We start from the raw sequence: 103202 nt of genomic DNA on the forward strand, positions 1-103202 counted from the left end.
TGGGCAAGGCAAAAGAGGTTTGTGGGTTGCTCACTGGCCAGGGATCGAACTCGTACTGCAGTGGCTGTGGATAGACATAGGTTGCATCTTAACCACTTGAGCACCAGGGAGGCCCTCCATCAGTGTTTTCATTTCATTTTTAGCCCTTAAACATTGCGTTCTTTTTTCATATTAAAGCATGTGTTTTTTTGGCTGGAAATTTTTTTAATAAAAATGAATTTCAATTGCTCTTATATTATCTTGATGGTTTTGGAGTAATGTTTTAGACAAGATAGTGTCTAGTATCTCAACTACAACAGAAGCACTTGAGATGCCAGTAAGAAAAATCAGTTTCTTGGTCCCTTACCTAAATTAAAAAATGAAAAGTACTCCACTGGTGGGAACCAGCATTCACATTTTTAATAAATTCTACAAATGTACTGGATGGATTCTCTGGGAAGCAAATGCTAAAATGAGTTAGTCAGGATGCAAAAGGTCTACTGAAGACTGTGTCAGTTTGGATTCTCCAAAAGCAGACTCTGAGATAGATATGCACAAGATTGTACTATGAATAATAAGTTGGGTGAACACAGAGTAGGTAGGGAGAAACTATAAATGAAGACGTAATCCTAACAATTGTGAAAGAGGAGCGCTAAGGAAATTATACATGGAAGGAGTCTCAGGTGGCAGCTCAGGTCTGACTAGGCTGATGGAGATTGCCTGAGAAAAAGTGTTTACTGAGTCAAGCAGGAACGGGCCATCACTAGCATGCCACTGGTTAGTTACCATCTGGGAGCATTTTAGAGAAAACATGGTGGGTTACAGTGGAGGTGGCAGTGGAGTCTGTGAGTCATGCCCTCAAGTGTTATGGGGCAACCCCAATATGAAATGAATTGGCCTGACTGTGGGTCCTCACCCACGCATTTAAAAGGGACTTATAATGTGGGCCTTCCTGGTGGTGCAGTGGGTTCAGCGCAGTGCTGTGACGCTGTCCACAGCCTCTGAAGCGCCAGTTTGATTCCCAGCCAGTCGGGGAGATAACTACATGGCAAGGCAGACCTTTCCTGTCTCGCCCACTGCTCCCCTCAGCAGTGTTTTCAGTCTGTCTGCCTGTTCCACTCCCCACTCTGTCTCTGGTGAATCCTCTCACCCTCCCATGCCTCTGGCCTGTACCCCAGTTTTGTATTAATAAATTTTTAAAAAGGGACTTACAAATGAGACTCAACTGCAGCACACACAAAACGGTTAATAAAGGGTTTATTTACAGAAAGGGGAAATGAAGAAAGGAATAACTCAGGGAGAAAGAGAGATAAATTGGTGAATACATCCTGCCAGTTCCACTGAGCTGGAACCCCAATAGCACTCTGAAAGCGGGCGAAAAACCAAACCCCCCAAAGGCCCACATGTCTGGTTATATATCAAACCTGGCTGCTTAACTCCACCCTCAGTCCCCAGCAATCCTCCCTTCCATAGTGATGACATCATGGGATTTGTAGTCCTTGGTGTTTTGCATCTCTTTGGTCTGGGGTAGGGGTGGGGTCCATAAAACTTATCTGTGGAGTTTGTTCAAGACATCCCTTTCCCACAACAGAAAGAGATCACTTCCATTGTTACCACAATCTACCTCTTGCTCCACATAGATCCTTTACATATTTGGGGAACAGTTCTTCCATGGTTCTAAGGGCCTTTCAATAGGAAACTTAGAAAAAGTTTAGTCAGGTAAACTAGTCTCTGTCTCTGCAGTTAGTCTCACAGTTCAATTGGAATTCATGTTCTTCTTCCTCTATTACCTTTTAAATTCCCTTCATTCTCAGCTGTCATTGTCAACAGGTCTTTGTGATATGATTCAAAACTTGATTCTTGAGGTATCTGTGTTAGGGGGGAAAAGGATGTCCTAAAGCTAATTCCATACAGGCTTTGTGGACTCCATCCCAACCCCAGGCCACAGCCAAAGACACTGGGAACTCCAAATCCCATCACCACCAAAGGGAAGGTGGCTGGGACCTGAGGGTGGGGTTAAGCAGCCAGGTTGGTATAAAGCCAGACAAGTGGGCTTTGGAGGGGTCCCCCATTTTGGCTCTCCGCCAGCTCGCAGTTTCCGGCCAGCTCTGAGAGTGTTTTTTGGATTTCCAGGTCGTCGGCTCGGGTAGGATGCATTAAAGACTTTATTTCCCTATTTTCTCCCTGAGTTGTACATTTTCCTTATTTCCTTTTCCCTTGTAAATAAACTTTTTATTAACCTATTGTGTGTGCCTGTAGTGGAGTCCCTTGTAAGGGCGCGGGTGAGAAACCACAGCCAGGAACCCGTTCAATATCGGGGCTGCCCTATAACATTTGGACCAATAGTAATCATATATTTTATACATTCAAATATTGGAATTGCTGCATATGCTTGATCATAGTTAAGTGGGACAGAGTGCAACAGGGTGGTCCCCAGAAAAGGGGGAGGTTCCCTGCCCCACCCAAGGAAGGGTGGAGCTGAGCAGGAAGAGAAGAAGCTGCAGGAGGAGACGGAGGAAGGAAGCAGGATGGAGCAAGGAGACCTGGAGGAGGCGCATGGAGCCTAGAGACACGTGAAGAAACTGCGCTTGTCTTTTGGTCGTGGACTGGGTGACACAGATGTGGGTGAGACCCGTGGGGAGGTGACAATGGCAGCTTTTATCTTGATGTTGATTTTGCTCTTTTCCTTCCGGGCTTGTCTGGTTGTTTCTGACCCTTTTCTGTGGGTCCCCACTGGAAGATGCTTTAGACTTGTGGCAGGCTTTGGAGCTTTGCTCTGGGCCAATCCCATTTGGATGGACTTTTACCCACGAGGGGACGGGTAACTTTGGATGCTTGATTTAGAAACTAAATTATTTGCCTTATCTGTATTGTTTCCTAGTTTTATTAAAGTTCCTTCCCATTAAAGTCTCATATGTTTTGTGTTGATGCGGCGGATGGCAGAACCCATTTAGAATAGGCAGGTTTGCGGGGTTTTGGGCTGCCCCTCTCCCTGTCCTATAACAAGAGGACCAAGACACAGCCAGGTCATTCACCTGTTTACACAGGTATTCCTTCCTATGTGTAAAAACAGCCCTACCACCTCCTGTTCATCAAGATAAAGGCTCTTTTCATCTGCCACTCTCTAGGTGCAAGAAGTCAAAGACTCCTGATAGTAGCCTTTGTGTGCAGTTTAAAGGGTATATGCTGAGTCCCTTGGCATGAGTGAACCACTTTGGAGGCCAGAATCTCAAGCCCTGCAGGGCCAAGAGCTGTGATAATATGAAGCACAACATCTCCTAATAGGTCATTGGGAATGGTAGTACTTGGGGCTATACCTGCTTCTATCTCAATTCTCAGTATCTCTCTCTTCCCTTCTGGCTATAGATGTTAATTAGAATATTCATTAGCTGTTGATGTATTTTGCCTCTGCACATGGTGTCCTATTTACCTTCTTCACAACTCCTTAAGAGACAAATGCCCTTGGCCAGCCACTCCAGCTTTGCCTGTTATCAGAGTAATTGTGACCCTTTGTGAACACCTCTTCTACTATGAGCTCTGCAGAGTAATCTCATTTCCTAGGTTACCACTGATGATGTATCTTCACCAACTGAGTCATAACCACTGTGTGCCAGGGACTGCTCTGTACTTGAAATTTCACTTGCAATGTGTTCCTTCTTGCCACCTGGAGAGTAAGTGACTCAATCCCCAAGCCCCATCTAACTTTTTCTTGGTCCATTCTTAGCATTACTTGAATCAGTACTGGTTCATTTCTCTATTTAAAGATGTATTTTATTTACTTATGCATATAAGAACTGGGGTCTAGGCCAGAAGTGTGGGTGGGCAGGGGTGAGAGGATTCACCAGAAACAGGGTGGGGAGCAGAACAGGGGGATCTACTTAAATACACTGCTGAAGGCTACACTGGGCAAGACAGGAGAGGTCTGCTGCACCTGTTATAGGGCAGCCCCGATATTGAACGGGTTGCCTGGCTGTGGGTCCTCCCCCGCGCGCTTACAAGGGACTTAGTAATACTCCACTACAGGCATACACAATAGGTTAATAAAAGGTTTATTTACAAAGGAAAAGGAAATAAGGAAAATGTACAACTCAGGGAGAAAATAGGGAAATAAAGTCTTTAATGCGTCCTACCCGATCCGACGACCTGGAAACCCAAAAAGCACTCTCAGAGCTGGCCGGACACTGCGAGCTGGCAGAGAGTCAAAACGGGGGACTCCTGCAAAGCCCCCGTGTCTGGCTTTATACCAACCTGGCTGCTTAACCCCACTCTCAGGTCCCAGCCATCTTCCCTTTGGTGGTGATGGGATTTGGAGTTCCCAGTGTCTTTGGCTTTGGCCTGGGGTCAGGGTGGAGTCCACAAAGCCTGTATGGAATTAGCTTTAGGACATCCTTTTCCCCCTAACACACCCATGGCCAGGGATCAAACTCATGCTGTAGTAGCTGGCAGTAACCCTGAGACTTTAACCCCTGTACCACCATGGAGGCCAGTACTGGTTCTTTTACAAAAAGTAGAAATACAGAGATTTATTAGGGGAAATGCATGTGAGGGACAATGAAGGGAGAAATAGGAGTTAGTGGGGAGAGTCATCACATGGTGATGAAGATTTGGTATTTGTGACTAGAAAAGGGGGAGGCAGAATTGGGCACGGGGAGTCTCAGACTACTGCAAATTTCTAAGAAAGCATCAACGAGGCTGATGTAGAACTTGCAAGCGAAGATTTCCTTAAAGGAATCCTGCACTGGACAGGTCTAGCTCAACAGGAGAACCTCCAGTGTGCTCAGGCACTGAATGGGAATAGACTGAGGGAAACAGTCTCAGCATGAATAGTGCAGACAATAAATGGTCCCTCATTTGTTGTCTTAAAAAGTTCTTTATTACTCATTTCTGGAAAAAACTATCAAATCAAGAGTGGCACAAAAGGAACAAAAACCAATATTTGGGGGGAAAGGCAAAATAAAATTGAGTTTTGAATTCAAATGTCACTTATTCTCCTAACTTACTTTTTGAAAGACTGATTTGCTGGATAGATGAAGAGAGCTTGCTTAACATAGAAGAAAGGAGGGAGAGAGAAGGGGCTGTTCTGAATGAAAGGTCAATGTATGAGAGTTCAAGGTGGCTGTGACTTCTCATTGGCTCGGTTGCAGTCACTTTTCCTTGTTAAAACTGTAGCTGCACAGGGCCTCCCTGGTAGTGTTAGGGGTTAAGTTGCAGCAGTATGAAGCTATCCATGAGTTCAACCCCTGGCCAGGGAGGTGACCCACATGGCGCAGCAGACCTCTCCTGACTGGCCCACTGCTCCCCTCAGAGTATATTTCAGTCAGCCTGCCTGTTCTGCTCCCTGCTCTATCTCTGGTGAATCCTCTCAGTCCCTGTCTCCTCCCCTCCCAACAGCCACACCCCAGTTCTTGTATGCATAAATACATAAATCTTTAAAAACAAACAAACAAACAAACAAACCCAAAAAATGTAGCTGTGCAGAATCAGCTTTCTTGGAGCTGTAGATGATTTCCCCGTTTGGTAATGTAAGGGTATTCCTCTTTGGCATGCAATGAAGACAAGTGCACACAAAGGATTGTGAGTTATAACAGATCCCTCTATAGTCCTTCCCGACTCCAATTTTAGTTAAAGTTTCCCTATTCAGTTTTGAACTCAAATGTTACTTATTCACTTAGACATTGTACGTACCTCTTCTGCCCCTCGCCTCCTAAGGCCATCCTCTGACACTTGCAGCTTGTTTTCACAGCACAGTTATGTGCAATTTCCTTTTTGTTCTGGCAATGGTTTGTTACTGTTTGTTATCCACCTCTGTAAGTTATGTACAAAGTCCTTTCCCAGTTCATTCAGGTCTGTAATGCTAGTGCCTAACACAGCATTTAGCTAGAGCAACAGTAAAAGTTAGCATTGGATGAGCAAATCTCTTCACATTCCCATGACACAGCACATGAGCCTGGTTCGTGTCTGTAGTACTTAACATCTCTGATCAGATTAATTCTGCTTGTGGACATCTAGGTGCTCTGCACATAACGCAAAATTGCAGCGTTGTTTTCCCATGAAATTAGCACGCAGGTGATGGTTACATGGATTTAACATTCATTAAAATCACGGGTTTTCGGAAATGTCGCATTTGGGAGTTAAAAAAGAGTGTCATCGCCTTGGGTGCAGGGCCAGAGGCAAGGAAATGCACACTCGCCATACTACAGAGCAAGCCCCTTCTGCACTCGCAAGCCCGTCATGGCGGGGCCTTCCGCGTCAGCCCCTGCGTATTTTCCGTATCCGGCAACGCTTCGGCTTTGGGGGACTTCCGGTCCCCGAGCTGCCGCAAGCGCCGGACTCCGCTGCCCAACGCCGTGGCGTCCTGCGTCATTGCGCCTGCGCAGAAAGGAGCGGAGAGCGCCGCGTGGATTCCCGCTGAAATCCACGCCTGCGCGTCGGCTTCTCCTCTGTGATTGGCTCCTGCCTCCTAGGGGAAGCCACAGTTCCGTTTTCGCTTTCTCTTTTTTTTTTTCCACTCCTCGCTTCCTGCGGTCGCGGGGTTTTACTTCCGGTTTCCAGCGCCCGTCTCTGTGAAAGTCGACATGTTCCTTGCGAGCGCGGGGCATCTCGGGGCGGGTCCTGTCCGACGACGCTCTGAAGAGCAGTAACGCTAGGCCGACGCGCGCGGCGGGTCCTGCGGGCTCCGAGCCTGGACGCCGGGCCCACGTCCCCCCCGCCGGCGCCTCGGTGCCGCCCCTCGAGACCCGGCCGCGCTCCCCGCGCCGCTGACACAAGGGCGGAGAGGAAGGACGGGCTGCGACGTGGAGGGTCCGGCGCGCCTCGGACTAGCCAGTGTCAGCGGGAGGTGGTGGCGCCCACGGGAGACGGGGTGGATAGGGGGGCTCCCCAAAAGAAAAAGCGACCCAGGGGCCCCCTCCCCTGGCTCTGAAGGAGGCGGAGACGAACATCTCGCACTTTTGGCCACGAGGGACAGAGAAGGGAAGAGCAGGTGTTGGAGGAGCGGACAGCGGCGGGAACATGTGGACGGAATTGCACAATTATGTCAAGTCGTCGGGGGCCGCGGCAGCACAAGGGACAGGTAAAACTTCGGTGTGGGCGCCCGGCTGGCACCTTTGTAGACGCCCGGAGGAAGGAAGGAGGAGCCCCAGCCTTCCATGATTTAAGTGCACGACGTTGTTGCTTGGACTTGCTGGATTGCTTTGGGGGCTTCGCTGTTGCAACTTAATTTCTTTTTCCATTCTGGTTGGCTTTGCATGCTCTTCTTGGATGAGGAATGATTAGCACCTTGCCTGTTTGTCCCGCTCAGGGGTGAGCGGGGGTGGGTGGGCTTGGGGGTTTTCAGAATCGTTTTTTGCCTTGCTGCTTTTTATATTGCTTTTTATATTCGCACCGGTTGCCATGCTCAATATTGCGAACACGTGGATCTTGTTTACAAAAAGTTCTTTTACAAATTCAGGTCGAGCTTCTGAATTCATGTCTCTCTTTTGAGGCATAAAATCTCGGCTTAAGCATTTCCTTTGAGTTGCCTGTGGGACAGCTTCATGCTCATGAACATTATATACTTCCCTCAAGGTTTGCTCATTTGGTTTGGGCTGACTAGGAAAGCTTTCTAAGGGTTCTTAATGAAGTCTGCACTTCGTTTCTTTCTGTAGAGACGTCAGACAGTGCGTGATTTTTTTTTTTTAAGTAGATATAAAAGGAAAAGTTCCATCCATAGGGAGGGTTATTTAGCAGAGAACAAGAAATATCATAATAAGTTGCTCTATGCAGCCCAACAATTTGTCTGAAGGTGTCACTGAGCATCATTTTGGCTGAGAAGATGACAGATTAACCCCAGAATTTGAGGACGATACTTTGAAAATCCTCATTTCCTTTAATCACTCCTTGTCTAATTGAAGTCCAAAAATTTTAAGTACACCTCTCACCCCTCTTTTTTCTCTGTAAGGTAGAATTATCATGAGACTTATGAAAATATATTTTAAACATAAGTTATCACTTAGTACAAAATTATGGTGTGTATGTAGTAACATTATGATCATGGGTCCCACTTTGTTCCTCTGAAAATGCATTAGAAAAGGAGATGGTGTGGTTTATAACCAACCATGCGGATATCCCGAAATAGCCTAATACTTTTCTGTTGAAAAACTGCCTTCTAGAACTGGATAGCTCTGTACAATCTATTCAGTACATCATTAATAAGCCAGGCTAGAGAAGAATAAAAAGTGACAGTGTTTGTACATAATTACTTTAAGAAAGACTTGTGTGTAAAATTTTGTTTTCAGGACATCTGCCCAAATGTAATCAATTCTCTAAAAAGATGTATCATGAGCATGTCCTGTATTCCAAACATAGTTGTTCAAATGAATTAAAATCCTCTGAGTATCTGAAAAGCTTGCCTGAGACAATGTTTGTTAAATAAATGCAGTATCATATCTACTTAGTATAAGTAAATCGATATGGCATCTATTTATCAAATGAGTCATTTCTTTGTTGATGGATGTTTGTTATTTTCAAGTTTTGCCCTAGACCTAACAATGCCGTTGTGGTTACCTTTTTTGCCGTTATAAACAATGCTTCCCCGTGCTCACGATAGTATTTCTGTAGAATCATTCCTTATGAGAATGGATAATAATGCTGTTAAATTACTCTCAAATGTTTCTACTCTTTTATAGTCACTCTCTGAAAAAGTGTTTACCTCTCTGCCAGCCAACACTGGATGGTAACAGTATTTTCTTAATATTTTACTAATTTTCTCATAGTTGAAAATGACATTTCATTTCTGTGGTTAATGAGAAATTTTAAACAACTTCAGTCAGGTCTTACATATCCTTTACTTTTTTTTTTTTAATTGACCTCTGAAGCTTAATTTTTTTTTACCCATATAGCTGTTATCACACTGTTTTAACCATTGTAGTTTTGATATATATTCTGGTGCTTTCTTTCGAAAAAAGCTTTGGGCTCTTCTTTTGCATTTTTCTTCCAGATGAAATTTAGAATCATCTTTTCAAGTTCTATAGAAAATCTTGTTGGGATATTGTTTGTGATTGCATTGAATTTATAGATTAATTTGAGAAGATACATTCTTTTGAGTTTTTCCTTCTAGGAGAATAGGTATGTCTCCCTGTTTCTTCTATTAAAATTTTTGTTGTGAAATGAACCATTTATATGCACTGTTTTCTGTTTTAAAAGTTTATTTGTGGACCCAGCTTAATAGAACACCACATAAGTCATTTGTATGTACGCCATTTGTGTGCTTTTGTCCAGAAGCAAACTGTTAGCCACTCCCATCATCATGAATTTTGTTATTTCCTTGCCTTTCTTTACAGTTTTCGTATGTGTCCATAACCAACATATTGTTACTTTTACTTATTTTTGAAGTTTATTTAAATAGACTCATATAGTATATTCTGTGAATTCCTTTTGTTAAGTATTATTTTCTGAGATTCATCCATGTTGAAGCATGTGCCTGTAGTTTAGTAATTCATAAACTTTTCATTCTCAGGATTCCCTTACACTTTTGAAGACTGAGGACTCAGGAGCTCTGTTGTTTATGTGGATTTTGTCAAATTACATATTAAAACCAATTTAAGGAGGCCTTCCTGGTGGCTCGAGGGATTAAGCCTCAGCACTATGAAGCAGTCCGAAGCTACTGCAGCTGCAGCTTGAGTTTGATTCCAGGCCAGGGAGATAACCCACATGGCTCATTAGACCTCTCCAGTCTCGTCCACTGCTCCCCTCAGCAGTGTATTTCAATCAGTCCGCCTCTTCTGCTCCCCACTCTCTATGGTGAATTCTCTCACCCCTCACACCTGTGGCCTGTACCCCAGTTTTTTTTTTGTTTGTTTTTTTCAAAGATTTATTTATTTATACAAGCCCTGGATGCAGTCAGAAGCGCGTGAGGGTGAGAGACTTTACCAGATCCAGAGCGGAGAAGAGAACAGGCAGACTGAGGAAGTACACTGCTGAGGGGAGCAGTGGGCGGCAGGAGAGGTCTGCACGCCATGTGGGACCCTCGCCTGGTGGTTGGGGATCGAACAGGCGCTGCAGAGGCTGCGGGCAGCTTCGCAACCCAGCACTCAACCGCTGCACCACTGGGGAGGCCCTGTACCCCAGTTTTTAAATGCATAAATAAATACATCTTAAAAAAATTAAAACCAATTTAAATATATAGATTTCATATCTTGATGTATTTATATGTATATCAATAAATCAATATAAACTAATATGCTTATTATAACATATACAACATTTATATTATTGGTACCTCTAAAAATAATAGACATATTACATCGTAGCATAAACAACATTTTTTTTTTTTCATTAAACTGACACGAGTGGCACAGTTTTATATTTTTGCAAATATCTTTATGACTGAAGTCTATGCATTCAGTCTGTTGCAACATGTTTTGGTTGAAGTATCTGAACAAAATCCTGCTTCACTCAGCTGTAGTTAGAAAAAGAGGAAATATTTTAATACTCTTTAAGCCTGTATGTTTTTTTGATACTAGTGAGACCTAATAGTTTTTTAAGATTGATTTATTTATTTATGCATACAAGAACTGGGGTGTGGGGGGTGAGAGGATTCACCAGAGACAGAGTGGGGAACAGAACAGCTAGATTGACTGAAATACACTGCTGGGGGAAGCAATGGGTGAGACAGGAAAGGTCTGCTGTGCCATGTGGGTCACCTCCCTGGCTGGGGCTTGAACCCATGAAGCTGTGGCTGGCGAAATAGCTTGATAGTGCTGTCCTTAACCCATGCACCACCAGGGAGGCCCCAGAACCTAATAATTTCTTAAAGGTTAACTGCAGTGTGGAATTTGAAGACCATGTCTTTGAACATCTCATACTCTGTGACATTAAAAATCTTACATTTTGAAGGACACTTTCATCTATGCATGTTGCTCATGTGAAAGATACTTGTTCACTGAAATACTTATCTTAGATCTCTCAAGTGATGAGACATTTCAGTGTTTTTTTTAAAATCACACATTAGAATCATTACCACTTTGAGAACACTGCTATATTTACTTTCATTTACTATAATGGTCTATAAGAACAAATTATGTATATTCTTTACTTTTTTATGAAGGTAAGTTATGGTAGACCCCTGCTGTACAATGGTTCACTTAATGAACAGATAACTTTACAGTGAATTTATCCTATCAAAATATAAATCACTTTACATTTAATATTCACATTAGCATTGCTGGCAGTTATACCATGTCAGTTGGGCATTGGACTAACTATTAGCATATGAGCCAATTATGGCATATTTGTTGGCTTGACAGTCCTTTGTCACAGGAATCCATGTTGTTGTTTTTTTTTTTTTTTTTGAAGCATGGAAATGTTTTGGTTTTTTGTCTTTATGTGTCCTTTCATATAAGTGGTTGATGAATTACATAAAAGATACACTAAACTGTAACTATAGGTCCTAAAGAGCATATAAATAGAATCGAAAATTTCAGTTGGAATGAGATTATAAAAAGTACAATGACAGTATTAAAGTTAGTGAATTGTAGTGAGAATTTGTTTTTTCCCACCCACTCCTTTAACAAATATTAAGTGATTTGAAATAACTTTTTCCAATTTTAAGTTACTTATTTTTAATCTTTTTAATGTCAATAAATGAAATTCACTATTTTTGTTTTATTGTCTCAGTAAATCATTAGTTAATGTGCCAAAATTTTCAAGTTAGGACATTTTAGAATAAATTGCACTATCAGTATATTATTGGGTTCACATTATAATGTGTTCACTATGTGATGGCATTTATAGTGTGAGTTAGTATCGTTAAAGTGGGGGTGTCTAGTGTATTTCCAGCATAGGGCTGTTATAATTAGTGCCTTAAAGGTTCTTGTTCATGTCTCCAAGTGTGTATCTACAATACTTTTGGATCCATTGGAATTATATGTACATGTTGAATTTCATTAGATAATAACTTTTCCCAAATGGTAATTCTGATTTATACTTTACCAGTAGTAAACGGAAACTACCCTCTCTACCTCCTGACAATATGGCATTGTCCAACTCTAATTTTTGCCATTTTGATAATGTGAAATGATACTGGTTTTTTAAACTGCATTTCTCTGATTAAAGAAATTGATACTCTTGAATCTTTTCATATGTTATTTGCCAGTTGACTGTTTCCTGTATAATATTTAGTCTTTTTTTTTTGCACTTTTTCTATTGGGTTAATTAAAGCATATGGGAAGGTGAACATTGAAAAGAATTTTTCCTCTGTACCTATCCAGTTGTTTCCCCACTATGTGATACACTCTTTTGATTAACTCTTCCTATTGCTCAAATTACTAGAATCATTTATTGAAACAATTAAAAATAGAGGTATAACTTGAAAAAATCTCTGTATCCAGTGTGTTCCCCAATACATATTTTTATATTCCTTCTTATTCTAATTTCTTCCGTGCTGGAAATCTTTACAAATCAATATATGGGATGTACTTTCTATAAATTTTCCATTTTGTGAGTGAACTGTTTTTGTTTTTTTTTTAAATTAGTCTGTAGTAGAATTATTTGTAGTCTTGATGTTTAAAAACAATGGTGCTTAGGATAACTATTTGTAGTATCAGAAAAGGTATTTCTGTATGTATACCTTCCAGAACTGTGATTCCTGGATTGAAAGATAAATGCTTTTGAAGTTTTGATAAATACTGCCAAAGTGCTTTTCTTTGAAAAGATTTTGCACTCTTAGGTGCGGTTAGGCTAGGGGGACTGTTTTCCGTCAGAGGGATTTTCATGGTTTCATAGTGAAAAGTGGTATCTCTATTTAAACTTATATTTAACTTTAACTGAACTTGAGCATCTTCACATATGTTTAAAGGCCTCCCTCCCCCCTTTTTGTTTCTATTAACTGTTCATATATTTTGTCTTTTTGTTTTTATTTATTTATGTATATAAGAACTAGGGTCAAGGCCAGAGGTGCAGGGGATGGAGGGTGTGAGAGGATTCACCAGAAATAAGGGGGGAGCAGAACAGGCAGATCTATTTAAATACACTACTGAGGGGAGCAGCGGGTAACACAGGAGAGGTCTACTGCGCCCTTAGGTGGGTTAGCTCCCTAGCCTGGGACGGAACTCCTGTCAACAGTGGTTGGTGATAGCTTGATAGCACTGAGACTGATCCCTGCGCCACCTAGGAAGCCCTGAACTTGTAGATTTTTGATTAACTGAGAAGTGAAAATAAAACTTACTGATGAATATCTTGAACTGGTCTTTCTTGAGAAGGGATAGGACTAGAATGCTTCCATGTGTCATCGTTTGTTCATGTTTCCTCCATTAAACCAATGTTGGTAAATTGTATTTATGACTTTCCAATTTATTGGTATAAATTGTGTATGATGATTCATAACTTTAGGAATCTTTTCTCTATTATTTGTGGTTACACCTTCCTTTTGTTCCCAATAGCTAATTTTTCTTTTCTCCTTAGTTATATTTGCTACAAGATTATCTACGTTGTCTTTTTAAAGAATCTGCTTTTGCTTTTGCTGATAAACTTAGTTGTTCTTTATGTTTTTAAATTTGACGTCTTTTTAATTACTACCTTTATCATAAGAAATGTGCCTGGGATGTATTTTATTTTCTCTTAATAAGATTTTAGTAACGATTAATTGGAGAAACTAAATCCCATGCAAATATAGTCCGTTTTACAACCCTTCTTGGCATGATGAAATAGAACCTTTTTAGAATCTTGCATTTATACCTGTTCCCTCATTAGTTGAAAGATTATTTACGACCTAAACTTGCCTGATCTGACCAGTTGAGGCACCTCTTCACCTTGTGAACAAATCTATTTTTTGCCCAGGCGTTTGGGGTGGCATTTATCTAGGGGTGTTATCAATTAAAAGAAAAAAATCACTTTTGGCCTGGCTTAAGTGTCACTTTTTCTTTGTCATGTAATAATCAAAAGTGGATCTTAAATTGTCCCTTAGAGAAGTTTATTCTTAGGGTTTTCTTGTAAGAAAATCCTACTGACCAATATATTTTTAATAAATATGTATTTTTTAAATAAATAGTTACATGTTTAATGCAGCAGTCTCATTCCAGGCTGACAATTTAATGCTAAAGCACAGAATAGTTAACCCAGTTCAATGAGGAGCCAGAACAAAGGTCATTTACTTTATACAGACATCTAAAGTATAGGGGCAATGATTATGAATAACTTGGGGGTCACTGTAGTGAAGACATGGATTCAGATTACATTTGGGATTGCAAGCCAACATCGTCACAGGTTGCCTGCAGGCAAGTCCCTCTGGAAATTGAAATTATCACTGTAAAATAAAACCGTCCACCTGGCTTCTATTGGCGACTGAAGCCCTTTGCTTGCTTCCCCAGCCAGAGTTCCAGAGTGCCCTTCCCGCGATCCACGGCGCCCTGGTCTGTCTCTCGGGGCAGCGACCCGTGTGCAGCTATCTCGTGGTCGGTGCACTCGTTGAAAAGGCACTGGCGCGTGCCGCTTGGGTTAACGCACTGGCTTTCCCTGACCTAAGGGAGCTGAAGGGGCCTCCTGGGCAGAAACAAACCGCCTTCCCCGTACAGCATGAGGTGAGGAGCAGGGGCCAGCCCCCAGGCCCCTGTCCTCCGGGCTGCTGCCGATGCCTGGGAGACTTGTGTTGGGCTAGACCCACCCGTGCCAGTGAGTTGCTAGGCTGCCAACTGGCGCACTGGATGCAGAGGCGTCTGGGAGAAGGGATGATTAGGTGTTCCATGGGGGATTTAGGGAGTGAAACTTCAGTGGGGTCACTGAGCCAGGTATTGACCCGCAGTTTGTAGGTTAGAGTGCCTTTTGGATTACGTGAGTATGGCTGTGGGAAAGTCCTCTGTGTGTGTGTGTCCCTGTGTGTAGACATTTTGAAATGTCTCCCTAATGGATTTACACTTAGTTTTTATTCCGTTAGTGCATGATTGTCTTGATGAAAACACTTAAACTTTATACATTGAAAAACTTTCATGTATTTTAAATTTTTTAATGAAAGTCATAATTTCTCATTCTGTAGTATTTAATAGGGCTGCTTTGTTTTATGAATCTGTCATTGTTTTGACTTAGGGTGACTGCTGCTTCCATTTGTTTTCTCTACTTTTTCTTCATGTAAAAAAATAACTTGCTGCCACTCAGGACTCTGGGAAATCTGTTTTTTCCAAAATGAAAATGGCTATACTTCCCCTCAGATTACATTTATACTTATTTAAAGTTTCATTTAATACATTGTAGGGGCAGGATGGGCACAGGGCAAGATCTGTATGATTCTATGCAGACGGGGTAAAGGAGGAGTCCTGGAGCCCTCAGTGGCTTTATCCGGCTTTTATTGAGCTTTTACATGTAGCACAGCAACGAGGTACACAGCAGGCAGGGGTGGGGGTGGGGTGGAGGGGCAGGAGGCCTGGGAACCCTGGCAAGTTTTCACTCTGGGCTTCTCTGGCGTTCTTTTTCCCCTTCTTCCTCCTGGTTCTGTCCCGTTGGTCTCCTGCATCTGCTTCTCTACACTAATATCTCAGTACTACAGTCGGGCGCATAGAAGTAAACAACACAACTTATAACAATGTAACAAATGCTGGTGCCCACCATCAGGCATGCACTCCTAATGCTAGGAGGACAGAAAAGCCTGAAAATCATTTACCCTACATACATCAAGCAGTAAAATGTCAAGCAGGAGTATGAGAATTTACTGTGGTGTTGGGAGCTCTGCTGGACACTGGGGGTTTTGGTGTCAAGGACTATGAGGACTTTACATTCTAATGGGGAAAGTAGAAAAAGTAAATTTACAAAATAATGGCAATATTATGAGTGCTTTAAAGAAAGCAGCTCTGCTTTGGGATGGTTAGAAAAGATACCTCTAAGGCAATACATTGATTTCATTAAAGGGAGAGAAGGAGCTAAGCCCTGGGCAGAACTGAGGAAAGCAGTCAGAAATAACAGCATGTGCCAAGGCCAGGGAAGAGAAAAGAACTGGAAACTGAAAGATCAGCTTGACTGGAACTTATTAGTAATTCAGGGGAAGGGAAGAATGAGATGTAAAAGGTAGCAGAGGCCGTATTTTACATGGCCATGGCAGGGAGAGTACAGTGTGTTTTGAGAAGCCATTGAATGTTTATTGAAACTTTAAGTGCTGTTGTGGGCATAGGGGATAGAGCATTGACAAGAAAAATTTCTTTGTATTCATGAAGCTAGTAATTGAGGTGGACAATCAAATAAGAAAAATATCAGGTATTGGTCACTGTTATGCAAAAAAGACTGTTAGGGGGAAAAGGATGTCCTAAAGCTAATTCCATACAGGCTTTGTAGACTCCACCCCCCCACTCCAGACCAAAGCCAAAAAACACTGGGAACTCCAAATCCCATCACCCCCAAAGGGAAGGTGGCTGGGACCTGAGGGTGGGGTTAAGCAGCCAGGTGTGGTATAAAAGGTTGCCCTATAACAAGACCATTTGTTAAATTGTGATTTGGATTCCTTTAAGACTATATGAACATATGCACACAGCATGCCTCTTGTAGAATATTTTTCCTTACTGTTAAATAAACAGCTTTCTTTTATTTGGAAGCATCTTAATTTGTTTTTTAGATTAAACATGGCAAGAACTATAGCATATAAAAGGTAAAAAGCACTGTGCAGTAACAAATTTACATGTTATAAGGCATCTTTTAGGGAAGAACTGTGTAGTGACTTCTTTTGAGTGTTTGACAATATGGCTTTCCTATCTCAACCCCACACCCCAGGAATCTAGCCCCTCTTTGCTTTTTCTTTGATCTATTAATATATTAAGTTCAATTTATTAATTTCTTATTAAATCACTTCTTGCATTCCTAGAAAAAACCTTAATTGATTTTTGTTATTTTAGTATCTTGATGGATTTTCTTTGTTAATGCACATGTAATAGGACCTTAGTGTCTATTAATAAGAGATCTATAGATTCCTTTTTTATATGCATTAGCTCTAAGATTTGGTAAAAAAAGAACTGGCCAACTCTATTTTTCCTTCTGAGTGTTAGAATAGATTAAATGTTATAAATATTTATTCTTTCATTCAGTTGCCAAATACATATTTATGAAACACCCACTATGCCAGTTATTGGTTGGATGGTAGGTAATCAAAGATCAAACAAGCGGAAATGGGCCCTATCTTCATAGGGCATGGTTTATTATGAAATAGAAGTGAAGTAATTATAGATAAGTAATTATAAATCATAAGTTCTCTGAAAGAAAAGAGCAGAGTGCTTTGAGATTGTGAAGATCTATTATACTTTAGTTTGTGCATTTTGTTTTTGAGTAAATGGTTATTGAGTATGTAGCACCAAAAGTTAATTGTTTTAAAATTAATCAAATATATATGGAAGATTTGATTTTTAACTAGGTTTATAGTAAATACCTAAGTAAGTAGCCACCATAGTAGGTGGTAATATTTCACAATTTTTAATTGAAGAATTTAAGACTTCGAGTACACACTTCTAGTTTAACATGTTCAGTCACTCTTCTGGAAATCCCACTATGATTATTCTAAAAGAATAAGAATATAAAGCCACAAAGATCAAGAGAATGAGAGGAGAGGTATAATCAATATTTGGGAAAGTAGAAAGGAGATGGGCAAGTAAGAAATAACTCAATGTATTAGAGAATGCTAAAAGTTGAAGAAAGGTAAAACCAATAAAAACCTGCTGATTTCCATTGCAGAGTTGGAGTTACCAAGTACTTCTCTAGACAGTAGTACAGACTATGGTGGAAATAGAAGGGTTGCTTGATGGTTTTTATGATGAATTTTGTTGCCTGGTTCCCCTTTCCTGCACCATACAACTACTTCAGACAACTGCTTGTCTTCACTCTGACAGACGACTGAGGGTTTACACTCAGAAGACATTAACTAGGCATAGAGGCTCTACGCATCTGAGATAGACAACTAAATGGAAAGGAAGATTAAGTGGAAGTTGACTTACTAAACAGTGAAACCCAGATCTGTCATCTGCATGGCTACCAGAGCTATTACTCAAACTGGTACCTCTTTAAATAAGATAATAAAGGATCCATTTCTGGGACTTGACCAACCCATGACAAAAAACTGATTTCACTTGATTAAATAGCTACATCACCAAATCACCCCTAAAGAGGGCTGCTGATCAAGAAACACTGTTCACATACCAAATTTCCTGCAGCTTTCAAGAGCTTACCATCATAAATGGATAGCCAGGTATCATTCATTTGGTGTGTCAGACCTGTACTTAGATTTTCTGCAGATAACAAGGGAAAATGCCTAAGATCAAACTATAATATCTTTAGAAAAGGAAAGATAATACATCCATGAGAAAAGAAAAGGTAGTTTTTTTTCAAAGAAATTGTTCAGAAAACAAGACAGAGCAGAAAATTTTTAAAAATCAATACAGGAAGGGCCTCCCCTGATGGCGTAGGCGGTTGAGCGAAGCGCTGTTAAGCTCTCTGCAGCCTCTGCAGCACCAGTTTAATCCCTGCTGGCCTTGGACCAACCCACATGGCAAGTAGACCTCTCCTGTTGCGCCCGCTGCTCCCCTCAGCAGTGTATTTCGTCAGTCTGCCTGTTCCGTTCCCCACTGTCTTTGGTGAATCCTCTCGCCCTCCCGCGCATCTGGCATGTACCCTGGTTTTTGTATAAATAAATAAATCTTTAAAAAAAATCAATACAGGAATTTGATAATAAAGATGAAGAAGTCTCCTGGGAGGTTTAGGAGAATAGGTTCACACCTAATCAGATGTCTGTCATCACACCACCCCCACCATTAAAATACTCATAGTCCTTTACTGTAGACCCTTGGGCTCCTTCATTTTTTCCCAACTCTCCCTCCCATATTTTTAGAGTTTGTTTTGGTTTAGTATTTTTCAGTTTCTTTTTTTTTTAATCCTTGTATTCCACATATTTGTGCAGTTGTGTGGTGCTTGTCTTTCTCCTGAGTTACTTAGCATAATCTCCAGTTCTATCCTTGTTGTCATAAAGGGCAAGCTCACCTTTTTATAACCAATTAATATTCTATTGCATATATATACCACATCAACATTTTTCTTTCCTGTTTGCTATCCTTTATTGAAGAATCCCACACCCTCATGGGACCCCAGCCACACCAGAAACCAGACCTGTCCCCCAAATATGGTAGGAGGCCTGAAGGGGGGGGGAATGACTCACGATCCCACCACATTGGAAACAGAAACCCACCATGGACAGACTGGGGCTGGGAGGAGAACTTAACCTCACTCTTGGTTCTCTCCCCTTTGCCCCCACTTTATTTATTTATTTGTTTGTTTGTTTGTTTATTTATTTATTTATGCAAGCACCGGGTTCTCACTTGGTTCTCTCCCCTTTGCCCCCACTTTATTTATTTATTTATTTATTTATTTATTTATTTATTTATTTATGCAAGCACCGGGTACAGCCAGAAGCGCCGGGAGGGTGAGAGAATTCACCAGAGCCAGGGCGGGGTGCAGAGCAGGCAGAAGGACTGAAGTACACTGCTGAGGGGAGCAGCGGGCGGCAGGAGAGGTCTGCGCACCATGTGGGACCCTCCTCCTGTGGCTGGGGAGCAGCCGGGATCGAACAACCCAGCGCTCAACCACTGCACCACCGGGGAGGCCCTGCCCCCACTTTAAAAGAAAGGCAAACACTGGCTATGTAGCACCTGAGCCCTTCACCCCACCCATAGCAGCTTTTGTGGGACCTCCCCCTCTGCAAGGGGTGGCCCCGAGGCAGCTTCTCATCACTCTTCCTTTACTTTGGTTTGCTCCTGGCAATTCCTTGCCCTTTTCCTTCCTTCATTCTGCCTTGCCTCCGCCTCTTGCCTAGTCACCCCCTCTTCTTCTATCACCTACGGACCTTCTCTCTCATCCCAGGTCCTCCCTGCCCCAGGGCTTCTGGGGAAGTGGTTTCTTGGGAGCCTTATTTCCTACCAGCAAGGGGTCCCACCAGGCCTTCTCTGCCTAAGACACAGGATTCACATGGCGGCCACACTCTCCTTGAGGTCAGGGTCTGAGCACTACCGTCTCATTCTTGGGGGAGTACTGTAATTTTTTTTAAGATTTATATATGCATATAAGAGCTGGGGTGTAGGCCAGAGGTATAGGGGTGAGAAGATTGACCAGAGACAACAGATGGATCTACTGAAATACACTGCTGAGGGGAGCAGTGGGCGAGATTGGAGAGGTCTGCTATGCTCTGTGAGTTAGCTCCCTGGCAGGTGATCCAACTCACATTGTAGTGGACAGCTTCATAGTGCTGAGACTTAACCCCTTGCGCCACCAGGGAGGCCTGGTATCTGAATTTTAAATTCAGGGAAAAAAAAAAATTGTGTAAGAAGGAAAATGACTACTCAGTTTGGCTCTCCCATAATTGATGTATAAAATTTAATGTATTGACTATAACAGAAACAGTGATATAACTGAGAGGATGGGAAGGGAAAGTGTGTTTTTAATGTGTGGGAGAAGGAGGGAAGTGTTTTTTATTGAAGGAATACTTTAGGTTTGTGAAAGTATTTAGGAACATGGAGTTATACCAGAAGATGAAACTAAAAGTTTAAAATGTAGTCACCTAAAAGGAATGGAAATAGACATCCTGGCAGGCTAGAAACAGGGGTTGATTAGCTGGTGCTATTTGACTTTCAAGTATCAGTGCTTCTATGAAGCTTTTCTTTGCGTAGAACTGTCTCAGTGAAACTGGTTGTTTATCCATTATGCACCAGCCAAATCCTGTTCTAGATTCTCCTACACATTTATAGTACTGGTTTCCTTTTATAGGTTTTTCTTTACTAGTCTAAGATCTCTTTCAAAGTACAACCTGTCTCATTTGTCTTAATAAATTCCATATTTAGATAAATAATAATCACCATTAAGTTTTGTTTAATGGTTGGATGAGCCATGTACTACTAATTTGGGAGTGGGAGGGAAATTTTATTTAACTGTGTTCTATTTGACTTTATTATTTCCAACCAGCAGAACTTGGATATGATTGTAAAATCTCTACTCTTCATTTTGGAAGATTATTTTTCCAATGAGGCAAAAGTGACTCCCATAATCATAATTCATTTCTATGAACAAAATTTCTAGAACTTAGGGAATATTGGAGGGAAAAGATTTCACATTAAATGTGTTGCTACTTATAGAGCAACACATATAGAGCAACTTGGAGTTAGTCCTCTAAGCCTGACGACCTGTCAAGAGATGTAAACAGTACAGAATTATACCTAATGCAGATTAGATACTGGGTAAACTTTTGTTTTTATAATAGATATGCCATAAAGAGAACTAACTATTGATTTTATGATTTTCTCTTTTTTCATTTTAGCATTTATGACATAAACAGAGAACAGGACTATGTCAAGAATTCTGGGGGTATACTTGGTGAAAATGAATTAAGACCACCCTCCCAGCTACATTCTCTCTTAGAGAAGACCAAGACAGGGTTCATATCAGAAAAGAGTGGGTATTAAACTAAATATTATAAGTTATTACTAATGAATCCAGGATAGAACATATGTAAGCACTTTTTAGAATTTTAATTTACATATGTAAGCACTTTTGAAAATATGTAATTTCCAATAGCTACAATTTTCTTATAGTCACTAGTCCAAAATTGATAGGTGATTAAGTTTTCAGATTGCATCATAAAAGGCATATGTCCAAGGGAAATTATCATTTTCCTCTATTTGCATTTCTTTGAAATTATGGGTCATTTTATTTGTTTTTGAATTGAAATGTGTTAAATAGAAGTAATCCATGCTTGTGTAAGAAAAACTAAATTGTAGTAATATGTATAAGGTAAAAAGTATAAATTCCCCTTTTATCTGCTTCCCAATCTCAGTATCCATTTGTTGGTGAAACACAACAATTTGACTTCCCATCTTTCTAGATCTTTTTCAGTACACTTTCAAACACTTAATTTTTTTTTTTTTGTTTATCACAATGACATTATACATGTTATTTACTCAGTAGTGTATAACATATATCTTTGTCAGTTTATACAAATTTACTTCATTTTTATTTCATAGTTTACAGATTTTTTTCCCCCTTGATGGCATTTTAAGTTGTCTCTAGTGTTTTTGTTGTTATATATAGATACTGGTGAATGCAACACCTTTCTATGTACATCCTGTGGACTTTTGCTAGTGTTTCTGAGATGTAGATTCCCAAAAATTAATAATTATTTGGTAGGCACACTACATTTGTTAGGTACTGCTAAATTTGTTCTCATGAAGTTGTAATTCTTTATCTGAAACTGGCAATTTTTAATCACTTAAAAGTAGAGGTATATTATAATTATAATATAATTATAGTATAATTATTATAAAATAATAATATATTTTATGATTAAATGATTAAGGAATGGTCTCTTCCTTCAACAACTGTCAAATGGCCTACTTAAACTTAAACTCCATAAGGTATACAATCATCAATAGTATTAACAGATGTAGATTGTAATCCATCTCTATATAGGGAACTTTAATGGCAGATACTTTTGGGTTCTGAATGTTTCCATCCTTGATTGGTGCTTTTACTTAATGCATGTGGTCATCAAAATCCTGGGATGATGTGGAAGTGCCTAGTTTTTGTTAGAATTATTGTGACACCTAAGTTGTTGGCATTAGTTCATCATATCTGCTTTCAGACTAGACATTTATAGAATGGAAAGCAGGTGCCTATGGCATAGCACTGGGAGTGGTTTGTAATTTTCTAATCCCTTTTATAAGGAGTTTAAAAGAGAAAGAAGTGCCTAAAACCAGATACTCAGAATGTCTGACAGATTTTTGAGAAAGGCAGGAACTTGATGCAGAGAATACAACTTGTGTCAAGCTTTACTTAACTTTTTTTTAAAAAAAGATTTATTTATGCATATAAGAACTGGGTTACAGGCTGGGGGCGGGGCGAGGTGAGAGGATTCATCAGAGACAGAATGGGTAACAGAATAGGCGGATCTACTGAAATACACTGCTGAGGGGAGCAGCGGGCAAGTCTGGAAAGGCCTGCTGCACCATGTGGGAGGCTCCGTGGCCAGGGATTGAATTTGTGCTGCAGTGGCTACTAATAGCTTCATAGGTTGCTTCTTAACCCCTTGGGCCACCAGGGAGGCCCTTTACTTAACTTTTAAAACTACATTTTAGCAGAGAAATGTGCCCAGAGCTGGTTGTGACAGGAAAGAATGTTAATTCAATTTCTAGAGCCATTTTGTAATTGAACTTAAATTTTCTCTTTAAGTTACTTCTTAGGGATTCTTTTTGGTTTCTTTGTAGAGTAGCCCTATGTTCATTGATAACTATGAATGTCTAAATGGACATTGCTCATCCAAGAAAACCCCAAAACATTCATATTAATTGGTACACTAGTTAGACTCTTAAATAAAAGTATATTACCTAATAACGGATAATTTCCACATAAAATCCTCATCCATCTCCTTATTAATAACTGTTCTGCATTCTAGAGAATATAATTGAGGTCATTTATTATGAAGTCACAAAAGAATAAAGATTTACTATGGTTTTCTATCAACCTCAACATGCTTTTCCTTCTGCTCACTATAAAATAATTGCTCTTATAAGTATATTGTTATTTGGAGAATGGTGACCTAAAGGGGAAGCATTTTTTATTTTATTTTTTATTTTTTTAAGATTTATTTTTATTTATTTATTTATACAAGCACTGGGTACAGTCAGAAGCGTGGGAGGGTGAGAGAATTCACCAGAGCCAGAGCGGGGAGCAGAGCAGGCAGAAGGGCCGAAGTACACTGCTGAGGGGAGCAGCGAGCGGCAGGAGAGGTCTGCGCGCCATGTGGGACCCTCCTCCGATGGCCAGGGAGCAGCCAGGGATTGAACCGGTGCCACAGAGGCTGCGGGCAGCTTCACAACCCAGCGCTCAACCGCTGCGCCACCGGGGAGGCCCAGGGGAAGCATTTTTAACCATAAATGTTTTGAAATACAAATATCACCAAATAGTCATTTCCTACTTCTTCCTCCTCCTCTTTTTTTTAAATTTTTTTTAAAGATTTATTTATTTATTTATACAAGCACTGGGTACAGTCAGAAGCCCGGGAGGATGAGGGAATTCACCAGAGCCAGAGGGGAGAGCAGAACAGGCAGACTGACGAGATACACTGCTGAGGGGAGCAGCGGGCGGCAGTGGAGGCCTGCACTGCATGTGGGACCCTCACCGGTTGGCCGGGGAATCGATTGACCAGGCGCTGCACAGGCTGCGGGCAGCTTCGCAACCCGGCGCTCAACCTCTACGCCACTGGGGAGGCCCCCTCCTCATTTGTTTTAAATCTTTACCTCAATAACAAAGTGTTCTCTAGCCATACGTATTTGGGAAACACTATGTTAAAGAAATTTTGTGGGGTTTTTTTTTGTACTGTTTCTCAGTTTTCGGGTTATTATTCATTGAAACTCAAAAATGGGGCTAAAATATAGTATATAATACTTTTAAAACTTAAAATCTATATTTACCTCTACTACACCTAAGAATTTTAAAAAGGTGATAAACATTCAATAGAATGTTCATTACCAAAAATCTAACACCTTTTATTTTTTTCCCTGTAAGTAACGTGTTCATCAAATTTTGAGCCTCAGAATATACTTAGACTTTTATATTTTCTTTAAAAAAATCTTAAATACAAGGTTTCCAAGTTTATGATTTTTTTTTTTAAGATTTATTTTTATTTATTTATACAAGCACTGGGTACAGTCAGAAGCGCGGGAGGGTGAGAGAATTCACCAGAGCCAGAGCAGGGAGCAGAGCAGGGAGAAGGACCGAAGCACACTGCTGGGGGGAGCAGCGGTTGGCAAGAGAGGTCTGCGCACCATGTGGGACCCTCCTCCGGTGGCCGGGGAGCAGGCGGGGATCGAACCGGCGCTGCAGAGGCAGCAGGCAGCTTTGCAATCCAGCATTCAACCGCTTTGCCACTGGGGAGGCCCCCAAGTTTATGATTTTTAAAGGAATACTAATTTGCAGTTGATATAGCAATGCAGCTTATTTGTAAGCTTAATTTGCATATGCATAGATTTCCCAGTTTGGGGAGGAGTTTAGTATTGAAGCAAAAAAAAAAAAAAAAGCTGCAATATCACTTTTCTTTTGCGTTTTGAATCCTTAGGCTATCCATATTTTTTATAGTACTGGCAGAAGTGATAGTGAAGGAGAAAGTGAAACCAAAAAATGAAAGTAAAACAAAAACATTTCACTTTTTTTCTTTCCTTCTTTGCACTTTATTATCTTTCAGTTTCAATTCGGGGAGTTTTTGTTTATAAAGCATTTAAAAATTATCTTGATAACTGAAGTACTAGGATTGTTTAGTCCAAATAAATTGTACTAGAAAGTTTTCATTTCTGTCATAGTTTCTTTTATATATAGATATATCTGTAAATATAATTTGTAAGTTAATTTTAATTGAAATGCTTTTTTTCTCATACCTTTGAATTTTAATGCAATTGACAGTCCTAATAAAAGTAGGAAGCCATATTAATGTGTTTATTTTATATGACAAGAATTTCTAATGTTATGTAAATTATTCCAGTTTCTTTATTATTTATAAATAACCCATTTGTAGCTCTTAAACTTTGTCAAAAGACCAAAGAGAGGATACAAATAGGAGCGATTAAATAAATCAAATGGTTTACATATTGTGAGAATACATTAAGGTCGCTTATTGCTAAAATGAAGATTTGTAAAAAAACTAAGTGGCACAAAAACTCAATGAAGTAAACTATAGGATGAAGTCAGTAATTCTCAGTTAGGAAACATGCCTCTCATGGGAATGGCAGAATCTCTGGGATAGCACAAGGGTATGGTTTGAAAAAAGCAGTTTACAAAAAAAGTAATAGTTTTATTCTTGTAAAATTTTAAAAAGGGGCCTCCCCAGTGGCGCAGCGGTTGAGCGCTGGGTTGCGAAGCTGCCCGCGGCCTCTGCGGCGCCGGTTTGATCCCTGGCTGCTCCCCGGCCACCGGAGGAGGGTCCCACATGGCGCATAGACCTCTCCTGCCGCCCGCTGCTCCCCTCAGCAGTGTACTTCGGTCCTTCTGCCTGCTCTGCTCCCCGCTCTGGCTCTGGTGAATTCTCGCACCCTCCCGCGCTTCTGACTGTACCCAGTGCATGTATAAACAAAATGAACAAACAAACAAAAAAATAAATAAATAACATGCCTCTATTTAAAAAAAAAAAAAAGTTAAAAAAAAATTTTAAAAAGGGTGATTTTATAATATAGCCCATCAGAGCTCATGCTCAATAGATTTGTCTTGGGCAGAGAGGAAACCTCAACTATAGGATCATTTCTAACCCTATATTTCAAATATAGAATGTGTTTGCTGGGTGTGCAATTGTAGCCCACTTAAAAGAAACCTACCAGACTTGAGCATTTGATGAGAAAATGTAAGGGTAAGTTTATCAAAAGTTTATCAAAATGAGAAACACAGTCTCTGGAATTGCTGACCAGCAATTTGAAACTACAGTTTTTCTGCTTTTGCAGACTGTCAGTACAAACAGCTTTAAACCAAAAGACATAGGGGATGTGGTAGGGTGTATTTTAATCTTGGTTTAATGTAATTCACTCTTGGTTGTTATTATTTTCTTCACATGAAAGGTCTTTTAAGTTAAAATAGTGCAGATATGATAGCCAAAACACATTGTAAGTGTCTTCGTTACAAAGGGAAGAACTGGATGAAACTTTTGACTCCCTCTTTCCATTATCTTAAACAGTTGCATTGTTTTTGTTTGTGTTTTACAGTTTTTGAGACAGTGTCCTTGAGTTCAGACTCTCTCTTCCAGAGGGCAGTTTCAATTCTCCATACTGCTTACTTGGACTCTGCATCTGAGCATGGCTTTCAGTACAGTCAAGTGACTTTGGTGAAAAATGACATTTTCTTAAATGAGGTGAGGTATTTGGTACACACGGTGTGTGCTAATTTTATTTTAGTTTTAAAACAAATAGACCCATTGTATTTGGTGTATAAGCCTGGTTCTCTTTAGTTGTCACTTTTCAGAGGGAATAAAAAAGTTTTGGAAAGTGTCACTTGGAAGGCAGGCAGTAATTATGTATTATAGGGAATCAAAAAATAATTTTATAAGTCTTAGTAGGAAGAATTCAGAATGCATTTTTGAAAATAATACTGCAAGGCAAACTAACATGTTGATCACATTTGGTTATTGTCTCTATACAGTACAAAACTTTTTACCAAGAAAAAAAGGCAAGTAACTATACTCAGGAAGAACTTCAAGAAACTTACGGGTTTCTTCTGTTTGAAACTGAAAATCAGGTAAGGGAATTTCATTGTAGAAAATTAATTTTGTGGTTTCAATGTACAAAATTAATGATAACTTTAATCTTAAATATTAATATTTCATTTCTGAGGGATTTATAAGACTGCCATTTCACCAGTCTCTTTTGTTGTGTAGCTCGTTGGCAGTGGCAGTGGCAGTGACAGTCAACCTAATAAGGGGAGAGATTTGATCTCTACAAATTTTCATTTGGTTGTCTTCAGTCATGCTGAGAATTGTATTAGTGCAGGATTTTAAAATATCAGTAAATGGGCCTCCCTGGTGGCACAAGGGGTTAAGCACTGTACTATGAAGCAATCCACAGCCTCTGCAGCACAAGTTCGATCCCTGCCCAGCCAGGGAGCAACCCACATGGCACAGCAGACCTTTCTTGTCTCACCCGCTGCTCCCCTCAGCAGTGTACTTCCGTCAATCTGCCTGTTCTGTTCCCCACTCTGTCTCTGGTGAATCCTCTCAACCCCCATATCTCTGGCCTGTGCCCCAGCTCTTCTATGCATAAATAAATAAATCTTTTTTTAAAAAAATAAAATATCGGTAATGCCTTTTAATGGAGTGCGTGCATATTTCTCCATTTTGGACCATTGCTTACATATATGCTGTGTTTTGTTTTGTTTTTTTTTAAGATTTATTTTTACTTATTTATGCATACAAGAACTGGAGTGTAGGCCAGAGCTGCAGGGGGGATGAGAGGATTCACCAGAGACAGAATGGGGAGCAGAACAAGCAGATCTACTGAAATACAGTGCTGAGGATAGCAGCGGGCAAGACAGAGGTCTGCCGTGCCATGTGGGTTAGCTCCCTGGCCAGAGATTGAACTCATGCTGCAGAGGCTGGTGATAGCTGGATAGTGCTGAGACTTAACCCCTTGTGCAACCAGGGAGGCCCCTGTTTACAGATATGCTTTATTTCTTATGGAGGTTTATCACACAAAGTTTTGGGAATAACATGAAGACTTTTAGCATTCTGATTACATGGAATTGATTCGTGCCTATCTTAGAAATTTTAATATTCTTATTGTTGCTTGTTACTAAATTGTGGGAGAAGGAAACTCCTGTGTGTATACATGTTTTCAAAGATGTGTGTGACTTTTTAGCTATAGGTTTTACAATAGCAAAAATCTGTTATTAAACTTAAAATAATTCAGAGGTAATATTTTGTTTGGGTTCATGTATTTTTAAGAATCAGGGTAGATTTGCTACAGAATAACATTATCATACAGCCTAAGTATTATATAGTACCAGAACAGTTTATTTACTTAATCATCTTCCAAATAAGATAGGCCCTGCATTCATACAAAATGAAAAGATATTTGGGAGTGAGACATTTTCAAATTTTGTGATTCCAGTGGAATAATTGAGAAAGAAATCTTCAAGAGAGGACTTACCTTGAGATTGTTTAATTTGGTTTTACTGAGGACATTTTTATTAAGTGAAATGGTAAAATTTCATGAAAAGCTTTGAACCATTGACTAAAGCATAATACCTTGCATATAAGCTTCTCTTGTGCCATGAATGCATACAGTGTAGAGATTCTATATTTATTTTGAAGATTATAGCTTATAATGTTATGTCTCCCCCAAGAGTGATATGATAAGCAAAGTAATGTCTTTCTTTTAAGGCAAAGTGGGTATGTCAGCGTGGACTCTGTGTTGGCAGTAGTGCGATTACCACTTTGGGTGATCCAGCGAAAGGTAAGACTGTAAGAAAAAGAATCTCTTGTTTACAAGAAGAAATGTGGTTAGTTAATTGTAAAATACCTATCTTAAAAATCTCTTTAGTGGGGCCTCCCCTGGTGGCGCAGTGGTTGAGCGCTGCAGCGCCGGTTTGATCCCCGGCCACTGGGTGAGGGTCCCACATGGTGCGCAGACCTCTCCTTGCTGCCCGCTGCTCCCCTCAGCAGTGTACTTTGGTCCTTCTGCCTGCTCTGCTCCCCGCTATGGCTCTGGTGAATTCTCTCAGCCTCCCGCGCTTCTGACTGTACCCAGTGTTTGTATAAATAAATAAATAAATCTTAAAAAAAAAAAAAAAGCTGTTCTTGTTTAAAAAAAAAATCTCTTTAGTGATAAATAATCTTTAGAATCAGTACTTTAAACATAAAAGTTAGCTCTGAATCTGAGTTAAGGTTTTCCAATAGGATTTATGTGATCGCAAAATGTTTTTGAACATTGGTTGGGCTAGAAAAGATACTGGAGGTATCTTTCGTTGTCACAAGATTAGTCATTTAGGGCTAATGAGTGTCTCTTCTAAACTATCATAATGGCAGTAGGAATAGAGAATAGATAGAACTTACCAAACGTGGCAACTATGGAATGTGAGGGGTGAGAGAAAGGAAATCATCAAATATAAGGTATTAAACTTAGATTACTGTGATATATTAACAGAAAAGAGACAGAAGAAAAGGGGATTGGTAGAGAAGTTGATGATTTAAGAGAAAAAGGTAATCATTCCCCACCTCCACAAACCTCACGCATTCTATGTTTTTCCTCTATGAATTTGCCTATTCCAGACATTCCATATAGATGGAATCATATGATCTTTTTTGACTAACTTCTTTTACTTAATCTTTTTGAAATTCATCTGTTATATCAGATACCAGTACTTCATTCTCTTTTTGATTGAATAATACTTCATTGTACGCTTATGCCACGTATTATTTATCCACTCTGCAGTTGGTGAACATTTGGTTGTTTCCACTTTCTGAATATTATGTATAATGCTGCTGTGGATAGTCATATACAAGTTTTTGTGTAGGATATATACCTAGAGGTGAAATTGCTGGGTCATATGGTAATTCTATGTAAAACAAACTAGTAAAAATATATTCAACACTTTTTTTAAGATTTTGTTTTTGTGTAGAACTGAAGTGTAGGCCTGAGAGTAAGATTTGAGAAGATTCACCAAAGATAGAGTGGTGAGCAGACCAGGTGGATTTACTGAAATACACTGCTAAGGGGAGCAGTGGGCAAGACGGAAAGGTCTGCTATGCCATATACGTTTTAGTAACCTGGCCGGGGATCGAACTCAGACGGTCATGGTGCTAACACTGAGATTTAACCCTTAGGCCACCAGGGAAGCCCTGTTTGTCTCAGCTTAAGGACATGAATGGGAATAAATTCATAACCCCAAGAGTACTTTACATAAAACCTTTTTTCACCCCCCATTTTATTCTCCCTCACCTCACTTCTTTTCATTATGACAAATGCTAACTTGTAGAAAAAATAGTATAGCATAATGTACCCATAACCTCAGTTTATAGATAATGTTTTGCATTATTCCCTTCATTTGATTAAAAAAGTTTTGTGTTTTTTTTTTAAGATTTATTTATTTATTTATACAAGTACTGGGTACAGTCAGAAGTGCGGGAGGGGAAGAGAATTCACCAGAGCCAGAGTGGGGAGCAGAGCAGGCAGACTGACGAAACATACTGCTGGGGGAGCAGCAGGCGGTGCAGGAGAGGTCTGCGCGCCATGTGGGACCCTCGCCAGCCAGGGATCAAACTGGCGCTGCAGAGGCTGCAGGCAGCTTCACAGCCCAGCACTCAACTGCTGCGCCACCAGGGAGGCCCTAAAAAAGATTTTTTTAGAGAATTTGAAAGTAAACTACAAGTAAACACCTCTGCTTACATCTCAAAACATAATATTTTTCTACATAATTACTTTAGACTTGATTACCATGGGCCTTTTCACTGAATGATTGCATAGAGAAAAAATAGACAAACTTAGAATTTTCCAAGAATTTATTTTTATCCCTTTTCAGTTATTGAACTCAATTAAAAAACTGATGGTCAAACAGATGGATTCTGTTTTGTCTTAGCTGTGATGTTTCCATATCTCTAGAATATCACAAATAGTGATTTTTTAAAAATGTACAGTTCAGTCAGAAGGAGAAAGATAAATACCGGATAGTGTCACTAATATGTGGAATATAAAGTAGCTAAATTAATAGATAAAGACAAGCGGAAAAACAAGCTCTTGATAGATACTACAGAATTTAGGTACCAAGCGGGGAGGGAGTGAGGAAGGAGAAAGAACAGAGAAGAAGGGAGGTATATAATGGTCTGTGGTGGAGTGTGGGCGAGCTGGTGGTGGATACACTATGGTGGTAATAACTGATGGGGTTACCCTGATGTTAACACAGCTAAAAATTAATTACTTTTGGGCCTCCCCGGTGGCGCAGCGGTTGAGCTGGGTTGCGAAGCTGCCCGCAGCCTCTGCGGCGCCGGTTTGATCCCCGGCTGCTCCCCGGCCTCCGGAGGAGGATCCCACATAGCGCGCAGACCTCTCCTGCCGCCCGCTGCTCCCCTCAGCAGTGTACTTCGGTCCTTCTGCCTGCTCTGCTCCCCGCTCTGGCTCTGGTGAATTCTCTCACCCTCTCCCGCTTCTGACTGTACCCAGTGCTTGTATGCATAAATAAACAAACAAATAAATCTAAAAAAAATTAATTACTTTTAAAATATTAAGAAAAAAATGAAAAAATGTACAATTCAATTTTTTACAAATGTTTACTTTGTCTTTTATAATCTTGTTGAGTCAATAGGTAGCCCTATGTATGAATTGTATATATGTAAACAATTTTTTTGAAGTCTAAATTATCCTATATTTCATTCTTTTATAGGTGTCTACATTTCTAAATACTCAGATTATCTTCATGCAAGACCATGGTATCATGGGAAGTCTGGCTATGTGGTTATTTTTAATCTAATTAAGGTAAAGCCTAATGTATGTCTATGTAATTTCCTTTTAGAAAATCAAAGTTATCAGTCTGTGATAATGTTCTTTACAGACCATTAGCTAAACATAGTCCTTGCTAAAGATAGCTGTACAAATTTAGGAAAAAATAGAAAAAATAATTGTTATTTTTGCTTTTCTTTATAAAAGGACAAAGTAAAATGCCTTTTTCTCACCACTGTCCTACAGTGCCACTTTTTAAACATTACATAACGCAAAGCTTGTAGTTCCTTGTAAAACAATGTGAACACACAGAAGATGAAGTTTGAAAGCAACCTCCAATGTCTGGTTTAAGTCAAAATAAACAAAATTATTTTTTTATCCATCAAATAGCTAGACTTGGTTCACAACTTCTTGTGACACCTGTAGTGATGAACCTCCAAGTTCTTAAATATCCTTAAATTGCGTAGTGTAAGTGAATCACACAATTAGATTTTCACCCAAACAGTAAGAAAATCTTGATTTTAGATGTTGGTGGGTTTTTTGAAGACACATTCTCTGGTCTTGTTTCATTGTTTTGCTTCACTTTGGTTTAACATTTTTACTATCTTACTATCTATATTTAACTTTCTTGGATTATAAACCCAACGCTACTAACTTTTTTAAAAGAGTGTGAACTCTTTTTTTTTAATAAAGATTTGTTATTTATTTATGCATATAAGAAGTAGGGTACAGGCCTGAGGTGCGGGGGGTGAGAAGATTCACCGGAGAGAGTGGGGAGTAGAACAGGCAGATCTACTGAAATATACTGGTAAGGGGAGCAGTGGGTGAGACAGGAGAGGTCTGCTGCACCATGTGGGTAGCTCCCTGGCTGGGGATTGAACTCTTGCTGCAGTGGCTGGCAGTAGCTTGATAGCGCTGTCTCTAACTCCTGTGCCACCAGGGAGGCCCCTGAACTCTTTTACTCCAAAATTTGTCTGAAGAACTGGAGGGAAAGCAGCATGTGTACTGTAGTACATCACTGCTTTTCCTGTCATGGTTTTCCCTCTCCTGTCTGGTGAAAAGTATTATGTCTGAAAAGTCTGGTGAAAAGTTCTGCTGCAGAGAGTATGTCTTTAAGCCAGCTAAGATAATCAACGTTTAGTGTTTTTGTTTTTTGTTTTTTTTTTTCCATTGATGTCAGATTGCATCTCACCTTAGGCTTCTTGTTCCTGTCTGCCTGGATATTACTGCTTAGTGTTTGCCTAAATGTTCTTGGTCTTCCTTACATTACTGTCCAATAGCCAGCCATGTCCAACATTATAATATGTATGATGGGGCGAAGAAACAGTGTAATTGCTTGCTTAGAAGTACTATTTATAATCTTTCACTTATTAATATTACCTTTGGTGGTCATTTAAATGAAGAGGGAGCACCTAAACAGCAAAACAAAAACAAAAGCAAACTTTTTTTTTAAAGATTTATTTATTTATGCATATAAGAGCTGGGGTACAGGCCAGAGATACAGGGGGTTGAGGGGGTGAAGGATTCACCAGAGACAGAGTGGGGAGCAGAACAGGTACATCCACTGAAACACACTGCTGAGGGGAGGAGAGTTTATATAAATGTATGTGCTCTTTTTTGACTTAACAATATGTTGTAAGCAGTTTTTATGTCATATTATTCAACACAGCATTTGCCTTTGATATTTCCTGTAAACTTGGCCGCTGTTTTCTTTTTTGGGGGAGACATAACCCTTGATGAAGAGAAATTTATAATGGGAAATATGGGAAATACTGTCAAGCTGTTCAGTAGTCAGAGCAGTGGCCTGCTAAGCACTTATTGCATATTTGCTCCTTTACTGCAAATTTGTACCTTGCTAATTTACTTGCTTCTTGCCTAATGGAAATATCTACGTCTGTAATTTATAATTAGCAAGTTAAATTTCAGTTTGGAAACTTATCTTTTGAAATTTTAGATTTCCCTCGTGATCTTTTAAGTTACAATCTTAAATCATTGACGTGCCAGTTTGTTTGGTGCACTGTATGGTTTTTCTTTTAAAGAAGTGGTTCTTGGGCCTCCCTGGTGGCACAGGGATTAAAGACAGCTCTTTCAATCACTGCAGCAAGAGTTCGATTCCCAGCCGGCCAGGGAGCTTCCCACATGGCACAGCAGACCTCTCCTGCCTAGCCTGCTGCTTCCTTCAGCAGTGTATTTCAGTAGATCTGCCTGTTCTGCTCCCCACTCTCTCTATTGAATCCTCTCACCCCCTGCACCTCTGGCTTACACCCCAGTTCTTGTATGCATAAATAAATAAATCTTTGGAAAAAAAGAAGTAGTTCTCTTTAAATTTGGGGTTATTTCATTTACGCCTTTAATACTGTGATAAAGGCTCTAGACATGCCTTAAAGAGATGCTCAAACATACTAGATTTTTTAATAAGCAGTTCATGGATAATTAAACCTATTATTGACCTTAAAGTAATTTTCTAAAAGCCATAGTTTATAATACAATGAACTGTTTAAAAAAACATACGTGATCTTATCAGGCTACAATTAAATGAATCCTAGGGTAAGATTATTGTTGCCTGAAGACATCTGATTTAGTCTTTTATGTTTTCATTCTAGGGGAAAGTCAAATTTGTGCCTGAAAATTATACAACTAACTATACTAGTCCATCTTCTGGCTATGATTGTCACGTTGCTGCAAATACTAACAAGGTTTCTCACAAGACGAGTCATTTTCGTACCTATGAATTGAGTCAGGTATAGTTACCTGGGAATAAATAATCCCCAAGATACATTTCTGAATCTAATGTGTTAAATTTCAGGAAGGGGTGGGACTGAAATGAACCTGGTGATATGGAGTTCCCTAATGCTATTTTGATAATACTTAATTTTTCTTCTTTCAGTATTACCTCTATGAGCTTTCAGGCAACACTGTTACAGAGCGACCCAGACAGCTCTGTCCTTATGTAATTGTAACTTTTCAGTACAGGGAACCTAAAAAGATGGCCACACCAACTCATAAAAGCATGTAAGTAATTGTGTCTGTATTTTGTTTTACTGGATTTGTTTTCTTTGCTCTTATAAAACGGTTTTTCTTTTTTTCCGCCCCTAGACTTGAAATCAGTGAAAATGGTAAGAAGTTATTTTAATTATTTTTTTCAGCTTTTTTTTTTTAAGTAAATGTTTTGTTCACAAATAAAATCTGTTTCTTATCCTCATTTCTTAAAGTTCTCTCTCCATGGAAAGGGAAACTAATTATTCAAGGCTGCTTGCTATGTGATATAACACTGTGGGCTTCTTGTGGTACAGTGATTCCAGCTCAGCTGTAAGTATTGAGTTTGTGTCCTTACTAAAGCTTACATAATATTTTTAAATCTTCGTTTTGACATCTTTCTGGTTGGCAGTAGTGTGAAATATAGCAATTGTACTTGGTTATTTTTTGTTTGTTTGTTTTTTTAAAAAGATTTATTTATGCATACAAGAGATGGGATGCAGGCTAGAGGTGTATGTGTGTGTGTGGGGGGGGTGGGTTGAGAGGATTCACCAGAGGTAAAGTGGGGAGCAGAACAGGCAGACTGAGTGAAACACACTGCTGAGGGGAGCAGCGGGCGAGACAGGAGAGGTCTGCTACGCCATGTGGGTAGCTCCCTAGCTGGGGATCAAACTCGTGCTGCAGAGGCTGCAAATAGCTTCATAGTGCTGTGCTTAACCCCTTGCGCCACCAGGGAGGCCCTTGTACTTGGTTTCATGTTAGGGTACTTTTGAGGAAATGTCATGGAGCCATGACACAGGAGGCCTAATTGGTGTGCAAGCAGATTCATTTTGTTGATACTGGCCTTTTTAAAGAAGTGGGTTGTTATAAGATAAAGTGCTGTGATTAAATAGAAGATAAGGGAAGGTTCTTCCTCAGCGTAGAAAAAAATGATGGAATTAGAAAATAACCTTTTGGCGAAATGATGATAATAAATGATTACTAAAAATAGTAGGGGAAAGTTGGGTGATACTTGTATATCTCACAGTGTTTCCCCATACTTATTAATAACAAAAGGGGGAAAGTAGAGACTATACAGTAGGAATAACTGGAAGAAGCCATTTTATTCAAGTGAAGTGACCAGACATCATGTGCCTCCTACTAAGATGCACAGAGAATGGCACAGTGTCATTTGTGGTGTTCCTGCCAGTCTAAATAGAAGAAGGAATCATTGAGGGACTTTGCAAAGTAAGTGCTGTATAATCTTAGGAAAAAAACAAGCAGCCTCATTAAAGATAAAGGGAAAGGAAGAAACTATTTCTGATTGATGGAAACTAAAAAAAACATAGCTAAAATGGCAGTGTGACATCCCAGGTTGGATCATAAACCAGGGTTGGTTTGTTGTTTTTGTTTTGTTTTGTTTTTGTTATAAACCACCTTAGTGAAACAATTAGCAAAATTTGAGTGAGGGCTGTATGTTTTTTAAAAAATGGTACTATAGCTTTGTTAACTTCTTGATTTTGCTAATTGTGGTTCTATAAGGAATATGTCCATTTTTTAGGATACAGAAGTTTTTAGGGGGAAGGGGAAGGATACAGAAGTATTTAAGTGGAAGTATTTAGGGGGAAGTCTACAAATGTTTAAAATGAGTTTCAAGAAAAGTATTCATGGGAAATGATACAAGATCTGGATGTGGTCCTTTATGTTGTACTGAGTGGTAGGCAACTCAGTATTGTCAAAAGATTTCAGTTCTCATTCCAGTATGCACAGTTCTTCTACACATCTGAATATTTTGCTTATATGAAAATAACATTCATTCAGAAAATACTAACATAACTGCAGACCATGGTCTATGGATTATATATTTGAAAACCTGTAATTATAAATAAGCACATTATTTGACCTGGAGTCTTATAAATTTTAAGGACTTCTTGGTACTTAGGATATTTTAGCTTGCATTTTTATTAGAAAACCAAAAATAATGATGTTTCACTGTTTATTACATTGCTTAATATTGTTGTTTTGATATTTTTTAGACCACATGAACTAGATTTTAAATATGTAATGAAAGTATCATCTTTGAAAGAAAGACTACCGGAAGCTGTCTTTAAAAAACAGAATTACTTGGAGCAAACAGGTCTGTTCAAATGTAATAATGCACTGCTCATCCAGGGAAGGCCAACTAGAAATTATAAAAAGTCATTTCATCTAAGGTGGCAAAGACTAGCTTTATAATAGAACACTAAGGGGAATCAATTAGATATCCTTCCAAATAGTTGGGGACTCATACCATTCCTTTTAAGGAGAACAGTTTTTTGGTTATTTATTTATTAGTGGAAGAATAAAGAGAACATGGGGGAATTTCTTGGTCATTTAGATTAATTCATGGAACACCAGTGTCTTTATTTATATAGTATCTTTTATTAATCTTATAGTAGTATCAATATAAGTGAAAGCAGTTTCAAATACATTATACAGAAACTTTATTAAGGAGCTTTATAAGAACATTGAATGATAAATGTTTTTTAATAGTTTTCCTAGTTTTTAATGTTTTTTATTAAATTTTTAAAAATTTAATGTTTTTTATTATTTATTTAATAGTTTTTAATAAACATTTTTAATAAATGTTTTTTAATAGTTTTCCTAGTTCTTTTTTCATCTTTGCAACATACAAAATGAGTAAGTTGGTTATATAAAAGCATAATAGCATTTAAAATAAGACATGTTTTTTCTGATTTTCTCTAGTCTTTAACCAGGATATGTGCTTCAATACGTATAAGGTGGAACTATCAAACAAACAAGGGGAAAAGATAGATCAACTAACAAAATACATTAAAAATAAACAATTGGTAAGAGCCATCAATTTAAAGTACAATTTTTTTCCATACAGAAATTGATATCTTATTATTTAGTGACTGTGCCTAGACGGGAATTATTTTAGCTTTCTTAAAGGACTTTCATCATTTAATATTTATTGGCATATTATTGATATATTTATTGACTAACATTTTTATCCTTTTCATTTGCTTTTGTTTCTAGTAAAACATGACAGTTCATAAATGAGTAAATTTATACTTCCCATTGTAATAATAGGAGGACCATTTTCTCCAGTCCTTTGTTGTTTTGTTTTATGACAGATTTACATAGATTCCTTGTATTTCCTTAATCATAGGACCATTTGTAAGCTACAGCTTTATTTTTTTATTATATTTTAAAGATTTATTTTTATTTATTTATACATACAAGAACTGGGGTATAAGCTAGAAGTGCAGGGGGTGACAGGATTCGCCAGAGACAGAATCAGGAACAGAACAAGCAGATCTACTGAAATACACTAAGAGGAGCAGCGGGTGAGACAGGAGAGGTCTGCCGCACCATCTGGGTTAGCATCCTGGCCAGAGATTGAACGCATGCTGCACTGGCTGGCAATTAACTTGATAGTTCTGAGACAAATCCCTTGGGCCACCAGGGAGGTCCTGGTAGGCTACAGCTTTAAAAGTGATCCGTGTCTATCCATAGGTTTATAAGGAGGAAAAAGTTTGCTGCTTCTGCAGTTTCTTCCATAGTGTAAAAAGTATTCTACTGAGAAATATATAATAATCCAAAGACTTCTGTTTTGTTAACCATGGGTAATCATTGTGAGTAAATGCTAACTTTATAGTGAGTGATTCCTAAACATCCCAAAGGAAATGGTGCAAATGTGGGATAGTTAGTAGCAAGGATGGGCCACTTTAGTGATTTGATGAATAATCGCCATAGTAGATAGCAAGAAATCAAGTAAAAAGAGCATGTATCTACACTGTGAAGTGTGATTAAGTGTGATCAAACCAGCTTGAAAAATGAAGGGACTAAACAGGCTTGCTTTTAAAATCTGGGTAATAAGATAAGTTCGTGTACTGTTTGTGCAGGATTCTTTCTCTTTTATATCACCCTCCTCTGTGCAATATTTTTGTCTTGAGGCTGCCAATCAGGGCTACATACTTTTTTTCACTTCCAGAGGAGAGAAATATTCCTTACCCAAACCATGACTGCAGTCTCATTAGAACATTGTATTTCATCTACATATTCCTCAACAGTAACTGAAAAGGGAGTGGACTGCACTGATAAACCCAGGCCATTAAGAGCCTGCCTCCAAGAACTGGATCCAAGGTCGGTTCTCCCAATCTTTAGTGGTGCTCCAGAGCAGAAGACTTAGCTCTGTAATTAAGGAGGTGTGGCCTGGCTTAGAGATTGGGTATGGAGTGGAGAGATACTGAGTATCTTCTGTAGGGTAGTAGTCTGGTTTTCTAAGTAGCATGGTCCATTTTTTCTTTCAAAATTAAAAGAAAGGCCAAAGCTATTTTCAAAATCAGCATTAGTAAGTGGACCTTTTTTGCTTATAATACTGAAAGTTAGAGACAGTACAGAACTTTGCTTTGAAACCTGCTTATTAATAATAATAATTACTTATGAAAATCACATCACATAGGGTCCTTCTGCCTCAGTACTGCATGCTTTTTACTATATTGTACATACTAGTCTCCCCAGCTAGACATTGAATTCATTGGTATCGTGTCTTAAGCATCTTTGACACCTTAACACCTGGTATGTATAGTGGACAAACAATAAATGTCCCTAGAGTAAAGCATATATGGGTTTGTGTCTAGGATCCTGAACATCAAGAGCAGTACAGAGGTCTCCTTTTTAAAAAGTGTTAAGGATATTTATGACTATTTTTCTGTGTATATGGAAGAGGCTAGAAGTAGTATTTAAAAGATTCTGTGATTTCTCCCCAAGAAGACTGAAAGAGAAATGGAACCCACTGGTAAATAGTTTGAGAGACTAATAAAATATATACTACATATTTGTTCTGTTTGCTCATTTTTTTTTTAGAAGCCAGAAATAAATAGTTTTAAGAGAATTTTACTTTTCATCTATACTACAAAATTAAAATGCAGACTATTATAGGTAAAACTTGTCACTTTCACTTTTTATACCAATAGAAAAGCAAATGAAAATTACACCTATTTGTAAATTAATACATACCAAAGTTGTAAGCATATATAACTATGGGTATGTTTATTCAACAATTTTTTTGAGTGCTTACTCTGTGTGAAAAGCAAAGATACAAAATAAATAGTCCCTGCTATCTAGGGGCTGTAAGACTGACAGAGACAAAAATGTAAACTGTCAGTTGCCTAGGGGCTATAATAGAAATGTGTGGAGACTCACAAAAATGATTGTTCTTTGTGAGCGAAGTATCTGTGTCCTAAGTTAGTTGTAATATAATTAGAAGTTTCTCTTTTGTACTTTCATTGTTACTGAATAATTGATTGATTTACCATATTTGTAGGCTTATATCCTATCAGTTCTTCAAATAAAGGATTTCATTCCTTTATTGTATAAAAGTGTATTTTGTTTAGTTTATGAATGTTGAATTTTATCTTACGGATGTATAGGTTCTTGGGATGGTGAACAGTGGAAAAGAGCTGTTATTTTTATTATTTAGAAGAACAACTTTTAGATAACTTCCCGTGCTACCTGAGAGGAAAATTCCCTTAGTTACTGTGAGCATTAGAATTTCATGATAATTTTTTCTTTGAGCTCAAGATTCCACTGAAGACTGATAGAATTAAAGGAAGAATTTATTTTCCTCTGCATTTCTTGTTGCCACAGGGCTTGATTGTCATATTTCCTATTATTATTCATCTCTTAGAATAGTGTGGAAAGGATTTTTTTATTGGATGATGTTTTTCAATCTTTCTAGTTCCAGGATTCTATGATTATGTTTTATGTAAACTTGGCCTTAAGATGCTGGTCAATGGTCTGATTCACTTTAATTTTGTACTGGCTAAATGGTAACATTCTGGCTATGTAGAAGCAGTAAGAAATAGCATGTATCTCAATGAAAAAATAAAATGTCTTTTCTCATTGATTTATTATATAATTGAATACTAACCAAAAACTAACCCTTGATGTTCTAGTTAGTATGCTGCCCTAACAAGTCCCAGAACTTTCAGGTCCTGATATTCTTCTGATTCCCAGAAGCACTAACATTTCAAGTTTTTGTTTTTGTTTTTTTACTTTTCATCAGTTCAAAATTCACTGAAGAAGAATGTAGTAGAGGGAAAAAGGAAAAAGAGGAATTGAATTTTTTTTCATGTACTTTTTTTTTTAATGTTTAAGGCCATCATCAAATGCTTAGAAGATCGGGGATTTTTCATTTTACTTACATCATCAGCCTTAATATCAGAAACAAGTAAGGACAAATTTTTTGAATAAAGAAATTTTTTTCAGTTTGCTTATTTTTGTTTTAAAAGTCAACAACCTAACTTTCTTGTTTTTATTTTGTGTAGATAATGGAGATGAACAGATGGGTCTACATGGGTTGCATTTATTCTTTTCATCCCTGTCAATAGGTAAGGGCACAGTGACTTACAGTTCACTAAATCTGTTGGCTTTTTTCAGTCCTCGTCTACGAGGTTCAACAGCACATGACCCTGTCACCTATTTTCTTCTGTTCAGTAATTCTTTTCCTTAATCTCATGATTGTTCTTTGTCACCTTTACAATTTTAGCCTTCCATTGAGCTTCACACCCAAATATCCACCTATCTTTTGACATTTTCACCTAGATGTCGCAGATAGTCCTTACTCAGCATGTCCAAACTGAATTCATTTGTTATTGAACAGTAGTAGCTAGGAGATGCATTTCTCATAGTCTAACAAGTAAGTAGGTCTTACAGCTTTCACAGGTGCAGGTTCCTCTGTTTGGACTTGATCAAGTGGTGTTGACTGCCAGGACCAAAAACTAACTCTTGGCAAAAATATATTACTCATTATAAAAGCAGATGTAAGTATATCTGTGATATTAAAATTTCAGAGGGCAATTAGGGGAAAAGTTTTTAAAAATCCTCTTGGAGAGGTGGTGGGTGGGTAATGAATACCCATGTAGCCTATTCTTACAGATATCTACCAGATTTCATTTTAAATATGATTTCATTGATTCCTGTCACCATTCTTCCCTCAATGAGGAGTCCCCAAGTATAGCAACATAATTTAAATATTTTCATTATTTTTCACCCTGCCTTTATACTAATGTATCCCTACCACTTCGCAGTGCTAGGCATCTAGAAAATAATAATTGTTTCCTTAACAGTTATTAAAAATATAAGTAAATGGTCATTTCTTCCTATTATAGGAGGGAATTTTCTTCGTTTTATAGTTATACTATGTATATTTTTAAAAAGTTGTATGTAGTATTTGTAAGACTATAACCAATACAAAAATGGGTTTTTAGAGTGTTTTTTTTTTCTTTTTTAAAGAGGCATGTATTTATTTATTTGTTTGTTTGTTTGTTTGTTTGTATATGCACTGGGTACAGTCAGAAGCGCGGGAGGGTGAGAGAATTCACCAGAGCCAGAGCGGGGAGCAGAGCAGGCAGAAGGACCGAAGTACACTGCTGAGGGGAGCAGCGGGCGGCAGGAGAGGTCTGCGCGCCATGTGGGACCCTCCTCCGGAGGCCGGGGAGCAGCCGGGGATCAAACCGGTGCTGCAGAGGCTGCGGGCAGCTTTGCAACCCAGCGCTCAACCGCTGCGCCACCGGGGAGGCCCCGGTTTTTTTTTCTTAATTGTATTCAGTTACTCAAGGCAAAGAGCTGCACTTTCTTAGGCAAGAGTACTTTGGAATAAACAAAACATTTCCAGTTATAACAACCATAATGGCAAAAGCTGTTTGCATTTTTTAAGCATTTACTATTTAGCATTGTACTGTTTAGCAGCTCTTAAAATAGGTATTCTTATTATGACCATTTCAAAGATATGGAAACTGACTCTTAAATTTACCCAAGGTCTGACAGCTGATTCTCGAGCTGGCTTCTAGCTATCATCCCTATTGTCTCCCTCTTCTGTAAGAGTTGATTTTGCTCAAACAAGAATCATTAGGGGGGGCCTCCTCGGTGGCGCAAGGGGTTAAGACTCAACTGTGAAGCTGTCTGCAGCCTCTGCAGTACAAGTTCGATCCCCAGTGGCCAGGGAGCTACCCACATGGCATAGCAGACCTCTGCTGACTCGCCCACTACTCCCCTCAGCAGTATACTTCAGTCAATCTGCCTGTTCTATTCCCCACTGTCTCTGGTGAATCCTCTCACCCCACCACACCTTGGGCCTGTACCCCAGTTCTTGTATGCATAAATAAATCTAAAGAAAAAAAAGAATCATTAGAACTTGTACCATTCACTGTTTACTATTTTTTTTTTTTTTTTTTTAAGATTTATTTATTTATTTATTAGATTTATTTTTATTTATTTATACAAGCAGTGGGTACAGTCAGAAGCATGGGAGGGCGAGAGAATTCACCAGAGCCAGAGCGGGGAGCAGAGTAGGCAGAAGGACCGAAGTACACTGCTGAGGGGAGCAGTGGGCGGCAGGAGAGGTCTGCGCGCCATGTGGGACCCTCCTCTGGTGGCCGGGGAGCAGCCGGGGATCGAACCGGCGCTGCAGAGGCTGTGGGCAGCTTCGCAACCCAGCGCTCAACCGCTGCGCCACCGGGGAGGCCCTCACTGTTTACTATTAAACAGCTCTGGGAGTCTTGTGTTGCAGTCCTCTTGTTCCTTGAGATTTTCTACTTAGGGTTATTCAAAGGTTATTTTATACTGAGGTTTTAAATTGAGTGGTACTTTAACGGACTTAAAATTTTTCTTTTCTATACATTTTTTAAAAATATATTACAAATCATTGAATTCTGCCTTTCCAATTCTTTCTTGAAATAATGACGTTGTTTGGACAAATACTACTCTATTGTAAATTAAATTACAATATTGTTAGCAGTATATAAGAACATTTTTTAAATTTTTCTGTCATTTGTTACTTTATTAATGATGAACTTCAAAGAAAGGAATTTTTATTTTCACGTCTAGTCACATTTCCCAAGTATATTCCTATTTATCATTCTTTTTCTAATGCCTGTTTGAGTGTGAATATTTTTAGTAAGGAATAACTTGATGTTTCTTAAACCTGCAGTTAATTTTTCTTTAAAAAGGAAGGTATAGGGCCTCTCCTGTGGCGCAGCGGTTGAGCGCTGGGTTGCGAAGCTGCCCGCAGCCTCTGCAGCGCCGGTTCGATCCCCGGCTGCTCCCCGGCCACCGGAGGAGGGTCCCACATGGCGCACACGCAGACCTCTCCTGCCGCCCGCTGCTCCCTTCAGCAGTGTACTTCGGTCCCTCTGCCTGCTCTGCTCCCCGCTCTGGCTCTGGTGAATTCTCTCACCCTCCCGCGCTTCTGACTGTACCCAGTGCTTGTATAAATAAAAAAATAAATAAAAATAAAAAAATAAATCTTAAAAAAATAAATAAATAAATAAAAAGAAAGGTATAGGGCCTCCCCAGTGGCGCAGCGGTTGAACGCTGGGTTGCGAAGCTGCTCTACAGTGCCGGTTAGATCCCCGACCACCAGGCGAGGGTCCCACATGGCCGCAGACCTCTCCTGCCGCCCGCTTCTCCCCTCAGCAGTGTACTTCGTCTGTCTGCCTGTTCTGCTCCCCGCTCTGACTCGAATTTTCTCACCCTCCCGCGCTTCTGACTGTACCCAGTGCTTGTATGCATAAATAAATTAAATAAATAAATAAAATCTTAAAAGAAAAAAAAGGTATAAGTCACAATTCTGGTTAATAGGCTAAATAGGTTTTTGTTATTTATGAATTTTGTTACTAATAGCTCTTAAATTTTTTAGGATTCTATACCCAGTTCTCAGTAACCTGACCTTTTTTTTTCTTACACTATTTTCTTTTGGTTATTGATTTACTGAAAAAAAATAAGCATTTAAGTCAGAGAGTTGACATTTCAGTCAGGAAGAGAAAGTTAAATACAGACAATTCAGTTCGGTTAATTAATTAAAAATATTTTTTATTTCATTTGGTAAAGAAGGTGGTGAAATTAACACTAATTGTAACTGTGAAACTTGGGGGGTTAGAAATTTATGTTTTTTCAGTTTAGCTGATGTGTATTGTAACTTCTAAAAAGAATTTGAAGTATTTAATGTAAAGTACAAATAAAATGAGATTTTTTTTTTAAAGATTTATTTTTTTATGCATACAAGAACAAGGGTATAGGCCAGCGGTGTGGGGAGTGAGAGGACTCATTAGAGACAGAGTGGGGAACAGAACAGGCAGACTGATTGAAATACACTGCTGAGGGGAGCAGCAGCTGAGTCAGGAGAGGCCTGCTGTGCCATGTGGGTCACCTTCCTGGCTGGGGATCAAACTTGTACTGCAGTGGATGTGGATAGCTTCGAGTGCTGTGTCTTAACCCCTTGCGTCACCAGGGAGTCCCAAAATGAGATATATTTTAAAAGCAGGAAATAATTAAGTAGAAAGCAGATATACCAGTTCTCAAAGCCGGTACTGTGGTGACAGCACACTGAATTCACAGTGGGCTCCTGGTTACCTAAGGTGCTAGAAGCAAGTCTTCCACCTTTATCCTAACTTAGTGATTATATTTAAGTAATTCTTTTTCATGTGTGTGAGGTATTTCATATAAATGGAGAAACATATTAATTGTACCCGTAAGTCTTGTATTAATTGCCATTTAGGTTATCATTTGAAACACTCTGTCATGTTAAACTTTATCTTATTTAACTATCCCATAATTTTGTAACCTAACGCAGTTTTATAAAATTATAAAAACCTCAGATTTTTCATATGTGTATATATTTTTTAGGAATGAGAGACTTGCAAGTTGAAGATGATATCTCATTGAAGGTGGTACCTGTTTTACCTGCCCTTAATTGTGCCCTGCTGGAAGCAAAGAAATCATTTACTGAAGACGGAATCTGTTTAAACACATTAGTAAGGCATAATTTCCAAGAATTGCACAAGGCAGACAAAAATTCATTGACGGCTGCTTCTCAGGATGAAATTAAAGAGACTGCATTGTTTGACAAACTGTCCAATGGCTTTGACTTGGTTCCTCCAGCTGAAAAGTGCCCTTTACAGTCTTTAACTCAGTTGAAGTCATATCTTTCAGATCCTAGTGGTTACATTTTGGAAGTATCTACTACATTAGATTTGTTGACAGAGCATCCTCAGTCTCCTTGTATTTCTGATGGAATTTGTGATGCTGGATTTTCTTTAGTTATGACTCCAGATCCTGAATTTCTTGACTCAGAGGCAGAAACCAGAAAAGAAACTGGAACAGAAAAGGATTCTGAAGAAACATTTAAAGCAAGGCAAGGCATGTTAGTTTCATTAAGTCCAGCATCAAATCTGAGAGTTAAGCCTAAGAGAAACGCAAGCACACTGTCTGTGGAACACAGTAAAACGGTGAACTTAAGCCTCTCCATCCCCAAAAGAACTCCTGCTGAAGCAGACAAGGGTTCAGAATATCCAACAACTCTAAAATTAGTCAAAGGACATTTTCCTCAGAAAAGAAAAAGAGGTAAGCGTGATTTATATTAAATGAACATTTGTAATGACTTGTATTCTAACATTGTACCTCTCTGTATCAGTATGGATTGTCGCTTGGAAGCATTGGTTAAAAGTTTGTTAGAAATGCCAGCATTTCTCTTCAGGTGATTTGTCTGTATGCTCAAGTTTGAGAACCACTAATGTAGGTAACAGATGAACAACTGTAAAATATCTTAAAAGCCCATTCATGAAAAGCTTAATTTCACTTGTAAGCTTAATTTCACTTAATTTCTGTATTTTTTCCAAGAAAGATGGCTATCCAGGCTGTCCAATTTCTAAGCCCCTCCTTGGGGGAAGTCTTCTAAAATCAGGCACACTAGTAACAGCAAAGAGCAATGATTGCTATGATTGCTTGCCTGAGCATATATAGAAGGGGGAGGAAATACCTGGTATCTCCAAATGTAAAGCAGTCTGAGACAGAATTTCTAGTCCTTTGAACGTATCAGAATTTTAAACATGGTCATCTGGGTCCTGATACAGACCTATCTAAATATTGTACACTGACCTGTATACATACATACATACATACATACATACATACATAAACAGGTCCACAGGTGGTTTTGATGCCCCCTAAAAGTTGAGTGAGAATCAGTGTCTCAAGCCATTTAGTGTCTAGTCAGATAAACTTTGTCAAACCGCATGACAAAATCATGATTTGGCTTAGCGTCATCTCATATTACATTTAGGTTTCTTTGTGTAAAAATAGGAACTATGTGCTTATAATTTCCCCATAAACAATGGTAGCCAAAAACCTATCATTTACCTGTTGTCTGGCAATTTTCACACTGTGCTGGCAGAGTTGAACAGTTGTGACAGAGACCAATTAGTCTTCAAAAATGAAATGTCTGTCATCTGGCTCCTAAATAGTTTTGCCAACCTTATCTATAGTATTTTGAATTTAGAAATTTTGGTACTCAAAGAGGAAGTATCAAGTATATGCAAATCCCCAGGATTTCTAGATAATTAAGGTTTGAGCCTATGGTTTAACAAATAGTTATTATTGGCCCATTATAGTGTGAGAAATGGTGTGTGTGTGTGTGTGTGTGGTGTGTGTATGTGTGTATTTAGGGGGATGGTGGAACGTACAGCAATATAAAGCAGTAGTAATCAGACTATATAATTATTTACAAATTCCAAACCTATCATACTGAGTTTTTGCTTTATATGAACCAGCTTACTTTAATGTGTTGGATAAATTATCTATATTTCAACATATACATTGTCAATGTTTCTCAAATGTTTTAAATTATATCCACATAAGAAATGTTTATATTACAGTCTAGAATACATGAAAATCCCTACACGACTGAAACAAAAATTTCAAAAATCATTTACCTTAACTGTGAAATAGACGCTGATTTTTTTTTTTGAAAGATTTATTTATTTATACAAAATCTGGGGTACAGGCCAGAGGCGCAGGAGGGTAAAAGGATTCACTAGAGACAGAGCGGAGAACAGAACAGGCAGACTGACTGAAAAACACTGCTGAGGGGAGCAGCGGGTGAGACAGGAGAGGTCTGCCATGCCATGTGGGTATCTCCCTAACTGGCCAGGAATCAAACCCATACTGCAGAGGCTGTGGACAGCTTCACAGTGCTGCACTCAACCCTCTGTGCCACCAGGGAGGCCCAGAATCTGATATTTTCTGTTCTATTCTCTTCCACTTAAGAATGCATTCTGGTTGTGACTTATTAACATTATTTATTTACACTTTACTGGTGAATTACCTCCTGAAGTTTGAGAAGCATGGTTAGGTGTAAAGCACAAGAACAAAATACTCCCCACCAGGCTCACCTTATGCTCCGTGATTCCTTCCTTTCAGGACCTATATTGTAATAGATATGCCTTCCTGCCTGTGTAGATGGTAGAAACTTCTCCTAGGTCTTGATCATCTCATCTTTCTCCTCTTAATTTAGTCTTAACTGGTTTCCTCTTGATTTAAATATTCTTCTTTATGCTAAAAACTATGGAAAATGTGAGTGGAGTGAGAAGTCTTGTTCAAAAAATTAAAAACCAATATGCTGCTTTATTATCTATAATAGTTTAGCATGAAGGAAATTAATCTTAGGGATTTTTTAAGCTACTATATACTCTTAACCCCCTACATTTCATTAGCAGTCATCACAATTTCTTAAGATGTTTAGTAATAAGTTTCTTGTTCTCAGTTAGAAATGTTTTCTGTAAAATGTAATTTTAAATATTTGCAAGTATTCATATGTGATTATTTTATATGATATCTGTGGGTCTAAGTTTTTTGATGGAAACAGCTGAAACTATGTAAAGTTTAGAGGGGAATAGTTAACTTTTTTTAAGCCTTACAAGATTGAAATACTTTCTGTTGTGTTAGTAAGCTGATAGATCCAGTTTTATCCCACTTGCCTTTCTTTGCCTTTAACTATTTCCTCTCTTTGCCTCTGCCTTTTACTGAGCATTTGTAAGAGAGATGAACAATTTTTTTTTTTTTTTTTTGGCTTTTGCAGGTCTTTTATTGGGATTTACCCGGTACATGGCAGGCAGGGGTGCTGGGGGGGCCGAGAGGTTGGCAGTCCTCCCAGCCCCCAGCAAGTCTTCACTCTATCTGGGCTCTCCGGCATTCTCTGCTTCTCTCTCGGCTTCTGCTGCTTCTTTCTCGGCTTCTCTTTTTTTTTTTTTTTTTAATAATAAATTTTATTTTTATATTCCCCATACAATTGCAACCCCCCCATTCTGACCCCAATCCCTCCCCTCCCGCCCCTCACCCCCCAAAAAGTGTCTCTGGTTCATAGTTTTTTGTTGATTTTGATTTTCATTTTCTTATAGTTATTCATTTTCCTGGTCCCTTATTTAAGTTTTCTAGATTCCTGCTATGAGTGAGACCATCCGGTATTTTTCTTTTTCTTTCTGGCTTATTTTGCTGAGCATGATCCCTTCCAGCGCCATCCATGTTGCTGCAAATTGCATGTATTTATCTTTTTTGAATGCTGAGTAATATTCCATGGTATATATGTACCACATCTTCTTGATCCAGTCATCTATTTTTGGGCATTTGGGCTGTTTCCAAAGCTTAGCTATTGTAAATAGTGCTGCTATAAACATAGGGGTGCAGGTGTTCTTTGGAATTGATGTTTCTGTGTCCTTTGGGTAAATACCTAGGAGTGGAATTGCTGGATCATATGGAAGCTCTATGTTTAGTAGGTCCAGAAAGAGAGATGAACAATTTTAATGGATTTGTAGGAAATTAAATCTGGTGAAGACTTTCTTCAGCATACCTTCCTTTTTATTCTCTTACAAAGTCATTTTTCTGGTGGTAGTAGGGCTTACATTTCTTAGGAGTAGTAAAGTGAAAGATGTAAGATGGATCTTTATGAATATAGAATCTCTTCTCTATAGTGTGATTATTTTTTAACTCCGTCACCTTATGGGAGTGTATTGCTTTGGTATAAATTGAATTACTCCTCTCCCAATGCTGTGAACTAGCATACTCAGCCTTGTTTGCCACATCAGTCAGGAAAGATTATCAAGATATATGTAGGGCCTCCCTGGTGGCGCAGCAGTTGAGCGCTGGGCTGCGAAGCTGCCCGCAGCCTCTGCAGCGCCGGTTCGATCCCCAGCCACCTGGCGAGGGTCCCACATGGCGCGCAGACCTCTCCTGCCACCCGCTGCTCCCCTCAGCAGTGTACTTCAGTCTGCCTGCTCTGCTCCCCACTCTGGTTCTGGTGAGTTCTCTCACCCTCCTGCGCTTCTGACTGTACCCAGTGCTTTTTTTAAATAAATAAATAAATCTTTTTTTTTTTTAAAAGATAAATATGCATATATATTTTTTAAGATTTATTTATTTATACAAGCACTGGGTACAGTCAGAAGCGCGGGAGGGTGAGAGAATCCACCAGAGCCAGAGCGGGGAGCAGAACAGGCAGAAGGACCGAAGCGCACTGCTGAGGGGAGCAGCGGGCGGCAGGAGAGGTCTGCGCGCCATGCGGGACCCTCGCCCGGCGGCCGGCCGGGAATCAAACCGGCACTGCAGAGGCTGCTGGCAGCTTTGCAACCCAGCGCTCAACCACTGCGCCACTGGGGAGGCCCCTATTTTTTGTTACGTGCCTTATTTTTATAAAGTTATTAATCAGATACTTTTCACTTGATAGACACTTAGCAAGTTGATATTTTTATATTTATATGAAATCTTAACTCTTGCTTTGTTAAAAAATCTTAATGAAATACGTCATTTTACATTTTACTCCTCATTACTAAAGATACTCCCTGAAAATAAACAAACCCCCCAAAATGAAAGAAAAAACTGGTAAATTATGAGCCCCCTACCCCTTAAAAATGGTAATTATGAGCCCCCCACCCCTTAAAAAATGGTGTCTTTTCTACATAAGGTGCTGAAGTACTGACTGCACAGTTTGTACAGACTACCATATTGGATAGGAAAACCCAAGACGCTCCTATTTCTAAAGATGTTCCAGTGGCAACGAATGCTAAATGGGCAAAGAAACAAGAGAAATCTCCAGTCAAAACTGTTCCAAGGGCTAAGCCATCTGTGAAGAAATCTCCACACAAACAGAGGGTAAATATAGTGAAAGACAATCAGAATCCCAGAATCAGAAAGCAGCCAGAACCTGGTAAGAAATACTCTTCCTGTAAATTTCAACACCACCATACAGATCTAATTGAGATTGTAAGATAGTGTATTGAAATAAGAACAGATGAAATCTACCAATAATTCTTGCTATATTCTTTAGTTCAGACATTCACAAGACTAACTTGGTTTTCTACTGTAAATAAATTAGAAAAGTGCAAAGATTCATTCCGTCAGAAAATACACCCTATTGAACTTGAACTGTGTGAAGTTAAAGTATAGTGGCCTTTTTAATGACTGAATGCAGAAGCAAATAGTATCTGGCAATATTGTTGTAGACCATAGTCAGCTATAAAATGCAGAAAGTCGTAAGTTTTTGTCCAAAGAGAATTGTAAACAGATTGCTCAAAACACTAATCCAGAATCTGTTTGGTTTTAAAAGGCATTAGTTTTATTTTAAAAGCAGTTTGGCTTTTTTTGCTTAAGTGAATAATAAAGTTTAGTTATACAAATAAATAACTGACAGTTCCTAGTTCTGTATTTCCACTGCTAGACATAGCCTCTTTACCTGAAAGTTCCGCTCTCACTGTCGACTTCTTCTCCGTGAAATGATCACACACCAGCTCTTCTGTGGTCCTTGCCCCTTCTTAACTTTCCTCTTTCCATGCATAGTTTAGTTCTTCCAGTCTGCAAAATCTGTAAATTTGACTTTATCTGCAGTATTGTGTTGTGTTGTTTTGTTTAAATTAAAGGAAGATTTACTTTTTCCATCGATTTTATTTTTTTATTTTATTTTTTTTAGCTCTTTTCAAATCTCATGTTTAGTGGGAATTCAGAGAAAGAAACTATTGTTTTTGTTGGTTTGATAGAATTATGGATGAACTTACTTTTCTTGGTTAGTTTCTTTAATATTGTTTTATGACTGAATATTTTTTAAAAGCTCTTATGTCATTCTAAACCACATGGTGTAGTTTTGGTGTCCATACCAAATGTAAACTCTTCAGTTGTTGCTCAAGAGAATTCATAATATGATCTTGAGCCCCACACATCCCTATTTCTCTCCTGCTCTTTTCTAGCATGTACTTTCCTTGCTGGACGCTTGGTGTTACACATGCCTCACAGGCATTCTTGCTGGGGTGCGTATGCCCTCTACCCATTCAGATCCTAGTCAAGGTTGGAGTCCTGCCTCCACAGTTAGGCATTTCCTGATGTTCTGATCTTTACTGATCTCTTTTTTCCCCTTTCATTTCCTTTTGGGTCTTTGAGAACATTAAAGAATTCGTAAGATTTTCTAATCATTTGATGTCTTGATCCTGTCAGTTCCAATTAATTTGTAAGCATGCCCATAGATAAACATATAATGCCTTGTATTCTTAGCCATGACATTTGAATTGTTTGTACTGAGTTGGCTCTCAGATTTGTTGCCTGATTCATTAATGGGAGGAGGTGTACAATTGGTTACTGGCAGAAAAGTGAACCCAGAAAATGAATTTTCAAAGTAAATATTCAAAAATAGACTTTTTTATTGCAAATGTCTGTATATATTGTGCAGCCACATTGCAAGCTTAAATTTTAAGATTACCACCTTTTAAATGATCTCTTATTTTTCTTCCATTTCTTCTATTTCTTAATTGCCTATACAAATCTGTTCCATTTCTTACCCTTGAAGAATTATCAGTTTAAGAAAGAGCAGTCATTTCATTACTGAAACTAATCATTTTCTGTCCCTTTTTAAGTTTTCAGTAATAGTTTTTATTTACTGATTCTTTATGTTTTTTAATAGAACCAATTTGACATTGTTTCTATCTTTATATTTTAAAAGAGGTTATATCAGAATTGTGTTTTTAATTGCTTGAGTCTCTAATAAGTAAGCAGTTAAATGAGTTGCTTGAGACTACATGTATTAAAATGAACCTTTTTTCTTTAATACAGTATTCTCTATATTAGACCTTATTCATAAGTGACATTTTTTTGTAAGAAACAAAAATGTGGAGGTCATGATATTAACAAAGATAGAGTAAAATTAGTATCAATAAACACATCAGATCCTAAAATGCATTCATGTTTCATATGCATGGGACTAATAGGATGATTCTCTGCTTTGGGTCACTCTCATCCATTGAGCTCCTGGGTTTATTTTAAACTGGACAATGGTTGAACGATTAATTTTACCCTCCCTCCCATACACACACCCTTCTCAAACTATGATGACTTCGAGTTTCTTTTTCTCCTTAAATATGTGTCATTGGCCTTTGCAGGAAGGTTATTATTTCAGACCCACTACTATTTATTATAAAGAGGAACACCATTGGCTTTTCTATCCATCTATCTACCTGCTACAGGGAATCACTGTCTAGTATTATTGTGAACTTCATCCTTTATAATGACTGCGTTTAAGAAGGCTGAATTCATGTCCTGTGAATGCTAAGTAAACCACTTGAAATGTCAATTTTCTGATTAAGGGCAAGTGATAAATTTGATTACCTGAAGAAAGGAGAATTATCAGTAGACAAAAAGATTTGCTGTTTTGCAAATAGAAATGTTTTCAGTGCAGAAAGTGAGATTTTAAAAGGTAATGAGTTGGTGATTTCTTTTACGACTTCTAATTTTTATTCATATCAAATTTAATTATGGTTAAAAATCTTTTAGGTGATTTCTCTTACATATTTGTTAAGGGGAATAGTTTCTAAGGAAGTGTGCACTTCAAACTTAGAAATTTGTGTATTCTCACTAGATTGTAAGCTCTCCAAGGGCAGGACTCCTGATTTCTTTGTTTAGTTTTTCTTTATGTTTTTCTTTAGGTCAGCAATTTGTCTTACGTGTAATACAGCATTTTTTTTTTTAAGATTTATTTATTTATGCATACAAGCAGGGGTAGAGGCCAGAGATGTGGGGGTGGGGGTAAGAGGATTCACCAGAGACTGAGCAGGGAACAGAATAGGCAGACTGAACGAAGCATACCGCTGAGGGGAGCAGCAAGCAAGGAGAGGTCTGCTTCGCCATGTGGGAATCTCCCTGGCCGGTCGGGGATCAAACTCATGCCACAGAGGAGTCTGCGGATTGCTTTATAGTGCAGTGCTTAACCCCTTGCACCACCAGGGAGGCCCCTAGTACAGCATTTTTGAAGGGTGATTTCTTTTTAAATTAATGTGCACATATATTCATTTTTTTTATTTTATTTTAAGATTTTACAAGAACTGGGGTATAGGCTAGAGGTGCAGAGTCGGGGGAGTGATGAGAGGATTCACCAGAGACACAGTGGGGAAGAGAACAGGCAGACTGGTGGAAATACACTGCTGAGGGGAGCAGTGGGCAAGACAGGAGAGGTCTGTTGCGCCATGTGGGTAGCTCCCTGGCTGGGGATCAAACTTGTGCTGCAGAGGCTGCGGAGAGCTTCACCTTGCTGTGCTTAACCCCTTGCGCCACCAGGGAGGCCCCACATATATTCTTTAAGACTTGCTTCTCTGATAAACATTGTAGTAGATTTGAGAGTTGAAAGAGACCTTGGTTTCAATATAAAACCTATGTAGCATATCAAGAGGTTTTTTTTTTTTTAAGTATTTCACTTATCCATTGATTTTTCACTAAGTCATTATAATATGACAAAGAATACTATGAAATCAAATGCTGTGTTGTTTTTTTTTATACTGAAGCCAAAGGAGAAACTGCTTCACAACTTCAATCAGAAATTTCATCCAGTGATCAAGCAGATGTTACTAGCATAAATACAGCTCAACCGGAAAATACCACAGTAGCGCAAAAAGATCTTCCTGACAGCTCCATTGTCAACTGTGACTCCCAGGCCCTGAATATGTTAGCTGACCTGGCATTAAGCTCTGCTCCTTCTACCACTTCATCATCTGAGCCCAAAAACTCGTCTGAATTACCACAAAATGATGCTTTGCTTTCTAAGGAACATTCTTTACGAGGTACATCTGACCATGAATATCATAGAGGAGTTAAAAGTCAAAAAGGTGGACTGTTACCTAAACCCTCTTCTGATAAGAGTGATTTGATGTCAGACTCCACCGTGAGCCAAGAGGAAGAGAGTGTGGTTTCTCACAGTCCAGCTCCAATTGAAACCCAGCCTACACTTTCTGAGGAAACACTAGAAACTTCTGTTACAAGCCTAAGCTCTTTTGTTGCTCTGGAACATTCCTATGCTCTGCTCCTTGCAGAACATTCAAAGAAGCAACTACAGCAGAAAGGGGTACCAGGCTCTACCTTTGCCAAGAACACCACAAAAGGCCCTGAAGCAGGAACCCCAGTGGGAAAAGTAATGCCATTTCGGCATCAGCAGAGCACCTCCCCTCTGCAAAAGCTTTCTGAGGGCCCATTGCTAAAACGCAAGAGTAGATTGCTGTCTTCCAACCTAAAAGATTTTTATTGCTCACATACTGTGTTTAGCTGTGATGGATCCTTTAAGGTCACTTTCAGATGTGAAACAGAATATGTATTCAGCTTAGATAGCAAGTATACCAACAACCCACTGGAGAAAACTGTAATAAGAGCATTACATGGGTAAGTATGAGTGACACTTGATGGAAGTGAGTGAAACTTCTGTTGAGGTAGAGGTGGTGACGAGATACACTTGTACCAAATTTTGGGCATGGAGAAAAAAGTGTTGGATATCAATAATGTAATAATGTCAAGGTGTTGTGTATACTGGAAAGAATATCAGGCTAGCTTTGCCTCTGTTGGTGATCAAATGGAGAACTTCTGCAAGATAATATTTATATGTGTAAGCAACTTTCCATTTTTGAGGGGCTCCTTTATAAGCCTGTGTAGTCTTTGAGTTATAATATTTAAATGAGAGCTTACTGTTATAGAATAGGGAGGTATGGAAATGGTGCTTTAAAGACAGAATTCCCAAAGAAACATTTAGAGAAATACATATAGCTAGTTAAGTTTGCAGCTTGCTGAGTGCGTGCTTTTACATAGGGTTGTTTTATAAATCTTCCTTAAGAATGGGCCAAGGTAGCAATAGCGGAGCAGTCGAATACATGGCTTTGGAGTATGGATTATACCATATTTGAATCCATCTTCTCTCAATAGCTTCTGTGGCCTGAAAGTTCTGTAGGGGTCTCACTGAAATGCAAATTCTGACTCCGTTTGGGGTGGGGCCTGAGAGTTTACATTTCTAACACAGTTGCAGGAGATGTCAATGAAAGATGACAGTCTATAGCCAACACTTTGAAGTCTGGGTTTAGTAATAGTTAGATTATGAAGTTGCAAGGTAAATTAGGATTTTGCATGGCAAGTGGCTCATGCTAATAAACAGTAACCTACTAGCAAAGAATTGGTGGCCGTATGAAATAACATTCAGCTGTTATTGTCTATATATGTCATTAAACTATCAGACTTCTTTGATCCACTTATAAGCTTATGCTCATAAAAGCATGCATTAAATTCCCTTTTTCTCATGAGAATAATTTCCCTAGCATGAGTCCTAACTCTGTAGCCTCTCTGACTCATCCCACTGTACCTCTCTGCTATCCTTTTGCCTGGCAGATGGCCAGAAATGGCATCTCCTTTTTTGATTTCAGATTTTCCAGAACTGTAATCGTAAATAGTATAGTTCTACTAAATTGCCATACAGATATTTTAATGTTCAGACTTTCCCAAATGTTAGAAGAGCGACACAAAACTAGAAATTAGTTAGCCAACTTAGCAAAAGCAAGGAGATGACGATTTTGGTCATTGCTGAAGCCATTAATCCCACAATAAGTGTATTGTGTTCAGAGAGAGTTTGTATGGTAGAAAAGAAAAATGGTAGCGCAGGAGTTGGGAACCTTATGTTGTGGTTGTGATTCTGCCATTTAGGGCTCTAATTTTCAGTTCCCTTCTCTTGTCTTTGTAATGAAGGAATTAGATTCATTGTAGATTCTCTTATTAAATCAGCTTCATCTTATTGTTTCATGTTTGTATAATTTTTAAAATAACACAAAAGCAAAGATTAATAATGAAGGCACTTATGATAAGATAGTCAACTAAAATAACTGTTTCTAAATGATTTTTGGGTGTTATTTCTTTAAAATCTCAGGCCCTGGAACACTGATTTACCTGATAATGTGGAAGAAGTGAAGCTTTTACTTCATATGTGGGTAGCTCTGTTTTACAGCAATCAGAACAAAGTCATAAGGTCATCCCGACGAGTAGTAGAACACAGCAACCCAGCAAAATATGTGTCTATCAATAGCACATTAGAATCTTTTGAATTCAGTGAAATTGAGGAGTCTACCAGTGTGCAAAGGTGTTCTGCAGACCCTCTATTGGAGACTAATGTGACACCTGGAGCTTGTACGACTACTGTGTCCTTCCCTGAAGCTAACACTGTGCTTCCTCTCATTAAACTACCATCAGCAAAAGGCTTGGGACTCTGGGTACAGAATGACCAGGAAGAAATGTTTGTAAGAGCAGACCATCCAGACACCCAAGAAAGCCAGAATTTCACCTATTCTTGTAATAATGAGGTAAGTGAAGCTGAATACTACAAATGCTGACAGTTTTTGAAGAAATGCTCATATTTAGTATGTAAAATCACATTCAGAATTTTAGACATTGGTTTCTCTTGGGAAAGTGAACTCTCTGGCTATATAAAAGTATAAATTATAATGCCAGAAACTTAATTTTCATAGATGTCACTCCATATTGTCTATAGATATAACATATTGACCATCCTGATTGAAGAAACAGAAGTAGAACAAAACCACGGTGGTCAGATGATCTGGGAACTAACCATAATGGTCTCACTTCTTGTATAATTTGGGGTAAATTGCTCATTCTCTGATTTTCTTCTAGAATTTTTTTTTTTTTTTTAAGATTTATTTATTTTGTACAAGAACTGGGGTACTGGTCAGAAGTGCGGGAGGGTGAGAGAAGTCACCAGAGCCAGAGTGGGGAGCAGAGCAGGCAGACGAACCGAAGACACTGCTGAGGGGAACGGCGGGCGAGGCAGAAGAGGTCTGCACCATGTGGGGTTCTTCCTGGTCGGCGGGGAATCGAACCAGCACTGCAAAGGCTGCAGACAGCTTCGCAGCATGGTGCTCAACTGCTGCACCATTGCAGCAAACCTCTTTTAGAATATTGTTTAAGGATCCAGCATGGTAATAATAAACATTAGAAAGTTTCGTTTAGTCTTAAACTACAATTGAATATATTAGAATTATTTTTGAAAAAAATAATAGTAATCAAAAAAGTAATCAAATGCCACACCTCTGAGAGTAGAGCCATTGTAGATAACTATTGGTAAATCTACAAAACATACTTTGTTTCATTCCATTGTTCTCAATTGATGTTCAGCCAGACCAGATTTTCAAATTTTAACTGGAGCAATTAAAAATGTTGTATCAAAATTTAAAGTAAAGGCTTGACAAAATACCTGCCTTTGTAAAGGTTTGGCGGGCTTCCCTGGTGGCTCAGCCGGTTGAGTGCAGCGTTGTGAAGCTGTCTGCAGCCTCTGCAGTGCGATTCCTGGCCAGCCAGGGAGGTACCCACATAGCGCGGCAGACCTCTCCTGTCTCACCCACTGCTCCCCTCAGCAGTGTATTTCAGTCAGTCTGCCTGTTCTGCTCCCCGCTCTGTCTCTGGTGAGTCCTCTCACCCTCCCACACATCTCTCCTGTACTCCAGTTCTTATATAAATAAATAAATCTAAAAAGAAAAAAATAATAATATTAAAAAAAAATAAAGGTATGGCTCAGATTTCTGCTACTTAATCTAAATCATTGGTAGTCTTTAAATCAGTAGCTTTGGTGTAATTTATTAACGCAAACTACATGGTGTTTTCTGTCAAATGGGGTATCATGAGAAAGATTGTTATCTCCAATTACAAGCAAAGACGATAGCTAAGGGATAAGGGACCTTTATTTCCCAGACTAGAAATTGATATAATGGGCGAATTGCTAATCAGTGTTTTCTGAGTACAGAAGATAATAATTAATTTACTACTTCCTTGTGGAAAAGTTCCACATGACAGTGTGATGCAGTCTAACTGAAAACTGGTGTTTAAGTGATTCTTTGCTTTAAAAATTATCTTTTAATTTTACTGAAAACATAATTAAGATTGAATAATTCTCTAATGTTACATTTGTGAATTAAATGATGCTACTTAGCATGCAGGCTGCATTTTCAAGTCTTTAAATTGTCAGCAGACTAACCACTTTAATTCCCCAAAATCAATTTTAAATAATAAACAGGCTGGGCAATGAAGAAAGTTTTGGAATTCTTATCTGTGTATAACAAACTCCTATTTGGAGATTATTTTAAACTTATTTAAAAGGGATTTGTTTTATCTCTACCCTGTGATATTCTTACATATTAGAAGATTCAAAAGAACAAACTAAAATTGATCTGTTCTTCACTTGTATATAAATGCTGAGAACTAACCAAATTGACTCTTGATTTTTTTTTTAAAAGATTTATTTTACTTATTTATGCATACAAGAACTGGGGTGTGGTCCAGAGGTGCAGGGAGGGAACAGGGTGAGAGCATTCACCAGAGAGAGTGGGGAGCAGAACTGGCAGATCTACTGAAATAAACTGCTGAGGGGAGCAGCAGGCTAGACAGAAGAGGTCTGCTGCGCCATGTGGGTTAGCTTCTCAGCTGGGAATCGAACTCATGCTGCAGTGGCTGGCGATAGCTGAGACTTTAACCCCTAGCACCACCAGGGAGGCTTCCAAGACTCTTGATTTTTTTTTTTTTTCCTTTTGTCATTTCAGGTAATTGGGGGAAAAGCCAAACAAGAATCATATAAATTAGAGACTTCCAGTCTTGTGCTTACTAGTATTGGAAGTACTGAAGCTTCTATTCCTTCTATTTCCGGTGAAGGTAAAACCTTTCAACCACTTGATAACACCACAGTGATTTCTGACAATGATGATGTCACACAAACCACAGTCACCAAGACTTGTGATGGGGTCAGCAATCAGTCAGCGGATTGTCAAAAGTCTGTGTACAGCACCCTTAAAAGCAAAGTTGATATTTTTCATGCAGCAGCGCATGAAAACTATGGTACTTTACAGGAGCTTATCCAGCCTAGCAGCCCCATGAACAAAGATTGTCAGCCTTCACTGGAAAGGAAGGATGATGATACGGAGTATGTAACGATTAATCTGGAACCAGTTACTTTCTCTTTTGAAAAAAATTCCTATGTACCAGTACAGGCAGAAACTATAAAAAGAGCTGAGAAATCTACAGCCTTTAATATGGAGCTTATTAAACAGGTGTCACCTACTGTAAGTCTTCGACATCCTACATCCACATTTGAAAATCCACAACAAATAAAAGGTCTGAGGGACATTTCATCTCAAGAAGTGCCAGGACAACAAGGCACTAAATATCTTTGTGCCTCTTCTGTAAGTGAAGAGATACTTGCTAAAGAAACATGTTCATTACAGCCTATTCTAGGCTCATCATCATCATCTAATAATCCAGTGGTAATGGAGGCATTATCATTAGTTAAAAGTTCTAATTACTTGTTACCCAGAGAAGACACAAAACTCTCTCAAGTTTTTCTGCAGACCCAGAGTGTCTTTGGCATATCTTCAGAAGAGGTTATAGCACCATCACAGGTTCAAGAAGTGGTCTCATCATCAGCCTCTGCCATCTTGGGAAAAAATTACTCACTTAACTGCATTCCATCAGGCAGTAACATGTCAGAAAGCTCTTCAGAATTAAAGAATGGCAAGAGTGATCTAAAAAATGAAAATTTGAATTTTGAATCATTTAACTCAGCATTTACCAAACAAACCAGTCAGTCAGCGAATAGAGAGGAGGCCAGCCTAGAATTATCAGAGGAAGATTCTGACATTGATCTAAGTCTCACCATATCACCACCAACCAGCCCCAGAGAAGCAATGCCAGCTGGGAAAATACAGCAAGATCAAGAGGCTCCATTAACAAATGTAGAATTTCAGGATATGACTAAGGAAACCACTGAGCCAGAACAGGCAACATGTAGAGAAAACAGAGAGGTGAATTCTTCTAGTTATACATCAGTAAATCCTGCAGTGTCAGAGAAACCATCAGAAAATGGGAGAAAAGGTGATAATTCACAACCAGTTACTTTAATACTTCCTAAAGAAAGTTGTACTCTTGAGATCATGGAGGAAGTTCACATTCCCTCAGACTTTACCTTTGCTTCTTTAATTGAAGAGGTGTCTCCAGCTTCTAGTCCTGACCCCCAAGTACTAGCTGAAGAAATACAACCATCTCAGGCTATGTCTCTCTGTAGTTTAAAACTTCCTGATACTCATTGTGAGAAAAATGACAAATTCTTCCAATTTGAATCAGTAGATTTGGCCATAAATGAGAAAGAAAATCCTTTTGTTAGTTCTATCCATCCAGTGGCACAAGAAAATGTAACTCAGGTACAACAGATGCTGCTTTCTGATGAAATGCCTCTACTATCCAATAATCATTCAGGAGGAAAAGATAGACATTTAACCCTTCCCAGTAAAGAAACTGAGAAAATTATTCCAAGTGAGTGTGATGAGAGTTTCTCTTTCTCAGCAAAGACGCTCTGCTGTGACATAGAGTCAAATCAGGTTGCCTCGGCTACCAATTACAGGGATGACTTTAAGCCTTCTCTTGAAAAATGGGTAAGGTCAAGAAGTCCATTGCAGCCAAATAGTGTAGACAATAGAAATTCAAGCTTAAAGCATCTTGCCCTAGAAACCAGTGAGTTTCCATCTAGTCCTAGAAAGATTCTTGAAGATAGGACTTTGGCTGACACATTTGTTACTGTAACTGCTGCAGGTGGTGTAGTGAAACAACAAACTAGCCCTAAAAGCATTAAGAAAAATCTCTTGAGCCATGATTTCAAAACAAATGAAAGCAATTACATGCAGCTTATGTCCTTAAACTCCAATTCAGTTGATGGGATTGATCTTTCACAGGCACACATGGGCTTAGAGAGCTCCAAACTGGCTTTCTCCTCAGATGGTACTTCGTTAACTCATTGTACCAGACCCATAAGTGGAGAAACAGGGTTTCAAACACAGGAAATATCAGTAGTCACAATGGCCACTTTGCTTAAAAATAGTGAAACTGAAGCTGAGTTACATGAAAAATCCGTAGAGGTAGGTGTCGACTCGCAATCAAACACCGTATCTCCAAAAGGTGAACAGAAAATCCATGTGCTGCAAGATATGTCAACATATGAAACAAAAGATCTGCTGAGTGATGGTCTTTTCCCCGTGGATGCTGGCTCTTACCAGAACACAGCAATCCCTTGTGAAAATATCAATGACGAGCCTTCTGCTTCCTTTGTTTCCAAATCTGGTGACACTCTTGTTTTCGGGATTTCGAAAAAGCAGACAGAAAATACGGTGGCAGATGAGGGGCACAGGGCCAAGGAGGACCCTACAGCCCTGGGTGGAGACCTGGATAGCAGTGTAAATTCTGACATCCATTATGAACCACTTTCAGGGAACTCTGATGAAGATTCTTTCTGTGATTGTAGAAATCCCAAATTTGACATGGAGGATTCTTGTACTTTGCGATGTCACACCAAGAAAAAAGATGCTTATAACGCTTTCCTGTGTTTAAACAATGGTGGTAATGAAGATTGGGGTTACTCTAACCAAGTTCCAGTGTTAGAGGCCAGCTTTGCTCCCAGAAGCTGGTGCATTGGATTAAAGAAAGAGGACAAGTGTGCACCACATTACATTCAGATCCGAGACTCCCATGGCATCCCCAGGACTTACGCTAACTTCACCATAACTAAGGAGTTCCAGGACACCGCTCGGACACTACACAGCCTGAGGAGGCACCCTCGTCTCACTGCAAAGTGTGGCTTGCTCAGCTCCTGGACAAACACTTGGCAGGCAGCAGATGACCTGACCCAGGACACTTTAGACATGGAATATCTGCGTTTTGCGCATAAACTAAAACAAATTCTAAAGAATAGTGATTCTCGGCACTTTTCCTCTTCTACCAACATCTTTCCAAAGGAGTCACCTCTCCAAATCACTGCTGGAACGTTCCCTTTGACAAAAATACCCGAGTCTCCTCTTCTGCTTCCTGTGTCCCGGAGCAGAAGTCCCCTAATAGTGACAATCATGCCCTCGGGCACCAGGCAACAGAGTCCACATGTGAGAGGCCATATGCACAGCAGTTTGGACAGTTCTTCCTTTTGGAAGGAGAGAGGTGGTCACAATAGGAATCACCTTACAAAGTCTGAAAGAAATCAGAGTGCTTCATTACATCTCAACAAACTGAAATACAACAGTACTTTGAAAGAATCCCGGAATGATATTTCACTTATTCTCAATGAATATGCTGAATTCGATAAGGTGATGATGAACAGCAACCAAGTCATTTTTCAAGATAAAGAGACAAATGTTTCTGGAGGAGCCACATCGCAGGAGATGTGTACATCTTTCCCACATTCAGCTTCCTATGAAGACATGATTACTGACTTGTGTACCAGTTTACATGTCAAACTAAAAAGTGTTATGAAAGAGGCTTGTAAAAGTACCTTCCTATTCTACCTCGTTGAGACAGAGGACAAATCATTCTTTGTAAGAACAAAGGTAAAGTGCCAGAATATTCTTATAGTTTATATTATTTTTGCCATCTGATTGTAGTTTATTTTAGAATATATGTAGCATTCTTGGTTCCAGAAAGAAATTCTGATATGATGGTATCTGAGTTTCACAAGTGAATTTTTATTTGTATACTAAATGTTATGTTACAGGGATCTAACAGTGGTAGTGCATTTGAAGATTTGAATGATGTTCCAGAATTGGTGCGACTAATTTTCACAAAAAATTGCCAGTGTAGACATACTGATAATTCAAGTGTAAGCACAAACATACTCCAAAGCTGAAATAGTTTTTTGTTTTTTTTAAATATTTAAGTGTCCCTCCATCAGTGTGGCTAGCTGAGATGGGACTCTTGACTTCTTAAAAATTTAAAATTAGTGATCTCACTAATAAAGTGGTGTATCTGATAAAATTTTAATTTAGTAGCCAGGTTTGTCTCAATTCACCTTTGGCTTCATTTAAACCTCTCAAAATTTCTCTTCTATTTTGGAGAAAGACAGCATTCTCCCTTTTGACTTTAAAAAAGATAATTTCAAATTTACGTAAAGATTGCAGAAATGGTACTGTTCACCTAGACTACCCTAGAACTGTTAAATTCTGAATTGTTTGAAAAATATGTTGCAGATGCTGTGCATTACCCCTTAATATGTAAGTATGTGTTACTTGAGTACGAGGACACTGCTGTATGATCACAGCACTGCCTAAAAGTCAAGAAACCAGCATTAACACAGCCCCTGCCCAGCCCACAGGCCACTATCCATGCAGCATCACGTGTTGTGTTTGCTTATCTCTTTCCGTATCCATCACTCTGGAATAGCTCCTGTCATTTCTTTGTGACCTTGATAATTTTGAAGACTCTAGACTAGTTATTAGGTAGGATTTCCTTCAGTTTAGTTTCATCTGTTAATTCCCTCATGATTTAGGTATTTTAGGTGAGAACACCCAGATGTGACGCTGTATTTTTCTCAGTGAATCTGGTCAGGAGTCACATTTTGATTAGTCCCATTCTTAGTGTATTAACTTTTTCACTTGGTTAAGATGGTGTCTGTCAGGGTTCTCCACTGTAAAGTTAATTACTAGGCATACTGTAGTTAGTAAGCAGGGGCATACTTGAGACTCTGTAAATATCCTGTCCCTCATCCGACTTTGACCCACCAGATTTCACATGCACTGATTCTTTCCTGAATCAGTTAAAATATGATGGTTCCCAAGTGGTAATATTCCAATTCTATTATTTCTTGAACATTTATTAGTTGTAATTCTGCTGCAGGGTAGAACTTTCCATTTTTCCCCATTTATTTATTCATTTGCTTGGTATATCATTGTGGGTCCATGTTCCACATTTTATTCAGTTACTATCTGGTCCTTTTTTAATTGCCTCAGACCCAGCTTGCAGGAGTCCCTTATTATGAAGCTGTCTTCTGTATTCTTGATGTTACAGGCTGTCCCAGCCTTGAAGTCAGTCATTTCTCCAAGAAGATGTGATTCTTTTTAGGGGAGAATAATAATTGGAATCATGATCTTTGTGCTAGGTCTCTCATCTGGATGTTCTCAGCACAGAAACAGTAAATTGTGGGGGGGGGGGGCGGGCGGGGCAGGGGGAGTGAGGATTTGCACACACCATCTAAGATGTTTAAAAAGCAAAAATCAGTGTACACTCCTCCAGTTTCAGTATGCCACCACCAGGTTGTCCCAGCCTTATTTGCCATATTTGCAACTCCCTACTGCAACTTTCAGAAAGCCAGCTTCCATCACCCTCAGCAAATAGATTTGTTTCAGAGTTCAACACTTGCTATACTTAGTGTATTAAGTCCAGAATGCCACATGATAAACTTCCCATGATAAATCTGTAAGCGTTTAATTACTAAGTAACATTAAAATCTGAAAATGTTTGTGGCATCTGGTGAGGATAGTATTTTTGAATCTTGCCTCCAAAATTAACCTGGAAGTTAACTTTTTTCATTTTCAATCAAAGTTGATTTTGTTTGGTTAGTTACATATACTACACCCTGACACATGCTAAAATAGGTCAGGGATTGGCTGAGCATCATAACCATGTCCCTGTTCTACCACACTGAACAACAAAAATACTTAATTTCATTTTGCTTCCATCTTCTCCAAAACAACAGTTCAGCGTCTTAGTTCTCACACCCTTACAAGCACAACGGATGCTGATTTTTCTGTAGGAGAGATTATGGCAATATTAAGTCTGAATTGTTTCAATGGTGGGTATATTATTCATGATATCAGGTGGCCACTATTTACAGCAGAAAGTAGTAAATTTTACTCAGAGGTAAAACTAACATGTCTTAGAGAGTCCTGAAGCATTCACAGGGGCTTGACATCACTGTTTATTTGTATGATGCAGAAAATTTGTGAGTTCCTTGATTGTTGAAATTTGCAGTGCGTGACAAAATAACCCAGAGCTGCTCTGAATTTCATAAAATGTCAAACGTAATCACAAAATGTGTTCATTGAGATAGCTTATTAGTAAAAGAAGTGAGGGTTAAAGATTTGTATTTAGATAATAGTGGACTCTGTGTTAACAGAATCTTACTCTCTAGGTACTTCTTTGAGAAATACATTGCCTTGCATTTTGTGATGAACTGAAATAGTCAAAATTTGAGTCATTGTGAGAGCTAAGGGAGACCAATCAGGCTTTATTGTTATAAAGAAAATAACAAAGTGATGGTCAGACCTAAGTGTTTTTGGCATAACTAGGAACATGGAGGTATGCAATGTAAACATCCTAGTCCTTCAGATAGAAATATGTAACTACAGAGAACAGATCTAGGAACTGAGCCTCCCATCCAGGCTTCCCAGAGCTATTCTCTGTGTGGGAGTGAACCTTGACGTTCACAATTCCTGTCACATTCTAAGAAGCTGTGCCTGAATAACTTTAGGTATTCAAATTACCTAATAGCCAAGGGGCAATTGCCTTTTCAAAATCAGTGGCTACTAGTGATACCAAAGCAATCCATAGATGAGTACTATTTGAAAGGTTTTAGAAACATTTAGAATTGGCATTTGTAGAGTAAATACCTTTGCATTCCACGGTAATTCCCAGGCAGAGGTTTAAGAGTCATGTATATTAGTCTCATGTTTAAATAAAAATCAGCCTTTTATACTTCTGGGCATGTTTATTATCAATACAGTTCTGATACCAAAGAGTCGTCATTTTATATATGAAAGCTGGCTTAGTAATAAAACAGAATGTCATTTTATGTTGTCTTGGGATATAATTCAGCAAGTAAGATGTACTTGATGTTTTTAGTAGACTATAAAAATGGTTCTATGCAATTATTATTTTAGTAATGACTGTTTGTAAATCTTTCAGAATATTCTGAGGAAAGGAGGTCATACGGAAATTGAGCCTCAGCATTTCTGTCAAGCTTTTCAGAGAGAGAATGATACGCTAATAGTCATCATCAGAAATGAAGATATAGCATCACATTTGCATCAAGTAGGTTTGGAAATATCTTTAAAGACAAGTGTTCACAGGAATTTTATTCTGTAATTATGAGATTCAACACAATTTAGGGAAGAATTTGAAATGCATCACCAGTGTATTGGGAAGACAGTGGGTGCTGTAGGATATTTTTTTTTTTTAAATGATAACTTTTTTTTTTAAGATTTTTTTTTTTTTTAATAGAGGCATGTTTTATTTATTTATTTATTTGTTTGTTTGTTTGTTTGTTTTGTTTATATATGCACTGGGTACAGTCAGAAGCGCGGGAGGGTGAGAGAACCCACCAGAGCCAGAGCGGGGAGCAGAGCAGGCAGAAGGACCGAAGTACACTGCTGAGGGGAGCAGCGGGCGGCAGGAGAGGTCTGCGCGCCATGTGGGACCCTCCTCAGGTGGCTGGGGAGCAGCCGGGGATTGAACCGGCGCCGCAGAGGCCGCGGGCAGCCTCGCAACCCAGCGCTCAACCGCTGCGCCACCGGGGAGGCCCTCTTTTATTTTTTTTTTTAAGATTTATTTATTTATTTATACAAGCACTGGGTACAGCCAGAAGCGCGGGAGGGTGAGAGAACCCACCAGAGCCAGAGTGGGGAGCAGAGCAGGCAGAAGGACCGAAGTACACTGCTGAGGGGAGCATGGGGCAGCAGGAGAGGTCTGCGCGCCATGTGGGACCCTCCTCCGGTGGCCGGGGAGCAGCTGGGGATCGAACTGGTACTGCAGAGACTGCGGTCAGCCTTGCAACCCAGCGCTCAACCGCTGCGCCACCGGGGAGGCCCCTGTAGGATATTTTTATTGTATTACTGAAGCTATTTCGAGGGCAAATTATATTATCAGAGTTGTGGTAAATTTCCTCACCTGAGATATAAATCTGCATCTCTTGATAGCTAACATTAATAAATCTTGCTTTAAAAGGAAAAGTAGAACTTTTCTTAACTGTTACTTATTAGTGGAAAATTATGTCCCCGGAGGTTCCAATTTACCAGCATACAGTCAGTCCTGTCAGAAGGTAGTAGTTAAACCCTACAGCACCAATAGTCCATGAAGCTTCTCAACAGCCTCATTACTTTACAGGTCTCCAAAATGTCGGCTTCATTTTTCTCCTCATTCATTATCTCCAACCTTTGGGAACTGCATACTACTTTTAATCGACTCATTTTAAACTTTGGAGCGTTGATGAACTGAGTTAATATTTCTTTTATGTGGCAGAATTAAAAGCGAGGTTAAAGACATTTTCACCTGCTTCTGAATCTTGAAACCCTCGAACAGAAAGTAACACTCCTTATATGTTTAACAGATTCCTTCTTTGCTGAAGCTGAAGCATTTTCCCAATGTTGTCTTCGTGGGAGTAGACAGTCCTGAAGATGTTCTCGATTATACCTACCAAGAGCTATTTCAAACAGGCGGCTTTGTGGTATCAGATGACAAAGTATTAGAAACTTTAACACTAGGTTAGTCTTTTATTTTCCTTTTTTGAAATCTAGTTAGATAAGTTTCTCATACAGTCACCCAAAAACTACATCATCAAAAAGAAGTTATCAACTCAGAATAATGTCAGTCACCAACTATCGAGTGCATAATTTTTGCCATTTACTATGCTGAGCACTTCTCAGATAGTTGGATGTAATCCTCATTCCCAGTGTGTTAGCCTCTTTTAAATGATTGTCTTCATCAATAAACCTGTGTCTAAGTTTCTTCCTCAGTCCTGCAGCTAAATGCCTACTCATAAAACTTGAGATTTTCTTAATTTGATTCATCTACCTGCCAAAGCAAGTCAGCTATATTTCAGTTTTGTCGAAAATCAGCCCTCTTTTCCATTTCTCTTCTCATCGCCTCAACAATCTGTTCATATCATGGAACTCTGAAGACTGTATACCAAAACTCTTCCTGATTATCTGCTGGGACATGCATGTATAATTTCTCAGGGCACTAAACTGACATAGGAAAATGTTACCCCACTGACCCACCTCCTTTGTTCCATCCACATGATATATAGAGAGCTTTAACTGCTATTTCTATACTGATCTCTCCTACTTATGTAGGAATAGGTAAGACTGAATTGAGGGGCCACGATTTGCTGAGTCTTTGAAATGCAATCTGGCACTCCTGCCCAGCTACCTAAGTGGCAGCGATGGTATGCACTCAAACACGGGGTCTTATTTTTTACAGGTAATAAAAAAATTACTTTGACTAGACAAGCCACAATCCCTAAAACACATCTTCTCTCTTACCAAACTTATTCTGTAGTTCAACTGAAAGAAATTGTTAAAATCCTGGAGAAGCTAAATGGAAATGGAAGATGGAAGTGGCTGCTTCACTATAGGGAAAATAAAAAGCTGAAAGAAGATGTAAGGTAAGAAGACTTATGTGAAGTGTGGCCTTTGTACGGTGTGGGGGTCTCCCCTTCCCCTTATGGGCCAAGGGTGAAAATACCGTGTGCTTCACCATGAATGTTCACTGTGCCCTGGAATAGTGTTACTCAAGTGCTGCAACATGGTTGGTTTGTGCTGGAATCACCTACATCTCTAAACACAGTAGGTTGGTTCACTTTTTTTGATTTTGGTTTTGCATGACAGTGAAGAAAGTGATAGAACTATCATCAGCAGTCTGAGGCACTTGCTAGACGAATAGATTTCAAAAAATTAGACTTTAGTTGAGGCTCTGCAGCTACCATGAACTATAAAAAATAAATGTGGGGCCTCCCCCGGTGGCGCAGCGGTTGAGCGCTGGGCTGCAAAGCTGCCCGCAGCCTCTGCAGCACCGGTTCTATCCCTGGCCGCCAGCAAGGGTCCCACATGACGTGACAGACACCTCCTGCCTTGCCCGCTGCTCCCCTCAGCAGTTTATTTCATCACTCTGCCTGTTCTGTTCCCCACTCTGGCTCTGGTGAATTCTCTCACACTCCCACGCTTGACTGTACCCAGTGCTTGTATAAATAAATAAATCTTTTTTTAAAAAAAAATGTGGGCTTACCACATTGTCTTTAAGATTTTCAGTCATGTTAAGTTGCTACAGTTCTAAGAAGGATGGAAAACTTGAGACCGGAATGTATCCTGAACTTAAATTTACCTGTAAACAACAGAGTACAGATGTTTACGTATTTTTACTTGTTGGCTAAAGAGACCCAGGGACACCTCTTCTGAATAAAGATACCTCCAGGTTCTAGTAAGACTGGAAAGGAAGAGTAGATATGGGAATTAGCACTCAGACAGCCTGGACTTGACAGCTATTTATTAGATGACTGTTTTCAGCCAATGGAGAGAGTTTTGCTTCCATAGTCTCGCTATTTGTATAGGACATAGGTCAGTAAAATCACTTTAATAAAAGTGAAGCATATAGAGGATGATAAACCTGACCCTGCTCAAACAAGGAGGAAGTTGTGAAGCTGGCTTCACCCCTGGAATGTTTTCTGTAAAAGTGACAGTTACTTCTATCCTATCACAATATGGAATGTTTTCTGTAAAAGTGACAGTTACTTCTATCACAATACTTTCTTTAAAGAAAAAAAATACACATAAGCATGAAAACAGCTGAAATTGTAAAACTGTTCAAGATCTTGATGGTTGGCTAAGAGATATTTCAGGAAAAGTTTTTATCTAGGAGAAAAGGCGGTAAAGGTAGAACCAACAGATTATATGGGCACAGAAGGTGAGGGGAAAGAGTCAAAGGTCATGATGAATAGTTCACAAAGAAAAAGTTCAACTTCAGCAAATTAAAGTTCTAAGATGCTACATGACTCCTACAAAATTAAGAAATTACTTTATAATTTATAGAACTTGGGTAAATATTCAGCCTGACACATAGTAGGAATATTGAGAATGCATATTCAACCTCATCCCCCCATTGGGGGAACTTAATAAAACTAAAACCAAAAAAATCCTAACTTTCAAAAACCATGCTCAGCAAAGATGTTTAAAGCCTTGGGTGGCCATCAGAAGCTATGAAACCAGCCTCAAACCCATTTCTAGGCAGATATAAGAACAGACATATGGATGCAGTATGTACATACATATTTTTTAATGTATACAAAAACATACAACTCAATACAGTAAGTAGAAACATGAAAGTTTCTATTTGAATATAACATAAAAGTTATCATAAAACTATATATAGGTTGCTCCCAAATCATTATAGACTCACATTATACAAAGGATAAAGCCTGGAAGTTCATCTTGATGTTACTAGTGCTTGTCACTAGAATTACAGGAATACATGATTTTGGTTTTCTCCATTAAGCAAGCGAGAATGTGAGTGATGGAAAAGACTGGAGAAATGGATTCAAGAGCAAAGGTAAAGATACTTAAAAGTTAGTGGAAGGAAAAATAGAGATTTTAAGGGAGGTGAGAAAATAAGGAAATTCTAGCTGCTATTGAATTTAAGTTGGTGATCATTGACTAAGTATAAGTATAGAAGTTTTAAAGAAACTTAAAAGATTTGGAGCCATTGCTATATAGATGAAAGGCTTGCCCAGTGACATTGTTGGAAGGAGCAGAAGTGTGTAGATATCCCTCTTATCTCAAAATGAAGCCCATGTATTTTGTTTTAATCTGTATTAACAAAAGTAGTAAGTACACCTGTAATGTGTTAAGGGAATGTGACAAGACAGTGATGTCTTGGAAGCAAAGAAGGATCTCATAGAAGTTATAACACAAGAAATTATAGTTAAGTAGGGCCTCCCTGGTGGCACAAGGGGTTAAGTCTCAGCATTATGAAGCTATCCATAGCCATTACAGCAGAGTTTGATCCCAGCCAGGGAGGTGACCCACATGGAGCAGCAGACCTCTCCTGTCTTGCCCACTGTTCCCCTCAGCAGTGTATTTCAGTACATCTGCCTGTTTTGCTCCCACTTTGTCTCCGGTGAATCCTCTCACCCCCAACATCTCTGGCCTGCACCCCACCTCTTGTATGCATAAATAAATAAATCTTAAAAAACAAAAATTAAAAAGAAATTACAATAACTTTACTGAAGGGAAGAAAATGAAACAACTAAACATAAGATGTAAGAAAATTAACTTTATTAACATATACTAAAGGTAGTTACTATTTCTATGTATTTTTCCAGAGTGGATCCAACTGCACATAAAAAGAATTTAATACTGAAATCCTACCAGAGTGCAAATATCATTGAGTTGCTTCATTATCACCAGTGTGACTCTCGATCATCAACAAAAGCAGAACATTTGAAATGCCTGCTACATCTGCAAATTCAACATATCCATGCCAGGTTTGCTGTCTTCCTAACAGGTAAATATACAGCCTGAATTCTACTTAAGTTTTATTACTTAACACCAAAATAGTTCTACTCTAGAAATGTCCTTCCATATGGAGTCATTGGATGCCATCGGATAGGTGGATGTGTCCCACTGGCAGGCAGTGGGACACATTGTTTAGCCTAGTATGTTTTTAAATGTACATAAAGGGCTGGGTGATACGGGGTGTGTGGCTTTTGTCATCTAGTAAATTTAGTCATCTTTAAGTACTTAATCTTGTACTTAGTCTTCTCTAAATTTTTAGCTTTATGTGACTCTTAACAAAGCTTTACAAAATGACACCCAGTCCTTAAATTCATCATCAGTGGTGTCGGCATTCCTTCTACCACCCGAGACAGCTGCTCTCACAACCATGAACTGTTCTTAAAATGGGAGTACAGGGAATTCTCCTAATGTTTTCTCCAAAAATGTGTTTTGTTTTTTTGGTTGGTTCTTTTTTTTACAGAAAAGCTTGTCTCCAGAGAAGTCTTTGAAAATAGCGGCATCCTTGTTACAGATGTAAATAACTTTATTGAAAAGATACAAAAAGTAGCAGCTCCATTTAGGACCAGCTATTGGTAAGAATACCATATGTAACTCTCCCATGATGTAAGCTGAAGCAGATAGTGACATTTGTGTCTGTTCTTCACCTTTTTACCCATGGAACTGTTGATTTGGCATAAATGGGTATTTCTGGATATCACTACGCTAATGAAATAACCAGTCTACTTCAAATTATCTGTTATCAAAAATGACGTGCCTTTCCACTTGGCAGTTACCTTGACAGATGTAGGAGATAATTAATCTAGATGTATCCTTTCCCATTAGATAGCATTCTTACCAATTTTGTCTTTATCCAGGTGATTCAACTGCTGTTTGCCTAGACATCTGTGATGCCAACAATAAATTATTTTCCTTTTTCTTTGAAAAATCAGTGTTGCTACAACTTGGGAGAAAGTTTTCCCTTCTTTTATGCTTTGATAAAATAGGAAATGTTTGCTGTGTTCTAACAAATATTTTAACCAGTAGCGTTGTTTTTGCATGTTAATGTCAGAAAGGCCTATGTAATGCATGTCATACAGTGTTTCAAAGATTTTATCACCTTTGTAAAACTATTAACTTGTTTTATTGACTGTTACTCAAGCAACACTACATAAAGCATTTTTTATTGAATGGTACAAATTTACAACTCACTTTTCACTCTCTCAGCTTTTGTAAATAGCACTACAAAATCATCCCTCTGGGGAAGAAAATAAATTTATTTATGATACTAGAATTTCTCAAAACCAAGCAAAAACATTTGTAAGATGAACAGTATCAATTTGGAACAACTCTTTGTAACTACTTGGTTTCATTTTTTAATAAAGACAACTAAAAATGCATTTAACTGTTTCTGCAGTGACTTGATAGTAGAATTTGTACTGGAAATTTCAGCAGTTTTTAGTACACTTAATTTGAAGTCACTAAAAGAAAGTTGATATTTATTGAGCTTCTATGTCTGCCACACAATGTCTGACACTCTTCTCACAAATTCTACCTGAAAGGTCTTGCTGAAAAGTCCTCCTGTACCCACAAGGCTATTCTTCTATTTCCATACCACCTTTTCTGTTTTAATACAACATATACTGTGTCTCCTCTAGACTATGTCTTTGCCATCTATGGCCTGGCATACAATGAATCCTGCTAACATGTTTGTTCCACAAGTATGTTCAATGAAGAGTATGAAAATATCTTGTTTTTGTTTTTTTTTCTTCTACCAACCAAGGTAATGCCTCTGTTTGTATTATACCAGTTCACAAATTGAAGTGTGATGACAGAGAAGGAATATAGTATAAATATAGCAGTAGTTGTCAACCAAGCCTATTTGGTGTCCCAGAAAGACATTTTGGTTGTCATGCTAGGAAGATGTTATTGGCATCAAGTAGTTTAGAGGTCAGAAATACTGCTAAATAAACATCAATGTACAAGACAGTCCCCCACAACAAATTATCTGGTCAAACAGTGAGGTTGAGAAACTGAGCTAAAAATAACTTAGGCAATCTGAATTACTATCCTAATTCCTTTAACAGATGATTAGTCTGCCGTTCGACAACTGTAAGAATCTATATTCAGCCTGAGAAAACTGTTTACAGATGTCCTCATTCACCTGAGGTATAATTATAGCATATACAGTAAGGCTGAACTATGAAGGAGAAAGGAGGTACCAGCAAAAACCATTCCTAACTACAATCTAAATTACTTGAAACAATCAGTAGAGCACCTAGTCCACTTGACAGAACATGCTTATTAAAATAGCTGCTATCAGCAAAATATCAAAGGCAACTTGCTCTAAACTACCGCTAGAATACATAAAAGAGCTCTAAGATATCTGTTGCATTGTGTTAATATAATTTGGGGTCTACTCACAGTGAAACCAGGTAAGAACAGTTTTACTCATCCAAATTTGACTCTTCTTGTGCTGACTGAGCACACCTCTCCATTTCAGCATCTCTTTCCTAGCTTCAGTTTTAGCTGTACTAAAGGAAAGGAGCATCTGGGTCATGGCCAGTACAATACTTACAAGCTCTCAAATGTAACACATCAATCAAGAGGGAACTGGTTTCCAGAGTTTGGCTTTATTTTGCAGTACAGAAATCATTTGGAGCCATTTTGACACGGATCACTGAAGTAGAGGCTCTGTCAAATCAATACTGCATTGCAGCTTGGTCCATTGAAGAAGCCACAACTGGGATATAAAAGAAGCTTCTACATTTTACCTGCTTTATGATAGGTTTCTTTCCCCATTTTGCTCATCAATTTTAGTAAAACACCGCACACAGGCCTCCTCCAAAATGACTTCATTGTCAAGTTTGATTAGGATTTTAGACCCACACAAACCAAACTTGTAGCTGTGTCATGTGGGTATTTTCATAATACTTGACACAAAATGTAAGAGCATAGAGAAAAACTTAGGGAGGCTATCCCAAATTATGGAATTTTCAATTTAGAATTGCAACGTCAAGAGGACAGATGGCACACAAAATGTACTGATCCAGCTCTTGAGCAGCAAAAGCACGTAATTGCAAAGGCTGCACTGATTAAAAGATACAAATACTGTATCAAGTTCTCTATCAGTTTTGCAATGTTCCCCAAAACTGATCCTTCAGTAAGGAAGAAAAAAAAAAAGCCAGTGTTGGTTAAACTGAACAGAATTATAATTATCAATTCTGAATAGCCACTCCATGAAACAAGTTAATACATGATATTAGAAAGGGGAGGAATATTTACTGGTACAGTGCTCCGCAATCTCAGTTTTGATTACAAAAGCAGGTCTTAGAATAGTGATTTCATGTAATATGCATTATTTGCCAAATTTTAACTTTGTCCTAATTAGATGAGAACATGTTCCGCTGTTACTCTTCTCCGTAGATGTCATTTTTCTTGCGTTTCATTTCCTCAAAGTCAAACTCTGAACCTGTCATTCTCTTGTAGATGTCTTTAATGTCATCACAGGTTGTCTCAAAATGAGTAGTAGCATCGTATGTGCGAGAAATGAAGATCTGGAAATAAAAATCACAAAGACTTAAGACTAGGGATATTTCCCAAGAGAGCCTAACATACCCTCCTTTTCAAATCAATCACCACACTTGCCTGGCTTTCTTTTCCCAAATCTTTTGGTACAAGGAGATCACTGATGCTGACAAATCTGGAGAAGGGAAAAAAAAAAATTAAGTAAATTTGGCTGACCTTGCAACCACCCGCTTCTCTGCCCGAAGTTCAAAGCCCAAAGAACGAGTCTGGTAGAGATGATACCCACACAACAGCCATTGCTTTCACTTTCATGGGATTCACACCACCTCGGAGCCAAAATCAAAGGCTTTACTCTTGATTTTAGCTGATATAAATGAACACATCACTCACTTCTGTTCAATTGGTTCCAAGAGCTCCAAAGCTGGTCTGATTTCTTTCTCAGGTTCCTTGGTCTCCACAGTTGTACTCACTATGGCAATATACTTTCCCTGTGCTGCCACATTGTGTGCAGAGGAGATCATGCAGACATAGATATCTAGAAACAAATAATGCCAGTTCACTGCTAAGTTCTATAAATTTCAGGCATGTGTATGCTCAGGTTTCACCCAAATTTCAATGAGGTGTGAATTAAAGTTACTAGGAACACAGATAATAAGCACCAAAACTATAAAATACACTGAAGAAAACAACAGGTGAAATATGACATTGGCTTCAGATATACCTTTGGAGATTTGTATCCAATGGCAAGGGGCCCAATGGAGCATGGTGAGGATTACTGGGACAGTGGAGTGGGCATGGTATGAAAATATACATTGTATAACCCCCAAAGATAAAATAATATAAAACAACTTTACCTGAAAAACATAATTTGAAAAATAAAATTATTTGGAACAGTATTTTCTAAACTTGAATTCTTTATGGGGGCAAACAGGGTCCTTAAAGTATTCAAATATTTAGCAACTTTCAGCCTTCAGAGACTAAGTCTGTATAGCAGTAAACTGTTGGATTTGGAAATAAGATTTCACGTGCCAGCTCTGCCAGTTAACAGGAAAGCTGGCAAGCCATATTAACTGCTGTGGGGTCTTCTGTTCTAAGGCCTCATTTAGAAAGGTTTAGAATAACTAAGAAAGAACCTATTAAGTACTAGCTTCTCATTTATAAAATTGCAGATCAACATCTCTTAATTTGAATGGACACGATAAACTCACAATTCCATAGATTTTACTTGTGTGTATGCCACATACATTATTACAGAATTTAACACAAAAAATAATTAAAAGGGTGCCGTTACACTTTTTTCAACTTTCATAAACACAGAGACCTGCTTGGGAAAGCTTGAAAGACGTCCAAATTCTTTTATTCTAATGATCTTATGTGATTTAATTTCTTACATGAAAAAAAAAACCCTACTATACAGATTGCACGTTTTTTTTTTTTTTTTTTAAGCTATTGCTTATTTATTTATTTATATTTATACAAGCACTCGGTACAGTCAAAAAGCACGGGAGGGGGGCCTCCCGGTGGTGCAGTGGTTGAGCACTGGGTTGCGAAGCTGCCCGCAGCCTCTGTGGCGCCGGTTCGATCCCCAGCTGCTCCCCGGCCACTGGAGGAGGGTCCCACATGGCGCGCAGACCTCTCCTGCTGCCCGCTGCTCCCCTCAGCAGTGTGCTTCGGTCCTTCTGCCTGCTCTGCTCTCCGCTCTGGCTCTGGTGAATTCTCTCACCCTCCCACGCTTCTGACTGTACCCAGTGCTTGTATAAATAAATTAAATAAATAAATTAAAAAAAAAAAAAAAAAAAAAAGCACGGGAGGGTGAGAGAATTCACCAGAGCCAGAGCAGGGAGCAGAGCCGAAGTACACTGCTGAGGGGAGCAGTGGGCAGCAGAGGAGGTCTGCGCGCCATGCAGGACCCTCCAGTGGCCAGGGAGCAGCCGGGAATCGAACCAGCGCTGCAGAGGCTACAGGCAGCTTCACAACCCAGCGCTCAACCACTGCACCACCAGGGAGGCCCTATACAGATAGCTCTTAACTGTTACTTAAAAGCTGGTAACTTTATAAAAAGGAGGATGGAAAAGCTAGTGGGTAAAAACTGATTAAACCAAAAATTAGGAGCTACAATTTTATTTAGCACTAAATCCTAATGTTAAAGCTGTTTTCTAGGGCCTCCCCGGTGGCACAGCGGTTGAGCGCTGGGTTGCGAAGCTGCCTGCGGCTCTGCGGCGCCGGTTCAATCCCCGGCTGCTCCCCGGCCACTGGAGGAGGGTCCCGCATGGCACGCAGAACTCTCCTGCCGCCCGCTGCTCCCCTCAGCAGTGTACTTTGGTTCTTCTGCCTGCTCTGCTCCCTGCTCTGGCTCTGGTGAATTCTCTCACCCTCCCGTGCTTCTGACTGTACCCAGTGCATGTATAAACAAAAAACAAACAAATAATAAATAAAAACATGCCTCTAAAAAAAAATAATAAAATAAAAAAAAATAAAGCTGTTTTCTAGCATATAGCTAATATTGAATAGAAAGATTAGGCTAACAGTGACTTAAAAGCAGTGTTGTCATCAGCTCAAAAATACACTGGAATCATGTCAACTAGTAAGCATAAACCTCAGAGGCACGGAACACTGAACCTAGGAAAAACTGCTTATGTAATTATTTCACCCTCTTAAATTCTACAGGTGAGGAAACATCTCCAAAGCAGTGAATACAAGTCCAATGTAGGACTCTGGTCCATTTCGATGTAATGATTAGAATGTCCATGAGCTTAAAAGTGATCAATTGCACATTTTCTTTACTATATGTAAACTAAAGTTTCTTCACTATAATAGAGCAGATAAATTTGAGAATTTTGGGTAGAACACAAAACCTTATATCTAGCAAAATTCTACCAACATCTGCTGATCTTTAAACTCACCTGACTTTCGATTCACTTGGTTCTGTGGGATAATAATCTGGCAGGAGTTGGCATCATTGGTGTTCTTAATGGGGTGGCTAAGGACACAGATAACTCTGATCACCTGGCCCACTTTTTCTACCCGATCTTTTACATAGCTGGGATCACAGATGAGCTGCTTACAGCGAGCAATCTATACCAAAACATTAAAATAGTGTATGATAGTCAGAGTCCACAGTGTTTTTAGACAGTATGTTAATGCCATTTCCTTTTAATATAATCTTTCTAATTACAATTATTGAATTATAATCATTAAAATCAACTTTGCCAGTAACTCCTATAAATTCCCCTGTAACACAGATAAATTCTAAATCCTATTCAAATATTAGGAAAACAGTTCCATAATGTTTAGAAATATTATTTTAGTATTGGGCAGACCAGGGTTCAAACCCTTGCTCTACCCAACCTCAAATGGTTAGATTAAATGAGTACTGAATATATTTTAAGGGCTGTCATTATTTGTGAATGTACTCAATAAAAAGTAAATGTTTTGGGGCCTCCCTGGTAGTGCAGTATCAGCACTGTGAGGCTATCAGCAGTCACTGAACCACAAGTTTGATCCCTGGCCACCCCCTCCCCACCTATGGCCTACATTCCAGCTCTTGTATGCATAAATAAATAATTCTTTGAAAAAAAAATCTGTGTGATTTTTTATTTTAAAGATTTATTTTATTTTTCTTCTGCATACAAGAACGGGTGTAGGCCAGAGGTGCAGGGGTTGAGAGGACTCACCAAAGACAAGAGTGGGGAGCAAAACAGATGAATCCGCTGCAATACACTGCTAAGGGGAACACAACGGGCAAATCAGGAGAGGTCTGCTACACCATATAGGTTAGCTCCCTGACCTGGAATCAAACTCAGGTCACAGCAGCAACAGCATGACAGTGCTGAGACTTAACCCCTGTACCACCAGGAAGGCCAAAGATCTGTGTTTTCAAATGAAGCACAGCCTCTTTATCTAATCCTTTATATAAATCAATGTACCAAGAAGAAATCATATAATCTGAAATCCACCATTAGTATCCCTAACAAATTAAGTGCTTTCTGATTAACAGAAATGTCTTCATAAGAACACTATTTTTCCCTCTCTCCCTCAAAAAAAAAAAAAAACAGTTTTTTTAATTAAAAAAGCTACTTACCTCTCCTTCAGATTTTACACCAATCACTTTTCCATCCTGCACAATGATTTCTTCAATTGGCTTATTCAGCATGTAAGTACCTCCATAAATAGCACTTAGCCTAGAAAAATTTTCAAATTACATTTAATAATTTATAAATGTTTCAACTATTAGTGTCCTCATTTACATCTTAATGAGTTATAGGTAATACATATTTGCCCTATTTCCTTGAAGATGTTTTGTCTTTAAAAAAAGAAGATTTAGGGCCTCCCCGGTGGCGCAGCGGTTGAGCGCTGGGTTGCGAAGCTGCCTGCGGCCTCGGAGGCGCCGGTTCGATCCCCAGCTGCTCCCCGGCCACCAGGAGGAGGGTCCCACATGGCGCGCGGACCTCTCCTGCCGCCCGCTGCTCCCCTCAGCAGTGTACTTCGGTCCTTTTGCCTGCTCTGCTCCCCGCTCTGGCTCTGGTGAATTCTCTCACCCTCCCGCGCTTCTGACTGTACCCAGTGCTTGTATAAACAAAACAAACAAACAAATAAATAAATAAAACATGCCTCTATAAAAAAAAAATATTTAAAAAAATAAATAAATAAAAAGATTTATTTATTTATGCATACAAGAACTGGGGAGTAGGCTAGAGGTGCGGGGGGTGAGAGAATTCACCAGAGATAAAGTGGGGAGCAGAACAGGTAGATCTACTATAATATACTGCTGAGGGGAGCAGCAGGCAAGAGAGGAGAGGCCTGCTGTGCCATGTGGGTTAGCTCCCTGGCCAGGGATCGAACTCATGCACAGTGGCTGGCGATAGCTTGATAGTGCTGAGACTTTATAACCCCTGCACCATCAGGGAGGCCCTCTTTTTTGTCTTTTGTAGTTACAAAACTGACAGAATCTTTTCCCCTCAGTTGTAATGTTAGTTTAAAAGTCACTAAAGCATCAATTTTAAGATTCAAAATCATGTAATTATGAATATATTTAGTTATGAATACCAAGCCCAAATGGAGGTATCTAGAAAAACTTATATTGGTCTAATCCTCCTGCATATAATTAAGACCTAACAACCTGACCTAATTTTCTATAAAGGCACCAAGACATGTGTAAAAGGAAGTCTTTTCAACAAATTGTGAGAGAACAACTAAGTATCTGTATGGGAAAAAAATAAACTTCAAAGCTCTACCTTGCTCCACACACCAACATTATTCAAGGTGAAACATATCTAAACACAAAGTTAAAACTATAAGGGTTGAGGTAGGCACAGTTTCTTAATTTTTTTTTAATATATTATTGAAGTTTAAGATTTCAGCTTATCAAAATGCAAGCTACAATCAGGGAGAAAATATTCACAATACATATTATCTGTCAAAAGACTGGCCACCAGGATGTATCAAGATCTATAAACCAAAAACAAAGACACCCAAACTTCAAAAATGTGCAAAATACATGAACACATCACAAAATCATGCAAATAACTGACAAGATATATAAAAGTTTATCAACATTAGTCCTCAGGAAATCCAAATTAAAACCCTAAGGAGGTAGCATTTCACACTTCCATGGACAGTTAAGTTTTTTTTTTTAAACTGACAACACAGTGTTGACAAGATGTGGCTAAAACTCGCAATACATTTCTGAGTGTGTAAAATGGTACACCCACTCTGGAAAATTGGCACATTCCTATTAAACACAACTTGCTGTTATTAATCAGCAATTCCACTCCTGGATATTTATGCCAAAAGTAAGCCAACCTATGTCCATAGAGACTAATACACAAGTTTATGGTGGTTTCATTCATGATACCCCAAAAATGAAAACAACCTAGATTTTCACCCACAGGAAAATGATATATTTGCATAACTCATAACAGACCACTACTTTATGTTTAAAAAAATGAACGTTCAGCATATGCGCCAACAAGGATGGCTATCAAAATACTGTTAAGCAAAAACCTGACACTAATGTATATACATTATTTCTTTACTATTTATTTCAAAAACAAAAGTAATCTACAGTGGTAAAAGTTGCAAATGTAGTAGTGGTGATTATGAGATGATGTACAGGGAACTTCCCTGAAGTGAGGAAAATGTTATCTTGATTGGAGTTTGGCCAACATTTATCAAATTCATTTATCACTGTACATCTGTGGCTTTGCTGTATGTAAACTTTACAGCGATAAAAATAAAAACATATTTCTCACAGATCTATCTTGTCTCATTATCCACAGCATATCATATACTTCCATTAAAGACAAGGTTAGGAGCAATGGAGTTTTAGCAAATATATTAAACATGAATTCTGACCTTGCAAATCCTTGTGGCAGTTCTCCAAGACCATAAAGTGGATACAGGTATGGGCTTTTGCCGTATCTTGCCAAAGACTCACTGTAAAGTTTAATCCTATTAATGGTTTCGCAACATGGTTGATCTAAATAGCTGGAGAAAAGGAAATGCATATAGAAAAGAGCTTTAGTTTTTACTGTTGTTTCCACTTTATACTTTTTCTTGAAGAGATTTCAATTAACTACCTTAACATTCTACTTAAAAGGGTCTACAAGTAAAACCTCTTCTTTCATAGTTATACATAGTTACATGGTTATATTGTTAGAATTTCCACTTTCAAGAGCTGAGAAATTCCGTGAAAGTGCTAAGGAAAGTATTAATCTAAAAACCAAAACACTTACTCATCAGTTCTATAAAGTGCCAGGGCATGACCAGTAAAATCTATAACATCTTGGCCCAAGTCAAATTTCTTATACACATCTCTCATCGCAGTCTTCTGAGGATCAACACCCTCGAAAGTTCTAGGATCTTTTTCATCAAAATTGGCAATATACACCAGGAATTTTCTGAAGCGACGCTTTTCAAACAGCCCCATTAAGCCTAAAACATAATTGTTCAAAAAAGCACACTCACAATGGGAACCGTGTAAAAGAAAAGCATGAAAAGAAATTACTTTTTCAATGCAATTTACAATTTAAAATGGTAGTCTGGATAACATGATTTCTAGTTTCACAACACTTAAAAATGAACAATGACATTATAACTTCAGTTAAGTCTATTTTACAATAATTTTAATTTTTAACATAATTATAAACAGTACTTAAATACAATATGTCCAATTATACCTTATTATAGGTACAAGGTAAATGATTTGAAAAAACTACTACAAAGGTATCCATCTGAATGTTGTTCTTTTGACAACTCTGATCTATACTCAGTCAACTGCCTAAAATTCTGAAAGCTCTTTTCTTTTTTGTATGCTGATACACTCTTGGTATTAAACAGAAAAGAAGCTTAGATACCAAGAACAAATGAACTCAAAATAAAATGCTAATTAGGCTACTAGTCACTTTAATGTAAAGTCCTAGATTATCAGTTTATCACTCTGCACACTATAAAAACAGATGAGGAAACAGCTATCACATTAAAAACCCTTAGCTCTTCCTACTACTAGTCCATATTTTTCCTAGTCCACAGTTGTTAAGGTGTGTTGAGGAAGCAGCTGGTTGTTAACAAGGAACTTAGCATATATGATGTAAAAGCCCACAAATGGAAACCATGAGCCCCCATGAATGTCCTAAGAAACCAGTATGACACTAACATCATTTGGAAATTTCTTTTATGTCTTTGGTGGACAGAGTAATCATGAACAAAAGGAAAAATTGTAGTTGATACAACCTTCAGATTTGATCATCAATACAATATTGGCGAGATGCATATTTACAAAAAAGCACACTCTCCTCCACTTAAGTGCCCTGAATGGATATCTTTATGTTATCAGTGAGGGAAATGCAACTGGTAAATTGCTTCAGTAGAATGTTACAACCAAAAAACTATCCAATGGAACTAAGATGACAAAATGAGTGAGCCTATGAGTCATGCTGGAACGGTAACAAAGGAGTAATATTTATTTCAGGAGAGATCAATAACAACAATTTCCCAAAAGAAGTTCATACACTTCGACCCTGGTACTGACAGATTCAGAAGGCACAGATGACCACAGTCATTGAGGGATGCACTGCATGTGTCCTGTGGGAGAAAGGCTTTGTATGTCACTGGTGGCAATTACTTCAAAAGAACAGAAATTATGATGCTGTCCTAAGCTGTGACTACTACTTACCCATTGTTGACCAGTGGACCACAATTGCTGCCATGTTGAGTACAGAGTGATGAAATTGTTATCTTTGAAAATAAAACCTACAAGGTTTTTTTTGGGGGGGGGGGTAGGTCGTATTCCTGGAATAATCATTGTATGGTAGAGACAGTGCAGGCATATAATCCAAAGATAATGGATTAAGGTTTTGGATCTCTGAGAGTCCCTTGATGGTATTAATTTAGTACTATATAATTTAGCATTACATACTAAATTTCTCCAACTAAAAACCCATACCACCATCAATTTCCAGAGTCTTTTCTTTCTGCACCTTAAAATAATCTCTATAACTAAGATGCTCTGGTAGTTCTACCTCTTAATAGTGTGTTATAGATCTCCTTTCTGCTGCCTTAAGTAGTTTATGTTAGGATCAATCGCAGTAATTGATATAAATATAGGAAAAAGACTTCATTGTTGCTATTTGTGCTGTCTGTTTATAACACACGTTAATAAGACCATTCTGGAAATGTAGTCCAGAGAAGTTGATGTTTAATATTAAAAAAAAAAAACCCAAGGTATGTCTATAAGATGTTTCTTCAGTATTCTGATACTATATACTGAGTGTAAGGTATTTGTCATCTTATAAAACCTAATAAACCAAGTTGAAGGTGGTTATAGTAAATGTATGACTGCTAACTAGGCATCAAAGTAAAAAATTTTCATCTTTGGCTATGATTTCATATAGTCATCATGACTATATGATTTCAAAGGGAGGCAGCCTGTTGAAACAGGAAATGATATAGACAAAAAGGTTGCTAATTCCCATTAGCTACCTCCCTCTTTCCATAAGTGTTTTGACTTATCTACCAACTTAACTGTCTGTGTGGGTATACTGAGAACATACAGTTCCTTAAACACGTAAGAGAAATAATAACTGAGATTCACCATTAATTAAAGCGAAAAAAAAAAAGGCATGACAACTCTACTTATAAACAAGGTCTTGGGTTTTTTAGGTGTGTATATATACATAACACACACATCAAATACAAAATTTCAAAAACTGAGAAGCCTGTGTAATGTAAAAATTTTAGAAACATCTAAAGAGCAGCTTCTATTAAAATGGCAACCAGGGCCTCCCCGGTGGTGCAGCAGTTAAGCGCTGGGTTGCGAAGCTGCTCGCAGCCTCTGCAGCGCTGGTTCAATCCCCTGCTGCTCCCCAGCCACCAGAGGAGGGTCCCACATGGTGCGCAGACCTCTCCTGCAGCCCGCTGCTCCCCTCAGCAGTGTGCTTCGGTCCTTCTGCCTGCTCTGCTCCCCGCTCTGGCTCTGGTGAATTTTCTCACCCTCCTGCGCTTCTGACTGTACCCAGTGCTTGTATAAATAAAGAAAAATAAATCTTCAAAAAAAATAAATAAAATGGCAACCAGTGTGCACACAGTGAATGCACATATATAGAATCATACTACATTTAGACAGAATAAAAGTTTGAACCTTTGAGCAACTACAATATTATTTTGTCACATGACCAAATTTTATCTTCCCAAGCTATAATCTATATCTCTGCTACAGAAGTAAATTTACATATTCTATGTATTCTGCATATTCTCAGTTCATAACGCTATTAAGCACAAAGTACAGTAGCTTTACCTGGCAAGCTGTTTCTGATCAGTGAATTCAACTTCCAACTTTTACCTTTTTTTGTATAATAAACAAGTATTTAATATTCATCCCCTCCAAAAAAAACCCCACAAATTGTTTTTATAAACTTGGAATTTATTTCAAATAAATCTGGAATAAATTTTGGAATTTATTTCCATGAAATAATTTATCTGGATTAAATTTACACTATCACAAGATTTAAAAGAATTTTTAGCCCATCATTAACTACCTTCAATTTAATTAACAGCCATTTTTTTCCTTCCCCAACAGCCTATCCTAACCTAGCCAAAATCTTAGAGGTGCTTTATTTTATGGTTATTGTGTCTTTCAACATTTTTGCTCAGTATTTTCTCCACAAATGTTGAAAGACAAAATAATCATAAAATAAAAAGTACCTTTAAGAATTCTGGTCAGGTTAGGATAGGCAAAAAGTAAATTAACAGAGTTAGAGAAAGTGCCAAAATGATTGAAATAAGGTTTTGAGGTGAGAAAACTTTCTACACTTATGCCAAAATAATTACTGGAGAATTACTGGCATTTTTCCTACTCTCATCCAAACCTTGCTCTCCTGTAAACTCCTAGGGCACTTAAAATAAAACTCATCTACCCTTTAGTTGTATAAACTTATCCTTCATCAACCTGCTTTACGTAACAACTAAACATCTTAAAGAATTAAAGGTCTTTTCTAGTAATGCTTGCTAATCAAAGAGAGGTTGGGATAGCAAAAAAAAAAAAAAAGTTACATTGATATAGTGATGTTCATTTAAACTCTTACTAAGCTTCAAAAATAAATAATTAAAATAAATTCCCAACTGCTAGTCAGTGTTTGGCACAAAATAGACATTCGATAAATATTAGCTGACTGCATGAGCAGATGAATGGTTAATATAAGGGAGCTTAGGTTTTAACTTTAAGATTCCTTTCATTGAAAAATCTTCATATTCTGAGAAAATGTAATAAAATAACTTACTAGATGCCAGGGCTTCTGCTTCAGTGGAAGGAACCTTGTAGATTTTTCCTCCCTTATAGACAAAACTCCCTTCAATCACTTTGAAATCCAGATAGCGGGTGACCTCTGTATAAAGCAGCATCTTAACCAGCTGACCTATAAAAATACCACATAATTTGAATAACTTAAATCCTCCAGTTCCTTCAAAAATTAGTAGAAATAAAAGTACATTTACTGATAATAATTACTTTGCAGTTTAACACTGTCCATTGAACCCTAAGTCTCGAAAGTTGTATTTTAAATGGGAAAATTAGAATGCAAACCAACTGCTCAGTTAAGAAGTATTTTTTAATTTCACAACTTCAAGGTTAATGATTTATCAACATGTTATACAATATTATTAGAAATATGAGGTTCAGGATTATGCTATTGCAAATGGGTTTGTGTTTCCTTAAGGTTCCTATTATTTCTCAAAGAAAGATAATTCACTGGCAAAATTTTTCAGCAATTTGGGCTTCTCAGTTTCAAATTTAATAAATTCATATTAACTAAACATTAATTTCTGGTAAAGACAAACCTGATGTACAACGAAAATATTATCAGCCTGCAAACCTTAGAAATGTAGGTATACTAAAAATAGCAAACTTCTTTAAGAAACCAATTATTTCAAAGCTCATCTGAAAGGATAAATATACAGTCAAAAAAAAAAAAAAAACTTTGAAAATAAAATACAAAGTATGGAGAGTTTTTGCAGCCATATATTAAAGTATATGTACAATAATGTTAATTCACCAATTAGTGGAAAACAATAGAGATGATATATAGGAATATTATAAAAGTTCAAATTAGAGTGAAAAAGAGAGTGATTATTCATTTTGAAAAGTAAATTTCAATCACTACTTTTCAAACAGGCTAATAAATTAGATTTATATAGTAAAGCAGGTTCATGTGACAAATGAAATTAAGAAAAGTTGTGTTTACACAATTTACCTCAAAAGACTTCAGTTAATTAACTTTAAATTTTAGGGACAATTCAAATAAGACCTTTCCACTGAAGCACTCTCAGCATAAAAAGGGGGGAAAGGTATATGCTTTATTTTATGGAACATAAATATTTATACCAACAATTTAGTTTTTCAATGTCCTCTCATAAAAAAAAGTACAAATATCATGGCAATTTTAAAAGCCACCTAGTTCCTATAATTAAAAATGAGAAAAAAATAATATGAAGAAAACTTTCAAAGCCTATAAGCTAGAAAAACCTTATACGGCCTTTGAAGATTCAGTTAGCTAAGACTGTCACGAAATCAACAAGACGAAAAAGGCAGTTACAAATGGTTTGCCTTTTTGTATGTATTGTTTCTTCAGAATCAATTACTAAGAAGTCATCTCCCTCTTCCCTTCATCCTTAACTTACTGACTTTACACCTCTAATGGAGCATTTATTTTTCTGACCCTTCCTTTCCATTGGCATTCAACAAAACCCATTCCCACATACCTCAAATAATACTGTCAAGATAAGTTTCTGCTTTTAAGTCTGATTCAACGTACTGTCACAAATTTAAGTTAGAATTCTTTACCATTAGCCATAAGGAACTTGGGAATTAAGTCAACATTCCAGTCTCTTCCTCTTCCCATTGATGCTGGTGGTGTTCCTGGTAGTTTAAATCTTTTATATAACTAAAATCAAAACAGAAGTTCCCACAATGTAACAAAATTCAACTTTCAATCATCATATTATATAACTGTTTTATGATAAGTGGTTTTGGTATAATAACTACACACCATTTTATCAGGTAAAATATCACTGAACATTTTGTTTTTAATCAGAATTTTTAGCAAAGTTCCAATACATATGTAAATTAAATACTAAACTAATGAATTCTAAAAAAATAATGCTGGGGTTTTTTTTATTAGCGGAAAACCCAAGAACACACACAAAAAACACAAAACAATCCGTCAATGTTGCAGATTTATCAAACACTGCTGATACACCCCACATTATTTGTAGAAATCATTTAACTCATTCTCCTCTGAATGAAAACAGAAGCTTAATTTCGCAAATCATTTATGTATAGTTAAAAATAAATTCTGGATTCTTCAAATCAGAAAAAAATTAAAATTAGCTTCAATTAAATAATAGTTGAGAGGTTCTAAATAAAAAAAAATGCAGTTTAAAATATGAGAGTATTCAACTCATCATCGCTATTATGATAGAACAGAATAAGCAAAGTTGGCATATACTCAATGAAACCTCCTAAAGTCCTTGAGATGTAGTCACCAAAAAAAAGTGTGTGTGTGTGTGTGTGTGTGTGTGTACGTGCGTGTGGTGGGGAATAGAAGGGAAGGGAGGGAAAATGGGGGAAAGGAAGGTGTACATGTTCTTTAAGTACGAGGCAAGGCAGTACAGCAAAGAAAACTAAGCTTTAGAGTCAAATACCTAGGTTCAAAACCATCTCTTTGACTTAAACCCCATACTACTTGTTTTTTTGCTTTTATTTTTTAAAGATTTATTTATTTATGCATACAAGAGCTGGGGTGCAGGCCAAAGGTGGGCATGGGGGAGAGGATCCATTAGTGACAGAATGGAGAACAGAACAGGAAGACTGACTGAAATATACTGCTAAGTGGAGCAGTGGGTTAAACACAAGAGGTGTGCTATGCCATGTGAGTCACTACCCTTGCTGGGGATCAAACTTGTGCTGCAGTGGCTATGGATAGCCTCATAGTGCTGACACTTAACCCCTTGTGCCACCAGGGAGGCCACCCACACTACTTTGTTATCGAAAAAATGAGGATAAAAAGATCTCTTTGAGTGACTGGAAGAATAAACTAGGTCATGTGGCAAAACACTGGAATTGTGCCTGGCATACATTAGCTCTTCATCAAAGGTAATCCTCTATACTCCCGTTCTTATCCTATTTTTTTTTTTTTACACTTCATCTTAGCCAAAAGGCCGAAGAGCGATTAAAGATTTATTTATTTATGCATACAAAAACTGGGTTACAGGCCAGAGGTGTGGGGGTGAGAGGATTCACGAGAGACAGAATGGGAAGCAGAACAGGCAGATTGACTGACATACACTGCTGAAGGGAGCAGCGGGTGAGACAGGAGAGGTCTGCTGCACCATGTGGGTAGCTCCCTAGCTGGCTGGGGATAGAACTCCTGCTGCAGAGGCTGCAGATAGCTTCACAGTACTGTGCTTAACCCCCTGTGCCACCAGGGAGGCCTATTTTCTTATCCTATTAATTTAGAGAGAGAAACTGCTCTAAGTGGCAACCAAGGCCATAAGCTTCTACAAGTCGCAAACTAGGACTCCTGAAAATTGTGATGCTATAGATAACCTAACTAATAAAATTAAAACCACCTATAAAGGACCTCCCCGGTGGAACAGCGGTTGAGCGCTGGGTTGCGAAGCTGCCCGCGGTCTCTGCAGCATTGGTTCAATCCCCGGCTGCTCCCCAGCCACTGGAGGAGGGTCCCACATGGCACGCAGACCTCTCCTGCCGCCCGCTGCTCCCCTCAGCAGTGTATTTCGGTCCTTCTGCCTGCTCTGCTCCCCGCTCTGGCTCTGGTGAATTCTCTCACCCTCCCGCGCTTCTGACTGTACCCAGTGCTTGTATGTATGTATGTATGTATGTATGTATGTATGTATGTATAAATAAATAAATAAATCTTAAAAAAAAAAAAAAAACCTATAAAGAGAAATTTATTACTTACATCTTCCAGAGGTGTTATCGATGCACTTTCTCCCCCATAGTATGGATTTCTATCCATGTGAAGAACTTTCTTTCCATTCACTGACATTATGCCTGACAGGATACATTCCTACAGGGAAAACAGAAGTGTCTTTAAAAGAAGGAAAGTGCTACGGCATGCTTCAAACAGACACTTTAAAAGAAAGTGTCATTAAATATTCTTCTAATAAATAACACACACATGTATGTGCAAAATATGTGATGTAATTTAAGGAAAAAGCCCTAAAGCAACCAAGTGTGGTCTATGGAAGCCTGTGGGTCTCAAGGTTAAAACTAACTTTACTGCGTTAAGACATTATTTACTCTTTTCACTGTGTTGACATTTACATAGAAGGTGCAAGACCAATCATGTGGTGGCCAAACAAATTAAGGCATTAGAGCTCTCAACTACAGTAGACATTATACACTCATTGATTTAAAAAAAAAAAAAGCTAGTTTCACTTAAGAATGTCCTTCATGAAGCACTAAACATTACCTCATTTTAAAAAATGAAAAATTTAAAAAAAAAAAAAATGAAAAATTTTAAGATGTCAAGGTGTGTAACACAGTGTGTTGCCCCCCCAAAAGGTCAAAATTTTGAATAAAAATGTTGTGCCCACCACTGGCATGTCAGACCCCTAATACTTATTTTTTTTTTTTTTTTTTTTTTTTTTTTTTTTTTTTTTTATAGAGGCATGTTTTTCTTTATTTGTTTGTTTGCTTGTTTGTTTGTTTTGTTTATACATGCACTGGGTACAGTCAGAAGTGCAGGAGGGTGAGAGAATTCACCAGAGCCAGAGCGGGGAGCAGAGCAGGCAGAAGGACCGAAGTACACTGCTGAGGGGAGCAGCGGGCGGCAGGAAAGGTCTGCGCGCCATGTGGGACCCTCCTCCGGTGGCCGGGGAGCAGCCGGGGATCGAACCTGCGCTGCAGAGGCCGCGGGCAGCTTCGCAACCCAGCGCTCTACCGCTGCGCCACCGGGGAGGCCACAGACCCCTAATACTTAAAGGACTTTCTTTTCAAACATCAACAATGATATTAATAAGCATGAATTTTTGATAATATATAATGAAATGTATCAATAACTCACAAGATTTACATTACTCAGTAATTCAGTATTTTCCTAATGATCAATGAATGATGCCATCAAATCACGCAGGGGGATAAAAGAGGAATTCAAAGTGCAGGCTAGATAATGGATTTTAATGTTAGAGAGTATGAAATGTTCACGAATGTGGTTTCAGATTCCATACTTCAATTAATCATTAAAAAAAAAATCCTGCCACTTGTGTTTTGGCATAAATCAAAGAATAAACACAATAATCTGAAAGGCTATTAATATTCCCCCCTTTCCAACTACCTATCTTTATGACTTATTTTCATATACTTTAGCTAAAACAATCTTTCAAGGCAGACATTGTAAGAGTTGTTCAGATGTAAAACAATGATAGTCCGCTCATTTTTTGAAAAAGACAAAGGAAATTTCATGTAGCTTTATAAATCCGTGGTGTTTCTCAAATTTTCCAAGACTCCAGATTAAGAAGAATCTCATTCCCTTTCAAATCTGACTTTGAAACTTTTATTTTAAAAATTCATACATATTTCATGTTTTTTTCTATAATATACCCATATTCATTTTAGTATTTTTAAATGTTTTAAATTACTTGCTATCAGTCTCAAATCTTACTTTAGGAGGGTATATAGTTTCTTATTTAGATCAAAACACAAAGTATATTAAAACTCCACAAGGCCCTCATGTCCTATTCCAGTCATCACAATTCCTCAAACTCCTAGCCAGTCTCTGACTTCTAAAGAGCAAAGATTTGTTTTTGAACTGAATGGAAATATGTCAGATACTTTTTGTTCAACATTATGCTTACAAGATTAATCCATGTTTTATGTGTGGTCCATAATTTACTTAATTTCATTACTACAGAGGCTATAGAACAGGAGTCCCACAAAGCACCTAAATCAAATCCAATCTGTGGGCTATTTTTTGTAAAGGAAGTTTTACTGGTAAACACCCATGCCTAGCCATTCATTTACATATTGCCTATGACTGTTTTCACCATACCAGAGCAGCAATGTAGTTGTGACAGACTGTAGCATGCAAAACCTAAAATCTTCATTGTTTAGACCTTTACAGAAAGTTTGTCTAAAGTTGCAAGCAGTGGATTTCAAAGTCTGCTTCCCAATTTGCTATCACATCTAAACCTGTTAGAAATATAAATTCTAAGCAGCTTCTCAAACTACAGTTTACATCCACATCACATGGAGGACTTCCTAATGCTGGGCCTCATCCTCAGAGATCCCAGAGTCAGCAAAGTCTGGATTGGGAGCTGTGAATTTGCATTTCTTAACAATTTGTGCTGATGCTGCTAGTACAGGACCAATTTCCAGAATCACTACTAAAGCAGTGCTGCTCAAACTTCATTAAAGCTAAGAATCATCTGGGTATCATGTTAAACTATATACTTCAATTCAATATATCTGGGATGAAGCCTAATCTGCATTTCTAGTTAAGTTCTCAAGTGTTGCAAAGCAGCTGACCCGTAGACCACTCTAGACAACAAAGCTGTAGAGGATCATGGAACAAATTTGCTACATGAATATACTACAATTTACTTATCCATTCTACTATCGATGGATAGACTATCTGGACAGTCTCTTTGACTAATACAAATAATACTTTGAAAACATTCAAAATGTCTTTTGTGTATGTTGGATGCACATCAAGGGGCATACAAGTATGTTCAACTTCAGCAGATACTGCCAAAGAGGTCTCCAAAATGGTTGTACCAATTTATACTTTCGTCAGCAGGGTATGGAAGTTGCTGTTGTTTCAAATCCTTTCCCAATACTTGTATTGTCTTTTTAAATTTTAGTCATTCTAGTTAGGATGTGGTTTAATTTGCATTTCCGGACAACTAGTGAGGTTGAGCATTTTTTTTAATAGTTTACTGATAAATTTATGGTAACTTCTTTTGATAATATTCAAATTATCTGCCCATTTTTAAAATGGTGTTTTTCTTATTGTTATATTAAAAATTCTTTTTTAAATATTTTATTTTATATAATTCTTACATCATTTTTCATTTTTGCACAATGTATGCATTTTCATTTTGGTTATATTCCCCATACAATTGCACACCCCCCTTATTTTGACCCTAGTCCTTCCTCTCCCCGCTCCTGCCCCTCCCCCCCCTTGTGTGTCTGATTTTGATTTTTACTTTGTATTAATTAGCCTTTTTCCTGGTCCTTTATTTAGGTTTTCTAAATTCCTGCTATGAGTGAGACCATCTGGTATTTTTCTTTTTATTTATTTCGCTGAGCATGATCCCTTCTAGCTCCATTCATGTTGCTGCTAACTGCATGTGTTTATGTTTTTTGATTGCTGAGTAATATTCCATGGTGTATATGTGCCACATCTTCTTGAGCCAGTCATCTATTTTTGGGCATTTGGGTTGTTTCCATAGCTTAGCTATTGTAAATAGTGCTGCTATAAACATAGGGGTGCAGGTGCCCTTTGGAATTAATGTGGAATTGCTGGATCATATGGAAGCTCTATGTTTAGTAGGTCCAGAAATCTCCACACAGCTCTCCATAGTGGTTGGACCAGTTTGCACTCCCACCAACAGTGCAGAAGAGTTCCTTTTTCTCCACACCCTCGCCAACATTTGTTGTTGCTAGTTTTTTTAATATGTGCCATTCTCACTGGTGTAAGATGGTATCTCATTTGTAGTTTTGATTTGCATTTCCCTTATTGCAAGTGACAATGAACATTTTTTCATATGCCTGTTGGCCATTTGCATTTTCTCCTTGGAGAAGTTTCTTTTTAGCTCTTCTGCCCATTTTTTGACTGGATTATTTTCTTTGTTTGTGTTGAGTCTCATCAGCTCTTTGTAGATTTTTGTGATCAGTCCTTTATCATTAGTGTTGGGTGCAAAAATGTTTTCCCAGTCGGTGGGGTTTCTCTTTGTTTTGGTTATTGTCTCTTTTGCTGTGCAGAAGCTCTTTAATTTGATATAGTCCAGCTGTTTGGCCCATATTAAAAATTCTTTATAGGACCTCCCTGGTGGTGCAGCAGGTTGAGCCCAGTGCTGTGAAGCTGTCTGCAGCCTCTACAGCGTGGGTTCAATTCCTGGCCGGCCAGGGAGAGACCCACATGGCTCAGCAGACCTCTCCTGTCTCTCCCACTGCTCCCCTCAGCAGTGATTTCAGTCCGTCTGCCTGTTCTGCTCCCCGCTCCATCTCTGGTGAATCTTCTTACCCTCCCATGCCTCCGGCCTGCCCCCCAGCTCCTGTATAAATAAATCTTTAAAGAAAAATTATTTATATATTCCAGATATGTAAAAGACCTTTCTGGTTATTACGTATTACAAATATCTTCCATTTGGTAGCTTGTCTTTTCAATTTCTCAATGTTGTCTTGAAAAACACAACTGAAATACAAAGTTCAACTCTAACTAATCAAAAGCAACTCACTTGTTCTAAACAAGTTCTTTTGGTATGACTTGGTAGCTTAATTTTTGGTTCTGGAAATGCTCAAAAATAATTCCATGTAGATTAATGGTAATTGCCCATAAAGGATCACAATAGTTACAGTTAGCTTAAATAACTAAAATTGGGCATGTTACTACTCCAGTTGAGTCTTTTAATTAGGTGCTATGAGGGGAAATAGAGGCAACTGCAGATTACAATGTGAGTCAAAACATTTAATTTACCAAAAAGTATTTCAAACCAAATGTTTCCCTACTACCTCTACATGCTAAAATACGACTATAATCCGATCCTTATTCTACTGGGCCAGAATGCTTATGGTTAATTGAAAATACCAACTGCCTGCAAGATATTTATACCTTCCAAAGATATTTGTACATACTGGTCCAATAATCACTACTATGGTTAATAGAAAGTCCTTGTCTACAGAACTCAACATAGGAATGGCAAGGATTTTCAAAAAGCAAAACCAAGAGGCAATTTATAGTTCAGTATTTTAAAATCAAGTACAAAAACTCATCTTTGAAATCACAAAATTTTATAAGGGGGGAAGTATGTCTGGGATGTATAACAATTTCATTAAAGATATAATGCTGAGAATAATCTGGTTAGACTGAAGTACACATTTCTATTCATAACTCCTTACTAGAATAATGTAGAACAGAACAACAAAAATACCTTGAGACCCACGAAAAGCTATTGTGCTTAACTTTAGATGCTATTTCTAAGATTCATGAGTTTACTTACAACCAAGCCCAACATTAACTATAAATAGCGAACTAGACTATCAGAAGCTATATACACAAGCTGAAATCAAAGAAAAGTGAAAGTTAACCGTCTAACAACAAGGAAGAGGGATGAGCAGGAATAAAAAGTAAATTAACAAAGAACTCACAATGCTGAGCAGACTGAGATCATAATCTAAAGAAGGTTAAAGTTCCTACAAAGCTTACTGGGTTGCAATGGCTTCATTATATTACAGCACAGCACAATAATTAATCTTCATGATGTGAAATTTTAGTTATCAAGTAAACTATGTGCCTTCATTTATTGAAGAAGCTGGGACATCATTTGGAAAGGCTTTTATCCAAAAGTTGTAGTTCTTTAAAGGGTAATACTCAATTCCCTAAAAAATTCAATTATGTGAACTATACCATTTCTTCTGGACAAAAAAATGAAGATATTGTGCCAATTTAAACCAAATTGTTTTATGCCTTCTCCACTGAAGCCACTATTAGTATTTGTAGATTAATATTACCTTACTTCAGATGTAACAACTTATACAATGACAACCTTAGGCAACAAAGATAAACTCCTTACACTTTCTTTTAAAAGTAACAAGTTAAGGGCCTCCCCGGTGGCGCAGCGGTTGACTGCTGGATTGCGAGGCTGCCCGCAGCCTCTGTGGCGCCAGTTCGATCCCTGGCTGCTCCCCGGCCACCGGAGGAGGGTCCCACATGGCGCGCAGACCTCTCCGGCCGCCCGCTGCTCCCCTCAGCAGTGTACTTTGGTCCTTCTGCCTGCTCTGCTCCCCGCTCTGGCTCTGGTGAATTCTCTCACCCTCCCGCGCTTCTGACTGTACCCAGTGCTTGTGTAAACAAAATAAATAAATAAATAAAATATGCCTCTATTAAAAAAAAAATAATAAAAGAACATTAAATAAATAAATAAATAAAAATAAAAGTAACAAGTTAATAGCACTAAAAGCACTTGGCACACTGGCATCATGTAATATCTGGTACCATAAATGCCATGCCTGCTGTGAGGTATTTATAAGCCCAAAATTATGAAAATTAAATGGTATCTTCACTCCAAATACTCAAAGTGAATTCTACCTTGTGGGTTTTTAGCTTTAGTAGTCTCTTAATTTAAATTTAAATAATATACGTCCTTGTGTATCTAAATATTAGTGTACAAGGGCCTCCCCTGGTGGCGCAGCGGTTGAGCGCTGGGTTGCGAGGCTAGGCTGCCCACAGCCTCTGCAGCGCCAGTTTGATCCCAGGCCACTGGGGAGGGGCCCACAAAATAAATAAATAAATAAATAAATAAATAAATAAATAAATTAGTATGCAAGATTTGATACTATCAAAATCATCCTGTCACTACTACTGTCAATGATGGTGATTGCTATGAATTGATAAAATTCTCAAAGAACATCTCACAAAACAATCTAAGCAGACTGATAAGGATTAAAGTTATCACAACTATGTAATGACAGCAGAAATTGGTGTGATTTCTAGTTATGCAATCATCACTCATCCAAAAGGTCACAATTCATACAAATGAAAATTTAAAGTGCATTATATTAACTTGGTTTCAATACTCTTTTTTTAAGTCTGTGCCATCTTTGATAAAAGTGATGCTTCTGAAGTAACATAGTATGTAGCTCTCTGCATGATGATGGATTTGCACTCTTCTGTCCATTTTTAACTTACCTTATTCAAGAGCAAATATGAAAGGTCAGGAGTAACCTCAGAATAACAGTGGAAGGAACTGGCTCTTACAATATGCTGGCAGCAACAGTGCCCATTCCAATGGGCAAAATCCACCACAAACTACTAAACCCAATCAGAATCCCAATTAGGCTCTTTATAGATAGTAAAAATTTAAAAACGAACAAAAAACCTGCAGTAGTAGCTAGGTCTATTCATTTGGATATCCAAGAGTTTTCAAACTCAACATCAAAAAAGAAATTCATCTGAATCTCTCATATTCGAAATGACCCAGTAGCTTTCTGAGTAATTAAGCTCATCTATTTGGTATTTTTTCCTATGGAGTCACATATCTTTTTGTGGACTGATCAAACACAATGAAGCATTTAAAAATTGGTTTTCTCCAAAAAATCACCATATTTCACTATAAACAGAAAAATGGCCAGCCAGAGAAATGCTATTTTAATTCTTAACAGCTTTTACCTAAAAAAAAAAATTAGTGAAATCAAAGTTCAAAGGTTTTCTCTTGTGTAGAGAAATCTTAAAATAGTTATTTGGGGTGTTACCTGGAATGAGTATTAATTTGATCCCAAATGAAGAATACAATCCAACAAATCTGAAGTGATGGTTTGTTTACATTAAGTGACTCTGGACTTTGAGGTCAGGTTTTTACATAGAATACACAAGATTTATAACAGGGTTTATCTTTTTACGATGAAATACCCCCCACCTCCCCAACAAAAACCCGGGCAATATAAATGGTGCTCTCTTCAAATGGAATTTTTTTGCAAGATGAGATTTCATTTTCTTTAAGAAAGCACAAAGAGAATTAATTACCAGACACAATACCTGCCTACATCATCTGCACACTATTATTTAAAGATCTCTTTAGAAGACAGGTACCCAGAAAAAATTAATTTACCACATTAGGAACACCATGCATTCACATGATGACTGTATTCTTTATGTAGTTATCGATTTATCTTCCAACTCCCTGAAGAGAGTACAGTGCTAGAGAACCTAGCTTATAGCGCTGCATCGCCCATCCATCTCTTAGGGGAAAGCAACCAGAAGAGACAATAGACGCAAGGAGCAGACCAAACAAAAGAAAATGACAGAAAAGGTCAAATGAGAAAGCAGTTGGCAGAAAACTTCTGAGAAAACTCACTTCCAGCTCGACAGATGCTCAACAAAGCGGGAGGGTGGTTAACAGATACGGGCAAATAATCTCACTTGGAGTGGCAGAGGGCGATTAAATTCTCCTATTTCCCCCCAAATCTCAAACGAACTCTCTAACAATTACAAAACAGTGCCTGTCCCCTAACTCGTCACCAAAACGTCTCCTCGGTTTTGGTCGCCAAAGCTGACTCCAGCGGCTGTTGGCTAAATAGGAAATGCAACTCGAAGTACTTCCACCCTCCCCCATCCCGCCTGGGGCCTCTCGGTTTCCAAAGGAGGTGGAGGACATCCGTACCCCACAGTACGGAATTTAAATTTTTTTTCCTTTTCCTTAGCAAAGTGAAACTCTCATTCACCACCACCACCTGCTTCACTTCTTCGTGACGATTCGTCAACTCCCTGGCCGGGTTTCCACCTCCCGCTGCTTCCTGCCACATTCACAGACGGCGCCCTCCAACCTCGCCGAGGCTGCGGGCGGCGCGCCCCAGCACGCCGGTCCCCGCCGCAGCCCGGCCTCCGGGGCGCGCGCCCACCCCGCGCCCCACCCCCGCGCCCGCTCCCCTCGGAACAAAACCCGGAACCGCGAAGAAACTGTCTCCACCGGGAAACGCTCCGAAGCGCAGCTCCGGGGCCGGGCACCCGCCCGCAACTCGGCGGCCGCTCCGGGGGGCCCGGCCTCTCGCGGCGCCGGGGCGCAAAGGGTGGACGCGGGAGGACGCCGCGGGAGGAGCAAGAGGGGGGGCACCCGCGGTTCGCCCCCCCCCCGGAACCCCAGTCCCTCCAGCCCTCCCTCCCCGCAGCCCCCCGGCCCCCGGCCCGCCCCGGCCCGCGCGCTCTCCTCAGTCCTCGGCCGGCGCCCGGAACTCACCGTCAGGCCGGTGCCCAGCACAATCACGTCGTACTCCTCATTCATGGCGGGCAGGGCGCGGACCGAAGCCCAGAGAAGAAAGAGAAAGACCCGGGAGTCTAGGGGCCAGGAGTTACACAGCCACCCGGAGGAGGCGGAGGAAGCGCCGAGGCTGGTCTCCGGGCCTGAAGGAAAAGGGAAGCCGGGAGGAGAGGTAAAACAGCTGAGCAGGGAGGCCGGCCGCCACCTCAGACGGAAAGCGAAGAGCCGGGCCGGCGGGGGAGGAAGGGCAGGGAGTGAAGGCAGAGGCGGGCGGCGACCCGGGCCTCCGCAGGGGGGCGGGGCTTAGAGAAGGCGCTCGGAGGGCCGTCGATCACGCCTTTCGCGCACTTTCATTGGCTGCGTCTCCTCCACCGCCCCACTTTCTTCCTGTCCCAGCTATCGCGAGAAGAAGGTGGCCAGTGTCCATCTTAAGTTCCGGTTCTGCGAGGGGTCCGCTGCCACGGTGGTTGAGGGCGGAGCGGCGGGCGGGTCTGGAGGGCTGGGGAGCGAGCGTTTCGGCGGACGGAGAACTGCTGTCAAGTTCGTTTCTCCCGTTGCCGAAAGGGAACCGATGTCCCTGTGCCCTGCCGCCGCCCTTGGGGACTTTGAGCCTGTGGCGGCCACGTGGACCGGAACGGCTGGCGGCGGGTGCGGGCGGGTGCGGCGCGTGGAACGCGGCTGCAGCCTCTGGGCCCCGCGACCTCCCTCCGTCCCGCCAAGTTACGTAACGTGGCCTGACCCCCCCTTTTTCTGCTGCCGGGGGACAGGCCATGGTCGCGTGCGAGCCCCTCACCACCTCTGCGGTCTTCGTGTTTGCAACTCTTAAAATGTTTTCTTTCTGTTCTGTTTTCTGATGTAAATGGACCAACACAGGTTCAGAAATCACAGGGTTTATCCTGTTTTCCACCCTGTTATTTTTGTTTGGTTGCAGCCTTAGGAAATTTAGAAAATAAAACATCTCTTTTTGAAAGTTGGTGGGGGGCGAAGATGGCCGCGCCCGGCAGTTTCCGGGCTTTACCGGCAAGTTTGATGCTTCGGTACCTCTCTGGTCAGGGTGTTGGCCAAGTTGTGAGGCCACCTGTTCAGAGAGATGGTGTCTGTGGTCGCTGTGCCACTGCTCTTTATTCTGCTGCATCTGAACAGTAAACGGGAACAAGTAGAAAAGGAGTTGAAATGTAGCACAACTCTTGAAGGAACCGAAAATGGCTATTTCTATTCTGAACCCCCAACATGAAGGATCTAATTAAAGTGAAAAATTTAAATGCTGTAACAACAAAAAAGGCTTTCTCCCTTTAAGTCCAACCTGATAAATTTTCTGGCCGAAAATGATTTCGCTGAATAATAGCTCTGGAGTCTTTTCTGCCATGAGTGTCCACTATCTGCACAGTTCTCTCTACATCTCCTTTAGATGGTGCCCCTTTTCCAAAATTAAAAACCTCGAAGAACTTCCTAAGTAAAAACCAAGTGTTGACATAGAAGTTATGACTGATCCATCAAACATAGGTGGAAGGATTGTCTATAATGGAGAGAAACATATTAATATTTCTGTAAAAATCAAGATTAAGAAGCTGAGGGAGGCCATGCAGGAGATTATCTGAAAGTGTCAGTTTTCTGTCATTGCAAATTCTAGCCTTGGAGCAATAATAAAAATGCTTCCTGAACAGGAAAAAAAAGTAACTCAGCAAAAATAAAGGGGAACATGAGTTTTGATTTGGATCCCGATCTGCACCTATGGAGAACTGTAACTTAAACCTTATAAATATAGTTGCTGACCCGTATATGAAAAGGTTTAGGCCACCAGTGTAGACAAAACGATCCCTGTTTGTTTTTCTCTACCCTCCCCCAACACACCTTTTCTTAGGATTCTCTTTGGAATCTCCAGCTTTAGGTGAAGACAGGTGTAAGCAGAGTCTAGTGTTCTCAGTCAGAGTAGATCCTATAGAAACCTTCTTGACAAGTGATTTTGCTAAGGATGCCGTCAACTAATGTTTTCAGCCTGTGCTAGGTCTGCATACTCAGCAGACAAGAGTTGCTATTTCCTTCAAGATTTTCTCTCAAATATAGCTGGATAAGAGCTATTCAAAGCACATCTTGGCAGGCTGACTTCCTTCCTATTTAAATAATTAAGAGTCAGGAAAGACTGTAACCATTTTTACAGTGTACCCCCATAAGAGTTTAAGTTATATTGGACAATGGATCCTTTTTGAGGAGAGGGAAGAGAAAACAGTTTTAATTGACATACAATTTTAATGCATTAGTGACCAAATTAATTTTTAAAAGTCGATGGAAATCAAGTGCAAAGTTTACTAGAGCACTCAGCTAATTATTTGAGTGGATGTAATGAATTTTCTTTTGGCCTAACAAATGATACCCCCAATGGGAAGGTCCTGCTGCTACTCTCCAAGTAATCAGGATTCATGATATAATTATATATACTTAAACTACAGACATTGATTTCTTACAGTTCTGTAGAGATCTAAGAAGATCTAAGATTCTAGGAAGATCAAGGTTCTTGATCTGCAGATTCTGCATGTGGTGCTGCTCACTTCTGAGTTCACACTTTCTCTGTGTCCTTATAGGATCTCTATTGCTTTTGTAATGTTAGCTATTTTTTGAAATGACATGTAATATTGACCCTTTTAAAAAAAAAAATATAGCAATAACAATAAATAAAGAGCATCTTTCTCATTGCCAGCAGCCTCTGAATGTTGAAGAGGACTTTAAGCATATCAGATGAATTGTTATGTGCTAAGTGAAGGATATTTTATCGATTTTCAATTGGAGTTATGAAGAAACGTAAAAACATTGGATGAAAGAATTGAAGGCTAATAAATCTCACGTATTCTAGTTCCTGATGGAGTAAAAATTAAGATTTGGGGGAAGTGGGTAGTTGGTGGAGATGAGTAGAAAGCAGCATCAATCTTGAAAACATTTCAAATCTTTGTACATAGCAAGAGTCCCATGAGTGTTTGTTATACTTGGGTAACTGGAAATAGTTGTTAATGTGTTTCTACCAAGACTCCCCTTGCATTTTGCAAAGAAGAGAATAAGTCTAAGGAAAAAAGTAACACTTTGTCCAGGCTATCTTTCTCTGCCCTGATCCACTACATCAGTTTCTCAACCAGCTTCCTCACTCCTGACTTTTTAAAATGTGAATCATATTGTTCTACCTATCTTTTACATTTAGAACCATATATAATGCCTTACATTTGGATTGCACTATCGAAAATCATTTAATCTGCCCTCTGAGTAACTCTCCAAGTTGATACACTTTTTTTTTAAAGATTTATTTACACATACAAGAGCTGGGGTACAGGCCAGAGATGTGGGGAGAGGGGGTGGCCAGTGAGAGGATCCACCAGAGACAGAGTGGGAAACAGAGCAGGCAGACTGACTGACATATGCTGCTGAGGGGAGCAGCGGGCGAGACAGAAGGGGGCTGCTTCGCCATGTGCGTTTCTCCCTGGCCGGCCAGGGATCGAACTCATGCTGCGGAGGCGGTGGATTGCCTCATACTGCGGTGCTCAACCCCTTGCACTACCAGGGAGGCCCTGATATACTTCTTGCTCACAGTACTCCAGACACCCTACTATTTCAGTTCCTAGAATTTGATCAAACTTTTACCCACCAAGGGCCTCTGCACTCTTGCTGGTCCCATAGCCACCCACCCTTACTTCCCTTCTTGCACCTCTTCTCATAGCAGTTCTTTCCACTTCCTTAAACTTCAGTTTAAAAAATCTTCCCAAGCTGTCGCAGCCTCTGCAGTGCCATTTCGATCCCCACCGACCTCAGAGCAATCCATATGGTGAGCAGACCTCTCCTGTCTCGGCCGCTGCTCCCCTCAGCAGTCTATTTCGTCAATCTGCCTGTTCTGTTCCCTGCTCTGTCTCTGGTGAATTCTTTCACCCTCCCGCGCATCTGGCCCGTACCCTGGTTCTTGTATAAATAAAATCTTTTAAAAATAAATAAATAAATAAAATAAAAAATCTTCCCAGACCACCTTATCTAAAGTAGGTCCCACTCAACTTTTTTCCTCTACCAACACCTTGCTTATTTCTTTCATAGCATTTTATCG

The 103202-nt window shown here is 38.9% G+C and overlaps 2 protein-coding genes and 1 pseudogene across 10 annotated transcripts; 2 read left to right on the forward strand and 1 right to left on the reverse strand.

Annotated features, from left to right (window-relative positions):
* The first annotated feature begins 3572 nt into the window (after positions 1-3572).
* Positions 3573-74163, forward strand: TASOR2 (transcription activation suppressor family member 2). Of its 9 annotated transcripts, none has more exons than XM_054695060.1 (25): positions 3573-3650; positions 21278-21411; positions 26697-26842; positions 27130-27225; positions 28865-28937; positions 31861-31952; positions 34520-34657; positions 34804-34928; positions 35013-35032; positions 35129-35225; positions 36908-37008; positions 37617-37720; positions 41037-41109; positions 41207-41269; positions 45564-46280; positions 50671-50913; positions 54524-55391; positions 56914-57343; positions 59591-63406; positions 66756-66881; positions 68176-68329; positions 69126-69231; positions 71941-72122; positions 72594-72705; positions 72988-74161. In XM_054695060.1, exons 1-25 carry the CDS (start codon positions 3625-3627, stop codon positions 72989-72991), a joined length of 8046 nt encoding a protein of 2681 aa, XP_054551035.1. In that variant the 5' UTR covers positions 3573-3624; the 3' UTR covers positions 72992-74161. The 9 variants fall into 9 exon arrangements, with proteins under 9 accessions (XP_054551035.1, XP_054551034.1, XP_054551038.1 ...); XM_054695064.1 differs by lacking the exon at positions 3573-3650 and adding an exon at positions 7018-7051; XM_054695061.1 differs by lacking the exon at positions 3573-3650 and adding an exon at positions 14397-14534.
* Positions 74164-74725: 562 nt separating this feature from the next.
* GDI2 (GDP dissociation inhibitor 2) lies at positions 74726-99415 on the reverse strand. Its single transcript, XM_037510560.2, has 11 exons — positions 99107-99415; positions 90112-90219; positions 87972-88071; positions 86413-86547; positions 82372-82570; positions 81992-82123; positions 79719-79818; positions 78541-78712; positions 76028-76172; positions 75758-75812; positions 74726-75666 (listed from the first exon to the last, which is right to left on the reverse strand). Exons 1-11 carry the CDS (start codon positions 99149-99151, stop codon positions 75520-75522), a joined length of 1338 nt encoding a protein of 445 aa, XP_037366457.1. The 5' UTR covers positions 99152-99415; the 3' UTR covers positions 74726-75519.
* A 482-nt stretch (positions 99416-99897) lies between these two features.
* On the forward strand, positions 99898-101958 carry LOC119244168 (ATP synthase subunit O, mitochondrial-like; annotated as a pseudogene).
* Positions 101959-103202: the final 1244 nt, after the last annotated feature.

This window comes from Talpa occidentalis, unplaced genomic scaffold, assembly GCF_014898055.3.
Source record: "Talpa occidentalis isolate TD23 unplaced genomic scaffold, MPIMG_talOcc4v2.1 talOcc4.14, whole genome shotgun sequence".
NCBI lineage: Eukaryota > Metazoa > Chordata > Mammalia > Eulipotyphla > Talpidae > Talpa > Talpa occidentalis.

What these genes read in the sequence shown, in the direction of transcription:
- GDI2 (XM_037510560.2), bottom strand. Translation starts at nt 99,151, where the DNA reads ATGAATGAGGAGTACGACGTGATTGTGCTGGGCACCGGCCTGACG. An exon ending in CGATAACACCTCTGGAAGAT is followed by an intron (nt 88,072 to 90,111) that starts GTAAGTAATAAA and finishes TTTTGATTTTAG; the next exon opens with TTATATAAAAGATTTAAACT. An exon ending in GTGTAAAATCTGAAGGAGAG is followed by an intron (nt 78,713 to 79,718) that starts GTAAGTAGCTTT and finishes GTTTTGGTATAG; the next exon opens with ATTGCTCGCTGTAAGCAGCT.
- TASOR2 (XM_054695059.1), top strand. Translation starts at nt 3,625, where the DNA reads ATGTGTTCCTTCTTGCCACCTGGAGA. An exon ending in GTACCTATGAATTGAGTCAG is followed by an intron (nt 34,658 to 34,803) that starts GTATAGTTACCT and finishes TTCTTCTTTCAG; the next exon opens with TATTACCTCTATGAGCTTTC. An exon ending in CTTTTCATCCCTGTCAATAG is followed by an intron (nt 41,270 to 45,563) that starts GTAAGGGCACAG and finishes TATATTTTTTAG; the next exon opens with GAATGAGAGACTTGCAAGTT.